This window comes from Trifolium pratense, linkage group LG3 (genome assembly GCF_020283565.1).
Source record: "Trifolium pratense cultivar HEN17-A07 linkage group LG3, ARS_RC_1.1, whole genome shotgun sequence".
NCBI classification, from domain to species: domain Eukaryota; kingdom Viridiplantae; phylum Streptophyta; class Magnoliopsida; order Fabales; family Fabaceae; genus Trifolium; species Trifolium pratense.
Genome location: NC_060061.1, coordinates 18,280,058 through 18,400,364, shown reverse-complemented (window position 1 = coordinate 18,400,364; position 120,307 = coordinate 18,280,058). Strand labels below are relative to the sequence as shown.

Sequence of the window (120,307 nt, the reverse complement as noted above, 5' to 3'; positions counted from 1 at the left end):
AAATGAAATACTAAACAATCATAGAATCATACTAGTATATTCAGTCCAACTGACACTGAAAAGTGAAAATCACTTTGTACTTTATTTTACAAGGATGAATCAAGAAAGAAGAATAAGAGAACTTGTGGGAAAGAAGGAAAAAAAAAACACATGGAAAGAAGGAATAAAATGTTGCTAATGTGATTGTGGGTAAAAACCATATACTACAACAAAGAATAGAGTGACTACTCTTTCTTAAATCACATTTTCTTTTATAAGTTTATATTTACATATGATAGTTGTTATTATGCATACAGCATACCTCACATCTTCCTTAAAAAAAGAAAGAAAAGCATACCTCACATCTGTCCCACGTTTTATTTTGTTAGGCAAAAATACCTTTCATTAAATAATGTATCATAAACTATACATCTATGATCTACCCAACTCCACAGTGATGGGGTCAATTCTATGAGATTTTATTGTTTAAAAAATCAGTTGATATTCATATTATGAATATTTTTTCGGTAAGTGTTTTTAAAGGGAGGTAAATGTAATTTATTTGTATTTGTTAGTATTCTATGAGCTATAATTTTTTTTGGGTAAATAGTGTTATACCCCCCTGCAAAATAACAGAGTTTTGCGTTACCCCCTGCAAAATATTTTTTTGAGATTACCCCCTGCAATGTCAAGATTCTTTGCGTTACCCCCCTGACTCAACAAGTGGGCATATGACATGGAAGAATCTTGACGTGGCATGACACGTGGAAATTAATTTATTTTTTATTTATTTTTAATTGCCAACTCATTAATTAATGTGGATTTTTAATTAAAAAAAAAAAAAACTTAAAAGTTGTTATATTTTTATGAACATACTTAAAAGAAAGTTTTTTTTTGACTAAAAGTTGTTATTATATATATATATAAAAAATTCTTATATATATAATAACTAATAATAGAGTAACAAAAAAAAAACGAAGATGAAAAAAAAAACTAATAATAATAATAGTAACCAAAAAACTAATAATAATAATAATAACTAATAATAATAGAGTAACAAAAAAAAAACTGCAATCACATAGTAACGCAAGAACAATCGCTTTGCCCTAACCCCCAAATTGAAATTGAAAACGAAGAACAATCGCTGCATATGAACGGAACGAAAAAAAAAGTTTATTTAAATAAAAAAATTTCTTTAAAAAAAAAAGTTTCTTTAAAAAAAAGTTTCTTTAAAAAAAAGTTTTTTTTAAAAAAAAAAGTTTCTTTAAAAAAAAAAGATTTCTTTAAAAAAAAGTTACCGTAAAAAAAAATTTCTTTAAAAAAAAAAGTTTTTTAAATTTTTTTTTAATTAAAAAATAAATAATTACTGAGTTGGCAATTAAAAATAAATAAAAAATTAATTAATTTTCACGTGTCATGCCACGTCAAGATTCGTCCATGTCATATGCCCACTTGTTGAGCCAGGGGGTAACGAAAGGAATCTTGACATTGCAGGGGGTAATCTCAAAAAAATATTTTGCAGGGGGGTAACGCAAAACTCGCCTATTTTGCAGGGGGGGTATGACACTATTTACCCATTTTTTTTCAATCTTGGACTCATTTATATACCATCCCTTCAGCTTAAAAAAATTCCATTAATTTTTTTTTTAAACATATTTTTTTTTGGTACAATTTTTTTAACATATTCTAATTAAATATTAAGATTTTGATATACAAAAAAATCTCTTAAGAGTAGTAATATTATATAGGGAAAACATTATCATCCATCCATTGCAGTAGGGATGGCAATGGGTAGGGTATGGGTAGGGTACTATAGTACCCATCCCCATACCCGCAGATTGAAAAAATACCCGTACCCATCCCCATACTCGCGTGGGTAACAACTTTTGTCCCCGTCCCCATACCCTATGGGTACCTAGGTACCCATACCCGTACCCGTTACCCGCATTTTTACTAAAAATAAATTGATCAATTATAAAATATCATATAATTTTAATAGAATTAAAAAAATTTCAAAGATCTTAATATTGACTAATGAAATTATAAACAAAATTATTACTAACCTTATGTTAAAGTTCATATTTATGTTAAATATTCACATTATTTTTATATTATGTTATAAATAAATATTTTTATTAAAAATATGTAATAGTTTAGTAGAGTTGTATTGTTTTAAATTGATTTACATATATTATAATATAATAATATAAATAAAATAAATAAATATATATTATGCTGGTATGGGGCGGGGTGGGTACTAAGGTACCCGTACCCGCACCCATACCCGTTCATTTTTGCGGGTAATTACCCATACCCGTGCCCGTACCCAAAATGTGTTTTTACCATACTCGTTGTGGGTAATTTTTGCGGGTACCTTCTAGATATGGGTCAAATTGCCATCCCTACTTATGATTTTATTCCGATTCATATTTTCAGCAAATTAGTAAATTGTAGCTAAGATTAGTACCATTTATTTAATACTCAAAGTAAAATCATCATGTCAAGAGCGACTTGGTAGAATACTGTGTACGTAGTAGTAATATACCCGTATAGATACGCTTTGGGGTGTTGCGGCATCGGAAGAAGAAAATGGCGCCATTGAACTCTCTGGAGAAAGAGTATCCACTCATCGACTCCAACTTCCAAATCTTCTGCGCTTCCCACGCCATTTACTCCGGTTCCATTCTTCTCCTTCCTCTTCCCCAATTTTCCTATTTCATTTTTCAATTTCATCTAACACTATCACCATTCATTTTTCTTCTCAGTCGAAGATTTCCTCCTTCACGATATCGACGCATTATTCACTTCTGCAACTAATCGCTCCTCTTCACAGAAACTGAACCAGGTTAGGGTTAGGGTTAGCTATATAATCAACATTATGTTTTGATTATTCTGTTATCAGCGTGATTCTAATTTGAATTTTTTAACTGTTTAGGGAATTCATCAGCTTCTTTCTATAATTGATGCTTTACATCCACCATTGCTTAACGGTTTGCAGCTCGTCGAAGACGCTCGACAGAATAAGCATGTTTTCTCAACTGGTTGTCAAGGGTATTATTCTCAGACTCAACTCAAACTATTGTCTAGGATGAAGCATTTTGGAATTTGCACAATGCACAATTTTTTTAATACTTATTAATATTATGATGTTCATATAAGTGGCTGAAAAGGAATCTAGAAATGTTGAAAGTGAAATGCAACTAATTTCCACAATTTGAATAGTGCTTTATTTTGTCTTGTGGTGTTTGGAACTTTTGCAGTTTATATTACTGAGTTCTTGATAAGGTGTAAGTTTGGCCTGAAACTTGAAAGAAGCAATACTTAGTGTGTGAATTTGTTTAATTTAGGATTGATGCATTGATTGGAGGTGGGTTACGTGTAGGACAATTAACTGAACTTGTTGGACCGTCCTGTTCTGGCAAGACACAGGTAAGAGCTCACTTATTTTCCATAAAAATCATCCATAAAATTCATATTATGAGTAGGAGTGTTAATGTGTTGCAGCATGTTTGCCTCATGTCTGTTGTGTTCAAGTATAACTTGGCTTGTTTATGAATGATTATTAGGTTTGCTTGATGTCTGCCTCAACTGTTGCAAAGCATAATTGTTCAGTTATATATTTAGATACTGGCAACTCTTTTTCACCTCAGCGTGTTGCACATTTTATTGGACAGTCTTCTGATTATGTCTCAGGCAATCAGGTTACTCTGGATTCAGACTTACTGTCCATTGTTTGGTCCTTGTTTGTTAACTGGTCATAAAATTGTTTTTAAATAATTCATCATTTAGGCTGATCGTAGACTTCTACAGAACGTATTGGACAGGATAATTTGCTACCCAGTGTTTGATGTATATCAGATGTTTGATCTGCTGCATCAACTGAAGAATAATTTGAGATCCAAGGTTCTCAATGACATAAACTTTTGCAACTGATGCAATTTAATTGGTGTTTTATTTTTTTTTTCTATCAAATAATTAACTACTGTATACTGGCACAGATTGGCAAATCAGATCGTCACGTAAAACTGCTTATTGTTGACTCAATCTCTTCACTGATTACTCCCATCCTTAGGGGCAGTTGTCCTCAGGGTATAGTACATATTTGCATGCAAAATTCCTTGGTATGCTTACATTTTATTACCTTTGTATACCTTTAGATCATTTTCTAGTGTCCTGGCTTTCTTGACAAGCTCAGAATTAAAAGATACTGCCAGGCACTTGGCAAATCATATTATCAGTTATTCATAATCATGGACCGTCCTAGTTGTCCTAGATTCCCCATCAAATTACATAATCAGTAATCTAGAGTCAATCGATCCTTAAATTTTCTCTAGTTAATAATCTATTGGACATTTATATGCTTGTGAAGGTCAAGTACAGAGTTTAATTTGGTCAGCTGTGCAGTTGTCTTGTCTATGTTCATTTTTTAAAGTTTTCATGTTAATAATTCCATTCCCTTTATCAGATTTATACTTGTTATCTTAATTATTTTTTGTGAAGGAAACTGCCTGAGTTAATCAGCAGTGTTCTCCTCTACACTTTTAAGAAGGATGTGAAAGGGTATGATATGCAAAGTTGTCAAACTCCAAGTGTTACGTAAACTTGTGGAGAAAGTTTATCTAATATGAATTTAATATATATAATTTTTTTTGACAATAATATGAATTTAATATTAAAAAAACTGATAAATGACATCTACACATGATATAAAGTTATTAATGCATTTCAACATTCCAGCTTCATAATAAAGCAAAGTAGCAAACACAACATTAATGTTAATTGGAAATTCAGATTAATAGGTGAAACTAATAAAATTAAAAGAATGAAATCACAATACAATGAATAAAATGTTAAATGTTCAACTGAAAATCAGTAGAAACTTGAGATTCAGATTCACAGCTCCTTGCTCTATGCAATGGCGGGTTCTAAGTGAAGGTCAAAAGAAAGAAAGAAAAGGGTTTGTCAGTACTTCATCCTAGTTTCAAAGTTCAATGACTTGTTGCTATTTCTATTCTATTGAAAAACATAAAAAAAAGAGATTAGGTATTCCCCAATAAAGTATACTCCGTATATATTTTTTTCTGTAGTGGTAGACAAATTGATTGGACTGTTTTATAATGAGGAGTCTGGATATATGGATCCTAAGCCATTCCACTGATTGTTTTGAGGTTGAGGTCTTGTCTCTTATGTCTTGCTACATTTTAGTTTTGCTCTGATATTTTTTTATGTCACCGTTTTCCTAACATGTTTAGTCATGATTTTCCTTACTTTTCTGGTTTAAGAGAGTCTTATATGCCATGATAATAGGTTCGATAATTATCTAAATGTACAGAAACTTAGAGATTTTCATATTATGGGTGATTTCAGGGCACACTTTAATGATATCTGCTGGGTTTTTACTGAAGCAGCTAGCACATGAGCATAATATTACAGTGTTGGTAAGTTTTACTTTCCTCTTTCTATCCTGCCAATGATAATCCTTTCAATGATTGTGAGAAAACTCTTCTAACTAATTTTTTTTTTCTCAGCTCATCTTCTCTAACTCTAATTGATATGGACATATAAATTGTTTTATTTCTTCAATCTGATCTATTTAACAAAATATGATATTTCAGTAAAAGGTTTGGCCTGTATCTTTGATATGCACGAGAAACAATAAATTGATCGCTACTCGAGAGTTTGTCATCATGGGAATGGGCTATTGTTTAAATCGTATTGTCTGACCTAATGCTTTGCAGTCACACATCTCATCCTTGTTTCTCCCTCATCCTTTATTTTCTGAGATGTTATTATGATATTTATTTAAAATCATGTATCTAGCAACATTACATTCTATACAGTTAATTGTTCTTTTCATATTAGTAGTTTCTACCATAGTTTAGTGCCAATGATTTATTTTTTTCTTTTCTTTTTAGTTACTTTTAGGACATTCATGTTAGGAACCTCAACCTGGTATATTTTATTAGATAAATCAAGGCACACCAACCTCCCTCTTAATTACATTGAAATGTTGCATAACTTCGAGAATCTCCACCAATGTGTCTTATCTTCATAATCAACCAAGTTTCAAGACATCAGCCATTATTGGGGGTTGCCAGATGACCTCTTATCTGCTGTTAGCTTCTACGGGTAACCATAAATGTATTTTTTGACATCTTCGTGCTCTATAATTTGGCTCTAAAATGATCATTGTCCACAAATGACCATCTTCATTGTATTATTTGGCGGAGGTTCAGCTTAACATTGTTTTATATGTTATAATAAGGCTGAGCTACAGAAGACACCTTCAAGTATGGTCACCGTTAAAATATACTAATAAAATATCTTATAATATCATTGATAATATATTAGTGTATGTCAGGTTATTTCCTAGGATCAGTTTATACTCTTAAGAGTATCTTTTTTATTTTTTTTATATATAATGGAGGGCCAAAGCCCAGAGTAGAGTTTACATAGAAATTAACATGGGAACACTACTCCTGGTCATATAAGTAAGATCTAAATGACCAATTTGAGTCGGAAATGACTCATAAAACATCACATTGGAATCCAAACCACACCCTATGTGTGCTAAAGCATCCGCACATATATTGGCTTCACGATAGGTATGTGACAAACAAGCACCACCCGCTCTAACTTCAATAATCTTCTAATTTGATTGCACAAGCTCCATCCTTCAACACACATTCCTTCCTCGTGACGAAGCATATTCGCGACACGCATGGAGTCACACACAGTTCCACCCTTTTAACACCTATCCTCCAAGCACACATCGCAGGCCCTCCAAAGCACCCCACATCTCAGCTACCAAGACACTACAAATCCCCAAACCTTTGGCGAAACCACTAAGCCACTCAATACTCCTTCCTCTAATAATTTTGCCACAACCACATCTACCATCACCTTCCTTCACCCCATCAGTATTGACCACCACCTACTCACCATTCGGATGCAACCACCCAACATGCTGAACAACTCTAGAAGATGCTTGCACTACCTGGTTTACCGTTGTAACCATTCCATATTCTTTGACATCATATGCTCTTCCTTGTTGTGCCAAGTCCTTATTACATGCTAGTGCCCAGTAACTTGGCCAATTCTCAATACCAATACCGATACCACCTATACCTCCATTAAGCTTTAAAGCTCTCAAATGCTGCAAATATGAGTTAAAGAACAGCTCCCTCCGCTCCTGTCCTACACAGTTTAACCACACATTCATGCACTTCAGACAGAGACAGTCCCATAACATATGAAGTTCCGTCTCAATTATATCCCCACAGTATTTGCAATACGGGGATCCTAATTGCATCTTACTCTTTTGATATCGTGTTAGTAAATGATCATGTTACAGCAGCCACTCAAAGCTTCTCACTCGCTCTGGCGTTCGTAGCTTCCACACCTTGTTCCGCAACATGTCTACAGCATGATTGACACCTCACTCTTAGAGTATCTTAGATTAGATTTTAGGTTAAGTTTTTGTATTAGGATTGAGTCTATGCATCTCATAAGGGATTAGTGTTTAGTCTTTTGCATCAAATTAGTATTAACTATATTTCACTATAATTATATTTCTTCTTATTCTTCTCTTTTATCTAAAACTCATAACTTCAACAGTCAGATACAATTTATCTTGTATGCTTCCAATTGAAGCAAACAACCTAAACTTGCCAAATTGGGTAAATCATGCTTTCCTATTACTATTATATTTAATTAGTTAACAAAATTATGCTGTTTAAAATATACCCAAACTCCCAAAAGACAAGTTGATCCCCAAAGAAACCTGACCTCCATCCTTTTTTCTTCCCATTGCTCTCTCTCCCAAGTTCCATTTGGTCATATTTCGTGTTAGGCACCATTACAAAAGGAGGCCATATTTAGCCTATTATTGAGGATGCACGTTGGCTTAAGCTTGACGTGGCTGTGGCTAATGGGTGATGGCCATTCATTTTGGAGGACAAAGTGACCGATCTGCACATTTCTTACTATTCCACTTATGGACATTAGGGTACCTGGTCCCACTGAACTTAGGGGTGGCTTTGCCTTAAGGTAGGACATATGGGTGCCCCAACACGGGGATGTAACCATCCTCCTCTTGAATGCACATTATGCCCATTTCAAAAAAGCTCATTGATTTTCTGCTACAATGTGAATTTGATCCTTGGAGTTGGGTAGAAAAGTGTAACATAATTGCAATGATCTGTTTTGGCAGGGCAGCTATACTTCCTTCATATAACACATTCAATGGTATGAATTTTGCAGGTAACAAATCATGTGGTGGGTGGGGATGACGGTAATTCTAAACCAGCACTTGGTGAGAGTTGGAAGAGTGTCCCCCATGTACGGCTTTTACTTTCACGTGACTGTGGAGGGAAGGTCTGCAATATGTCAATAATAAAACATCCAGCTATGGTATGTGCTTGATCAGAAATTTTCTTTATGGTTGGTATACGTTATTTATGGGTATGTTTTCCTTATGTTAATAAGTGGTGTCGTTTTTGTTTCTATTTTTTTAACCTTGATTTATGGGTATGTTGCCCCCCATTTATTGGAGTTGCATTATTCTTGAGTACCATTGGGATTCTAATTTTCTCCAAGTCTTCGTCATTAAAGGGTTGTCTTTTTATTCTTAAAGATGTGAACCAGCTTCTGAAAATGAAATGAAAACGAATTAGTCTGAATTTACTGTTCTGTTTCAGGCTTCTGGTAGGACTGCAACTTCCGTCCGTCTGTTTGTTTGAAACTATGATCACCACAAAATGGCCATTCATCAAAGGAAGTTTGCTTTTCAAAGAAGTGGACGGAGAAGCCTGTTTTGTTATATGGACCAAAACAAACACGCCAATAGTTATATTTTGTAACAAAAGTATATGATTTAATTTAATTAAAATGGACAAAGTCAGAAGTTAGTTGTTAATGCTAATATTTTTCACCTTCATTAGGACTCAACCCAGATCCTCTTACACCTTAATTCCTTTAACCCTTAGTTCAAATTAGTTGAGTTACCGACCCCGTCTAGTTGCTTTATGTTAATTTAGTGACAGTGATGATGAATAAATAGGAAATACTCCATTAATTTCGTTGTACAAGTATTTTATTTTTCTAATAAAAAAATTATTTCGTTTTTATTTATGGCAAACATGTATACAAAAGTAAATACAATTTAGTATAAAAATAAAATTAAAATTCACAACTACAAATAAAATTGCAGGTTCACTTTGAGTAAAAAACAAGTGATACACTTCAACAATCAATCTGTCATAACAATGGAAAGATCTGGACACCACATATTTGCTCAGAATCTTGAGACATTAGGTATGTACACTACTAAATCACATCTCATATATAGTCATTTCTTCGGTACTAGTTGGTCACTTTGGAATTAACTAGAAGTTAGTTATTCAATTGGTTAGTCAATTGAGCCTTATAAATAGGACAACCGTGTACACTTTTACCATCTTTTTCGATCTAATTCAATATGTTACTATGAGTATTCATATTCTCTCCACCTTTCTTATGTGTATAACTTTTGACCCTCTAATCTCATGATTCTTCACATCTAACATTTAGTTTATGATTTTTTTTAGGTTACCCTTAGAATTGTGGGTAGTTTATCCAGCAAGCTAGCAATGCAAATTAGCCATATAAACAAACTTGCAAGTGGTATCCACAAGCTAACTTTTATTTCATTTACAAATTTGTTTATGTGGCTGATTGTTATTGGTTGTTGGAGAAATTACTCGCAATTCTTTAAGAGTTAATATATGTCTCACCTTAGCTCTTTCATAATTGACATGAAAGTAACAAGTCAGATGGTTTATCTCCCGACCCCCCTCATTTCTTTTCTACCCCCTGAATTTCCGTTTTTGCCCTTGGGGGTACTTCGATTTATACGAACCGAATTTTTTTGTCATGCTAAAAAATTTCGGTTTATATAAACCGAAATATTGTGTTCCAAATTTTTTCAGCTTTCGTGCATAAATTCTGCATGAGACCCTCAACTTCCACAATTTATTTGAAATACTAAACGATATCCGATTTGAGTAAACGACCACTCTTTGGAAAGCTTAGGGTGTCAAGAATACAAATATAATTTTTGTTTTGAGTGTTAACTATCCAATTGGTTCAGTTTGACCAAATGATGGGTACTGGTACAGAAACAGAGCATAAACTTTTCTCAAACTTGTACGTAGATTTTCTCATACTATACTTGATGAAATTTAACAATTCCAGTGTCAATCTTGTATTAAATTTTGTCTTCTTTACACTGGATTAAAAATCATTAGCATACGACTTATATTCAGAGAGTTATGATAAATTTATCACAGGTATCTCTACAACATTTTGCAGAAACTTTTCTCAAACTTGTAGGTAGCTTTTCTCATACTATACTTAATGAAATTTAACAATTCCGGTGTCAATCTTGTAGTAAATTTTGTCTTCTTTACACTGGATTAAAAATTATTAGCATACGACTTATATTCAGAGAGCTATGATAAATTTACCACAGATATCTCTACAACATTTTATAGAAACTTTTCTCAAACTTGTAGGTAGAGTTTCTCATACTATACTTAATGAAATTTAATAATTCCGGTGTCAATCTTGTAGTAAATTTTGTCTTCTTTACACTGCATTAAAAATCATTAGCATACGACCTATATTCAGAGAGATATGCTAAATTTACTACAAGTAGCTCTACACGAATTTTCACATAAATTTTCCTTCTTTTTGGGGGGTATATGTTATTTCGGTTTATATAAACCGAATTTTTTTTCCATGTTTAAAAACTTCGGTTTATATAAACCGAAGTTTGTTGGCAAAAAAATTTCATACCGCAAGGGACAAAATGGAATTTTTGGGGAGTAGAAAAGAAATAAGGGGAGTCGGGAGAGAAAAGTTTAACAAGTCAGGCTTAAGATTATCAATGATGGGCTGCAATAGTAGGACAAATGAGAATACAATTTTTTTATGGAAAAAGAAAACAGAATATATCAGAGCAATAATCTTCATTTTGGTTTGGGGCTCTGTCAAACTCAAGCATAACATTTGTATTAATTTGTTTTTTCAAAAGTACAATCCAATCACTAATTAAGATTCATTACACGAAACACAAATAATTTGGAATAGTTTTGTAAGCAGAAAACTGGAAATTCATTGATAACACATATAAATCAAAAGAAAGTGCTACTAATAGGAAAGATATGCAGTAAGGTGCAAGAGAGTTTCAAGTCCATCAGTGTTATGTTGCTGACCGTTAACCGGAAATGTCTTAATAATAGCAATTCCATTAGCATTCACATACTTTCCTGTTCCTCCAATGATTGCAAGCTGTGATTGTGAAACTTGTGTTGTTCTGTGTACCCCAAAGAAGCTAAGACTATCTTCATAACCATTTTCTTCAAACTTTGCAGTGAATGCCATTACTTGGCTTGTACCTTCCACTGAACTTGCTATATAAAACCCTTGTGCTTTCCCTACTAATCCTGATCCCAACTCTTCACCTTCTGTTAATTCATCATCAAACACTGTCATTGTACCAAACATCAGCTCCTGCACCGTCATTCCCTGCGGTATCTGATTCATATTTGTCACTGGAAAATTGTTGTTTCCATTGTTATTATTGTTATTGAAGACGTTCCCCGTGTTTCCGCCGAGTCCTGTTAGGAAAGGTAGGTTGTTGTTGTTTAGAATTCCGTTGTTGTTATTGTTCTGTGGAACTCCGCTGTTTAGAGGAAGGTTTGCACCGTTTGGCTTTGCAAACGCAACTTGAGCATTAAGGGCAGGGTTTGTAACGACTCCGGTCACTGCTCTTGCCGTTGGATTGGAGCCACCGAGAATATCGTGCATGAAAAATGATAGTGTGTGGTGCTGATCGGGAATATTAGTACCAGTTGTTGTGGCTGTTGATGGAAGTGGAGGGAGAATGGTGGATGAAACAGGGGACACTGCTGCTGAATCTGTAATCGGTTCTTCTGGTGTTTCTAGTTCACCGAGGATTCGAGTTGAAGTTGTGGAAGTGAATGTAAGGATTAATACCAGTGCCATAGTGGAAGCAATAGTTTCAAGGTGTGCCATGCTTGTTAGTGTTTGATATTATATTTTTGATGAGATGATTGAAAGTATGAGGACATGTATAAATAGTAAGATTTGAAACATCATTAGCAGTAATGCATTATTAATTATTTTAATTATACAACAAAATGGAGTTGATGAGAGGAGTTGTTGTGCTGTGTATATATGGAACTGATATCTCTCTCTTTGTAGTAGTAGTTATAACTAAACAACAAATTATAATATATGAACTTAAAAGTAATCTTTGTCAAGGGCATTATCATATTACTATAAATGTATGCACCAAAACCACATTCAAATTTCAAAGACACTCCATCAGCATTGAAGTTATTTCTTCAAATGCTGAAGAAGCATAGCAGCTCATATCTTTAACATTACAACAATAGACCAATATCTTTCATACTGCAAACTTACGAAATCGGAATAACTGCACTTAATAACCTCTAATTCTTCCAAACACTTAACATTGAATTCTTCTTCTTTACATTTTCAAGGCAACTAAAAAACTAATTAAAGAAAGGGTCTTGCTAACATAATTAGATTCATAAATTTGTTTTTTTTTTCTTTCTTCTAATTGTTTTTAATGATGCTTGAAGGTTGATATTTTCATAATTTTTCATTTCTAGTTCAGCTTGCAAGTTTATGCCCTCTTTATCAATAACATCTCTATCATATAAACTAGAAGAGAGTGTGGATCTTTCATTAGTCCTTCAGCTCAATCAAAATATGCACATCACTACAAAGTACAAACAATAGGAAAAGATTAAACAAAGTAAAAAACAGCATCTACAGAAAAACAAACATTTTGGACATATAAGCAAATTTAAAATTATGTTATTTGTGCCTTTGGGGTATGCACAAACCCCACATCTATTCCACTTGCCTGGCAACAAAGCAACCAAAACACAAGGGAGGTGCACAACCCCTGAACATATTACACATATACCTGTAAAAAAAAAAAAAAAACTATTACACATATACATATTACCTTCCGATACTTGTTAATTAATTTATTTCGGTGAAAGGTATGAAAGCATATTTAAAAGAACAATATTGTATTAATTTCAAGGATGAAGATGCATATTAAGATAATCTTAACCATTTCTATCAATTTTTTTAATTTTATTTTATTTTGGTTTAAAATGAAGTTGAGGATCGAACCCAGAACCTCTAGCATACTATTCAAACCTCTCACCACTAGACTAAACTTAACTGCTTTCATTTTTGACCATTAGTACGTTATCATTTGGATTGGTTTTAAATTAAATCAAATTTTTGTTATAATTATACCAAACAAATTTATGTTTTAAAGCAACTTCTAAGATAAAAAGAAATTACAAACACCAAACAGTTTTAGCATTAATTTCAAAACTTTTAGGGCCCGTTTGGTGCGCAGGATAGAATAGTGACATGATAGGATATAGAACATGATAATGATATGATATCAGCAGGATAACAATTATCATCAGTTATCCTATCATTGGTTTGGTGCACACATGATAACAAACATGATAACTATTATATCATGTTTTTAACACATATTTGCTCATAATAATATGATAAGATATGTAATATATTTAAATGACAAAATTACCCTTGTAAAACAATTGTTATTTTTTAAAAATTATTTTGTAATACTTTGAATTTTATAAATAAAAAATATAAATAAGTAATAAAATAACTCTATATAATTTTAAATAAAAATCATGAGAAAATAAACAAATTAATTTTTTTTATATGAATCGTGATCAAATAAATAACTCAATTATATATGTTAGATAAGCTAAATAAATATATGATATATCTCATATGTAAATAATAAAACTTCAATTGCAAAAGAATTATATATATATATATATATATATATATATATATATATATATATATATATATTTGGATACGAAAAGAATTATATTTAATTTATTATAAAATTTAAATTAATATCCCTATTTTATAATTTTTTAAATAATTATTTTACTTTTAAAATATTGTAATTTTAGTAGAATTTTATTTTTTAGATTATTTAAATTACAAAATTACCCTTACGAGAAAATCGTGTATATATTCAAAAATTGATTATTTTATTTTTGATTTAATATCAAATTATTTTATTATTTATATTTTATTAATTTTCATTTTTTATTTTAAAATATATTTTATAGAATAAATCAGTAAATTGTATTCTTATCCTATCTTGCTGCTAACTTAGCTCAAATTCAGGATAAAAATTTTAACTAGAGAGGCAGGATAGGATAAGTTTCAGGATTAACTTATCATATCATGCTGTGTCACCAAACACTGGATTGAAACAAGATATGATACAGTTATCATATCTTATCTTTTATCCTACGCAACGGACCCTTATTTCTAACTTTACCGTTAAAAGAACTTTAGTATAAAAAAATAAACTGGGCCAAATCTAACTTCAGTCTCGTGAATTAATTTATTTCTAACTTTACCAATGCGATGGATCTCAAAACTCAGAAACGTCAACAATGAAAGTTCGGTTAAACCAATACAAGCCTGGTGTTATAGGATTTTTTTTTTCACCAAGTGATGTTAATCTCTATAAATAGAAAGACTCGGGAATTAGTAAGGACATCTGAAATTGGAATGAATCCAATCAATTTCTCTCTTATTTACATTATTCTAAATCGTCATTCACTTCATTAATGCATGAGTGAATTGCATGAACCATCTTTCTGTAAACTATTATCAAAGATAGGCTTGTTGTGTTAGTGAAAACTACATCAAGGAATTCAAAATATCCTGAAGGGGATTGTTGGTCTTCCCAATTGCATCCAATATATATTAACTGGTGGGGGTGAATCGAACTTAAAGGTTAGTGTATATACACGCTTTGAATCTTCAAGTGCATTCGTCATCAACATTTTCTTTGTTCAAGTGCATTCGTCATCAACATCTTCCCAACAAAAGTTCTCACAATAGTTTTAAACATTTGGATTAAATGAAATGAGTAGATGACATTTGATGTCAAATAAATTTTGACAACTTGGTGTCATTTCATCATTTCATTATGACTCTTAAATAATATATATTTTTTAAATAATTAAATACTATATATTTCTTTTCGCGCCTCCTATAACTCTTGCGCGCCCTAACATTTTAACTTTACCCCTCACTTAAGATGCAAGTGGATAAAATTGTAAAATCTGAAAAAACCCGTTCACTTGCTACACTGTCCCATGCCACAATGGTTCTTTGTACTTTCTTTAATAATAACATCTTTTGTTTATAATTTTTCTTTTCTTCTTTTGACAAATACCGTAAAGAATTAAGTTGAAGTGCATCATAATTAGTTCGTTAGTTCGTATCAACTGAAGTTGCAATTTTGTTTTTACTATAATATTTTGAGTGTTAGTTAATAAAAAAATGTGATAACACCATCTTCAATTGTGGGTACTTATTTTTTAAATACAAGTACCTAATAGGTACCTCATTAGAGCAAAACATAAATGAGTACCTAATATGTACCGGTTATACGTACATAAGCATTGATACATATTTTGTTTCTGTGGATCCTATTTATAATGATATATAATTATTGGTGAGAAGTGTTATTGATGGGACCCATTTAGAATTTGTTTAAGAGATGTTGGGTTGGAGTGATTGAGTACTTATTAGATATTATTATTAAAAAATTATAAATGAGTGATGTGTACACGTAAGGTCCGGTTAAGTACTCAAAAATCAACATTTCCATTGTGGATGCTATAATGAAGTTGCAATTTGGAATTGATGGAAGGAAATTAATGATGTTAATGATGTTGGCATTGTTGGAGAGTGAAAGAGAAGAAGAAAGAAGTCAACTTCTAAGTTCTAAGAGATGAAGGTGCATCGCCCATGTAAGCAATTGTGCAACTTCATAACCAAAAAATGTTGATAAGCATTTTTTATTGGCATGATTATTCTTTTGTAGATTTGTCGAGTTCTGGAATATTTGTTTGCAATTTTCATTTTAAACGTTTGTTTGGAATGATATTCTGTTCGTTATATTTTTTCGTTTTCTTTTTTGTTTCAATTTTAATTCGAGCAAATAAAGTAGTGAAAAATTATTGATAGAATATTGAGTCTTCTTTGCAGGTTGCACAACGTTTTGATACAATGTCAATCAATTTTGGTAACAGTTTACTTGATAAGATAGAACATTTCTACAAAGCTAATTGTTAGTTATAGTCACTCTCACATGTTCCAGATGCAAAAAAGAGAAGTCCTAAATTTTTTGTATGATATTCATCACAAAGCCGGACTTGGACCAAATAAGATGATATTACTATAATAGTGATGACTACATATATTACCATTCTCTAAAATTGTAATGAAAATTTAAAATTACACTGTTGTTAACTTGTTACTTGTTAGCCATAATTAATTTTTGTTGAGAGGACCTAAGAATCAAACCTCTGTCTAAATAGTTTAAAATCCTTACTCCCTCCGGCCTCGTATATAAGCAAAAATGATTTTTTTAGATTCATTAGAAAATAGATGCATTAATTTAGTCTAAAATATAGACCAAATACATCATTTTTTCAATGAATCTAAAAATGCTACTTTTGCTTACATATGAGGCCGGAGGGAATATCATTTGGACAGTCCCGTTTTTAAGGTTTTGGTGGCCTATGGGCGACCTTAAAATTTGGGCCTATTAAATAGTATAAAAAATTGATTTGCTAATAAATATTGAATTTTTTATTTAATATCAAAATACTCATACAAAACAATTCATACGAGCATTTTTAGATTCAAATTCACTAATAATTGTTTCTATATCAATATGTTCTACATATCTTTCACAATATATAAAATGGCTAGATCATTCAACCTTTCTTGTGACACTGACGATCTCAAGTAGTTTTTCAATAATTTTAACTTTCAAAAATTTCTTTCTGCAGATGTAATAGTCACTGGTATGGTAAAGAGAATTTCAATGGCTGATATTAACATATTTGGCAAACACATTTGCAACACTTTCAATTCAGAGAAAATATCATCTGCATCAACATATGACAAATTCTTATGAGAAAAAACAATCTTAAAATTTTTGCACGATTTTTGTAATTCATCATTATCCAATGATTTCAATATTTTTGCATCAAATAAAAATCAAAAAATACTTTCAAATACTTTTAACTGCTCAAATATATTTTTTAATGAAGTTATTGCCATATTAACAACTACCAAAAAATAATTGACTTTAAAAGATTCCTCGGATGGTTGTATTTCCTCATCATCATCATCATCATTCTCGTCATATTGTCTTTTTCGAAATATAAACAATAACTTCTAACAATTTATTATTGTAAATATAATTGTAACATATATTTAAATTTAAAATCTTCACAAGATATTTAGACATATTATTTTAAATTTTCACAAGAATTTTGATATTTTTTTATATTACTGACATATATAATATGTATACCCCTAAATAAAAAAAATTCGGGGGCCCAAATATTTGGGAACCTAGGGCCGTCGCCCTCCTCGCCCCTCAGATACGGTGCTGCATTTGGACCAATTTATTACTATCAGTAAGTGGCTAAATTTATTTGTTGGTAAATAGTAAATTTTTTTTTAACAAAGTAAATTGTAAATTAAATGCCAGAAACCTAGCATCACTACGTATAAGTTTGGATAGTCATGAAGAGGCAACGGGTCAAACATATTTTGGATTTTCTCTTCTGGCGATAGTTATCAATATTGACATTTAGTTTTGATATTGACTTTTATTTAGTAAGAAAATATTTAAAAATAAATATTGACTTTTACTTTGAATTTTTATTGCAGTGTGAAATATTTTATGGAAAGAAACTGTGATCCCATCCCTTTCCCCATATGCGTCTTCTAAAGTGAGGCAAAGTCTATGTGATAGGATCCTTTTCCCGTAGAAATGTGTATAGGTGGTGTCATTCTCTCCAACTCACAATTAGTTAAGTCTAAAGATATTCTTTTCTGAAAAATACTAAACGGTGGCTCAGGCCCAGACACTAGTTAATTATATTAAAGGACAAAAAATGCAATTTAACCATTATATTAATATGAAAATTTTATCTTAAAATTTGTGCATTTAATATCTTTAAAATGTAAAAGATTATCTTGCCAACATTAATTTTGTCTTTGATTTTATTTTTAATATACTTAACAAGTGTCCCAGAAACACTATTTGGCATGGCTATTATGTATAAGTACTACTATAGTTTTATTAAATGAAGAGACGTGTGATAGAGATTGTCTTTTTTATCAATTTTTTTTATATTATTGAAAAAAACATGATTATTGTTTTAGGATTATTGATGTTTAAATCGATGACAATTCTTTTGATTTTTTTTTTTCCCTTTTTCTTTTATTAGGGTATATTTTTAATAAATCCACATGTCCTCTCTGAAAACTCAGAAATGACCCTAGTAATGATATACTCTTGGCTTAAATGCAGTTTTACCCCCTATTTTGAATAATTCAGAATTTTACCCCCTATTTTAAAATCCAGAATTTTACCCCCCATGTTATAATATTTTGGATTTTGCCCCTCCCAAAATTCTGCACAAAATCTGTTTCCGAGCTTCAACTTCAAAGTTTTGCACAGAACTCAATTTGGATCAATAGTTCACCAAACTGGTACCGAAATGATCATAATAGAGTTAGCTTTTCATAGAATCAAACCCACTAAATTTGGAGTTACAAAGAGAGATTAATTATCGTTTTAGTGAAATTTTATCCAAATTAATTATCGTATGGACCTACTACTGGTATTTTCGTCATGTCTCTCACCCTGTAGCTCCGTTTTGAATAGTATTTACATGTCTGGAAAGCTAACGAAATTATCCTTGTTGGCATTTCAATTTCATCGAATTTGGAGTTACGATGTGTTCGGTAGACAATGTTGAATTTGAAGGTTAGAAGCAGATTTCTGCAGAATTAGTAATTGGACAGGTCTACACTAAATCGATAAATACTCTCCCTCTGTAACTCCAAATTTAGTGGGGCCTAATTCTGTGCAAAATCTAACTCGATTACGGTCATTTTGGTACCAGTTTAGTGAATTATTGATCAAAATTGAGTTATGTGCCAAACTTTAAAGTTGAGGCTCATAAGCAAATTTTATGCAGAATTTTGGGGGAGCAAAATCCAAAAAAATTATAAAATAAGGAGGGTAAAATTCAGGATTTTAAAATAGGGGTAAAATTCCGGATTTTAAATAGGGAGGATAAAATTCTGATTTATTCAAAATAAGAGGATAAAACTGCATTTAAACTTATTGATAATTATTGCAAATAATACAATTGATGAAAACTATTTACGTTGAAAAACAACTCACAACCTACTATATTAGACTTAGTTGTAATTTGAAATACATGGAAACACAAACCTATGGTTTAATAAACTTTTGATTTTATGTCTTCAAGTTGTTGATGTATGGCCTAATGATAGAAATATTCAAATTGACCCTTGTGGTACCGCCTTGTGAAGGAATACTCTACAACAACACTGGTGTTCTATTTGGACTTTGGAGAAACGGAATTAGTCATTTTTATTTCTTAAGGAAAAGAGAAGGAATTTGTCTTTACATTGCTCTGATTTTGCGCTTGTTTGCTTCACAACACCCGTCAACACGAAAGGCTCACTGCATAGGGACATTATTTCTCTATATCAAATCTCCGGTCACTGTTATAAAAATAAAAGTCAAAGTAAAAAGTCAAAGTAAAAGAATCTCCGGTCACTGTTATGGAAAGAAACTCTGATCTCATCCCTTCCCCATACGCGTCTTCTAAATGATGGGATCCTCTTTGTGTAGAAATGTGTAGGTGGTGTCATTTTTCTCAATCTCATAATTAATTAAGTCTAATGATATTCATTTTAAGGTTGGTTTGATATCATCTTCAATGGTGAGTATTTATATCATATCTATTTTCATCATATTTTCTTTGGCTTAATTAGTCTTTTGGTCCCTTAAAGACATTTTAGGTTTCACAATGGTCCCTTAAAGAAAAAAAGGTCCGGATTGGTCCCTTAAAGACACATCTGTTTCTCAATTGGTCCTTTCCGTCAATTTTTTACAAAAAACGTTAGTTTTAGTTGACTGGATTGTGGATGCCATTAAGTGTAAGTGGTCTACCAAAAACCTTATTAATTTTTAAAATTTTAACCATTAGAATTTTTTGTTATATTTGGAGTTAAAATTTAACGGAAATGACCAATATGGCAAACATATATGTCTTTAAGGGACCAATCCGGGCCTTTTTTTCTTTAAGGGACCAATCCGAGCCTTTTTTTCTTTAAGGGACCATTGTGAAACTTAAAATGTCTTTAAGGGACCAATAGACTAATTAAGCCTATAGCCTATTTTCTTTTAAGTATTTCTTCAGAAAAAATATTTTCTTTAAGTACTACTCGCTCCGTCTCAAAATAAATGATCTATTTTTTACTTTGTGTACTATTTATATGATCTACTTTAATTATATTTATTTTTAAGTACTACCCTCCGTCCCAAAATAAATGATATATTTTTGATTTTGTGGAGTACTATTTATATGATCTACTTTGACCATATTTTTTTTGTTATAACTTTGACCATATTTTTTTACTAATATATAAATGCAAATATTAACACATGAAATGTTGTTTGATTTGTCTCGATGACTATTTTCAAAATATATGATTTTTATAATTTTTAATAAAATATAATTTAAGATATTAACGATTAAAGTTTTGCATTTTGGCAAATGTTGCAGTGGTCAACTATTTCATTTATTTTGGGACGGAGGGAATAATACCTAATAGGTACCACCTTTGGAGCAAAACACAAGGTGACATAAAAAGAAGACATTGAATATGAAATTGGTGATTAATCACATTTTCTCTCTTTCTCTATGATATTATGAAGTAGCCATATTTGGTTAAATGAATTTGATCTAGTGTTGAGAGTCTACCATAAAATTGTGTTCCTTATTTGATCTAAAGGTAAAAAGCCAACTTGCCCATGGTGGGAAAAGACTTCACTTCCCCATGCTAAATGACACGAAAACATAAATGAGTACCTAGTACCTATAGGTACTGGTTCTACAATAAGAAGTGATACTTATATAATTTTTGTGGGACCTATTTATAATGATGTAAAGTTATTGGAGAGATGTGTTATTAGTGAGACTCATTTAGAACTTTTTAAGAGGTGTTGGGTTGAAGAGATTGAGTATCTATTAGGTACTATTATTAAAAAATTATAAATAAGTGATGTGTACACGTGAAACCTAGTTAAATACTCTAAAATGAGTAGCTCCATTGTGGATGCTCTAAGTACTGGACAGAATGGTACAAGATCGTACAAAACAAAATAAATTAATACTCAAGGTATTGAACAAATTTTGTGTTATATGATGTTTGATTGACAAAATGTTATTCTGGTATTTTAGACAACTTGTTCACTCATGGTCTTAAATGATGAAATCTTCACATTACAAGAGATCGCAAAAAAATATATTACAGGGGGTAAATTGAAACTCACTCACGTTGCAACGGAGTAAACATATTATTTAACCCTTTTGAATAATATCACTAATTTTAAGTCTAGTTCAAAATCAATGGAACTCAAAATTGAGTTCGGTTGGACATCACAGAGCAAAGAGAAAATCAACAGACTGTCGAACATGAACCTTTTGACGGTTGGACATCATTCAAAATAAAAGAATTCAATGATTAATTTAAAACTTAAATTAGATCCTTATTGAATTTTTAATTTATATTTTTTTTGGTTAAAACCAAAAAAATTATAAATTAAAATTTTTACATGTTTACGATATTCAATTTCCATTGCCTTAGTATTTTTTATAGAGTTTTTAATCTAAAGTGCTAACTTGATTTAAATCATAAGTCGCATGATCGATAGAAACATGTCATGACACACATGATTCGAATTGAATAAGAAACTTGGTGATTCAAATCAAGGATAAAAAAGTAATTTTCTTTTAAACAGGATAAAAAAGTAACTTAGAACATATTTTAATGCATTTTTCATGAGTTTTTAACATGACTCTAACATGCTTACAAAGTTATGCATATTTCAAAATAATTTTTCTTAGATATTTTGCTGACTCAAATGCATTGAACAAAAAACCATTAGAATTGATATTTAGTGGTGTGAGATTTGCATAGTACGTTGTAAGTCTTGTGTACGATTTTCAGCTCATTGTAAATAAAAAATGCATCGAAGATTATTGAGAGAAAACAACTCACAACCAACTATACTAGATTTAGTTTTAATTTGAAATATACATGTAAACACACTAAACCTATGATTTAATAAAGTAGGACTTTTATGTCTTCAAGTTGTTGATGTGTGTCGAAGTATTCAAATTCACCTATGCAGGCTATGCTTCAAGTTGTTTTTCCTGGAGAAGGAATTAGTCTTACAAGTTACATGGCTCCGATTTGCACTTTGTTTATTTCACATCACCTGACAACACGATGACCTATATTTCTCCATATCAAACTAAAATACTCGTATGTAAATTCTAATATGGACAATATCTTCAAGTACTTTATAGTGGATTAGTATTTAAAAAATATTTAAAATATTATTGATAATGTATGTTGTTGTTTAAATGTATAATTTAATGGTTATTTTTATTTTTATGATTGACATAATGACTTAATTGACACTAGTTTGATTAAAGCAACATATAATAAAGATGTAACTCGTAATTAATTGATGTTAATAATGTCAATTTTTTATCCGTAAAAATGAGAAGAGTTGTTGTGATTTTTTACTTTTAAAAAATATTATCGACTGAGTCAAAAAAAGAATTATCAGCCGTCGTTAATTTTTTTAATAATTTTAAACATTGGTGTATAGTAGACCATTCGTAAAACTGATCACCATAGCCCTCATCCATAATCATCTTAAAAAAATGTTAACGTATGTGTCAATATAATGATAACAAAACAAAATTCTAGTCCTAATTAACAACCAAAATAATTTTCTCCACAAATGGTTAAAGAACAATAATGCTTAAATCAGCTATAAAATAATCTTTGAGATGACCAAATCAAATTATATATCGATAAAATTTAAAATATTTAATCATCTCCATAATTTAATATATAATTTACCTCTTTTAATTTCTTTAGCTAGTATATCAGAACACTAACTAGCATGATCCAAAAGATATTTAATTAGTCCCCATAATTTTTTGCCTGCTTGATCTACACAGCTAGTTTAGAAAAATTAATAAAAAGAATTAACGGTAATTTAATTTTGTATTCCCATTGGCCATTATTAGAGATCACATCCTTACCAACAACCCTTTTAAGATGTCAAACAATCCCTTATGTTTTTTTCAAACTTAATACTATATTTCTTACACGCAGCCTAACATGTCTCCCTCTATTATTTTCATCATTTTTTCCCATTATAGACAATGACACTTCCAATGTCAATGCTTGTACGTACTATAAAAAGCTATCATTGGTAATCCAAAATATAATTCCATGCATAAGTGTTTGGTTCACAACATTCCTCAATTTTTATTTTCAAACCCAATATAACCAAGATGATTTCAAATTCCTTCTTATTGGCTACAAATGTGCTCCTCATTCTTTTCCTTCTCCAACTTTTCTCCTACTTCAAGAGAAACAAAAAATCACATTTACCACCTCACCCTCCAAGTCCACCATCAATACCAATAATTGGCCATCTTCATCTCCTCAAACCACTCATTCATCACGCCTTTCGAGACCTTTCTGATCAATATGGCGATCTTATATCCCTTCGACTTGGCTCTACTCGATTTATTGTTGTTAACACTCCAGCGCTCGCCAAAGAGGTTCTCAAGACCCATGAGCTCGCTTATTCACACCGTAAAATGAACATAGCCATTAACATGGTTGTCTATAATGATGCTACTTTTGCTTTTGCCCCTTATGGGTCATATTGGAAATTTATTAAAAAGATCGCCACCACTGAGCCAGTGGCGGAACTAGAAAAAATATCGTGGGTGGGCCGAAAAATAGTCAATCTATTTTTAAATTGAATTTTTTGCTCTTCTATTTTCACATGTTACTATTTTGGTACCAACAAACTATATTTTTACTCTAGAAATTGTGATTTTTGGCTATAAAGGTGATTTATTGTCTCCAACATTGAATCTAAAGATGAAATATCAAATTTGAGACCAAAATTCACAAGTTTTTCCCATTAAAATTCGCTAATTTTACAGCAAAAAAGTAATAAAAAAATATTGAGATAGGACTAAAATTGCAACAAATGTGAAAATATGGGACTTGAAAAATTTAATATTAATTAAACATATTTTTTATGTCATTTCATATTTATATACGCTAGTTCAACTGCTAATTTTATCTATTATTATAAATTCAATTAATTATGAACTAACATTTACACTAATACTTGAACTAATATGTGTACCGAATTACTTATAATCATCAATAATATACTCTAAATTAATATTTATATTAATATTTGTACATATATATACCATATATATACCGGGTGACTTAAAATCATTAATAATACATTTAAATTAATATCCTACATATAAAAAAAAATTATTTTTTGGGGGTGGGGGTGGGCCGCGGCCCACCTCAGCCCACCCCTAGGTCCGCTGCTGCACTGAGCTCTTGGGTAACCGAACCATTGGACAATTCCAACCGATTCGAACTCAAGAACTCCATCAATTCATTCAAACTTTGGCATATAAATCTAAGGCCGAAGAAAGAGTGAACCTCACACAAGCTTTAATAAAGCTTTCCAACAACATAATATCGCGAATGATGTTGAGCATTGAGACCTCAGGGACAGACAGCCAGGCAGAACAGGCTAGGGCTTTAGTTCGAGAGGTAACACAAATTTTTGGAGAATTTAATATTTCGGATTTTATAGGAATTTTCAAGAATTTCGACTTACAAGGTTTTAAAAAGAGGGCCTTGGACATACACAAAAGATATGATGCTTTGTTGGAGAAGATTATTTCTGATCGCGAGGTGTTGAGAAAGAAAACCAAAATAATAGAAGGTGGTTGTGAGAATGGTGAAGAGAGATTGAAGGATTTTCTTGACATGTTACTTGATGTCTCCGAGGAGAAAGACCGTGAAGTCAACTTTACTAGAAATCATATTAAATCATTGATCTTGGTACGTATATACCTTAAACATGTGGTTAGGGGTTCGATTCTCGACTCAGTTTTAATAGATTTTAAAAAGGTATACATTGAGTATATCACTTATAATATTTTTAGTATTAACTATTATTCACATATATTTCAGGATTATTTTACAGCAGCTACCGACACTACTGCCATCTCGGTGGAATGGACAATATCTGAATTGTTTAACAATCCAAAGGTGCTAAAAAAAGCTCAAGAGGAGGTTGAAAGAGTTATAGGAAAGGAAAGATTAGTGTCTGAAGAAGACTTTCCAAACCTTCCTTATATACATGCCATCATAAAAGAAACAATGAGGCTTCACCCTCCAATACCAATGATTATGAGGAAAGGAATGGAAGATTGTGTGGTTAATGGTAACACGATTCCAAAAGGCTCGTTGGTTTGCGTGAACATTTGGGCCATGGGAAGGGACGAAAAGATATGGGAAAATCCATTAGAGTTTAGGCCGGAAAGGTTTTTAGAGAAGAACGAAGGAAGTAATATAGATATGAAAGGACATCACTTTGAATTGTTACCATTTGGCTCGGGAAGGAGAGGTTGCCCTGGCATGCCTTTGGCTATGCGCCAATTACCCACCGTAATTGGTACTTTGATACAATGTTTTGAGTGGAAAATGCTTGATTCTAATTGTAAAATCTTAGATCATGGCAAAAAAATCGATATGGATGAACGACCTGGATTAACAGCTCCTAGAGCCAATGATCTTATTTGTATTCCAGTTGCAAGATTGAATCCCATTCCTTTACTTCAACTCTACTAAAAGGGAATTTGTGACAAAGTAGTGCAATTGCTTTTGATCAAAAAAACACCCATATTCTCTTACCTCTCTTTGCATTCTTCCATACTACTGATTAAACACATAGATATAATTTTCTATCTCTTTTTGGCTTTCTATTTCATTTTCATACTTTTCTCATACCTCATTGGAGACATGTAACAATATTTTAACTCCTTTAGCATTTCTTGTATTTTAGTATAATGCATGCAATTTATAGATGGAACAAAATTACCAACAAAGTTGAGTCTAGCAAAAAGAACTAAGCTTCTATAACATGTCATTTTGATTGGAAATTGTGTTCATATTTAATATCTGACAATACGTCAAATAAGGTTACTTTATGTGGGAAAATTTATGTATATAGTCGATTGATATTTGTCTTAATTTCAGCATTTTATTGTATTATAAGTAATTTATGATGTAAAAACATGTTGGCGATTTTGCCATGTATTGTACCGTAAGGAATTTACGATATAAAAACATGGCGAAAATTATGCTATCAATAATAAAGTCATGCAATTTGCTTTCCCTAATGATAAAATTTGTTTTGTGTGAGTTGAAAAATTTCATTTCAAATATTGTTTGCATGACTATGAAATATAAGACAAAAGACAAATTTTTCTTCTTTGTGTACTTTTTTCTATAATCTGTCCATTTTTCTTTGTGAAAATTAGTGCAATGATGCATGGTGATCAACCGAACCATGAAAAAGACACTTCACCCCTTTTGGGTGAAATGAAATAATTTGTGTAAAGCAATGAGAGATGACTTTTTTTTTTTTGATATAGAATGAGAGATGACATTTGAATTTATCCCAATAGTGGAATTTTCAACACGGATAGAGCTAATGGTGTAAAACCGGTTTTAGTTCTTTAATTTGATTTGGTGTTGGGTAATTTTTTGTTTTTTTGTTTTTGATATTGTGAGAAAATAATTTTTTAAAAAATAAAATGCTAAAATCAAACAAACTTGAATAGTCCCGGTAGCCAAACACTAAGGAGAAACGTGGACCAATGTTTGAGCGTGTGTTTATTGGAGAGTGTTAGAGTTTTTGTTTATGGTGAATTTTTTGGTACACATATTATGTAAATGAAAAGGACAATTATTTTATCTTATTATTGTCATTTTCATTTGATACAAGAATTAATTATAGTTCAGTCTTATTTATTTTTAAAAATTGTTTTCTTTTTTTATATATAATTTTGAGTAAATTACACTTCTCTTTCTCGAAAGAAGCTTGAATTACACTCCCTCCCCTTATGCGTGGCTAAGCGAGCATGCCAATTTTTGTTATTTTGTTATGACAGTTAGAAGCTGTTAAGAGTTACTCCCTCCGATCCTATATATAAGAAACAATTGACTTTTTAGATTCATTATATAATTGATGTATCTAGACAATAATATTATAGTTTAAATACATCAATTTTATAATGAATTTAAAAAATGAAATGTTTCTTATATATAAAACCAGAGGGAGTATTTGTTTTATGTTTGTTACAGTTGGCTTAGGTAGTTAGTACAGTTACTTGTAGATCAAGTAACATATCATTGTGTATATAAACTACTTGTAATCCTTCATTTGTGAAATAATACAATTTTACATTCTTTCCCTAAATTCATCGTAACTCATATTCTCTCAACTCTCTCAATCATAACTCTTCCGTTTGATCTGCAAAATATAAATACTGGACAGAACAATACAGGACATTACAAGACAGAACAACACAAGACAAACGTTTAAGGTATTGAACAAACTTTGTGTTGTACGATGTTTGGTGGACAAAAGGTTATTTTGGTATTTTAGACAACTTGTGCTGAGGACAAAAAGTTGTCCCGTGGTTCTGTGGGGGACAAGAATTTCAAGTTTTGTTCTGTCCCTTGACCCCCAGTTTGTCCAGTTCCAGGAACAGTTTTAAAATCAAACACAGTACATCAGGAGTTGTCCTATCCAGTCCCTTATTTTTTATCATCAAACTTTGTAAAATTCGTATCCGTTATAGAATTATTAGTAAGTGATACACCATGTACTACTTATTCAACTATTTCATTTTAGCCAAAGTCGTAATACAAATATACTGCCACTATGGCTGATGTTAGTGATTTTATTTTAAAACATAGTAATACCCATTTGAGAGAGTCAGTGTCAATTTTTTAAGTAATGTCCAATTGGGTCGGTGGTTGGAGACATAATACGGGAATTTTTTTCTACCCCAACATTTAACCCTTCACCCCTATAAATAATTCAATATTCCCATTTTACCCCTTTTATTATTTCACTTCACTTCTACATTTAATTAAAGTTACAAACCAAAAAAGTTAAAAAATAAAAAAAAAAGAGTTATGAACATTTAGCCACGGTTAAACCGTGGTGGCTAAATGAGAAATTTTCAGAAGCAAATTTCCGGTAAATAAATGCATACCGGAACAATTGTATAAATGATTTCCGGTAAGCAATTAGCGACGGTTCAACCGTGGTTAAATTGAACATTTTTGGCACACTTCAACTAAGTTCTCCGGTAACAAATTGGAAAAACTAAAAAGTTTTCTTAAAAAAACGTTAGCCACGGTTGGTCCGTGGTTAAAAATATAATCTGGGAAAGAGCTTTTTCGTAACAGGGTATTCATAATTTCATAGCAAGAGCTTTGATTCTATGAACAAAATCAATCATACCAATACTCTTCAACCTCATAACACTGGTAGCACCAAAAAATCCATATCATGTCCACAAGAATTAACAACAACCTTAGCTTCCATAACATTAGGATTCATATAAGAATGTGTATCATGAATTCATTGAAACCAAAGCCTAATTTGTAACTGTTAGAAATTGATGTTCTTCTTAAGCCCATATCCATTGTGATCCAAGCCCATCCATTGTAGGATCCCTCCATAACATTTTGTATGTAATACACTTGGCTTGTTGCAAGTATCACACTTATATTATTGCATGTAGTTTCCCTTACCACTTGTATAGATGCATGTATTTCCTTTACCACTTGTCATGTTGCATGTATTTCTCTTAACACTTGTCTTCATGCATGTAAGCTATGTAGTTGCTCCTTCTACTATAAATAGGAGTTCACAATGTACCTTGAATCATCCAACAATTAGCAACATAACTTCTTCCTCCAAAACTTTATTGTCTTTCTAGTTTTCTAGTTTCTCTAACCTTCTTCTCCACCACTTTACAATAGCCTTTGTTTTTTCTTACATGGTATCAAGAGCTTCATTGATCTTAACGGGTCTGTGAGGAAACAAAACCAGCAAGAAAACATTCACAAAAAAACCTTTATACACCATAAATGGCTTCCAACAATAGTTCTTTACCTCCACCTCCTATGTTTGTAGGAGAAAACTATCATTTGTGGGCTGCAAAAATGAAAACTTATTTGAGAGCTCAAAGTTTATGGGATGTTGTGGAAAATGGTAGTAACCCACCAGCTCTTCCAAATAACCCAACAGTAGCTCAAATAAGAAATCACAATGAGGAAGTGGCAAAAGAAGGAAGAGCACTTGCCATAATACATGCAGCTCTACAAGACGTTTTTATATTTAAGCACGTGCGACTATTCAAGACGTGGCTTGTTCTACAAGTTTTCCTGAAGGCGGTTTGAGAATTATTATTGAAAACAAAAATATAACTTGTTATATTTTTGAAAATAATAATTTATGTTTTTTTGTTTGGCCACACATGAAACAAAACAAATTATATTTCTGGAAATAATATAGGGTTGGCCGCAATTTTTACAGCTGTGTTTGTCTGTAGACCTAGCTTGCACATAAAGACAATTGAAGACTATAAATATGTGAAGCCTCGAGCCTTTACAACTCATGTATTCTAAACCGTGTTTTTTACAAAGTGTGAGTTTTTAAGGTTTAGAGTGTGTGTCTTTTGTCAGCCTTTCTTGTGTCACTTTGATGCAAGTTTAGGACTGTGTTTTATTGTTAATTGTAAGCTACTCCTAAGCTTTGAAGCACGGAGTTAGTGTGTGTGATTCACTCATAAGCTTTTAAGCAAGAGTGTGGTCTAGTTTCTAGGAGAGTGTCTCCATCTTGATTATTATTATTATTTTAGTGTGTCTTCCAGAGAGGTTTGAAGCAAAAATATCCTCTCTCGAAGAAACTAAGGACTTTTCTCAAATCACACTTGCAGAGCTTGTTAATGCTTTACAGTTGGCTTAGGTAGTTAGTACAGTTACTTGTAGATCAAGTAACATATCATTGTGTATATAAACTAATCCTTCATTTGTGAAATAATACAATTTTACATTCTTTCCCTAAATTCATAGTAACTCATATTCTCTCAACTCTCTCAATCATAACTCTTTATCATCAAACTTTGTAAAATTCGTATCCGTTATAGAATTATTACTAAGTGATACACCATGTACTACTTATTCAAGTATTTCATTTTAGCCAAAGGCGTAATACAAATATACTGCCACTATGGCTGATGTTAGTGATTTTATTTTAAAACATAGTAATACCCATTTGAGAGAGTCAGTGTCAATTTTTTAAGTAATGTCCAATTGGGTCGGTGGTTGGAGACATAATACGGGAATTTTTTTCTACCTCAATATTTAATCCTTCACCTCTATACATAATTCAATATTCTCATTTTACCCCTTTTATTATTTCACTTCACTTCTACATTTAATTAAAGTTACAAACCAAAAAAGTAAAAAAAAAAAAAAAGAGTTCTGAACATTTAGCCACAGTTAAACCGTGGTGGCTAAATGAGAAATTTTCAGAAGCAAATTTCCGGTAAACAAATGCATACCGGAACAATTGTATAAATGATTTTCGGTAAGCAATTAGCGACGGTTCAACCGTGGCTAAATTGAACATTTTTCGGCACACTTCAACTAAGTTCTTCGGTAACAAATTGGAAAAACTAAAAAGTTTTCTGAAAAAACGTTAGCCACGGTTGGTCCGTGGCTAAAAATATAATCTGGGAAAGAGCTTTTTCGTAACAGGGTATTCATAATTTCATAGCAAGAGCTTTGATTCTATGAACAAAATCAATCATACCAATACTCTTCAACCTCATAACACTGGTAGCACCAAAAAATCCATATCATGTCCACAAGAATTAACAACAACCTTAGCTTCCATAACATTAGGATTCATACAAGAATGTGTATCATTAATTCATTGAAACCAAAGGCTAATTTGTAACAACACCAACAACTCAGCAACAACATTCAAATTATTGTTAATTCTTATTATTGCAATTCATGATTGATGGTGATGAAAATCGATAGCAACTCGATAGCAATAATTGATTTCTGAAATTGTATTGAAAATCGATGGTGATGAAATCAAATCAGAAATCAAAACCTAATCTACAGATGAAGATTTGGTGAATGATACATCGAATTGAAGATGAAGATTCGGTGAATGATTCGGAGAATTGAAGACGAAGAGGTACGATTCATGAGTGATGAAGATGTGATCGAACGATTCGTTGAATGCTTCAGCGAATTGAACTTACAAGAGATGAAGATGAAATTGATTCCATGAGCGATTCGATGAATGATTTGGTGAATGGATTCGACGAAAGTTTGGTGCGTGAATACGCTTTTGTAATTGTTCTGATTTGCATTTGTTTACCGGAAAACTTGCTTGTGGATTCTGAAATTTTTCATTTAGCCACGGTTAAATGTCCAAAATTTTTTATTTTTGTTTGGATTGTAACTTTAATTAAATGTAGAAGTGAAGTGAAATTATAAAATGAATAAAATGGGAATATTGGATTATTTGTAGGGGTGGAAGATTAAATGTTGGGGGTAGAAAAAAAAAATTTCTACGAACATACGCATATCAATTTGGGCTATGGCTTAACTGGATTTGACTTTGCGTTAAAAAAAAAAAGCCGGATTTGACTCTTTTTTTTTTCCTTCCTGAGAAGCTGGATTTGACTTTTTAATGTTTTAAGAAATTAGAAAAGAAAATATTTGTGAGCTAACCATGTACTACGTTTAGTTATTAAAAAAAAAAGTACGTTTAGTAGAAAATTTCTTTTTGATAGAGAGTAGCCATTCACATAAAAATAAAAATAGCTAACCTAAAAATAGCTTATATGTTATAAACTATTTCTAAGCATGAACAATAATATGGAAGAATAGAGAGGAAGAAGAGAAAGGGATAAGAGAAAGGAATAAACTTATTCACAAGTGTGTGTTTACATGGAAATAAGAGTGTCATTTATAGGACACACTAGGGGACAAGAAAACCTACCACATAATGGACATTCATTACATATTATTCATAACACTCCCCCTTGAATGTCCATGAAGGATATTCTTTCTCTAAAAAAAAAAAAAATCAAGTGAAGGAAAAGAGTACATCATCATTTATGTGTGAACTGCCTCATTAAAAACCTTACCAGGAAAACCCAGTGGGATAAAACCATGGTGAAGGGAAAAAGAGTGCAGTAAATATTTGTGTCTCCCCCTCATAAAGACAAATTATACATGAGATGAAAAACCAAATAATCTCCAGTACTAGTTGATCAAAAGCTTTACTTGAAGTTGACTTTGTAGAAAGATCTGTCATATCTTCTTTATTATGTTCTTCTCCAAATTAGCAGTGAGTCCGATATTATCTTCATATTGAATTGTTGCATGAACCATCCTTTTGTAATAAAAACATCAAGTTTATTGTATGTGTTGAATTACAGACCTCGACAAAAACGTCTTCTCAACTTGCTTGATGTAGTGCTGAAATCTTCACACGATTGGATGATATTGATGTTTCTTTAAGGTATAAATATTATGCTTGACTTTGTTCCAATATCTGTGTTAGCTGAATAAAATATCACGACATGTATAACTATAACTATATATAGTAAAATATATCAGTGTCTTTAATTGAATTAAGATATGGTACTTCAGGACCAATTCAAATTGTTCATCATTTTCTAGATGCATTACACGATCTTTGCTCAGATCAAATGACATCACAACCATTTTAGTACACAACAGATTTGTCCATGTCAAACTGTTCTAATACTTTTGCTATATAATTTTACTATAAATTTGTGATTCCAAATAAACTTTGTGCATTCAACATATTTCTTTAATCTACGAATTTCAGAAGCTCTTCAGGAGTTCTGATAATATTTATAGTAAATGATATTTCTCAACAAATATATTAGCATTTGATATATGGTACTTCAGGACCAATTAGTAATTCACTATTGATGAACTTACAACAATTTCATATAGAATCATGTTTTATATAAGGTTCATGATTCACGAAGCATTCTTCAAATACTTATTTTGTAAGAAATGACAATATCTCAAGCTCTTCAGGAGTCTCTTGATCATATTTTTATCATCGATATAAATCTTAAATATATCAAATTTATTGCCAAATATTTTCTTAAAATGTACAAATTGTCATTTTCATATTTCTCACTTGGAAATATTCAACAAGAATATTATACAACATGCATATAGATGTTGCCCGAGTATATAAGGAGAGTTATTCATGTTTATAAAGTCATCTCTCCAATATATATGTGTCTTACGAAAATTAAATCCTTTTAGGATTTTCATATAATCATCATTATCAAGTGAGCCAATCAAATACGTTAAAACACATATTTCACATAAATTGAGTATTTCATATGCTACTCAACTTAATTAATTACAAAGAAGTTTTGGAATTCACTTTAGGTGAATATGCTTCTTGAAAATCAATGATAGACATTTATCGATATACTTGAATAACCATTCAAACTCTAAATATTTTATTTTCATTATTTTCTTTTTTCTTGAGAACTTATTCATATCGAATTGTTTCCATCTGCAGATGAAATGGACTACTAGTCCAAGAATATTTCGCTTTGCAAAGCTACTTTAATATTGTATCAATCACGTCTATCTATTTAGTCAATAATTTCATTGTCTATAATCCTTAATAGACTTTGATTCATGATCCTCATTATTTCTTGTAATATATAGCGCTATATTATATAAATAATCATCGTCAACGTTGATTTTCTTTCGGTTTCATCGTATTCCATTCATGACATAATTCGTCGAGATCTCTTTATTTTCATAAATTTCAGGTACCTGACAAGTTCTTCTGAACTGCAAAATCAATTATGTCGAATGTTCTTTTGGAATTTTCATATCCTCACTTGGGTCATCTTTGTTTTTAGCTCCTTTTCTTATTTGAGGATTTTTATCTTTGGAACCGACTGACCTACCACGCTACAGGGTGGTTAAAATTCATTTGCAATATAAGATTGTCCAACAGGGACATCTATTTTGATTGGAGCATTAGCAGCTGATAGTTGATTTCATAGACTTTGCAAATGATATATCTTTTGAACATCTGGTTCAATCTATTTTATATGAGGATCAAAATGAGATAATAATAATTATTTATTTCAAGTGATTCATTTGAACTTCTGGTTCATATTTTTCAGCTGCTTATTCCCTCCCCCTAATATTGGGAAAACTAATTCATCATCACTTGAAAATTATCCTTCTCGGTTATAAACAAGTCCCTAATTATTGGCTCAATATAATTTATAAGGGATGAAGAGTCATATCAAATATAGTTTCCCAATATTCTTTAATAATTCATCGTATTGCATTATATTGGAGCAATCGGAACATACCAACACATCCAAAAATGCTTATATGAAAATATTAGATTATAAAACTAAACTTAATTGCAAGTTAAGGGGAAGACTTTTGTATAATAACATATTGGCTTGAGCGAATCAATATCTCAACATATATATTTAAATGTTCCCAAAATATAAAATAGAACTTGAAGTATTGATCTCATAAGTATCGATCATGTAATTAACTTTAGACGTCTAGAGAATGGATCGTCAATTCCATTATTTTTTCTTCTTGTATTATCATATTCTACGAGATGTTCTATATTATTTTAATTGACATTCGATACTTATCAAATACTTTCTAGAAAATTAAATATTAAATGAGCTCTTAACCAAATTAGTAAAAATAATCTCACAAACTTCTGGTTGTGAGTTGACAACAAACACACATGTGACCATTTCGTTGTTGCATAAATTAAAATTATAAAGTTCTAATTGGTTCACATCATGATCGGTGTATTGATTTATAAATATCACCTTTCGTATATTCTAAAAATAAAAGATGCTCATTTACTTAATTTATCAACTTCTTTTGGGAAGTAGTAACACATAAAAATGATTAGATTGAAGAAACTTCAGGCCCTTCAATACATATAATATTATTTTATATTTCGCATCATAATAGATTCGGGATGACCCATCCGATCTTGCCAATTACAAACTTAATATATATGATTTAAATTGTAAATTTCTGGTTTACTTGAACATGTGCTTGAGTTGCACAAATATTATAAGTATTTCCCAAACTAGAGACAAAATGTTGATACTTTCTTTAAAAAAACATGTCTCGTAATATTGAGATACGAGGTCTCCTTCGTTTTAATAAATTTCTTGGAGACTTGAAAAATATAATGTATTCTCAACGCGTTCTTGTTTTTCCTTCATATGTAAAAATATATTAGCTCTTCCGGAGCCATATTTTTGCATTGTGCAACATTAATTTCTTCAATTTATTTAATGGGTATAAAAATAGAAGACTATCAATTAAATGATTGAATAAAAATAATAGACAATAAACGGTTTCTTATGTTCCAATGGCTTATCATTTTATTTAATTATGGAGAATTAAAATTAAAATATTTAAAATCAATAAAGGTCATGTTATGAGTATAAGTTAAACTGTAACTGAAACATATAAATCTTACACTAATTATGTAACCGATCTTACACTAATTACACTAACATTACAAATAAAAATTATGAAATTTTAATAGGTACTCATAGTAGCTATAAAAAGTTATGGCAATGTGGAATTTATTTTGTAACCGAACTTATTCAAAGCCAATTCATACAAATTAATGATTAATTAGAACTAATTAATAATTAATATAAATAAACTCACTCAAAATTGTTTTTAGTCTTTACAAAAACTCAATCATCCAATATTATAATAATAAATTAAAATATACAATAAATTGAGGCACAAAAAAAATTAAATTAAATTCTGATATAAAAGTGAAACGTACACCAGAATAAGATAAAGTGAAGCAATCAATTTGTATAGAATTTTTTTCTAAATATATCAATTAAAAAAAATAGTAACTGTTGCTATAAAATAATTGAGGGAATTTAAAAGCAATATACACCTTTCACAATCCTATTATTTTAAATCAATTGTATAATTTCTTTTTTTTTAAAAAAAAAAATTAATTGTATAATAATGCATAATATATCGAAAAAATATATATAGAATATGCATCGAAGGTATATGCAAGCAATATGTGATTAATCTTTCAACATACTCTTAAAATTATTTCTCAAATTTGCTACTTCAGGAGCATAATAGAGAACTATATATACCATTTAATATTTATAGATAACGATTATGAAAAATCATTTCAAGATGCTTCAGAGCAAATTTTTCTAAGATGCTCTAATATTAAACTTTTGGTTTTTCTGGAACTATATTACAATTTATCTTTATAGTGTTTAAGAGTAATTAATTCATTTAGCAATCCTTATGGGATGCGCAATAGTGTTTAAGAGTAATTAATTCATTTAGCAATCCTTATCGTGCTGATAACGTGTTATAAACTATTTCTAAGCATGAACAATAATATGGAAGAATAGAGAGGAAGAAGAGAAAGGGATAAGAGAAAGGAATAAACTTATTCACAAGTGTGTGTTTACATGGAAATAAGAGTGTCATTTATAGGACACACTAGGGGACAAGAAAACCTACCACATAATGGACATTCATTACATATTATTCATAACATTATACAAGTTTTTGATAGAGAGTAGCCATTCACGCGGAATTTTTTTTTAATTTATTTATAATTCAACTTCAGCTAGTAATAATTTTTGGATTGAATTAATATGCACTGACGGTGTCAACCAATAACAAATATGTTTTTCGCCACATCACATACATAGTAAAATGATGATTATTTATTAGAAGATCGTGTAAAACTCTTATACACCGGTGCATATCAATTAAACTCATAATTTTTGTATGGCTTAACTACACATTTGGTCCCTTACGTTTATTTTAGGTTTCAATTTGGTCCCTTACGTTTAAAAAGTATCAATTTGGTCCCTTACGTTTATTTTAGGTTTCAATTTGGTCCTTTCCGTCAATTTTTTCACTAACACCGTTTGAACAGTACACGTGTCAGTGTGTCCAAGTGCCACGTGTCAGTCCACATGTGCAAATTGACTGCCACATGTGACAAAATTGACGGAAAGGACTAACTTGAAACCTAAAATAAACGTAAGGGACCAAATTGATACTTTTTAAACGTAAGGGACCAAATTGAAACCTAAAATAAACGTAAGGGACCAAATGTGTAGTTAAGCCTTTTTGTATTCATCTTCTTCCTTACGAGTACAACGGTTTCTCTATGAAGCCTTCTTCAAATATGGATTTCAATTGAATAACACACTGCTGGGTATTTCTTCCTTCCCAATTGAATGATGTATCAAAGAGCAAAATCTATTAATAATCGGAATCTATTGTCCCCTAATTATTACTATTATTACTACAATACTAATTACAATGAAAAAGCTTTATTCCACACCCACACACAACAACCTCAAAACCAAAAACCAAAATCAAACCTTCGAAATCGAAAACACATTCCATTCATAACCGAAATCAAACATGTTCAAACCTCAGAACAAGCTTTGTCTCTGTTTCATCATTACAAAGAACTCGGTTTCAAACACTATTACCCTTCATATGCTGCATTACTCTACAAACTCGCACGTTCTAGAAACTTCGAAGCCGTCGAAAAAATCCTCACACACATGAAAGAAACCAATGTTCAATGTAATGAAACCCTTTTCATTGCTCTGTTTCAACATTATGGTCCTGTAAAAGCCATTGAACTCTTTCACACAATGCCACAGTTCAACTGTGTTCGTACTTTACAGTCTTTTAATTCGCTTCTTAATCTTCTTATTGATCATTGTATGTTTTGTGAGGCTAATGATGCTTTTGATCGATCCTATGAAATGGGTTTTCGTCCGAATACTGTTACGTTTAATATTATGATAAAGTGTTGGTTGGTGAAAGGTGAATGGGGAAAAGCATGTGAGGTGTTTGATGAAATGCTTCAGAAGAAAGTGCAACCTAGTGTTGTTACTTATAATAGTCTTATTGGGTTTTTGTCTAGAAAAGGTGATTTGGATAAAGCGATGATGTTGGTTGATGATATGAGACGTAAAGGAAAACGTGCGAATGGAGTGACGTATGCGCTTTTGATGGAGGGTTTGTGTTCTGTGGGGAAGTATGAGGAAGCTAAGAAGTTAATGTTTGATATGGCGTATCGTGGATGTAAACCTCAGCTTGTGAATTTTTCTGTTTTGATGAATGATCTTGGAAAGAGGGGTAAGATTGATGAGGCGATGGTTTTATTCCGTGAGATGAGAAAGAGGCGGCTTAAGCCGGATGTTGTGACGTACAATGTATTTGTGAATTATCTTTGCAAGGAAGGTAAGACGGCGGAAGCTTACAAAATGTTGGTTGAGATGCAGATTGGTGGTTGCGAGCCAAATGCAGCTACATATAGGATGATGCTTGATGGTTTGTGTCGGAATGGGGATTTTGAGGGAGGGTTGAATGTTTTGAATGCAATGATGGCTAGTAGGCATTGTCCGCGACCCGATACGTTTAATTGTCTGGTTGTTGGGTTATTGAAGTCTGGGAATATTGATGGTGGATGCTTTGTTTTGGAAGAGATGGTGAAGAGAAAGGTAGATTTTGAATTGGAGAGCTGGGAAGCAGTGATAAAATATGCTTGCAGTGAGGATGATAATGGTGGCAGTAGGCTTAGGATTATACTTGCATCTCAGTCCATCTAATGCAATAGCTATGAACCAATTGTGGTACCATTTTGAATTTCCACTTGCCCTGATTCTAATTGTACACAAGATGCTGGTTTTCCTGGCGCAGAAGCTACCGGTCGTAATTAATGACTAAATTCATTTCAAAACGATGAACAAATTGTTTTCAGTGGGTTTATAGAGGCTTCTGGGAAAGATGAGATGGAAGTGATGTAACGACCCGTTTTTCGTATTCGTATATTTTATTAAATGTTATTTTATTTATTAATTGGCTTTTATTATTTTAGTGAGCGGCGAATAATTATTTAGCCGAACGTAAGTTATTAGGCGCGAGAACCTTGGTTTTGGGCTTAAGGGGCGTGAGAGACCTTATGGGCCTAAGCCAATTGGGCTTGGTTCATGACATGAGAAGTAGTATAAGTATGAAGTCAAACATATGAATAGTTTCACAATTCATTTTCTTTGAACTTTGAGTGAGTAAGAGCAAGATAGAGCTAAGCTAGGGTTTTGGCTAAGAGATTCACGAGCAAGAGAGGAGAAGAAAGGCTTGGATCATCATCTTTGATTAAGGTAAGAGATTAGAATTCATGATTCTTGAGTGGTAAGGAGAGGGGAGATTGTCTATGTCTCCGTTCCCGAACTCTCCCACTCAATTTCTTTTAGACTTTTGATTAAGCTTTTGTATGTGAGTATGATGTTCTTCATCATCACTTTGTATGTGTTAATCACTAGCTTGATTCCATGATAAATATGTATGTGTTTGGATCATTTTTGGAAAGTTTATGAAAGTTACTTAAAACTCAAGTAATTGCCATGATTTTGATTGTTTGAGGTATGTGGATGTTTGGAAGGGATGATTAATGTTCCTTGATACCATATATGTTTGAAATGGCTGTTTATATGAATTTATAACATGTTTGGATGAATTTTTGAGTTGATTTAAGGTTAAACCGCCTTAGAAACTCAAGAACAGATATTTTCTTTCTGGTGTAGTTCGCTAAGCGACCAGGGGTTCGCTGTAGCGAACAGGTTCGCTGGATCTCGCCGAAGCTCGCTATGAGCAGGTGATTCCCTGGTGAGGTTCGCTTAGGCTCGCTAAGCCTTCGCTCAGCGAATAGTTCGTTGAAGCTCGCCAATGCTCGCCATGAGCAGGTGACTTCCTGGTGTGGTTCGCCATGTCTCGCTAAGGCTTCGCTTAGCGAAGGCCTCTGTGACAGCAATTCTTGTTGATGTTTGTAAGTGTGGTTAGGCACTTGTAACATGGTTTAAGAGTATCCTTACATGATTGTTGATACATGTTGATACTGTTAATGCTTATTGTTAATCGTTATATGATTGATAAACGTGTGTGCAATAAGTTGTAGCTTAATGTGAGCAATGTTATGTTTTGGCATTAATTTGCAATGTTAAGTGAATGTGTTAGGATTGTGTTCCCGCGTTCATAAAAGAGTAGCTTCGAGCTAGAGAAATATCATATTGATGATATGTGTAAACATACATGCATTCATGTATATATATGTTGAATTGGAAACTAGGGTTCCAATAGATTTAAATGGATTTTTGAGTCCATAAGGAAGCCGAGGATCGGATTAGATGAATCCATAAGATCTAGAGCTGCTATCCAGCAGGATATAAAACTGTTTAACTTATCCATGAGGGATATGAAGGTTTGGTAAGTTCCGAACAATCCGGCAAGATGTAAAACTGTTTAACTTATCCATGAGGGGTAAAAGGCAATTGGTACCACATGCATTAGTCGTGTCTAGGGATGACATGACATAGAATGATTGGCATTAGATACATTAGGGTAAATGCGCATATAATTGATAAATGGTATGTGACATTATCTGATTGAACTGTGCTAAACTTTATTAATTGATAACTGTTTGGTGCGATGTTTTGACGTGAGTTAGAATATGTATGATGTAGTTTGAAAGTGTAAGACCTTTCTTATACTCGTATGATATGCGGTTATGTTTTCTAACTCTCTGCTTTGTGTTATTTGCTGGACCTTTGAGGGTTCAGATATTCAGGCTGAGGATTGTGCCGACGTTTAGACTGCGGTATTAGCTGGGTGTTGAAGATACCTTTTGGTGAGGAGACTTAGCATAGATTACTCCTCTTAGTACTAGCTTTGACTAGAGTTTGTAAATAGTGAATGCTCTGGTAATGTAACATCGAGTCGGGGTTACGCTTGGATTTCATCGTATATCGGTGTTACCTTTTTGTGATGCTAGTTCTTGTATAAGTGACATCCTTAGGGATGAATATGGCTTATGTATATATATATGTATATATATGCATGCTTGGTTTGATTGGAATCCGCTGTTGCTTTTCATGTTAAATTTCATGATGCTCTGTGTGTATGCTTGTGTTTTAATTACCGCGTGGCACTCTGCCTTTACACTTGTTGAAAAGTTTTTAAAATTACGTTTTTAAGGGTAGTATGGGTTAGGGTGTTACAAGTGAAGTCTCGGGAGTTCGAGTCTGCAATTGCCGGTATTTTTTTATCACTGTTTTCCCATGGTTTGCATATAAAAAAGTTCTGATGAAAGTTGATTAAAAGGTTGAAATTGGTGTTTCTGTTTCGAATTCGTTTGAAGAATGGTTGGAGTCCTTATCAAACATTTACACCATACACCACCTAAAATTTTAAAATTTCAGCTCTTTATAGAATTGTAATCTACCAAATAAGAAAGGAACCATACTGTTGTAAACTTGTTATGAAGTTTCTTAATTTTTAAATTTTAAAAGAATGAATTTTATTAGTATTTGTTTTTATTTTTTTTCAATATATAATCCAAGTTAATTCATTAACTATTTACAATTATCAGCATTTTTTATTTTATTGGCTTCAGATTATCAGTATATATTTTATAATACTTGCTGCTGTTTAGTTATAACTACTACAATGAGATAGATATCGGCTCCATATATACACAAAAACAACAACTCCTCTCATCAACTCCATCATTTTGTTGTATAATAATAATAATAAATTAATAATACATTACTGCCAATGCTGTTTCAAGTCTTAGTATTTATACCTGTCCCCATAACTCTGTAATCTCATCAAAACACAATATAAATTATCAAACTATCGAACACTAACAAGCATGGCACACTTTGAAACTCTTGCTACCACTATGTCTCTCAAAGCTATATTGTCTATGGCATTGATATTCCTGACATTCACTTCCACAACTTCAAGCCGAATCCTTAGTGAACTAGAAACACCAGAAGAACCAATTTCTGGTTCTGCAGAGTCCCCCGTTTCTTCCATTCTTCCTCCACTTCCACTTCCAGCCACAGCCACAGCCACAGCCACAACAACTGGTACTGATATTCCCGATCAGCACCACACACTATCATTTTTCCTGCACGACATTCTTGGCGGCTCCAATCCAACAGCAAGGGCAGTGACTGGAGTTGTTACAAACCCTGCCCTTAATGCTCAAGTTGCGTTTGCAAAACCAAATGGTGCAAACCTTCCTCTAAACAGTGGAGTTCCACAGAACAATAACAACAATGGAATTATAAACAACAACAACCTTCCTTTCCTGACAGGACTCGGTGGAAACACAGGCAACGTCTTCAATAACAATAACAATAATAATGGGAACAATAATTTTCCAGTGACGAATATGAATCAGATACCGCAGGGAATGACGGTGCAGGAGCTGATGTTTGGTACGATGACAGTGTTTGATGATGAATTAACAGAAGGTGAAGAGTTGGGATCAGGATTAGTAGGGAAAGCACAAGGGTTTTATATAGCAAGCTCAGTGGAAGGAACAAGTCAAGTAATGGCTTTCACTGCAAAGTTTGAAGAGAATGGTTATGAAGATAGTCTTAGCTTCTTTGGGGTACACAGAACAACACAAGTTTCACAATCACAACTTGCAATTATTGGAGGAACAGGAAAGTATGTGAATGCTAATGGATTTGCTATTATTAAGACTTTTCCGGTTAACAACGGCCAACAACATAGCACTGATGGACTCGAAACTCTCTTGCACCTTACTGCCTATCTTTCCTATTAAAATGTCTTTAAAATTATATGTATTATCGTGAATGAAATTCCTGTTTTCAGCTTACGAAACTTTTGAAAAATATTTGTGTTTTGTGTAATGAATATCAATTAGTTATTGCATTGTACTTTTAAAAGAAAAGAAATATGTTATGCCTGAATTTGACTTTACTATGAGTTCATGACTGAACTATATTGCTTTCACATTGTATTATATTTTTTTTTAATAGGCGTATTGTCTGTGATATGAATTCCAATACTCGAATGGCAGGCCTTGAAACATTTTCCGAGACTTCTGTTTGGCGTCAAAATATCGTTTATGAGACTAGAACAGTAGTTACCATCATTAAGTTCACAATTGTGAGTCGTACAGTTTCTTAGATAAAACAAAGGAAAAGCAAGAAATTACCATTGTGTCCAGATCCTCCCCTCAAGTAGGATAACAAATATCCTAAGAAGGTCTATCACAGGGCCCTGGTACATACTTGTGAAGCTCGATGGTTTATGTTTCTCCTACGAAGCTCGATGGTTTAGGTTCCAAACCCTTTACCCTGGTTGTCAACTGTGATACCAAATATTACATAAACAAAATGTTGTGATAACAAATAAGCTCTTCACATAGCGGCCAATCCTGTAATTTATGAGCAAACGAAGCAATTGTCTTGTAATCTGTGACAAGAACAAAGCTGGTTTGTTACATTTGCTGCATATATCATCCAAGGACCAAGTCTCTCCATCCTGAACCATTTTCATCTTTGCACAGAAAGCCTGGAATGATTGATATTCATTCGAGCTTGAGGGAGGTTGTTAATTGTATTAGAGACATGGAATTGGCTAATCAGCCATAGTAACTAATTTGTTAGATTAGTTAGTCACTGACCAGCGTTTTTTCTTTCTTTCTGTTCTTCTATTTTCAGCTAGTTACTTCTAACTGTGCAATTATAGCATAAACCAACTAAAATGTGTCTTGCTCTGATATAAACAAAAAGTTGTTATCTATTGAGTTTGGCGAAAATCACGCAATGGTGGAGTTAAAGTTTCGCACCTAAATAAATATTTTACACATTCATTCATCCAGATACATAGTAGTATTGCATCTTTTCCTACAAAGAATAATGAGATCTTCTTTACTATAAAACAAAGTACAAAAAAGAACAATCTATAATCTATCTATATCCTAACTTCCTAAGTAGACAGTAATCTGAAAAATTGTTTCCATCCCATTAGTATTTCTGTCTTCATAAGGTAACTGTAACGTCTCAATTTTCGCATACCCTCTTGCATTTTCATATTTACCGATTCCTCCAACAACAGAAATATAGGACTCATGTGTAGCCATTCTATGCACTCCAAAGAAATTAATAGCATCATCATCTTCATGTGTTTCATTACCAAACAAAGCTGTAAATGCCATGGTTTGACTACTTCCATCCAATGAACTAACCAAATGAAATCCTTGTACTTTACCAATAACCTCTGAATTCAACTCATACCCTTTTGTAATTTCATCATCAATCACTGTAATTCTTCCAAATAAAAGCTTCTCTAATGTTGCTCCTAGTGGAAGATGATTCGGCGTAACATATGGAAGTGAGTTAGAGTTACTACTATCTATAATCACCTTGTTTTTGTCAATGTTTTTTATCATTGTTGTGCTTGAGGTTGAGGGAGAAATATTTGTACTAATACTAGTATCAAAAATTGGTATGCTACCTTTAATAGGGAATTTTCTGTTATTTGGTTTTGAGAAAGGAATGTTAGTGGTTTTTTGTGTGTTGACAATGATGCCATTCACAATTCTTTCTGAAGGGTTTGATCCACCTAGAATATCATGCATGAAGAAAGTGAGTGATGTTATAATTGTTGGTTTAGTTATATCATGATGATTCTCTTGTGTTTTGACATATCTTAGGGTGATGCTTAAGAGGGAGATGTGGAGTATTAGGACTTTAATTAAGGAAAAAGAGGTGAAGTTAAGCCTTAAGGCCATTTTGGTTTTTTGAGGTATATATGTGTTAATTGGGATTTATTATTGGTGCTGAATGATTAAGGGGGATAATGGTAAGGATTTACTAGCAACATTTGTATATATAAAGAGATTTTGAAATTGTAATTAGGAGTTGGAGTGGGAAGATTACTTTTAAGTGAGGTTGGACTATTTGTCTATTGGAGTTGTTGGAGTGAAGTTGGAGTGGCTAATGTCATATGATTTTGAGAAAGACAGAAGAAGAAGAAAAAAAAACCACAAATTTTCTTGCATCTAGAAGTGATAAATGTCGTCTCTTAGATCTAGAAGTTAAATGGTTTTTATCATCATTTTTATAATTAAAAAAATAACTTTAATTGATATCGATTTGATTAAAACAACCAAAAATAAATATGTATTTAGTATTAAACCGTCATCAATTAGATCATCGTTTAAGCCGTAAAAAATATTAGTGTTATGAATTTTAATCTGTAAATTGGGGAATATTTACTTGTGCACAAACTTAAATGAAAAATATTTGTGCACACATGCACAAGAGAAAAAAAAAAAAAAAAGTAAAATAGGACTTGTGCAACAATAAAGTGAACCTGCTATCATTATTTCTTACCAGTAGGGAGTATATATCATCACATTCACATATGTAGAATGAACAATATTAACATGGAAAATCAATCATAAGCTACCTGAAAACATATATAGTTATATAGAATACGGTTTAGCTCAATTATTCCGAATTGATTTGAAGCACCCAATTATTAGTTAAATTTTATTTATATCTACTAAAACTTGGTTAAAGACAAAAAATAAAAAAAAGTATGAAGCTCTATATCGCATTATGAAAATGGATTTGGTGCAGTAAAAAAAAAAACATAATTTTGATCTCAACTATTTGATCAATTTATACCATAAGATAATAGTTTGAAAAGTTATAATCTATACTATTCAATAAAGATCCAACGGCCACGATACAAAACTGTTGTTGTTTTAATACTGCAGCATATTCAAAGTCTGTGGCATAGGCATTATTAACTTACAAAGTATTATTGATAAAATGAAATCACACTAAAAATAGACGCACTACTTTTCTGAGCATAAGTACATGATGATCGCATTGTTTTGGGGGGAAATTAAGGGTATGTTACCTAGTACTAGTATATTGTGATTTGTGAAGAGTGTAGAAAAAAATGGTCCCTTTGGTATGCCCCACAAGCATTTAGTAGCAAACATTGATCATCATCATCATTAGGTAAAACAGAAAACACAAGGAAAAAGTCTTAGGTGAAATATATTTTTATGAGTGTGTGTGACTGAATAAAGTAATCAAATATTTGTCACATATAAAAAAAATAAAATTTTCATTTATCCCAAACCAGTCTGTCCTTTAAGTGCTTCCTGCTACCACTGTCAGTCTCGCATGCATTACTTTGTCTTCTATTTAAATGAAAAGTGCACTTATTAATAATTTACAAGGTTCTCATGCTTGGTGAAGAGACATATATGATTATGTACAAGGTTTTCAAGTGCTGATCAATTTCATGGTATTGATGATTATTATGTACTCCTTCTCTTGTTCTTTTTCAAAATATATCAGTTTGATTTGCCTGGTCCTGTCACTTATTTTGAATTTCTTACTAACTTCTTTGGAAACAAATTTTATACATGTAAATCGGTAATATTAGATTTTGGATTGTGTGCAGTCGCAATCTTATATATCGTCCTATATTTGGTCATGGTGGTAAGACAATCTCGATTTCAATGCAGGTTTTGATTTTTTATAAAATCTAATGTATTTAGCTTACAATATAGAACGTCTGATTGTGATTGAATGACCATCGATATGATCATGTGAATGACTCTATGCATTCACAAATCCAAATTCATAACATTAATTCATGAGACCAAATTAAAAACTTGTAATTACTTCTACTTAAGTGAGGAGTGATATACTAGTAAACAAGGAAAGAAAGCCTTCATTGCAAGTTAGATGGTGGTCCATCTAATAAATGTAGATAGTATTCATTTACATAACATACATTGAGATTGACAAGTCATCAAACTTTAACTACAAATTGCAACAAGTTGAGGAAGTGAAAGTGAGGTTTGAAGTTATGACCCCCACCATGTTATTATGCATTCTTTGTACTCACATTCTTGACAATTTCCACATAGCATTTAGCTGATGTTGAACTTATAATCATACAAACACACACATTCCATAAGGTACTACTTGTACCAAACAAAAGAAAACTAGATAGGAAAATATAGGCTAATTTATTAGTGTATGTTTAGATTGGCGGGATGATTTTCTGTTAATTTCACCGTCAATTTAAACATGCACTAATAACTGATTGTGTCGATCATGGAAATGTTAGTCTAGATGATGAGGATGACGATGTTGTAGACGGCCATAGTTGTGCACTCTTCACCTTGGATACACTTGCTAGTACATCTAAAGGCGTCACGGCTCCGATAATTGTTACTTTTTTTGTCTCCATTTCTATGTTGAATGATCTCACTCCTACACAATAGCATAGTATTAACCCAAATATTTGCTTTTGGCATAAATTTTTATACACTTAAAATATGGAGAATGAAAACTATTCATTCTACAATCTAACACTTGGAATATGAGTATGCTACAATTTTACAAATACAAACATTGGTTAATTGATATATTGTTATCAATTTTGCTTGCTTAAATAAATTCAAGCTCAAATTATATAAGACCCCCTAAATTCACCTTCCATTTTCGAAATATGTTTTCTGACTTTTCCTTCGCAGGCTTTGCAGTGCAATGACACCCTTAGAACCACAACCTGTAGATTTGTTTCCGATACATCAAACATTATATGAAGCACTAACACATATACAAATAATTAGTATATGACACTAACTCACAATGACAAATAATTTTAAAAAATAAAAGTGATTAAATGTAACCAGATGCGTTGATATCGTGCGTAAGCATATATCGAGAATAGGCCTTCAAATTTTCACATTTTTTGAGAAAATTAAAAAACAGAAAATTAAAACAAAAACCTGGTCCTTGGAGGAGAGAGCTGAAGAAGAGGACCTAACTAGAGCATGAGAATCATTTTTTCTTTTCTTATCCATGGACACAGCTTCGGCTTCACCTCGAGGAACCAATATTTTGTTAGACTCAGATAACCAATCAATGAATGGCGTGTCATCGAGAAGATATCTTCTCGAAGAAAGATCGTTGACATTAGCGGAGCTTTTCCTACGAGTGTCAGTAGTAGTACTACTATTTTGTTTATCTGATGAACTTTTTCTATGTTTCTCAAAGTAAGGCATAGGATTAATAGGTAATTGAGATGAACAAGGAACATGATGAAGTTGGTTTTTCCTTTGATCGTAGGTTTTCGTGGTTCTGCTTCGTCGTAGCATAGAACGTTGATCCATATTACTATGTATTATTGCTGTTGAAGCAGGGGAAGAACAGAACATGTCTATTCCTTTCATGGATATATGTTGAATTTTTGCTTTGTGGATATAAGTTATAAGTTATAAGGTAGAATGAGTTATTGGAAGAAGTGGCTTTTTAAGAAGTAGCTGAAGGTAATGAAGGCTAAAGGGAGTGTAACGGAAGGATATTTTCTAATGAGAAAGGGAAAAGGTGTGTGATGATAAATGATAATGCATTATTAGGTCCCACTGTAATGATGCCTCGGAAGATTTGGGATTAATCTCAATCTTCAAACTTGTAATTTTTTTAAGATTGATTGGATGCTAAAAGATATGACTATAAAGAACAATTTTAATTGTATTTTGTTTGATTTAAAAATTGAACAAATGAGAAAATAAAGGACAGCACAAAAATTCTTAGTTAAATCAAGTGATAATCTTTTTTTCTAAAATACAAAAGTTGTATAGAATACTACGATAATATCATTTTTATCTTGTATTTTTTACATTCGCTACTTACGTTTAAAAAATTAAACGGACTCTAAGATGCACTAATACTTAACAATCATTCAAAACTTTAACAAGGATCGATGTCTATAAGCACAAGTTTACTCGTTCTCACGATTGATATAGTAAACTAATTGGTATCGCCCAATTCGACTTATACTTCTTGTATCTGGTCAACTAAACTAGATCATGTAATTGTGTTTCAGTTGTAATGACGTGAATGACTCTAATATAAATTTTGTTTAATGGTAACAAAAATATCATCTAAATTTTTGAGCAATTTTTAAATATCAATCCACGGAGAACATATATAACACTTTCTCGGAACACATATTTCCTACTATAATCGTGTCAACACAGTTACATCATCAACCGTCTGATTTCAATCAATGGTCAACATTATTTCAGTACTTATGTAATATAAATCGTCTGATATAAAATCAATGACGAAGATTGATTGCAGTGTTACTGTGTATTATTTCCCCCGCAACGAATCCGGATCCCACATTCTCAAGGTAACAATTGCCCTAATCTTAAATATTTTCCTCATAATTATGTTTTTAGTTGTTTGGAAATTAGAAAGTGTGCTAGCTAGTCTTTGCTGTGACATGATTACTACCACTAGTTGTGGAATTAACAAAAGTTTACAGATGACTACACCGATTTCTATTCTTCTATTATTGGTGCATCATTGTTTCATAGTATAAGACTCTTTTTCTACAAAACATACTAGGCTCCACATTTCATTTTGTTAATTCTATTATTATCACTTTTCATGTCTTGGATGCAAATTTGTGGCCGGGTGCGCCGTAGATGCTGATGGCTAGAAATTAACAAGTCATGTTTTGGTGCATTTTTAGCCAACAAATTTAGACACTTTAAGATCAAATTTTGGAAGTTTAGTAAAATGAAATCACTAAACGACATATTGTGTGTAACACATTTCATTAAATTCAATAGACCCAGTTATTTAACTTTTGTTATTAAAAAAAAAAATCACTCAATGAAGTCGTATAAAAGTTTAACACTAATGTTTTCATGTTACACGCTATGTTTTTAAGTTGTTGGCGTCATTTTGTAAATAAAAATAGTTATCCCTTTGAACTTTATGAATTATCTTGTACCATGATTTGGGGAATGCTTGATTAGCGAGAACAAATAATAGTCAAAGGTCGGTTTATGGAGCACTATATCTTGTACCATTTTATACCGGTTATCCTTCTAGTTATCTTATTGCACTGTAGCTGTTAACATTGAATTTTACTATGATGAATATTTTGATGGAAGAAACACATATGTTAGAGGAGATTAACTGAAATGACCTAAACGTTACAAACGTGAAACTTAAATGACTCATTTCTTAATTAAAAAATTTATAGACGTCACTATTATAAACGTAAAACTTAAAAAACTTTTAGATGCATTTAACCTAAGAAAATGCTACCATCATACGCCATGCATACGATTAGTCTTTTCAATTAATCTTGGTATAAAATTGCAAAAAGAATTATTCAATGGAATAAAATTGCAAGGAAAAAGTCACACAAAACTCGGTAACTCCTTTACACAAACCCAAAAAACACACAAGTGAGACAAATGGTCTATGATGCACATATTTTTTAGTAGTTTAGTGGCTATAAATTTCATCTTAAATGGTAAATAAGTGGAGTGTCCGGGTTTCAATCTTTGTGTTTCCTATGTCCCTTCCACAATACTCTCTCATTTGATGAGTTTGTTTATATTCTTCGATTCTAACTTCGACTTTGCAGGGAAAAAAAAAGCACAAATAGAGTTTGAGAGGGGATTTTGGAGATTTAAAAAATTTGTTACCCAACAAATTATTGGTGTCTACTTAATTTTTTTTCTTCATGATTTCCCCTTTTATAACATCAGTAGCTAGTAAATCATGATTTTCCCTCTATATAACATCACTAGTAAAATAAGAATGCACTCTCGACTTAAAAAAAATTGAATGTACCAAATGTTGGCCTCCTACGACGTGACCAAATAAAGCTCAAATTTTTATCACTAGTGTCTGACAATGCCTTAAATATATTAACCAATCCTATGATAAACCAATAAAAATACGGATGAAACTACAAAATAAAATATAAAACTGATTTCTTTCGAATTGAAAATATAGTTTGAGTTTTTTCCGGTAAACAAAGTTTTTTTTTTAAGCCACTATGTTTGGACTGGTGGTGAGAAATTTGGGTAGTATGCAGGAGGTCCTAGGTTCGATCCTCTCTGGCTCCATTGTAACAAAAAAAAAACAGTTTTTTTTTTGTCCAATAGTTTATTAGCTAGACTCACGCACTATAAGAGCGAAGAAGTGAGATATATGGGGTTCAAACCCCGATCCATCCAATAATATCTGATTCGTTCCGAACTTGAGACATGGATGATACGATAGTGACAATCGTTGTGTATCGACTTGGCTGGTGTATATCCGGTTGTCGTTGATGATTGTACCCCGTTGAGTAAGAGGGGTACATGCATACATGCCGTAAGTTGGAATCATTTAGGATTGGATGTTACATACTTGATGTAGCCTTTTGCAGGCTTTACATAAGGAAATAATTAGGTCAGAAAAGACCTAGAATATTCTTTTATCCCCTGCGACCGTGACAAGTGTTGTCTGATGGTGCTCAGTTGCTTGGTTCTGTTGTTGCTTGCTTGGTCCTTAAATTTGCCACCGGTGGATTGGTGAGATACATTACATATATACTATTCATTCATTCTAAATTGACTCAAGAAAAGAACCCAAATTTCATTTCTTGAGTCACCCATTTGGGAGACATTCCAATCTCGTGTGAAAAAAAATTAGAGGTTCTTAGAATAGGGTTTTGGGTCTAACTCATTATTACAAAACCGACTTGTAAGGTGAGGATTGTCATCACTTTATCAACACACATTTAGGCCATCTTGCAACCGATGTGGAACTTCATAACACACCCCCTCACGCCTAACACTCTTGGGCTTGGTGCGTGGATATAAACGGTGGGTGGCCCCGATAGCAGAAAACCTGATAACAGGTGGCCCAACGGATCGTGGAGCGGCTCTAATAGCATCTTAGAATTGAGTTTTGGGCCTAACTCATCCTTACAAAACCGACTTGTAAGGTAAGGATTGCCCTCACTTTATAAACACACATTCAAGCCATTTCGCAACCGATTGGGCACTTCTTAACGGAGGTCAAGTTGTCAACTCAAGAATTAGTCTTGTAGTGGACCCGAAATGCCTAAACCTTGGGGATACCTTAGAATGTTACTGGGTTAAAAAACTACGATCGAAGATTAAAAATTTGATCATATTAGTTTTAAGTTTAAGCGACCAAATTGTCTTCTACTTATATATAATTTTGGTGAAAACTAAATTTTAGTATTAATTTGTGTATGTCTATTGCAGGAAACATCTGCATTCTCATTATCTTCAGGGGTGGGAGCAACAAATGCACTTGTGTTTGAGATTGTGATGACTTTCGGTTTGGTTTACACAGTTTATGCTACTGCAGTAGACCCAAAAAATGGTAGCCTAGGAACAATTGCTCCAATTGCTATTGGTTTCATTTCATGGTAGGAGCCAACATCTTAGCATGTGGGGCCTTTGATGGTGCTTCCATGAACCCAACAGTGTCTTTTGGGCCTGCTGTTGTTAGCTGGACATGGACCAATCACTGGGTCGGCCCATTGATTGGTTTGGCTATTGCTGCAGTTGTCTATTGCTGCTATTGCTGCAGTTGTCTAAGATACCTAAGCTCTTATGAACAGTTACCTGTCACAGATTATTAAGGTCTAAATTCCTCTTCAGTTTTAATTGAAATGGGGTTGAATTTCCTTAATTAGCTTTCTATCTTAGGTGCTCTTTGTTATTTGCATTTACATGTTTTCAAATGTTTTGATTTTTCTGTGATATATGTCATGTTCTGTAAGATCATTTTATTAAGTAATGATTACCTCTTCTAAACTTAATACATAGCATAAAATCTTATAATAATTTAAACAGCAAGCAAGGTCATGGTAGTAATTAAATTGTTCCAGTAGCAATCATGGCTTTTAAAAAACAGGCTCGGGTGTGCGTCTACTTATCGGTGAATAAGAACCATACTCAACATAAATGAATCCAATCCAATAAAAACATTACCTCATAAAGAAGCACAGAACAAAAATCCTGAGTAATGAATCAAATTAACTGCAAAATCAAACAAAAGCTTCACATGAAATTAAACAATATAAACTCAAGGCAATACATAAAGATCCATAGAATAGAGTAAAACCTACAATGACAACCACAAACCGAGCCCTTCCTGTCCATTGCATCAGAGGAAACAACGCTCTGCTCGGCACCAATAAAAAAAAAAGACCAATTATTGGGAACAAACACATAAGTTAAAAAAAAGACCAATTATTGGGAACAAACACATAAGTTAAAAATAAAGACCAATTATTTCACAGGACACAAGTAGCACAAAGCACAGAGGTACTCATCTCCAATTGCAGCACAACAAAATTAACAAGGTGCAGTGAGAAAGAGACTTCTAGGTACTTGCACTGTGAACACAAGAAGATACATGAACAATAAAACTACTATGACAAATAGTTGTAGAATAAACCAAGAATAAAGAAAAGTAGAATAATTCACCAAACCAGGTCGCTGATCAAAAGGTCATAATTACAAAGAGAGCTCCACAAAGCTGTCAAAATTTCTCCAGAATCGTGTAAACTTCTGCACTGTCAAAAAGAAAATTCACATCAGAACTCAACCGAAGAATAATATTTGACGCAAAAGAGGAATTAGAAAACAAGTTGACTAAAAACCTAACGAACTCTATAATCGTAGTGTATCATCATTAAAATAAGAGCGGAAAACTCCAAGATTGAATGCAACAACAACCAAATAATATCATAAAAAGTAAAAACCCAAAATAATCAACCAGAAAAGAATAACAATACCGATGAAATATTGAAAAATAAAAGAATTTAAAACCCCAGAGAAAATGAATCGAAAATAATTCACATTGCAATAAACCTGATTGCTTGATATTACACAGAAAGTTATTGTTTCAAAACACACTATACTGCAATGTGCAATAAGCAGATACATGTTTCATCAAATATTAAACATGAAGATCAAACATGAGGAATATAGAACCAGAAGCTTGCTGCAATATGTATAAAATAATATCTCAATATTGTGAAAACTAACAATTCATTAGTAGCTGCAGATCATTAAAATAAGAACAGAAAACTTCAAGATCAAAATCAAAGTAACCAGGGAAAAAAGAGTGTGAAAACAAAAACTAAAAGATCAAAAAGAGGAAGATAGAACACGAAGGAATTATGTGCATTTATATTACCTCTCCTGCAAAACCAAAGAGAAAAATAACAAATCAATACATATATGCTCTCAAAATCAATGAACAAATACTGAAACTAAAGAATTTACTAGAGATCACCAAATCAAACTTAAGGCTCTACCGTCATGAAGAACATTATTTTGACAAACCACGCTGCAGAAAAGTAGTTCACAATTCAATTAGTATGTCTTATGACAAAGTCTGAAAATAAAAATATAAATATAAATAGCAACTCATTGAAGAAATTTGAATTATCTAACTCTCCTTTCTTTCCAATTGGATCAAGTATCTACAGACGATATATGCTCTCCACCCAGTACACCAAACCAAAAACACGTCCATGATAATCTCCACTACAACTTTCACAGTACGTATCCCCCCGTGAAACCAAAATGGAACTCATGAAAGAATCAAGAGAGATCCTCAAAAAAGACAAAGAATCGTGAAGAATTCATTGAAGAGTAGCAATCCCTAAATGAAAGTACAACAACAACAGACTATTGCAGATTCTTGTGCTCGGTTCCCCCTATACCAAGTTATTGCTACAAAATCCAGTTATTATATCCCAAATCCAGAAACAAATACACACAAATAAAAAAATTACTAGTTTAATGTTAAATATGAGAACCTGTGCCTGCTGCACATTTATTGGCTATCTGTCCACAAAAAACTCAAAAGCAGATGATGCGTTACATGATTTTGGCTTATTCCTACTGTCACAGAGGAGTCCCAGGCCACTGTAATGACAAAGATATCTTTTTACGAGTATCATCATCATCATCAACATCATCATTTAAATCACAAATAACAATAGAAACCAGTAAAAGAAGATTATAGAAAACCTCTCCAAACGAACAAGTCGTCCAAAATTCTTCATCTTGGGAAGGGAAAAGAATTATTCCAAAATCGTGTACTCAGGTTCTGGATACTAAAACACACAAACTCCAACACCAGAAGAAACACAAACTTCAACACCAGTTTGTACACAATCTAAGAACAATATCCCAATTATTCGAAAACAAATACATATACATAGACATGATGCAAGAAGATTGAAGTAGACACGATGTTGAAAGATTTCAGTTGAATCATATGTAGGGTCTAGGGTGACCTTTCTTTGATGCAGCAGAGACTTAAACCTGTCAATCACTTAGTCATTAGAAAATACTGATAAGTTGTCATCTTATGTGTTCTAGGAAGCGTTACACTATGAAATTAATGCAAAATAAAGATCTATATATTATTGGCTCTGTAGTAAAATAACTTATACACCAGATTCTTCAGTATAGTCTAAATGATAACAATACGAGTTCATTATAGAATTTTTATAAAAATACAACTTTTGAATCAGTAAATCCAAATAATAATGATGGATAGTATATCAAATTGCGTATTTTTTTATCTCAACATGACACCTCTAACTTCACAACACCTATGCAGAGTTACCTCATAAGCTTTGGTCATTTGCTTTTGTCACTGGTGGATATATTTCACAAATATACTTCCTACAGTTGTTCTTCAAATGAGGTACCCTATGAAGTCCTACACAAGACCAAACGAAATATTTACCATTTACACTCTTTTAATTGCCTTCATCTAGAAGATTAAAGTAATAAACACTGCACATAAATTCTCAAGAATCATGTAAACTTGAAAACCAAAGGTAGAACAAACATTTTGAAGAATAACCTCTGCCACGGTTGCACATTCATAGCTTTATCTGTCATGAAATATCCAAGTGAATTTAAAAGAGGAAATTGCAAAGAATGTTAATAAAAATAGTAGAAAGAGTAACACTAAAACAAAAATAAATTATAATCAGTAGAGTTCATCAAATTAAATTAAGGCTTCATACTTACATAGAACTACCTTGTTTCAACACACTAATCTGCCTAAAACAGGTTCATATAATTCAAAATACGTGGGACCATAGTCTGAAAAATTAATTCCAAACAATTCAATGAACAAACCAGGTTTCTACCAGAGCCAATGATTGTGAAAGAAGTGTCACAAAACTCATATGCCCAAGAAATCCCGATCAGGCCTTCTATAATATTTGAAACAAACACTGCTAGGATAGCATCCAGGCACCACATTGCTTTATTTGTTTTTTTGAAAAAGCCGTCGTATTCAAGATATAATGACTGCAAATAAGTTAGGATAATTTTGTTGGTAAAGAATGACTGAGCTTTTCACAAATTCAACTTTCAACCTTTGCCGTCCTTTCAAAAAGAGTTTTATGGATAAGTCACAAATAATTGAAGGTACAATAAACACGAGATTGTCACCTTTGTGTGTATCTTGCAAGCTTGTCCATATCAACCTGTGTACACAAATACAATTTGAAAAAACAGTTTCATAAAAATAAATAAAATAAAATCAAGATGCTAAGAATGAGGCAACCTCCAGCAGCCCTCCTTTTCCAGTACGGTAGTGAACATGAAAATTGCCAGCATCCTTTAATAATCTACAAAGTTCCTGAGAGTTGAGTTTGTGAAATTTCTGTACTGCTGGCATCAAGTTTAACGTCTGCTCAAACAAATAAATGGAACTTATTCAAGTTCCTGTCATTAAAACAGTTGATGTCATAAAAAAATAGTATCATGGATCCTACTTGCCTGTATACCACTGCCAAATGGTTCTTCCTTAGCAATCATCATCCTTGCAAATTATTATGAAGACAAAAAAGCCATGTGTCAGCAAAATAGATCAGAAAATTTTGAGGCATGCATATATAGCACAGGTGATCAATGATCCAGTATGCATGAGTAAGCATATGATAATCCTTACTTTTACCATTGAAAAGAGAAACCGTGTTAATGATAGTAGACCTACAATACATCAGAAGATATAAGTAGGGATCTAATAGGAGAATTACTAGGTCTCTCATGTCATGAATATCAAGGCCTAACTCATCCTTACAAAACCGGATTTTACGGTGAGGAGTGCCTCCTCTTTATAACCTCTTCTCAAGAATCCTATCTCTCCGATGTGGGACTAAATCATCTCATACACTTGGGGTACTAATACGGAAATACCATTGTTAAGATACTTTAATACCATTCACAAGCTTTTGAGATAGTTGGTTCTAGATATGGTATCAGAGCCTTAATGAACAAGTAGTCTAGAGTTTAACCCTTGTTAGACCCACTCTTCTAATTAAAAGCACAGTTTCTTCACAAGTTGTCTCGACCTGTGCATTATCAACACTTCGAGACCAAAACCACTCATCTGTCATCACTTAACACCTTAAACTATTATGACTGTTTCTCCATGACAACCATTTCTGTAATTTCCATCCTTGACCTCTGTTCCTGTATTGCATTGTTACAGAACCAGGGATTGTGGGTTCAATTCCATAAAACTCTTTCGCTTTTACTTCTAAAGCAATAAAGGGTGATGTTTTTAATGGTTTTAATGTCTGTTGTAGCAGTTATAAATCAGTGATATATGCATATAAGATGATTAAAGGTAGAATAGTATATTTGATGTCAAATCATCCGAACTCCTTCAAGGAAAAGTCAACAATGCATACACTCTCAAGATATTTTCCATTTATTTAAGTGCCTTTTATGATAAGGTTATTTCAAATTTTAAGTAAAATAATATTTACTATGAGAAGAAATTGGACATGTCTAGTACCGCAAAAAAATCCTATTTTTCATCACTGAAATTCTGCTACGTGATGCTGCCATGTCCCCCTTGAGGGTAATCAGTTAAGTATGGTGCACATACATTTAACCAATTAAAAATACGATTTTTGCAGAACCAGTAGCATGTCATTTATTTTATTGTTTGGCAAAACCACCTAGAAGACTGCGCGACTAATGTTTAAACAATCTCTGGCATGCATTTATGTTGGCTCTAGAGTTTCCTAACCAAGCAGATATGCAAAATATCTTATTTTTCTTAACAATAAAAGAAGACCATACAAGAAGAATGAAAGGAATGTACGCATATTTCTTACCACTATTTCTTAATTCAATACCATAAAACCAAAAGTTTGGTCAGATTATCTACACTATAACAACCAAGCAGAACTTCATCTCGTAACAGCTTTTGAAGTCCATATCCTCCCTGTAACACCTGCATGGAACTTATGAAATCAAGAAAAACTAAATTCAAGAGACAGAAACATGAAGAATTCACAGTCAAAATAGAAGTCACCTAATTCTTCAAAATACAAAAACGCGAATATATGCCACCATTAATTGCAGAGCTCCATGTGAAATGACAATTATTTAAGCTTCCCGTTGTGACAGACCGATTTGAGAGAGAGAAGATTCATATATCACAGTGGACAAGAATGAGCCAAAACCAAGCTGTCCAGAATTCCTCATCCTTGGCACAGGCAAAAATATACACTTCAAATCTTTTATGCTTCAATATTCATGCTGCTGATACAAAAATAAAATAAGAAATCCAACACTAGCAGACACACCATCAAAAGACAAATATCCCTAATCTCAAACCAAACAGATATGAAAAAATTTCTATTTTATCTGAAGGCTGAATTCAATGGATAGTATGTTAACCTCTGCTTGCCTGCCACATGCCAAATTACAAGTTTTATCTTGCCACATGCCATACCAGAGAAGTCCTAGAGCCAGCCACTGTAACAACGGCGATATCATTTTAGGAGTACACATCATAAATACAAAACCCTAGCCAATTTATCCCCAACAAACAAATTATCATAACAAACACCTAACCAAGTTGACCAAAAATCCTCATCCTTGGGAAGGGAAGAGTTACTCCGGAAGCTTGTATGCAAAACCAGAGTAAAACTGAAGTTCCAGATACATACAGAAACACACAAAAACTTCAACACTGGAAGAAATGCAAAACCAAAGGGAATCAGTGATAACCTCACTCTAAGCTTTCACAAAGGAATCAAGAAGCCGGGATGCTGAAACAGACATGATCAAATGTAAATAATTCATATTCCGAGAAGAGAAACCCAAATTAAAGCCTAGCTAATATATAACACGACCATCAGAAATAATGGTTCATGTGTCCTTGTTAATTTGTTCACAGAAAGTAAGTAGTACTAAGCGGCAAGTTACTCCGGAAGCTTGTATGCAAAACAAGAGTAAAACTGAAGTTCCGGATACATACAGAAACACACAAAAACTTCAACACTGGAAGAAATGCAAAAACAAAGGGAATCTGTGATAACCTCACTCTAAGCATTCACAAAGGAATCGAGAAGCCGGGATGCTGAAACGGACATGATCAAATGTAAATAATTCATATTCCGAGAAGAGAAACCCAAATTAAAGCCTAGCAAATATATAACACGGCCATCAGAAATAATGGTTCATGTGTCCTTGTTAATTTGTTCACAGAAGGTAAATAGTACTAAGCGGCAAAGAAACTCATCTCCAATATTCTACATTCCAGGAAGCTAATTGAAAAGGTGTAGTGTGATTGAGAAAGATACTTTTGTAATACACCAAACCTTGGTAAAACTTTCTCTGCAAATACCACATGATACATTAACAGAACAATTACGCTATGGAAAATAGGTTGTAGAACAATAAACAAGAAGAAAGAATAGTAGCATAATTCTTCAAACCAAGACGGAGATCAGCATTACAAAGAGAGGATCACCAAGTTATCCCAACTCCTCAAGTAGATCAAAGAAATAAATCGGCTAAACAATAAGAATAGAAATGAAAATAATTCACAATCCAAGTGCATGGATGCAAAATAAACCCGAGGCTTAATACTACTTAGAATGTTATTGTTTCAAAACACACTACACTACAGAAAACAATGTCATATTTCAATTTTCACATGTATGGCGGTCAAAGCTAGAACCAAATTAAAAGACCGGAAAAGAATAAGATTACAAAACATGAAGATCAAACAAAAGATAGAACCAGAACCAGATCAAAACACCGATTATATCCCACACATTTCCACAACAATGTGAACCTGTCTGCCACGGGTTCCACAACAAACCACACATTTCTGACACAATTTTGGCTTCCTCCTAAAACATAGGAGTCCCAGGCCACTGTAATGAAAATGATATCTTTTTAGGATCATCATCATCATAAATCACAACTAACAGTAAAAACCAGCAAAAGATTATAGAAAATCTGTCCCAACAAAGATAAGTTGTCACCAACAAATGAATCATCAAAGCAAACACATATGACGTAACCAAAATTGTCCAAAATTTCTCACCTGGGAAGGGAAAAGAGTTATTCCAGAATCTTGTACTTTATGATAGAGTACTACTCAGGTTCTGGATACTGAAACTCACAGCTTTAACACCAGCTTGCACGCGATCAAAGAACTATCATTTGGGAACATATACATATAACTAAAAAGAGACCAATTATATGCCAAGAAGGAATGAGAGAAGCATGCATGCAGAAGTAGTACAAAGCGTAGAGGCAGTTGAAAATCATCAAATTTCCAGATTAAGCTCAGCCACAGTTGAAAATATATACCGCATCCAGCAAAATAGGAGGTTCATGTGTACTATTTAATTATTTCACAAGACACAAGTAGTATTGAAGCTATTCTGAATCAAGTGCATTCAAGGAATATTTACCAAAGCAAAAACATTCACAGGCTCTCTCCCCTGTAGCACCAAAGCAAAAACATGTCCTTGATAATCTCTGCCACAGAAACTAACAAAGGAGTCAAGTAAACTACATCCTCAAACAGAAAACCTGAAGAGAGCCAATTGCAATTATGGTGCCCATCATCATCATCATAGATCACAATTAACAGTAAAAACAAGCAAAAGAAGACTAGTGAAAATCTCTCTAAACAAAGTTAAGTTGTCACCAACGTACAAATCATCAGAGCAAACAACACATATGTCGTAACCAAAATTGTCCAAAAATTCTCATCTAGGAAGGGAAAAGAGTTATTCCAGAATCTTGTACCTTATGACAGAGTAGTACTGAGGTTCTGGATACTGAAACACAACTTCCACACTAGATGAAACATGAAAACTTCAACACCAGTTCGCACACCTATTACATCCCAAGAATGAATGAGAGAAGCAAGGAGGCAGAAGTAGTACAAAGTGCAGAGGCAGTTGAAAAACATCAGATTGTTAGATTAGCCTCAGCCACAATTGAAACTATATACCACATCTAGTAAAACATGATGGTTCATGTGTACGTGTTAATTATTTCACAGGACACAAGTAGTACAAAGCGCAGAGGCACTAATCTCCATTTTCAGCACAACAAAATTGACAAGGTTGTACGTGTTAATTATTTCACAGGACACAAGTAGTACAAAGCGCAGAGGCACTAATCTCCATTTTCAGCACAGCAAAATTGACAAGGTGCAGTGTGATTGACACAGTTGCACAATCATAGCTTTATCTCTCACCTAAGAACCCCACCCACCCAGGTCTGCCCAACACAGGTTCATATAATTCAATACACGCACGATCACAACCTGGAAAATTAATACCAAGCAATTCAATGAACAAACCAGGTTTACCCAAAGCCACTGATTGTAAATGAAGTATCACAAAACTCACGTGTCCAAGAAATCCTGGTCGGGCCTTCTATAATATTTGAAACAAACAATGCTGGGATAGGCTATTAAAAAAACACTACCGGGATAGTATCCCGGCACCACATCGCTTTATTTGTTTTTAAAAACGTTGATTCTTATTCAAGGTACAATAAACTCTGAGATTGAAACCAGCAAGGTGGAAATCAGCTTGATTAGGTTTAAGAAATCAAGAACAGAAAACTTCAGAAGCAAAATAACGCAACCAAAACCACGAATGAGATAGAATACAATCATGAGAAAGATAGAATTAAATAGAGATAGGAAAATTAAATCTCGAGGATCCATGCTATGAAGAACTACCACACTGCAGAAGTCACAACCAATTGGAGATCACTAAATGAAAGCATAACAAGAATCTGAACATATGTCACAAGTCAAAGCCAATTGGAGATTCTGGTCCTCTATGTCAAACGGTACAACGTTAGGCTCCCCACCTATACCACATATAGATCAAGTAAAGCACCAAAGCAGCTTAAGTAAAATTCAGTATATAATCCCTCATCCAAGGGGAAGGAAAAAAGATATACTCTAGAATCTTGTATGCTTCAGTTCTCACATTCCTGAAATCAATATTATCATATATATTCAACTCCTCTTCTTGAAAAAGACAGATATAGTAGAATCATAAATTCTAAAGCTCTCCTAATACTCAAATTCCTGAGATAAGCAACACCCAAAAATCAATATTATCACATCACACCATCAAAAGGCAACTAATCTAATCCAAAAACAAGTATATTTAAGTAAAAATGACCAGTTTTATCCCACATTACATTGATAGGTTATCTAGATTGTAACAACCATGCAGAACTTCATTACCTCGCAACAGCTTTAACAGTCCATATCCTCTTCCTATTCCTTTCCTCCTTGATTATTTGATTAAGCCCTGTTGATCTTCAATCTATCGCTTGTTCTCCTTGAGAGGTGGAACCACGTGTGACACCGACATGGAACTTATGGAATCAAGAAAACTAAATTCAAGAGGCAGAAACATGAAGAATTCATAGTCAAAGTAGAAATCACCAAAAGCTTTAGAATACAACAATGCGAATATATGATTGAGAAGATTAGTGCTCCATGTGAAATGAAAATTATTTAAGCTTCCCCGTTGTGGCAGATACCCATTTGGGAGAGAAGATTCTTATATCACAAAGGACAAGAAAATAGTGAAAGAATCATAACAAAGGAAGTGGTAAATTAATAGAACAAGAGAGAGCCAAAACCAAGCTGGCCAGAATTCCTTATATCCTTGGCACATGCAAAAAATAAATACTTCGAATCTTGTATGCTTTCAATATTCATGCTGCTGATACAAAAACAAGAAGAAAAAAAACTCCAAGACTAGCATAGCAGGACAAAAAACAAATATGACCAATCTCAAAACAAACAGATATGAAAAAAAATTACTGTTTTATCTCAAGGCTGACTTCAATGGATAGTATCTCAACCTCTCTATAAGCTTTCACGGAGGAATCAAGAAGCGTGGATGCTGAAACGGATATAATGAAATGTAAATAATTCATATTCAGAGAAGTGAAACCCAAATTGAAGATTGCCTCTAGTTTACAGAAAAACTTGCTTTGCCAAACCCACATGGTACATTTACAGAAAAATTACGCTGAGGATAATAGGTTGTAGAAAAAAACAAGAAAGAATAGTATCATAATTCTTCAAACCAAGTCGCAGATCAGCAGTACAAAGAGAGGCCCACCAAGTTGATTCAAGGAAAATTGACCAAAGCAAAAACATTCACAGGCTCTCTCCCGTGTAACATCAAAGCAAGAATATGTCCTTGATAATCTCTGCAACAGAAACTGACGAAGGAGTCAAGTAAACTACATCCTCAAACAGAAAACATGAAGAGAGCCAATTGCAGATGCTGGTGCCCATCATCGTCATAGATCCCAACTAACAGTTAAAAAAGCAAAAGAAGACTAGAGAAAATCTCTCCGAACAAAGTTAAATTGTCACCAATGAACAAATCATCAGAGCAAACAACACATGACGTAACCAAAATTGTTCAAAATTTTTCATCTGGGAAGGGAAAAGAGTTATTCCAGAATCTTGTACCTTATGACAGAGTACTACTCAGGTTCTGGATACTGAAACACACAGCTTCAACACCAGCCTGCACATGATCAAAGAACTATCATTTGGGAACAAATACATATAAGTAAAAAAAAGACCAATTATATCCTAAAAAGGAATGAGAAGCATGGACGGAGAAGTAAGTACAAAGCGCAGAGGCAGGTGTAAATCATCAGATTGCCAGATTAAGCTCAGGCACAATTGAAAATGTTCTACATACTCAAAGACTTCATCTTGCTGCAAAATGGATAAACACATATCTCAATCATCCAATGAATTATATCCAAAAATTTTGCAAACAATTCTTCATAAAACAAGAGTGAAGAGAGTCAAAAGAAGTATGTCAAACCAACAATTTCCCAAAAATGACAAGAAAATAGAAATAAAAAATTATAACAAAGGAAGTAGCAAATCAACAAGACTATAAAGTGCCAAACCAAGCTTGTCAAGAATTCCTCATCCTTGAGGATGGCAAAGAGATTTACTCTGGAATCGTCACACTCATGCTCCAAGTAGAGGTTCCAAAATAAACCCGAGGCTTGATACTGCTCAAATGTTACTGTTTCAAAACACACTGCACTGTAGAAAACAACATCATTTTTCAATTAACGTATCAAAGCCAGAACCAAATCTAACCTCACAATCAAAAGACCAGAAAAAAAAGAACCAGAATACAAAGTCAGAAGATCAAACACGAGAAAGAAAATTATAACAACAGATGAACTAACATATCAAGAAAATATGGTTTAAATTGAAATATGCAAACCAAAACTTGAGGCTCCATGCTATAATGAAAGAACATCAAATTCCTGTTAAAAACACACAAAATTCAACATTACCACATCACACCAGCAAAAGACAACTATGACAATCCACAAAAAGTAGATTTAAATAAAAATGACCATTTATATCTTACATTACATTCATAGGTTATCTTCACAATAGAAAGAATGAGACTTAAACATAGTCATAATAGAAATCACCAAATGCTTTAGAATACAACAATGTGAAACGACAATTATTTAGGCTTCCCCGTTGTGACAGACCCATTTGAGACAGAAGATTCATATATCACAAAGGACGAGAAAATAGTGAAAGAATCATAACAAGGGAAGTGATAAATTAAAAGAACAAGAGAGAGCCAAAACCAAGCTGTCCAGAATTCCTCATCCTTGGCACATGCAACAATATATACTTCAAATCTTGTATGCTTCAATATTCATGCCGCTGATACAAAATCAAAACAAGAAATCCAACACTAGTAAACACACCATAAAAAGACAAATATGCCCAATCTCAAAACAAGCCAAATTTCTGTTTTATCTCAAGGCTGAATTCAATGGATAGTATGTTAACCTTGCCTGCCACAAGCCAAATTTCCGGTTTTATATTCCCACATGCCATACCAGAGGAGTCCTAGAGCCACTGTAACAATGACAATATCATTTTAGGAGTACACATAAATAAAAAGATAACAAAGAAAATAACACTAGAAGAATATCATTTCTCCCTAGCCAACTTATCCCCAACAAAGAAATCATCATAACAAACACCTAACCAAGTATTCCAAAACTCCTAATCCTTGGGAAGGGAAGAAGCAAATCAAACCTCAACATATACCAGAGTAACCAAGGAAAAAAGAGTGAGAAAACAGGAGGAGGATAGAACCAGAAGGACTTGTGTGTACATAAATTACATCTCCTCCTAGAAAAACCAAAGAGAAAAATAACAAATAAAGAAATATACACTCTCAGAATCAATAAAGAAATTCTTAAACAAAAAGAATTTACCGGTGATCACCAAAATCAAAACTCGAGCCTCTACGCTGTGAAGAACGTTATTTTGCCATCTAGCAACTGTCCATAAATCCTCATCTATAGGGAATGGAGAGGGATAAAAAGATGAAATCTAGAAATCTTAAATGCTTCATACTGGCATTCCTAAAGCACAAAAAAGTATGAGAACCTCTGCCTGCCTCAGGTTCGACGAGCACCCCACACATTTACTGGTTATCTCCCCTGTTTCACCCACACAGAAATCTCAACTCAACGAAACTGACAAAAGTAGATGCTGAGTATCAAACGTAGACTGAAACGTAAAGAGTCTTAGAAGAGATAACAAAATTAAAGCCTGCACATGATATGTGACACAATTTTGGATTCCTCCTAACACAGAAGAGTCCCAGACAACTTTAACCAAAATGATATCTTTATAGGAGTATCATCATCATCTAAATCATTAATAACAATTGAAACCACTCAAACCTGTAAAAGAAGACTATATAGAAAACCTATCCAACGACCAAATCATCAGACAAACAACACCTACGTCATTACCAAGTCGTCCAAAGTTCTTCATCTCAGGAAGGACAAAGAGTTATTCCAGAATATTGTACTCAGGTTCTGCATATCCCAATGATGAATACTGATAATCTCCCCCAAGCTTGCAGAGAAGAATCAAGAAGCATGATTGCAGAAATGTTCAAATCTAAGTTCAGATTGCCAAATTAAGCCCACCAACATCTGACAATATATAACAGAGCAACGAAAATAACCGCAAAGGCACTTACCTCCAATTTCTCCACTTCAGACAACAAAATTAACATGTTGCAGTGTGATTGAAAAAGGACACACTTATGAAATACAATAAATTCATGTAACCCTGTGAACATCAAACATGTACAGCAAAATTACACTATTACAAGTAGTTGTAAAAAAAAACCAAGAATAAAGAAATAATAGTAGCATAATTCTCCAAACCAAGGCGCTGATCAGAATATCATATTTACAAAAAGATAATAGAGGAATTGAGTCCCAATATAAGAAAACAGACTAAGGCTTGAGTCCAAATTAAAGAGAATAGATGAATTGAAAAGTTTACCAAAACATATCTAATGATTTCAAAACACACTATCATGCAGTAAGCTTCACAAAAACTTCAACCAGAGGGTGATAATCATGCATCAACTTTCTTAAAAAAGAAAAATTCAAATCAGAACTCCAGCGTGTTGCCAACAGATTAAAAGCAAAACACCCATCTGTATACGAAGAATTATATCTGAAAAATAAGAGGCATTGGAAGAACAAGTCTATTAAGAATGAAATCGATAATAATATTAATTAAATCATTACAATAAAACCAGCAAACTCCAAGAATGAAACCAACCACAACCAAAATACCAAATTATCAAGCAGAAAAGAATAAGAATACAGAACATGAAGAAATTTGATTTATCTATATTGAATCTTTCTTCATTCTTGTCCATTTTATCAAGTCATTCTAGACATCGAAACTTCTTAACCCGCTGCAAAACAGATAAACGCGTCTCTTGATTACCAAACAAAGAGTTATATCAAAAAATTATACAAAATGTTGATGAGTAAAAAAAGAGTCGAGAGAAGTTTGATTCTATGAAATTCTGAGAACAGCAAATCAAGACGTAAATCAAAATCATATACTCTCCAGCAACAACAAAGAATAAATAACAAATCAGGAAATATATGCTCTCAAAATCGATAAAGATTGAAACAAAAAGAATTTACCAAAGATCACCAAATTAAAACTCTTGGCTCCATGTTCTTGTCCATTTTATCAACGCATTCTAAAAATTGAAACTTCTTAGCCCGCTACACTAGCCATTATCATCATTCTTATTCATTATCATCAAGAATTGCAAATTGTTCCAGATATCCAAAAATCAGAAATAAGCTCACTGCAAAAATGGATCAACGAATATAAGATATTCTTTTTATTTTAACAACGATAGCAAATTTATTGAATGACAAATTATATAAAAAAGAGTGAGCCTCTGTTTGCCATGGGTTCCACAGTAAAGCACATATTTATAGGCTCTCTCGCCTGTACCCACAAAGAAAACTCAAGAACTTACAAAAGTATATGTTGAGTATCAAAAAAAGCCTGAAATGTAAAGATTCTTAGAAGAGTTGACCAAATTTCCAACCAATTTGCAAGATCAAGGCCATATTAAATGAACAAATTTTGGCTTCCAACACTATCTCAAAACAAATACACACATGTAACTTGTAAGTAAAACAATTGTTTTATCCCAAGGCTGGGAAGGAAGTATGTGAACCTCTTCCTGCCACTAGATCCCTTGCAAGCTACGCATTATAGGTTGAACGGAAAGTATGTGAACATCATAGGAAGAAATAAGTATTAATGGTAAATCATAAAGGAAAAAATCCAGAAGACTAGACAATAAGAATCGAATGATAAAAAATTAAATGAAAGTAATTCGCATTACAAGTAGAGGTTCCAAAATAAACCTGAGAAAACAACTCAAATGTATCAAAGCCATAAAGCAACGTCGTTTTTGTTATTGTTTCAAAACACACTGCACTGCAGAAAACAACGTCAGTTTTCAATTAACATGTATCAAACCCAAAACCAAATCAAACCTCAAAATCAAAAGACCAGAAAAAAGAACCAGAATACAAAATCAGAAGATCAAACAAGAGAAAGAAAACGATAACACCAGATGAACTAACATATCAAGAAAATATGCTTTAGAATGAGATATGCAAACCAAAACTTGAGGCTGCGTGCTATGATGAAAGAACATCATTATTTTGACAAAACCACACTGCATAAGAACATGTACACAACATTCAATTTGATCTATGTATCTATAGCAAATAGCCATTATCATTCTTATTCATTATCATCAAGAATTGCAAATTGTTCCAGATATCCAAAAATCAGAAATAAGCTCATTACAAAAATAGATCAACGAATATCTCAATATTCTATTTAGTTTTAACAGCGTTAGCAAATGTATTTAATGGAAAATTATATCAAAAAGAGTACATATATAACCAAACGAGAATTGGAAGAGCAATTAATTAAAACCCAAACAATTCATAGTAGGCTCAACATCATTAAAATATGAACCAAATCAAACCTCAACATCAGGAGACCAAAGTAACCAAGTAAAAAAAAAAACAGCGAGTTTCTATCTGCCATGGGTTCCATAACACATATTTATAGGCTCTCTCCCCTGTAACCCCCACAAAGAAAACTCAGGAATTGACAAATGTATAGGCTGAGTATAAAAAAAAAACTGAAATGTAAAGATTCTTAGAAGAGTTGACCAAATTTCCAACCAATTTGCAAGATCATGTAGCCATATTAAATGATACAATTTTGGCTTCCACAAAATACAGACGAGTCCTTTGGCCACTGTAATGCGGAGGGTATAGTTTTAGGTATCATCATCATAAATCACTAATCACAATAAAAACAACAAAACAGTAAAGAAGATTTAGAAAACCTCCCCCGACAAAATTAAGTTATCCCTAACAAACAAATCATCAGGATCAAGTTTATGTATCCAAGTTGTCAAAAATTCCTCATCTTGGGAAAGACCAAAGAGTCATTCCAAAATCTTTTAATCTTTGTCAGAGTACTCAAGTTCTGGATACAAAAACAAATAAAAACTTTCAACACTAGAAGAAACACCAAAACTTCAATACCCACGATCCAAGAATAATTATTCAGGAACAAATACATATACATGTAATAAAAAGACCAATTATATCCCAAGGACGAATCACCATTATTTGATAATTTCGGCCAAACTTGCAAAGAATAATCCCAGCACAGAGTCATTCCAAATATGAGTTAGTATCGGGTCTTGACAAATATACACAGATTCTCAAGAATCAAATAAACTAAAAAAAATATACAAGAGGCAATTGTAAGAAAATATTAGTATTGAAGTTGCTTAAAAAAAAATAGTATTAAAGCTTCCCCCCAACCAATTATAATCTCCTCCATAGTTGCACATTCATTTATTTCTCTCATGTAAATTGAGAGAGTAAATAACAAGAATCAACAAAAAAACAATAAAGTAAAATTAACTTAAAATCCAATAATTGTCACCATATTAAACTTAAACAATTGATTAAAGTTGCAACACAGAAAAGCCAGAATAGTAGTTATAAGTGGTATGCTTCCCACCTCACAAGGCAGATTTATGGAATTGAGTTAGGTCCAACCACAAGGCAGATTTATGGAATTGAGTTAGGTCCAACCCAAACTCAAAAAGAAAATTTAATAACTGCATTGTCAAAACCTTTTTCATATTTTCATTGCCAAAGGCAGATCTACTCTAAAGTGAGGGTGTGCAAGTACTTGTGAAAATTGCACTAGTTACTTAAGCACATCACACCCCCTCAATATTTAACTTTGCACCTGTCTTTTTTCTCTCTTGATGAAAACAGGCCTATTAGGTTCATTGTTTGTGCAATTTATTTGTTGTCAAGTGCCTATACTTCTGACAAGCCATACTGGTCGGGATTCAAATAAATTATGCTTATTTAAAATTTTCGTTTTATATATATATATAATTATAATTGTTAATTAAAGGCAAAAATGACCCAAAAGCGCTTGGATGAGATGATAAGGGTCTCTTCCATCTTAACCAGAGGTCATGGATTTCTAATTCAGCCCTAGGAATGGCTCAATGTTAACACTCTTGAGGGATAATTTTGCTACCTATTGTGGTTCTACCTGGCTCAAGGGATTAGTTTCTGCAATTATAGTAAAGAATACCCAATTTACACCAAAAATTGAAGTTAAAAAAGTTTGCACCCCTGATCCAGGGTCCTGGATAACCCCACTGTTCACCACTACGCATTTTGCAAGTAAGTTGGATACCTAAGTTTAAAATATGATTGAACAAATCTTATAGAAATTTGTTTGAGCATGAACTTTCTGGCAATAAAAGATTCATTTTGACGGTTAAAACGATTTAAAAGAAGTACAGTGCAAAGCCACATGTGTATTTTAGACAGGAATTACTTTGTCAAAAAAACTCAAATGGTGAAACTGTCGGATTTTAATTAATTACAGTAAGTGGAAGCAAAACATGACGCATGGTAAACCACATTGATTATCAAAATTTTCTAACAACATCAGTAAGATAAATGGTGCCATATTATGAAACAAGAAACACTTACCAAGAATCCAACTGCCTGTCTAATGTGCTTGAGCTCATCCCAAGATGTCCCAGCATACTGCAAACCCAAGGCAATTTGGTTAGACTTTCCGAAGAAACACTTGCCAAGAATCCAGCTGCCTGTCTAATGTGCTTGAGCTCATCCCAAGATGTCCCAACATACTGCAAACCCAAGGCAATTTGGTTAGACTTTCCGAAGACACATATTACCAACCCAAAAGCCATTACAGAGTAGCAATAGGTGATTGCCTTATTATTATTATTATTATTATTATTATTATTAAGCGTCTAATTAATTTATGCAATAACTCAATCTATCTAGCACAATACAGTAAACAAAAAATGAATACCTCCTCCTTTGCTTGGCAACACCATAGCTCCAATTATGCTAAACCAGCCTTCACATATTCTCCATTGCTGAATGGGCAACAATCACCGCAGAAGAAGACTACCAATCATTTATTAAAAACAGAATGTTAAACATTAAGATCAAAACACCATGACAAACAAAAAAATTATGTCAAAGGATGCATGCAAAAACTACTTACCTGTTGAAGAGTTGAACATTAATATATGAAAATGTTTGAGAGAAGATCTTTTGGACAAGGACAGGAGGCACCTAAAACCCAAAACAATATATCATGTATAAGCAATTTTTATAAATAGCATAAACAGGTAGTGTAAAAAAAGTAATTACATGATACTCAAATTGTTAAAAAGCCATAATATTAGTTTCTTACAAAGTTCTCTTTCATAGTAGAGAGAATACTGTTGAGGGATTCAATAATACTCCGCCAATGACCCATGGGAGAATCTTTACTAAAAGATCGGCCAGATCTTAAGACTCCCTTAGATGTCCTTGGTGCCTGTATATCGGCAATACAAATTGCATGAGTATAGTATTTAAAAAAAAAAATTATATGCTAAAAACTTTATTTGAAACTCAATTTTAGACCAAGTGCCAAAACTTAGAAGACAATTACAAGAAGAGAATGCAAACAGTCTGCCTGATACAATGAAAAACTGGAATAGCACAACTACCGAAACACACATATAGCAGTACCAGGGACCTAACAACTATATACAACATAATTCTGCCGGTAATTGCTATACAAATCAAAAAATCCCTAGCATCCTACGGGATTAGTAAACCACAAAGAAATAAAAAATCTGAAACCAGTCCACTTAGCACTTAACCAACTCCAGGATTTCAACTTTACCACCTCTAGAATCTTATGACCATCCGGAGAAAAGATAGGAAACACATCGGAGGACCAGAGTCCTCTTAGAAATTTCTAGAAACAATAAAGTATCTCGAAAAGGCAGATATTATATATGGACAAGATATGAACTTAAAAAAAAAAATATATGGAGAAGATATGAGAACTGAGGATTATAATAAGACATTCAACTTTACTTATCCCATTCAGATTCAGTTAAACAATTGTATTCAAAATACCTGGATACATAACGAAATAAATGATGCCAACTCTTTCTTCAAGTTGTCCCGCAAGATACCATATATTGTCTCCACATAGGTTGTGAGTTGTTGCTTGAAAAGCAAAGCAGGATACTAAGCCTCTACTTTGCGTACAACCTCCGATGGGGTAGAAAGGTTGGCAGACGAAGGAGATGACCGAAAACCCTGCAATTCAGGTAAGGTAACAAATAAATATGAAATCTTTTAAGTGTTAAAGGGAGAGTAGATTACAAACACTGTAAGATTATTATTACTGATGAAATAGAAAATAATAGAGAACACAAGAGGCATTGGTGAAAACCGTGTGTATTTGAGCATCACGGACATTCCATTATATAATACTAAGAGCATTAATTACAAGGGAATATTACTATGGAATATGCTATGCTAAGAATACTCTAGAATATATTTACAATAATATTAAATATCAACAATTACCATAGTCATTCTGCCAAAGAGGGATGTTGGATTTGGTGGTTTTCTAACTGGGGTTGCGTCATTTGAACCACCGGATTTTAAACTTTGTTGGAGCAGAAACAATAGTGTAGATGTATTTTACAGCCAGTAAGCCATGAGATAATTGTCGTCTTGATTATGGAAAGTAAGCAAGGAAGAAAAAAAGTTATATTGGATAAGGGATCCATTATGTAATTTTACAATACAAAAAAAAAAATTATAAACTTTCACTGAAAATTAGAATCATATATGAAGGATTAATTTTCCTAAAAGCTCAAGTTATTAGGGGAAGGTTCAAAGTACTATACTTGTATATTTCTAAATAAAAAAATTACCTAAATTGCACAACCAATCATCTGGATAAGGCGATCAAATACACTTGTCCTTTCAGCTTTGAATGATTTCCAGTGAAGACATTTGTAAATGGTGAATGTAGCAATAGGCTTTGCATGATGGAATCCAATATTTTTCATAACACAATTGATAAGGGAATCAACATTTTCCTACATTTGAAATAAGTGTTAAAAAGACGAACATAGTAGCATAAAGAACTGGAATATTAGATGTAAAATTTTAAGCACACACATGTTGACGTTCAATGTATGATCTCCTTAATTTGCTATCAGACTCTATAACGAACTTTTTCACAGGTGTGTCAGTCTGTGTTTCCTGCAAAGAGAACTCATTTTAGATGCCATTCAACATAACAGCTGGCATGGTATATAAAGAGAATGTAGACAAGAGTAGATATTAATGCACTTGCAGTTGCTTTCTGATCTTCTACCAAATGGTGACCATTTTCCGACTTCTGCAGATAAAAATCAATAGCCCAAAAGATTCACAATTGCATACAGAGAATGCATAAATACATACTTAAGAAAGCACAATTTACCTCATATAAAAATCAAAATAGTAGCATAAAGAACTGGAATATTAGATGTAAAATTTTAAGCACACACATGTTGACGTTTAATGTATGATCTCCTTAATTTGCTATCAGACTCTGTACCGAACTTTTTCGAAGGTGTGTCAGTCTGTGTTTCCTGCAAAGAGAGCTCATTTTAGATGCCATTCAACATAACAACTGGCATGCTATAGAAAGAGAATGTAGACAAGAGTAGATATTAATGCACTTACAGTAGCTTTCTGATCTTCTACCAAATGGTGACCATTTTCCAACTTCTGCAGATAAAAATCAATAGCCCAAAAGATTCACGCTTGCATACATAGAATGCAGAAATACATACTTAAGAAAGCACAATTTACCTCATATACATGGGTAGAAAGGTGCTCTGACATCGTTTTGACAGATGAGTTAAGCAGAGACTGTTGCCGAAGAACTTGATTTTCATATTCCATATCTCAGAATATTTAAGTAAAAAGGGTCAAAATGGTATACATTATGTACAGGATACCAACAAAGCGTTAATTCAAAATCTAAACCTTTGCATAGAAGTTTGCAACTGGACTATTTTTGACTCAGCATCCAAAGCTTGCTTCAACCTTTCTTCACTGAGTTTATTTGCCTCTTCATACCTTTTCTTTGTTTCATCAATTTTCTTTTCCAATGAAGTCACCAAGGTCTGCAATGGACTCCAGCAAGTGATTAATAATTCAAAGTGTAAAATATACTCTTCAGTGAAGAGGAAGTGTTAATGCCCATAATCAGCTCACCTTGAGTTGCTCATTTTCACTAGTTAGCTTCTCCAACAAAGGATGGTCAACAACAGGAACCTCATGTATGACAGGCACTCTCTCTACTTCTCTTTATGCAGCCTCACGCTCCTTTTGAATCAATGACTTGGTTTCGTTGAACTGAAGTTGCATCTCGTGCAAAGCAGATTGTAAATTTTCATTTTCTTGTTTTTTTGCTTCTTCCATGTCAACCTACACTTGTTCCAAGAGATTTAAGAAGCTTTGCAAGGGAAACAAAAATATATTATGTACAATACAAGTTTCCTCCACCAATTAAAGTTTCCAGATAAATATTGTCTAGAGTTAACTGATCTTACTATAATAATATCTTATAAATTGAATGATTGTGAATGAAGTATCACAAACTTACAAAATAATCAAGCTAAGAGATGTACAACAGAGTCATAAATATTCAACTCCTCACCTTGAAAAAGACAGATCCACAACAAAATTATACATTCGAAAAGCTCTCCCAATACTCAGATATCTGATAAACAACACACAAAAATCAATATTACCACATCACACCATCAACGGACATTCTGGTTCATGTGTAAGGTTGATTCGTCCGCAGAGGATATGCAGCACAGACACTTGAGACAGTGAATCTTACTCTGTTAACACCACATGAAAATTAAAATTAGGCTGTAACAAACAGATTGTAGAAAAAGAACCAAGAAGAAAGAATAGTAGCATAGTTCTTCAAACCAAGTCACAGATCAGCATAACAAAGATAGGCCCACCAAGCTCTCCCAAAATATGAAAACAAAAACAAACAACCGAGCAAAATTCAAAATCCTGAAAAGGTATATTTAAACAAACAAAATTAGTCAAAGGACAACTATTCCAATCTTGAAAAGGTATATTTAAATAAAAATGATCCATTTATCCCACATAACAATGGTAGATAATTTCGCCGAAACAACCGAGCAAAATTCAATATGAAACGTTACAATGAAACAGGTCATCATAATAACAAACACCACCTAACCAAGTTGTCCAAAATCCTTATCTTGGGAAGGGAAGAGTTACTACATAATTTTGTATGCTAAACCACTGAGTAAAACGTTACAAAAACTCGCCAAAACTTCAACACTGGAAGAAATAAATATAACTTATAAGATACCAATTATTTCCCATAGATAAAAGGGGAAGTGTATGTGATAAACTCACCATAAGCATTCACAAAGGGATCAAAGCATGGATGCTGAAACAACTATAACGAAATGTGAAGAATTAAAATATGAGTACAAATCACCAAGCCTAGGAAATAATATGTAACACAGCTAACTGAACATTCTGGTTCATGTGTAAGATTGATTCGTCCACAGAGGATATGCAGCAGAGACACTTGAGACGGTGAATCTTACTCTCTGTTAACACTTAACACCACATGAAAATTAAAATTAGGCTGTAACAAACAAATTGAAGAAAAAGAAACAAGAAATAATAGTAGCATAGTTCTTCAAACCAAGTCACATATCAGCATAACGAAGATAGGCCCACCAAGCTCTCCCAAAACACGAAAACAAAAACAAACAAAAAAATCTCAAATCATGTATAGTTTTCAATATTAATAAGAAAGAATAAGTATTAAAGGTAAATCATAGAGGAGCAAATCCAGAAGACTAGACAACAAGAATTGCGCAGATAAAAAAAGTAACGAAAATAATTTGCATTCAAAGTAGAGATACCAAAATAAACCCGAGGCTTGATACTAATCAAATGTTATTGTTTCAAAACGTCATTTTTCAATTAACATGTATCAAAGTCAGAAGCAAATCAAACCTCACAATCAAAAGACCAGAAAAAAATGAATCATAATACAAAACAGGAAGATCAAACAAGAGAAAGAAAATTATTATCGTCCATGCAACACCAGAGGAAATAAAATATCAAGAAAAGATATGCTTTAAAAAGAAATATACAAACCAAAACTTGTGGCTCCATGCTATGATGAAAGAAGATCATTATTTTGACAATCCACACTGCAGAAAAACAGGTTCACAATTCAATTTGTGTCTTACGATCAAATCTCAAAAACAAAAATAATAAAGAACGGTGGAGATATGACTCATCCTTTTGACGCTGGCTCGTTGTTACTCTCGGCGCTTCCTTAACTCCCCAACAAGTAGTCTCAGAGTATGCTGCTCCCGACACTCCTCTAGTCTCACCAACAATAACAACAGTAAACATTCACTTAGTACATTTTGTTGCATTCATTAAATAATAAATGAGATGTGTCATCATATTTCAAAAGTGTCGTTGAAAAATTAAAATTTCCTTAACCTATTGTCTCCTTGAAGGATAAAATTGGAAAATAAAAGCGAAAAATGGGAAACATAAAGATTTGGTGTTGTCTTGAGTATTTCAAGAGGATGAAGAACACTATAACCCTTTTGTATAATATATTAATTTTACAATCAATCACTTTCTCTATTTACCTATCTACCAAATCCTTTTGTATATAGTGGGACAATAATGCACTGGTTGGAGTAAACCAGCAGATCATTGAGGAACTTGCAAGGATTGCTACCTTGATCGACTCATGCTATTTTCATGTCATGGTGTTTGGCAAGTCTCGATTGCCGCTGATAGAGAGAAATGAAGCATAAATTGTAAGAGTAAACAATACATAGGTGCAGATAAGTCATAAGTGCTAAATATCAGAACTAAATATAAAAAGTTACTTAAAGAAATCATAATAATTAAATGGGAGGCTTGAAAAGAAATCTGCATAGATATTCTTCTTCTTTATAAATGGAAGGGCCTGGTACATCAACCATACTGCATTGTATTAATTAATCAGTTGCACTAGTGTATAAAAATGGTGATGACGCTTACACCAGAATGGAATCAGCGCGCGGTAATGGTAGTAATTAAATTGTTCGAACAGCAAACCTGGCTCCTAAAAAGCAAGCTGAAGTGCGTGCCTACTTATCGTGAATATGAACCATAACATAAATGAACTACATCTAACCCAATAAAAATATCACCTCGGCTATGCTCCATGCAAGAAAAGTTACAAAAACAGAAGGTAATTCCTGTGGACCTAGAGAAAGCACAAAACAAAATACCTGAATTATGAATCAAATTAATTGCAAGAACAATAAAAAAGCTTCACATGGAAACTAAACAATATAAACTTGTGGAAATACATGTGAAGTGATCCAAATTAAAGCTTTTGTTATAAAAATGTATTTTTTTTACCAAATTATTGCTTTAATACACAGAAGTGAATGTGAAGAGTCTAAGAGATGACCAAATTAAAGCCTGCTGGAGATGATACATCCATCCAATTTGAAAGGTCATGTACCCATACATATGAAATGCTGGAGATGATACATCCATCCAATTTGCAAGGTCATTTACCCATACATGTGAAATGAGACAATTTTGGCTTCCTCCTAATACATGTAAAGACTGTAATGAAGAGGAATGGATGATATATTTCAAGGAGTATCATCATTATCATCACCAATCACAAATAAAAGCAGCATAAGAAAATCATGGAAAACATCGCTCAACAAAGTTAAATTGTCACAGCAAACAGCATATATCACATAACCAAATTGTCCAAAATTTCTCATCGTGGGAAGGGCAAAGAGTTATTCCAGAATCTCTTACCCTATGACAGACTAGTACTCCAGTTTTGGACACTAAAACACACAACTTCAACACAAGAAGAAACACAAAAACTTCGGCTCCAGCTCCAACATGAAGAAACACAAAAATTTCAACACTAGAAGAAAAGTTGTTCACAATTCATTTAGTATGTCTTATAACAAAGTCTGAAAATAAAAATAGTAAATAGCAACTCATTGAAGAAATATGAATTAACTGTCCTCACCTTTCTTATCTAATTGTATCAAGTATCTACAAACAAGATATTCAAACTTCAACTCACTGAAAAACAGGATGTGTATCCCGATTATCCAAGAGAGAGATAGACATGTACTACATAATCATAAATGATGAAGCTCTCCTAATATTCAAATCAACATTGCCACATTACACTATCATAGGACCCCATTCAAAACAAGTACATTCAAGAAAAAAATGACTGTTTAATCCAAAGGCAGTACTTCCAATTTTCACCACAACTTTTGAATCCCCACAGTACATTCATAGTTCTCTCCCCAGTATAACAAAGGAAGTAACACAAATGAAAGAGACGAATGAAAAGATAAAAAGAAGAAAAAAATTATAACAAAGGCAAAGAAAATAAAAGAATAAATTGTAACAAAGGAAGTGACAAATCAACATTACAAAAAAGTGTCAAACTAAGCTGTCAAGAATTCCTTATCTTTAGGGGAGGGATAAAAAGATGCTTCATACTCACGTTCCTAGAGCACAAAAAGTCATATCCCAAATCAAGAAACACATACACACAAGTAAAAAAAAATGACTAGTTTAATGGGAAGTATGAGAAAACTCAAAAGTAGATGTTCATTATCAAACATAGACTGAAATGTAAAGTGTCTTAGAAGAGATAACCAAATTAAAGCCTGCAGATTATGTGTGACATAATTTTGGCTTCCTCCTAATAGAGAGGAGGGAGTCCCAGGCCACTGTAATGAAAAGGATATCTTTTTAAGAGTATCATCATCTACATCATCTAAATCACAAATAACAATAGAAACCAGTGAAAGAAGATTATAGAAAACCTCTCCTCACGAACAAATCATCAGAACAAACAAACCTACAATGTAACCAAGTCGTCCATAATTCATCTTGGGAAGAGCAAATATTTTTTCCAGAATCGTGTACTCAGGTTCCGAATACTGAAACACACAAATTTCGACACCAGCTTGTACACAATCTAAGAACAATTATTCGAAAACAAAATACATATTCATATACATATTTAAAAAAAGACCAATTATATAATGATGAATAATGATAATCTTGCCAAGATTTCAGAGAAGAATTGAGAAGCATGAATGCAGAAATGTTCAAATCTAAATTCAGATTGTCAAATAAGCCATAGTTGAAAATATATAACACAGACAGAAAAATGTATCGCAGAGGTACTCATCTCCAATTTCTTCACTTCGGACATAAAAATTAACATGTTGCAGAGTTTGAGAAGGGACACTTGTGAAATAAACCAAATCCATGCAACCCTGTGAACACCAGACATGTACAGCAAAATTACGACGTGACAAATAGCTGTAGAAAAAACCAAGAATAAAGAAATAATAGTAGCATAATTCTCCAAACCAATTCGGTGATCAGAATGCATTCCTCTCAAATTAAGCAAATGCCCATTCACCTAGCACATTTTGTTGCATTCATTAAAAAATAAATGAGATGTCTCTGAAAGAACATCATTATTTTGACAAAACCACACTGCATAAGAACAGATACACAAAATTCAATTTCTGTCTATAAAAGAACATCATTATTTTGACAAAACCAAACTGCATAAGAACAGGTACACAAAATTCAATATTTGCCTTACATTCAAAGCTCAAAAGTAAAAATAATAAAGAATTACTCATCAAAGAAATTTGATCTATGTATTTGTAGCCATTATCATCGAGAATTGCAAATTGTTCCAGATATAAAAAATCAGAAATAAGCTCACTGCATAATTGGATCAACGAATATCAGATATTCATTTTATTTTAACAACGATAGCAAATTTATTGAATGATCAATTATGTAATAAAGAGTACACATATAATCAAACGAGAATTGGAAGAGCAATCAATTAAAACCCAAACAATTCATAGTAGGTGCAGAACATTAAAATATGAACCAAATCAAACCTCAACATCAGGAGAACAAAGTAACCAAGTAAAAAAAATAGTGAGCTACTGTCTGCCATGGGTTCCATAGTAAAGCACATATTTATAGGCTCTCTCCCCTGCAACACCCACAAAAAAAAACTCATGAACTAACAATAGTATATCCTGAGTATCAAAAAAAGATTGAACTGTAAAGATTCTTAGAAGAGTTGACCAAATTTCCATCCAATTTGCAAGATCGTGTAGCCATATTAAATAATACAATTTTGGCTTCCACCTATTACAGAGGAGTCCTTTGGCCACTGTAATGAATAAGGTATCTTATTAGGTGTATCATCATCATCATAAATCACTAATCAAAATAAAAACAACAAAACAGTAAAGAAGATGTAAAAACCTCCCCGGACAAAGTTGAGTTAACCCTAACAAACAAATCATCAGAATCAGGTTTATGTATCCAAGTTGTCCAAAATTCCTCATCTTGGGAAAGACAAAAGAGTCATTCGAAAATCTTCTAATCTTTGTTAGAGTATTCGGGTTCTGGATACAAAAACAAATAAAAATTCAACACTGGAAGAAACACAAAAACTTCAACACCAACTTGTACACGATCGAAGAATATAGCTCCAAAATAAAAATAATAAAGAACGACTCATCAAAGAAATTTGATCTATGTATGTAGCCAGTAGCCATTATCATCATTCGTATTCATTATCATCAAGAATTGCAAATTGTTCCAGATATCCAAAAATCAGAAATAAGCTCGCTGCAAAAATGGATCAACGAATATCTCAAAATTCTTCTTATTTTTAACAATGATAGCAAATTTATTGAATGACAAGTAATATCAAAAAGAGTAGACACATAATCAAACGTGAATTGGAAGAGCAATCAATTAAAACCCAAAAAATTCATAGTAGGCGCAGGGGTCATTAAAATATGAACCAAATCAAACCTCAACATCAGGAGACCAAAGTAACCAAGTAAAAAAATACAGTGAGCCTCTGTCTGCCATGGGTTCCACAGTAAAGCACATATTTATAGGCTCTCTCCCCTGTAACACCCACAAAGAAAACTCAGGAACTGATAAAAGTATATGTTGAGTATCAAAAAAAGACTGAAATGTAATCCATCCAATTTGCAAGATCATGTAGCCATATTAAATGATACAATTTTGGCTTCCACCTAATACAGAGGAGTCCTTTGGCCACTATAATGAAGAGGGTATTATTTTAGGTGTATCATCATCATAAATCACTAATCACACAAAAAAAAAGGTAAAGAAGATTTAGAAAACCTCCCCCGACAAAGTTATGTTATCTGGCCCTAACAAACAAATCATCAGAATCAAGTTTATGTATCCAAGCTGTCCAAAATTCCTCATCTTGGGAAAGACCAAAGTGTCATTCCAAAATCTTCTAATCTTTGTCAGAGTACTCAGGTTCTGGATACAAAAACAAATAAAAATTCAACAATGGAAGAAACACAAAATACATATACATGTGATAAAAAGAACCAATTACATCCCAATGATGAATCACCATTATCTGATAATCTCGCCATAACTTGCAAAGAATAATCCCAACAGAGATGTTCAAATCTAAATTTGAATTACCAAATTAATTCCAGAAGAGAGGAAAAGTTAACAAAGTGTATAGGCTAGGCTTAGCAGACTAAATATGAGTTAGTATCGGGTCTTGACAAATATACACAGATTCTCAAGAATGAAATAAACTTGAAAAAAAATATTATTAAAGCAATTGTCAGAAAATATACACTATGAAAGATGCTTAATAAGTAGTATTCAAGCAAACCCCCAACCAATTATAATCACCGCCATAGTTGCACATTCATTTATTTCTCTCCTGTAAATCGAGAGAGTAAACAACAAGAATCAACAGAGAAACAATGAAGTAAAATTAACATAGCCAACAAATAACTGTAGAAGAATATCATCTCTCCATAACCAAGTTGTCCAAAATTCCTAAATCGTTAGGAAGGGAAGAGTTACTCCAGAAGTTGTGTGCAAAACCACGGAGTAAATCTGAAGTTACGGATACAGAAACACAAAAACTTCACCACTGGAAGAAATACATATAACTTAAAAATGACAAGTTATTTGCCAAAGATAAAAAAGGGAGAGTCTAAGATAACCTCTCTCTAAGCTTTCACAAAGGAATCGAGAAGTGTGGAGATGCTGAAACGGATATAATGAAACGTAAAGAATTCATAATCCTGAAACCCACATTAAATCCCAATCAGAGAAGAGAAACCCAAATTAAAGCCTAGCAAATATATTACACGGCCATCAAAACATAATGGTTCATGTGTCCTTGTTAATGTGTTCACATAAGTTAAGTAGAACTAACCGGCAAAGAAACTCATCTCCAATATTCTACATTTCAGACGGCGAATTGAAAAGGTGCAGTGTGATTGAGAAAGATGAAGACTTTTGTAATACACCAAACCCATGTAAAACTTGCTCTACCAACACCACATGATACATTTACAGAAAGATTACGCTGTGAAAAATAAGTTGTAAAATAATAAACAAGAAGAAAGAAAGAATAGTTGCATAATTCTTCAAACCAAGTCGCGGATCCACATTACAAAGAGAGGACCACCAAGTTGTCCCAACTCCTAAAGAATCATGTAAACTTTTGCACTGTCAGAATTCAGATAAAAAAGCCAAACATAGAACAAAGAAGTAAATGGACTAGACAATAAGAATAGAAATGAAAATAAAAATAGTTCACAACCCAAGTACATGGTAGCAAAATGAACCTGAGGCTTGATGCTACTTAGAATGTTATTGTTTCAAAACACACTACACTGCAGAAAACAGCATGTCATATTTCAATTCACATGTACGGCGGTCTAAGCCAGAACCAAATCAAAAGACCTGAAAAGAATAAGAATACAAAACATGAAGATCAAACAAAAGAAAGATAGAACCAGAAGAAATCAGTGTTCACATCAAAGGAAATATAATATCAAGAAAATATGCATTCGAAAGCGATGGAGTTATTGAAAACTAGAATATTTTAAAAGAGAGAACCAAATCAAAACTTGAGGTCTCGATGCCTTGATGAAAGATCAACATTTTTTTGATTTTGACAAACCATGCTGCAGAAAAACAGATTCACGATTCAATTTGAGTGTATGGTAATCAAAGCCCAAAAAAATAAAATAATAAAGAACGAATGATTGAGGAAATTTGATTATGCATCTATAGCAGCTATTATCGTTCTTATTCATTATAATCCCAAATTGTTCGAGATATCCAGAAATCAGCTCGCTGCAATGTATAAACGGATATTTTGATATTCTTTTATTTTCAATAGTTTGACAAGTTATATAAAAAAAACTATATGGAAACAAAAAGAATTTACTAGAGATCACCAAATTAAAACTTTACGCTCCATGTTCTTGTCCATTTTATCAAGGCATTCCATCGAAACTTCATAGCCCACTGCAAAACGGATAAACACATCTCTCGATTATCAAACAATGAATTATATCAAAAAATTATACAAAATAAAATCTTGATGAGTAAAAGAAGAGTCAAGAGAAGTTTGATTGTGTGAAATTATGAGCGCATATCCAGACGTAAATCAAAATCATATCCTCTCCAGCAACACCTAAGAATAAATAACAAATCATGAAGTTTATGCTCTCAAAATCGATAAAGATTGAAACAAAAAGAATTTACTAGAGATCACCAAATTAAAACTATTGGCTCTGGCTCTTGTCCATTTTATGAACGCATTCTAGACATCGGAAGCTCTTAGCCTGCTGCAAAACCGATAAACGCGTCTCTCGATTACCAAACAGAGAATTATATCAAAAAATTATACAAAACAAAATCTTGATGAGTAAAAGAAGAGTCAAGAGAAGTTTGATTCTGAGAAGAGTTTAATTGATATGCACCGACGGTTTAAAATAGTTTTGCACAATCGTCCAATAAACAAACATTATTTTGCCATGTCATATCAAGAAAGTGGGGTGGAATGGGGTGATGTAACGGAAAACATGGTTGTTATTGGTTGACAGTGTAAAATTATTTTACACCGTCGGTGCATATCAATTAAATCCTTCTGAGAAAAGCATATCAAGACTTAAATCAAAATCGTATCCTCTCCTGCACCTAAGAATAAATAACAAATCATGAACTATGCCCTCATAATCGCTAAAGGTGGAAACAAAAAGAATTTACTACAGATCAACATCATATCCTCACTATCAATTTAATATCATGGTGTGCTCAATATGAAACGTCACAATTTAAGCCTACTTCAATACCAGAGGAGTTTATGGGCCAATGAAACAGGTCATCATAACAAACACCACCTAACCAAGTTGTCAAAAATAGAGGTACCAAAATAAAAAAAGAAACGAAAATAATTCGCATTCAAAGTAGAGGTACCAAAATAAACCTGAGACTTGATACTAATCAAATGTTATTGTTTCAAAACATAATGCAATACAGAAAATGTCGTTTTTCGATTAACATGTATCAAAGTCAGAACCAAATCAAACCTCAATCAAAAGACCAAAAAAAAAAAAGAATCAGAATACAAAACGGGAAGATCAAAACGTCGTTTTTGGAGTAACATGTATCAAAGTCAGAACCAAATCAAAAGACCAAAAAAAAAGAATCATAATACAAAACAGGAAGATCAAACATGAGAAAGAAAAGTATTATCGTCCCTGCAACACCAGATAAAATAAAATATCATGAAAATATATGCTTTAAAAATAAATATGCAAACCAAAACTTGAGGCTCCATGCTATGATGAAAGAAGATCATTACTTTGACGAACCACACTGCAAAAACCAGGTTCACAATTCAATTTGTGTCTTCCGATCAAAACTAAAATAAAGAACGACACAATGAAGAAATTTTATCTACGAATCTGTAGCCATTAAAAAAAAGACCAATTATATCCCAATAATGAGTAATGATAATCTTGCCAAGGCTTTGAGAGAAGAATTGAGAAGCATGAATGCATAAATGTTCAAATCTAAGTTCAGATTGTCAAATAGCAATAGTTGAAAATATATAACACAGACAGAAAAATGTATCGCAGAGGTACTCATCTCCAATTTCTTCACTTCGGACATAAAAATTAACATGTTGCAGACTTGTGAAATAAACCAAATCCATGTAACCCTGTGAACACCAAACATGTACAGCAAAATTACGATGTGACAAATAGCTGTAGAAGAAACCAAGAATAAAGAAATAATAGTAGCATAATTCTCCAAACTAATTCGGTGATCAGAATTGCAAGGAACATACATTCCTCTCAAATTAAGCAATTGCCCATTTACCTAGCACATTTTGTTGCATTCATTAAAAGATAAATGACATGTCTCTGAATCAAAAAAAATATGAGATGTCTCATCATATTTCAAATGTGTGGTGGAAAACTTCTTTAATTAACCTATTATCTCATCAAGGCAAAAATTGGAATATAAAAACGAAAATTGGAAAACATGATTTAGTGTATTAATATATCAATTTTACAATCAATCACTTTCTCTGTTTACCTTTCTACCAAATCCTTTATAGTGGGATGTAAAATCATATTGGACAATAATGCACTGCTTGGAGTAAACAAGCAGATCATTGAGGGGCTTGCAAGGATTGCTAACTTTTTTAGTTTTATTTCTCTGTTTTGAACATAACCTGGATATATAGATCATATGCAACCATCATTAACTTATTTAATTAAAAAAAAAAAACAATATGGAAACAACATTAAGCATGGTTGTTGAAAGTTGATATGCCCTGATTTGAAACTATCAAATGTCTAGCAGTCAAAAATATTTACTCACATATACCTTATGCATGTTACAAAGATCCGAAAATATTATCAAAAGAAAGAGATTTCTTTGGTAAATTACCCCCAGTTTATCCTTTAGCTTTCATGTTCCTATCACTTAAATTTCATCTGTCTACCAAGGTTATGTAGACATGATAAGAGAAGATTTAGGTAGACACGACGTTGAAAGATTTCAGTGTGAATCATGTGTAGGGGATGGGGTAAAATTTCTTTGATGTAGGAACGTGAAGAATTCATCACCTACACATGATTTCAGTGTGATGGGGTAACACCCATCTGTACACGAAGAATAATATCTGAAGCATAAGTGGAATTAGAAGAACAATTCAATTAAAACCATATTGAACTCGATAATAATATCAAATCATTAAAATAAAACCAGCAAACTCCAAGAACGAAACCAACCAAAATACCAAATTATCAACCAAAAATGAATAAGAATACAGAACGCGAAGATCAAACAAGAGGAATATATAATAGAAGAATTTTTTAAAACGAAAAGAATTTAATAGAGATCACAAAATCAAACTAGACAAACATGTTCAAAATTCAATTTGCACTTCTTAAAATCAAAGCCAAAAAATAAAAAAAATAGTAAAGAACGAATCATATTAAAGAAGTTTAATTTATCTATATTGAATCATTCTCCGCCCTTGTCCATTTTATCAAGTCATTCTGGACATCGAAACTTTTTAGCCCGCTGCAAAGTGTTATATCAAACTTTGATAAATGCATCTCTTGATTATCAAACAAAGTGTTATATCAAAAAATTATACAAAACAAAATCTTGATGAGTAAAAGAAGAGTCAAACCAAGCTTGTCAATAATTCCTCATCCTTAGGGATGGCAAAGTGAATCTTAAATGCTTCACAGTCATGCTCCAACACTATCCCAAGGCTGAGCAGAAAGTATGTGAACCTCTTCCTGCCACTGGATCCCAGAAAGCCACACATTATAGGCTAAACGGGAAGTATGTGAACATTCAAAAGAAAAAATAAGTTATTAATGGTAAATCATAAAGGAGAAAATCCAGAAGACTAGACAATAAGAATCAGCAGATAAAAAATGAAATGAAAATATTTCACATTACAAGTAGAGGTTCCAACATAAACCTGAGGCTTGATACTACTCAAATATTATTGTTCCAAAATACGTTGCACTGTAGAAAACAACGTCATTTTTCAATTAACATGTATCAAACCCAGAACCAAATCAAACCTCAAAATCAAAAGACCAGAAAAAAGAACCAGAATACAAAATCGGAAGATCAAACAAGAGAAAGAAAATTATAACACCAGATGACCTAAAATATCAACAAAACATGCTTTAGAATGAGATATGCAAACCAAAACCCAAGGCTCCATGCTATGATGAAAGAACATCATTATTTTGACAAAACCACACTGCATAAGGACAGGTACACAAAATTCAATTTCTGTCTTACATTCAAAGCTCAAAAATAAAAATAATAAAGAATGACTCATAAAAGAACATCATTATTTTGAGAAAACCACACTGCATAAGAACAAGTACACAAAATTCAATTTTTGTCTTACATTCAAAGCTCAAAAGTAAAAATAATAAAGAATTACTCATCAAATAAATTTGATCTATGTATCTGTAGCCATTATCACCGAGAATTGCAAATTGTTCCAGATATAAAAAATTAGAAATAAGCTCACTGCAAAATTGGATCAACGAATATCAGATATTCATTTTATTTTAACTACTATTGGATTTGAATTAAGTATTCCAACTCTGCCTTTTAGGGTAAGATACCCTGGCTTTCAGTTGTTGTACTGGTCATTGGCGACCTTGTTGGATACTATCATTGGAAAGCAGTCCAACTCCTCTAGAAATGACAACCAACCAAGATTAGGAGTCTGGAACCATCAAGCACTTAGGAGAGGAAATCTGATTTCGAAACCCTATCTTCTCTCTTTAACTAGAGAGGTAGGTAAACATGAATTTAGAGCCACCTCGATTCGGGATGTCGGAACACCAACCGAATCCAAAACTGACTTCGGAATAGGTTCGAGCGATAGCAAATTTATTGAATGAACAATTATATAAAAAAGAGTACACATATTTCCATCAAATTTGCAAGATCATGTGCCATATTAAATAATACAATTTTGGCTTCCACCTAATACAGAGGAGTCCTAATACAATTTTTCGATTAACATGTATCAAAGTCAGAACCAAATCAAACCTCAATCAAAAGACTAAAAAAAAAAAAGAATCGGAATACAAAACGGGAAGATCAAACATGAGAAAGAAAAGTATTATCGTCCCTGCAACACCAGAGGAAATAAAATATCATGAAAATATATGCTTTAAAAATAAATATGCAAACCAAAACTTGAGGCTCCATGCTATGATGAAAGAAGATCATTATTTTGACGAACCACACTGCAAAAACAGGTTCACAATTCAATTTGTGTCTTACGATCAAAACTCAAAAACAAAAATAATAAAGAACGACTCAATGAAGAAATTTTATCTATGAATCTGTAGCCATTATCATTCGTATCCATTATGATCAAGAATTGCAAATTGTTCCAGATATCCAGAAATCAGAAATCAGCTGACTACAAAACGAATAAACGATAATCTTAATATTCTTTTTAATTTTAAAAGCAATAAGCACATTTATCAAATGACAAATTATATCAAAAAGTGCACATGATCAAAGGAGAATTGGAAGAGAAATCAATTAAAACCCAAACGATTCATTAGTAGCTGCAGATCATTAAAATATGAACAGAAAATTCCAAGATCGAAACCAGCAAGAAGAACCAAATCTAACCTCAACATCAAGAGGAATTGTGTTTATCGATTGCCTCTCTCGCAAAACCAAAGAGAAAATAACTAATCAATAAAATATATGCTCTCGAGATCGATAAAAGAAATAATGAAACGAAAAGAATTGAACATCTCCACTTAAGACAGAAAGGTTAACAAGGTTGAGGAAAATAGTTTTAAGAAAAGCTATGAATAAAGAAAGAAGAGTAGCAAAGTTCTCCAAACCAAGTCCCTGAAGTGGAGAGGATAGTGAAGGAGAGGATCCAATCTTCATTGGCATAAGCTTGTTTCTACAATTTCAAAACAATACAAAAATCAGATAACAATCATCATTACTAACTTACCAATGGATAACATAAACTAAATTAAATCAATTAATCAAAGAAAGAGATTCAACAAATAATATAAGAAAACCTTGTTATTCGCATTAACTGCTGCTGCTGCTTGAGCATTGGCAAGTAGTTGTGCACAAAAACTCCAAAAAGAATCATCAAAATCAATAGGGAATCAGAGAGGGAATCTCAAAATCAGAGAGAAAATCACAAAATCAGAGAGAATGTGAGAGAGATAGGGAAAGAACCTTGTGACAGTGCGATTTGGCTTGACTTCAACACCTTTTAGAGTGACAACGTTTCCAATATCAATGAAATCATGAACTATATGCTCTCAGAATTGCTAAAGATGGAAACAAAAAGAATTTACTATAGACCAACATCATATCCTCACTATCAATTTAATATCATGGTGTGCTCAATCATGAACTATACCAGAGGAGTTTGTTGGCCAATGAAACAGGTCATCATAACAAACACCACCTAACCAAGTTGTCGAAAATCCTTACCTTGGGAAGGGAAGAGTTACTCCAGAATTTTGTATGTTAAACCACTGAGTAAAACGTTACAGAAACTCACAAAAACTTCAACACTGGAAGAATATGATAACCTCACCATGAGCTTTCACAAAGGAATCAGGTGTGGATGCTGAAACAACTATTATGAAATGTGAAGAATTCAAATATGAGTACAGATCACCAAATTAAAGCCTAGAAAAAATATGTAACACAGCCAACTGAACATTATGGTTCACATGTAAGGTTGATTCGTCCACATAAGACACTTAAGACGGTGATTAAAAAGGTTCAGTGTTTGAAAAAGTAGGAAACTTTCGTGGTATACCAAACCCGTGTAAATCTTACTCTGTTAACACCGCAAGAAAATTAAAATTAGGCTGTAACAAACAGATTGTAGAAAAAGAACCAAGAAGAAAGAATAGTACAATAGTTCTTCAAACCAAGTCATAAATCAGCATAACAAAGATCCAAGCTCTCCAAAAACACGAAAACAAAAACAAAACAAAAAATCTTAAATCATGTATAGTTTTCAACATTAATAAGAAAGAATAAGTAGTAATGGTAAATCAAAGAGGAGCAAATCCAGAAGACTGGACAACAAGAATCGGCCAGATAAAAAAAGATACGAAAATAATTCGCATTCAAAGTAGAGGTACCAAAATAAACCTGAGGCTTGATACTAATCAAATGTTATTGTTTCAAAACATAATGCATTAAAGAAATGTCGTTTTTCGGTTAACATATATCAAAGTCAGAACCAAATCAAACCTCAATCAAAAGACTAAAAATAAAGAATCAGAATACAGAACGAGAAGATCAAACATGAGAAAGAAATGTATTATCGTCCCTGCAACACCAGAGGAAATAAAATATCATGAAAATATATGCTTTAAAAATAAATATGCAAACCAAAACTTGAGGCTACATGCTATGATGAAAGAAGATCATTATTTTGATGAACCACACTGCAAAAAACAGGTTCACAATTCAATTTCCGACTTACGATCAAAACTCAAACAAAAATAATAAAGAACGATTCAATGAAGAAATTTTATCTATGAATCTGTGGCAATTATCATTCGTATCCATTATGAACAAGAATTGCAAATTGTTCCTGATATCCAGAAATCGGATGACTACAAAATGAATAAACAAATATCTTAATATTCTTTATAATTTTAAAAGCAATAAGCACATTTATCATATGACAAATTATATCAAAACGTGCACATGAACGAACGAGAAATGGAAGAGCAGATCATTAAAATATGAACAGAAAGTTCCAGCAAAGAACCAATTCCAACCTCAACATCAGGAGCCAATGTAATCAAACAAGAGGAAGATAGAACCAAAAGGAATTGTGTTTATGGATTACCTCTCTTGCAGAACCAAAGAGAAAATAACTAATCAAGAACTATATGCTCTCAGAATCGATAAAGAAATAACGAAACGAAAATAATTTACAAGAGATAACCAAATCAAAACTCATGAAAAACATTATTTTGGGAATCCATGCCGCAGAGAAGTAGATTTACAATTAAATTCAATTATGAACAAAGCCCAAAACTAAAAAAAAGTAAAGAGCAACTCATTGAAGAAATTTGACTTATATCTTTATTATCCAAGAAAGAAATGCAATGCTAATATTAGATTTCATAATTCTAAACAAAAATAAATATAAGCACTGCCACATTATACTATGACACCCTATTTCATAACAAACAACACTCAAGGAAAGAAATAACCCGTTGAATCCAAAGGCTCAAAGCTTCCAAATCCCACGGTACATTCATAGCTCTCTCCCCTGTAACACCAAAGCAAAACAGGTCCTTGTAATATAAAAAACCAGATCTTCTTAAAAATACAAAGAAACGTGAAGAATTCAGTCAGAGTAGAGATAACCAAAATGAAAGCGTGGATTCTTGTGCCAAACTAAGTTGTAGGGAATTCCTCATCCTTGCTTCACTCGTACTTGCATTCCTGATACATATACAGAGTAAACTCTGACACTATCCAAAATCCCAAGCTAAGTATTTGAACCTCGGGCTGCCATGGGTTCCACAGTAAACCATACATTTATAGGCTCTCTCCCCTGTAACACCCACAAAGAAAACTCAAAAGTATATATTGAGTATCAAAAAAAGACTGAAATGTAAAGATTCTTAGAAGAGTTGACCAAATTTTCATCCAGACTTATATCTTTATCTTTGACATGAATCAAAGAAGGACTATTTGGAAACAAATAAAACCATGCCTTGTGTTTATGGATTACCTCTCTTGCAGAACCAAAGAGAAAATAACTAATCAAGACTTATATGCTCTCAGAATCGATAAAGAAATAACGAAACGAAAATAATTTACAAGAGATAACCAAATCAAAACTCATGAAAAACATTATTTTGGGAAACCATGCCGCAGAGAAGTTGATTTACAATTTTTTAGAAGAAGCTAAACTAGTCCACCTGAAGTTGATTTACAATTAAATTCAATTATGAACAAAGCCCAAAACTAAAAAATAGTAAAGAGCAACTCATTGAAGAAATTTGACTTATATCTTTATTATCCAAGAAAGAAATGCAATGCTAATATTCGATTTCATAATTCTAAACAAAAATAAATGCAAGCACTGCCACATTATACTATGACACCCTATTTCATAACAAACAACACTCAAGGAAAGAAATAACCCGTTGAATCCAAAGGCTCAAAGCTTCCAAATCCCATTGTACATTCATAGCTCTCTCCCCTGTAACACCAAAGCAAAAACAGGTCCTTGTAATATAAAAAACCAGATCTTCTAAAAATACAAAGAAACGTGAAGAATTCAGTCAGAGTAGAGATAACCAAAATGAAAGCGCGGATTCTTGTGCCAAACTAAGTTGTAGGGAATTCCTCATCCTTGCTTCACTCGTACTTGCATTCCTGATACATATACAGAGTAAACTCTGACACTATCCAAAATCCCAAGCTAAGTATTTGAACCTCGGGCTGCCATGGGTTCCACAGTAAACCATACATTTATAGGCTCTCTCCCCTGTAACATCCACAAAGAAAACTCAAAGTATATACTGAGTATCAAAAAAAGACTGAAATGTAAAGATTCTTAGAAGAGTTGACCAAATTTTCATCCAGACTTATATTTTTATCTTTGTCATTACATGAATCAAAGAAGGACTATTTGGAAACAAATAAAACCATGATCAAAGAACAATTATTTGGGAACAAATACATATGCATATAATATAAAAAATAAAAATACCAATTATATCCCAAGGATGATTCACTGTTATCTGATAATCTCGTCCAAGCTTCAAAGAATAACCTAGGCACCTTTTGAAGGCAGGGAGTGCGACAACGTACACGCTTCCCTTTATAAATTCTCATTGCCAAATTAATCCCAGCATAGAGGCAATCATCTTTAATTCACATTGCCAAACAAAACCATGATCAAAGAACAATTATTTGGGAACAAATACATATGCATATAATAACAAAAATAAAAAAAATAAAAAGACCAATTATATCCTAAGGATGATTTACCGTTATCGCGTCCAAGCTTGCAAAGAATAATCGAGAAGTGTGTGTGTGTACGTGTGCAGAGGTGTTCAAATATAAATTCACATTGCCAAATTAATCCCAGCACAGAGGCAATCATCTTTAATTTCTCCACTTCAAACAGAAAGGTTAACAAGGTTGAGAAAAATAGTTGTAAAAAAAGCTATGAATAAAGAAAGAAGAGTAGCAAAGTTCTCCAAACCAAGTCCCTGAAGTGGAGAGAATAGTGAAGGAGAGGATCGAATCTCCATTGGCACAAGCTTGTTTCTACAATTTCAAAACAATACAAAAATCAGAAAACAATCATCATCACTAACCTACCAATGGATAACATAAAATAAATTAAATCAATTAATCAAAGAAAGAGATTCAACAAATAATATAAGAGAACCTGCATTGGCAAGTAGTTGTGCACAAAAACTCCTAAAAGAATCATCAAAATCAATAGGGAATCAGAGAGGGAATCTCAAAATCAGAGAGAAAATCACAAAATCAGAGAGAATGTGAGAGAGATGGGGAAAGAACCTTGTGACAGGGCGATTTGGCTTGACTTCAACACCTTTTAGAGTGACAACGTTTCCAATATCAAGAAGTGCTCTTCGGTTCCTTCCTTCACCTGCTGCACCGTTCTTTTTCACCTGTTTCCTTCCAAACACAAAATCCAGAAAAAAGATCAAGACCCTTTTGTTGGATTTGGGACAAAACCCTTAAAACATGAAACTAAAGTTCCAATCTTGGAACAAAACATTGAACCCAGAAAAATTAATGAAACATCAAATAAAATTCCGATCTTGGAACCAAACATTGAACCCAGAAAAATTGATGAAACATCAAATAAAGTTCCAATCTTGGAACAAAACATTGAACCCCAAAAAAATTAATGAAACATCAAATAAATTTCCAATCTTGGAACAAAACATTGATTGAACCCCAACAAAATTAATGAAACGTCAAAATTAGTACGATGCTTGAAGAAAACACGCACCTTTGTGTTGTTGTTGAGGAACAATTCTTGAAGCCATTGCAAAACTCTTGTTGTTGTTGATTTTTTGTATGATTGATTCTTGGTGGTAGAATCAGAGAGTGTTGTTCTCTTCTGTGATTGTAGAATTAATGAATAGGAATGAGAGAATGAGAATGAAAAACCCTATTTTTGAAGCAACGATTCAAACCATAAAAATATAAAAAGTGTGATTCTGTAAAATTCTTGTTATCTACAATCTGAGAAAAGCATATCAATACATTTACAACAGACGATCAGTGAAAAGGAAACAAAGAAATAGAAGCAAACCCTAAAACCAACCTTTCACAACGGATCAAAAAATCAAGAAACATGAAAAATCAAATTTTAGAATTAAAGAAATCAAAATCTAATTATAGTAAATAAAAAATCAAGAAAGACATGTTCAAAGTTGAATTCGACTTATCTGGAGCCGTATCAAGAATCCCAAAACCAGCCAGGATTCGACTTCTCTCACTGCAAAATTGAAAATATACAACGCTGAGGGAAACTTGTTGGATTGATGAGGTTTATATAGGAAGCGGGGGAGTTAGGATAGACGGCTACGATTATACTGATATGGATATTTTGACGGTCATGATGCAGTTAAAATATAGCCGTTGACACGTTAGCCTAAATAATAAGGCGGTGTGTGTGACACGCTGTCTCCGCTGTTAGAAAAAAGATATATTAGATTACTCAAAAGATATGTTAGATTACTTAAAAAAAAATAAAAAAAATCAACGCTATCAGTCTAAAAGGTATAAATTGTAAATATTTAAATAATATCATTTAAATTTAAATATATTAATTTTTTCAAAAAAAAAATAAAATATTAATAGAGTTTAAAAAATATAGATTAATATAGATTAATTTCACACTGACAACTAATAAGAATAGTTTAATGGTTCATGTCATATTAAAAAAAATAAGTTAAGTGAAGATGACGTGTCAAAAAATATGATTGTGATTGGTTGACGATGTAAATTTATTTTATTGTTAGTGTTATATTTATTTTTCTCATATTAATAATATCAATCGGTACAACGAGGAATATTAACGGAAGGTCAGAATTCAAACTTTGAATTTTAATTTTGTACCCTTATGAAAAATGGTTTCTTAGTCATGTGAGATAGGCCAAATGTAACCACTCGATAATATAAGATCAGCTCAAGAATAAGGTACCAAATTGTTTTAGTATTCAAAAATATAAGAAAGTTATTTGATAAAAAAGCTTTTGATTCTTTTAATAATAAAATTAATGTTGTTTCAACAAAGATTAAATCGATTAACTTTATTAATGATGGAGAGGCTACTAACTTGACTTGTCTGCCGCGACTGTGGCAAGTCTCATGCAATGATATTTTATTGACTTTTCATGTGCTCGCCTTTTAGTGACGGTTACTTGATCTTTTGACTTCGACTAAACTTGATTTGCATTGACCTTTCACTAATATATAAATAAATCAAGTCTTGATCTTTATTTCATTTGCACCATGAAATGCAGCAACAAAAAAATATCACTCTTTTCTTCCAATTCCAAGAATTTATACCTAAAAATAGAAAATAAACAAATAAAGTAAATAGTTCTAATAAACTTTAATAAAGTATTATTTTATTTAATTAAAATATTACTAAAAATATGCAAATTTGCATGTCATCAAAGTTCAGCACCATGATTCAAATAAGTCAATGTAACATCAACGTGGATCCCGAAAAGATTTGGTTTTTCATTATTGTGACAAACTGCAACTAGGTGAGTGTTCTTTTGAACTTTATAAATGTCCATTTTTCTGAGTTGTGATTGAAAAAATGATCCACACACGTTTGTTTATACAAGTTATGGTGCATTTTAGGCAACACAAACTATGGTGTGTTGCATACCACACATTTGTGCACTGTCATGGTTCACTACTTAATTACAATATGAACTAGGTGAAGGGGGTTCGTACCTAAGTAGAGAATGATAGTTTTTTTTAATCCATGTTGTTATTTCATCAGGGGTGCGTGACAGGTGAAAACGTTGACATTGGGTTAAAAACTGTTACACGCTACGTAACCAGCGAACTGAGTTCACCACCTAAATAGAGATCAATTATTTTGGTTATTTTACAGGGCACGCGAGAAATAATAGAGGGCACGAAAATAAAAATCCAAGTTAGGAGTCCTTCCATCACTCCCCATAACTTTTTAAATTCACTATTCCAAGTTAGTAGTCCTTCCATCACTCCCCGTAACTTTGCTAAGCTTCCCAAGAATTTACTAAGGCAACATATTCATTCACCGTTTTTGTCTCTTTATGATACCACCACACCCCGCACAAATGCCACCATTTACTTGCACCATCCGTATTAAGGGTCACCCAACGAAATTATCACCACATTCCTCTCTCTAATTAAGCCATTGTCATTCACTCTCATTGTTGCTTTCTTGTATTGATCAACCTCATACTTTGGCATTAGGGGCGGATGCAAGGTTATGGAAGGAAGTATCATACTTATAACTTTTTGAACAAACCTCATTAGGCATGTAATCACACATTCAAACAAGCAGCATGATAGTGTATGTTGTTTGTTGTCCCATGTAGAGCGATAATCGCATGTAATCATGGTGTGTCCATTGTATGATCTGAGTTGTTATCTCCTAGGTAGGTTGACTGGATCCACCATGCGGATGAGACCTTGGCCCATACCGAAACAATATCCCTAGTAGCTACCAATTGAACTACTCTTACCGAAACAGTCAACAAATAATTTTAGTTCAACATCGAATAAAGTTTGAGAGTTATTTTCATCTTAATGATTCTTAAAAATTGCACACGTTCAAAATTATCAAAATTATCGATTTAAACGCGATAAAAAGTACTTTTTCCCCCGATGAATAAAATCGGAGGCATGATTTTTAAGAAATCTTTGAAGATAAAAAGTAACTCTCTAGAGTTTAGTTGTAAAAAAAAAAAAAAAAAAAAAAAAACTCTTTAGAGTTTATCAAATTGGGCCGCAAAAACACTAAAACAAATTAAGCCCATTTAAGTTCCCAACGAAGCCCATGTCCACCTAAACCTTCTTTCATATTTGCCTTTTTCTGTCTTCAATTAGGGTTTTGGGAAGAAACCATATCAAAGTATCAAACGAACCACAGTTACATTTTCTACCAAGTTTTTTTCTCGGCGATTCAAGAGCTGCTTCATAATGGGTAAGAACAATCGAATTCTACTTCTCAATTTGATTCTTACTTATCATTTGTTTTTGTAACCGATTTTGTTGAATCTGAATCTTTGAATTTTTGAACGCAAAAGCTGGAATCAAGGTTTATGAGCTCCGGCAAAAAACAAAAGCAGAACTTTTGAGTCAGTTGAAGGATCTGAAAGCAGAACTTGCTCTTCTTCGCGTCGCTAAGGTCACTGGTGGTGCTCCAAATAAGCTCTCCAAAATGTACATTTTCTCGATCTCTATTATGAATTAATAATTAATCGATTATAATTATAATTACTATCATTTTCTGCTATTCTGTTGCACTTATTTGTATATATATATTACTGTTTTTATTATTGTATAATGTATATGTCATATGAGTTTATATAAATTTTTAGTTTTAACATCAATGTATGTTTTTGTAATGGTAAATTTGTATAGAAAATGATCCCACTAAAATTAATAGATACTATTGGAGTTTCTTTATGTTATGGTATAGATAATATAATATGAATGAATTTTGTCATTGATTTTTGGGTTAATTATGTTCTTAGTCTGTTTAAATATACCAATTTTCATTTTAAGTCTCCAAAATATTTCTTAGCTTAACAATTTAATCTTTAACTTGAAGCAGAACTTATATTTAGAGGACCAAAAACATATTTAATCCTTGATCTTTTGTATACAAATTTGATTTTTTTAATTTGTTTCGATGCAGCAAAGTTGTCCGGCTTTCAATAGCACAAGTTTTGACTGTGATTTCACAGAAACAAAAGACAGCATTGAGGGAAGTGTATAAGAATAAGAAATACTTGCCTTTGGATCTGCGTCCCAAAAAGACAAGAGCCATTAGAAGACGTCTTACTAAGCATCAGGTACATTTTTATCCTTTGAATTGTGTATGCATTTTTTTTAGTAAATGTTTCTTTTTATGAAAGAAAATAAAACAAAACATTTTTTTTTTAGAAGGATATGGTAAAATTTGAAGTTATTATTTAGCATGCAGAGGGTCTAAGTTAATTGAGTTGTAGGAAGATATGTTTCAAAATTTAGTGAGTAGTTTATGAAGTTTATGGTTGGCTCTGTAATAGCTGAAAAATCGAAATGAATATCAATTTTTAACTTTTCTGAATGCCACCACACGGATAAAAGCTTCTCTTGTTTTTGTGAAATACATACAAATTGTCTCTTGTTTTAAGCTTTGTATGAGGCAGATTTGAGAAACTGAGTGTATTGTTTAAAAGCGGGTGTTCTTTTTCATAACTTTCATGGTGCAGGCCTCACCATGTTGCACAAATATTAAATGATGGCATGTACTTTACTCAGTTTTTCATAGTTGTATGTATATATGGGCAACACATAGTATACACTTAATTTTCATTATAATTGTATTATGAGTACCCATGTAGAGTTTCATTACAATGGCATGACTGGTGTCAGGAAGTTTACCTTGAAAATTACATTAGTATCAAACTTCATTAAACGTTTTGTTTTTGTATCTTGTAAAGGTGATAAATACAACTTGAGTATACTATTTAAGCTCCTGTTTTGATTTTTGGGACCATAAATTTTGTTTTGAGAATATTTTCATGAATTGCTTAATACGACGATGCTTCATGTGATGTTTTCTTCGAATCATCTTTCTGCGTTGATGTTATATAGTTGAAATTTCTATTCATATATGCTTCCTTCATAACATCGTTTAATGAATTTGCTTTGTTTTACTTTCAGCAATCATTGAAGACAGAGCGTGAGAAGAAGAAGGAAATCTACTTCCCATTGAGAAAATATGCAATCAAGGCGTAATGCTGGGCTCTTTTTACATGACTTGGGATATGTTATTTGTCATATTTTGCAAAATATTTGGTCTTGGATTTTGTTTTTGTTTCCTTATGAGTTTAACTAATCATTATAAAACAGAATTAAGTTAACTTTTTCTCGTCTTTGTTTTTCTTCTCATTCCAGATTCAGATTTTTCACTGCTTAAATTACATTATCTGGTTGTTTGCTTAATAAACTAGTTTTTGGAAAACAAACAAACACATTATAATATGTTCCACTAGGATCATTTTAGTATGAATGTAATGAGTTTTGCTTCATGAATCATTGGGTTTTACACATTGTTTGTGAACTAGAAAAACTTATCTAGATCCATTGCAGTGGTATCATTGTTAGTGTGAAGTAGCACTGCAGAAGTAGAAGATGAAACAAGTTTTGATGCCTTCACACTTCATAGTTTTGTAGTGATAATGGGTGAAATTGGTAACTAGTCATTGATGGAAATACCTTATTTGAGATTTTATTCTAGTGCCACGGTTGGACTTGAAACTCTGCGCACATGTGTAGATTCACCGCGCTTAGTTTGGGGTTTCTATGCAGAGTGGGAAATCCTTGATCCTTTGTGAAGTAATTTACTTTATGTGTACTCCGTCTCTTTGGCGAGTATATATAGTAACTCGGTCAATTACGCAATGACATCATTAGCTCCCAATGTTGCAGCATTTAGGACATAGACTATCCTTATTTTGATCTACTTTAGACAATTTTATTATAAGAAGGGACAAAATTTTAAATATTTCAAATGATATTTTATTTGATAAAAAAGTTACTACTATAATGAATATGATAGTACTATAAAAAGCAAAGTATTAAAGCATATATAGTACTGCTGATTAAATGATCCAGGATAAACAATATTTAGATAATAAATAAACTATGTTATTCTATTTTCGTGAAGCTCATAGTAATTTTAAGGTAGTAGCTAGCTATTATCCAACTTTCATTTTTGTCTTGTGTCTCGACTATACTAGCCCTTGATGAGGGCATCAAGGATGTGACGGTTTGCGACAAATAGGTTATGGTATGCCTTCTCTGTAGGGTGTATTGAATCCCAAAATACATATTTTGATGGATCAGTGCACACATGCGAACCACGGTTACACATAAATGTTGCTTCAATGAAACCACTTCCACAACACCCACGATGAACCTCATCAAATCCTACCAAAATAACATACAAACAAATTAATTAGCTTATCATATACATTTGAACCGAAACTTAGTATATACCAAAAGAAATTCTAAGGTTTGAAACTAAGTCAAGAGACATAATCTTAATCAAGGAAGTTAAGTAAATAATCAAATATCATTGTTTCACCAAAGAACGAATCATTCGAGAGAACTCGAATTTAATTCTTGGATGAAACAATTTATTGGTCAGATTTTACTTACCTTGTGATCTAACTCCAGATTACTAGGGCCCATTACCCTAAGAACCGGATGATTAACACAACTACTAGTTTGTCGGTGTGAAGTTATTTACACTGAAATACTTTCAATCTCAATTCATTGAGACAACTTTTCTTTTATAACTATTAGGACAGTTTTTAAATAAAGCACAATTACATAATTCTTTGTTGTGTTGGCGAAATATAATTGATTGCTTTATACTGTCGGTACATATTATTTAATCTAAAAATAACTATTTGACCATTAATTTTGGCTTCGACAACATTAGAGTTTTATGCTCATAAATAAAAACATTTAGAGATTTTTTATTTTTTATTTATTATGAACAACATTTTTTAGATGAAATAAAAAGACACATGTAATCTTAAAAAGCAAAGGAATAATAAGATAGGATTTGTTTCACGATAATTACCAAGATTTCCATGCCCTTGAATCATGTTAGCTAAAGGTCCATATATGTCAATGTAAGAGATCTTAGCACCGTGTTCATGAGGATTAGAGAAATTGAGTTGCATTGAGAAATTGAGTTGCATTGAGAACAATTCATGTTGAAGAATCATATTATGAGCTCTTGCCACAGCGGAATATTTGTCTACACAACTACGTTCAAAAAAAGCATTGTTGGAATGGAAAGTGATCATGATTGGCAAGCATCCCATTGGAGGTAGTCCAACAAAAGCAATTTTTCTAGCACCTTCTGTCCACAAATTCTAAATGACATGTAACTTGTGTTAGTTAATCAAATTATAACTACAAATATCATAAGTTGTTACAACTTTTTGTAAATTAGGATATACTCGTGTGCGCAGTTAGCAACCTTATAAATCATTCCGGAGCATTGGTTAAGTATATTAAAATAAAAATTTTATCTCGAAATGCGTGTATACATTATCTCAAAAGTATAAAAGTTATCTTTTTAATATTAAATTTATTTTTTATTTCTTTTCTTGGTATGCTTGACAAATGTCCCGGGTACACTGTTTATCGTGACCCATAAAAATTTACTTAAGAGATTGAAATCACTTAATATGCACGTGAGCTAGATATCGAATCCAACTTAATGAAATATTAATTAATTAAGTTTGTCACTTATGTCATATTATGTTGGTACAATCGTTAGTTGATTCAGTAATGATTGACGCTAAACTTGATATGAAGGACCGCAATTCGATCTCCCGCAACTGCGATCGGGAGGGAGCTGGAACCACTTGATGCCAGAACTGATCCCGAACCAGATTGTGAAAGAAAAAAAAATAAAATTCTTATTAATATTTCTTTACGTGTGGATGTATATTAGTTTTAATTGAGATTTTTTTAACTAGTAATTAGCCATTTTTTCTAGTGTTATAGATGAAACATTTACTCTTTCAACTTTGGTTGGGTGGTAGATGCTTCCGTTAGTTGTGTGAGCTACCATACAAGTACAACCACTCACATATAGGCATGACAACAGAACCCGTACCCGCGGGTACCCGCCCGAACCCACCCCGAATTTGATGGGGAAAAACCGATTTGACTGGGTTTGGGTTCGGGTTTGGGTTTTCCCCGATTTCAAAACATGGGGATGGGGCGGGTAACGGAGATATTGGTACCCACCCCGAACCCGTCCCCGAACCCGCCCGTTTATATAAAATTACTATATTACGCCTATTTATTTATTTATAATGTCACATATCATATAATTTATCTACTTGAGTTAGGATTTTTAATGAACAATGGTTCTTAGTTATTTGTTTTTTTAGCAATTTCAGTGAACAATGATGTAGAACATTCTTGGTTATGTGGTTGTTTTGATGGTATTTTGGAATATTGGTTTGTACCGGTACTATTTTATGGTTTTGATAATTTTGGTTTGATATTTTGGAATATCATTTCATTTGTATGTTTAATGCATTGAAATTTTGATTTGTACTTTATTATTTGAATTTTTTGTATTGTATGTATGTCAGTGTTCGGGAAAATTTTGCGTTCGGGTAAGGTTCAGCAGGGCAGGGCAAGGTTCGGGGATACCCGAACCCATTTGGGTATACCCGAACCCATTTGGGACGGGAATTGGGTTCAATTTTTCATCCCCGTCGGGTAATGGGCGGGGAACGGGTATTTATCAATGATTCGGGTATGGGAAACGGGGAAGGTAAAAACCGTACCCGCGGGTACCCATTGCCATGCCTGCTCACATAGCTAATAGTTTACTGTTTACGTACATGAGGATAAAGCTAGGAAAGGGAAAAAAAAAACTACCTTCAATATATGTTTTCCTTGGTATGGAAAAAGCCAAAAAGAGCTTATAAAGAAAATATTTACAGCATTCATAATGAAAATACTCATTTTTGAGTATTTAATTGGATCCCACTTATCCACATTATTTATTTATAATTTTTTAATAATAGTACCTAATAAGTACTAAATTACTCTAACCCAACATCTCTTAAAAAGTTCTAAATGGGTCTCACCAATAACTATACATCATTTATAAATGAAACCCACAAAAACAAAATGCTTATTTTAGAACCAGCATCTGTTAGATACTCATTCATGTTTTGCTTCAATGGGGGTACCTATTAGATACTGATGCTTAAAAAATAAGTATCCACTATTGAAAATGATTTTATGCTTTATATTTTTAGGACTCAAAGAGGGACTCAAATCCATACGGTTGGGGTTGTCTAATTTTTTTTTATAAAAATGGTCCACTCTATTTAAAGATAAATAAATACACAAAAAGTTTGATAGCAGTTCCGTCATCGTTAATTTTTAGATTTTCAGAGTGAATAATGCTTTTAGGTGAATTTTTCGGTACACATTTTATTTAGATATGTACCTTATTTGTTAATTTTTCTATATTAAACATTATTCGTGAACCTATTAGAATTATCCATCTCAGCTGTATATCATTACATATCTAAATAAAATGTATACCGAAATGTACACAGTCTTTTATTTTAATAAATAAAAAAATTTCTAACCCAAATGCACTTACTATAACTCTTGGATAAAATTGGAGTCAAAAGTACCGGTGAGTCTTAGCTTAGAGCAAATTGAAAACCACCGCATTTTCACTAAAAACTCTAAAACTTATTATTTCTGATACTTTTTATAAGAAACAATGATCAATTAAACGATGATTCTAAGAAATCTTGCCTCAAAAAAAATATTCTAAGAAATCAAATGTTCCTTATTAAAAGGCTGGAGTACTGTATATAGAAAAATTACCTGTATGAAATCTTTGACATGTTGAAGCACGAAATGGCCATAGGTTACAACGTCAAAGCTTCTTCTTCTTATTGGTACCGTAAAATAATTAATAACGAAGTCATTTGTACCCGCGCTTACGAAAAAAAAGGCATTGTTTATATGATTTTCAGTTTTATGCCTACCAAGCTTACTCTCCAACCTCTTTTTGTATTGTTTGAAATATTCCAGTTGCTTTGGTATTGGGACCACATTCTGTAATTATAGCAAAGTACAAATATTAGACATACATATGATTAGATTCCAATATTCATGGATACAATATATGGGACAAAGATAGTTTAGAGAATGAGACGTCTATATAAAAAAATATCTACTATCAATATATAAAACCTTAATTAAGATTATTAAAATTTATGTTTGGTATAAATTGACTCTACAAAATCAGTTTGTAAGACAATATGTTTTCAATTATAATTTATGTTGGCCTTATATATATCATCAAAAGCGTGATAAATAAACCCCTATACTCACGCGCAACTTGAACCAAGCATCTAGGACATGACTCGAGAGACCTAATAGTGGTGATCTGATCGCAGGTGTCCAACAAATTTTAGATAGACCCTGATATCTTATTGAAATTTAGGTTGAGTCTAGCTTAACTTTACAAAATCTATTTAAAAAGTAAAAAAAATACTCCGCTTATAAACTTATATTCAAAATTTATCTCATTTAACAAAGATCAACAAATCAATCAACATATTTCTTAAGCAACTTATGCTGGTGTTAATTTAAAATTTGAAGCCGGTCCATAGTGACTGTTTGAGAACAGTGGCATGCACAATTTTGAGTTGCTTATGCATTGCCGTCTTTAATATCGCACGAAATTGCTTACAAATGCGGCAGATGTAGCACCAACTGCGACTACAATGCCGTTGCAGAGACTTTTAAGTAGTTTGAGTTATTGCGTATGTGGACCGCAATTTAAATCATGAACACACAATACCAAGAAAGAATATTGAGAGAGTTAGAAGTTGTACACTTAGAGTTGGTGTGAGTGGGTCAAAACCAGAACCAGCAGAGGCAAAACTAACTCCTGTCATAAGCTCTTCATCACTGAGATTTGGATCCAAATATGGTGGCACCAACTCTTTCAAGCCCAAATATGAAGCTGTACAATCCAAAATATATATAGAAATCAATTAAACAAAAAATCGGATCGCCTTGCAATCAAGATTTTCACGCATTATGGACATCTGTGACCGCCCGATCTTGATTAAACAAGTCATAAAAAATCAGATTTACTTTTTAATTTATAATTTAAATTACTAATCTTAAATTTGAACCATTCAATCTTGACCAAATGACTACTGATGTCCTGAATGCGTAAAGATGCGTCTGCTACGACTATGTTCATGAGATGTCAGTTCAATGATAAGATTTCGAACATATAAACTCAAGAGAAGGGACGAAATTCAAATCCCTTCAAAGACAGTCGTAAAATGATCATTAATGTTACGTTAATTAATATAAAAAAAGAAGAAGAAATTAAGTACCAATAAAATCAGTGCCAAGCTTCCCATTTGAGAACCTTCCAGTAGGACTTTGGTTAGCAAGGTCTCTACCATAAGGTGGAAAATCACTTTTAAAAGCTGTGTTCACATAATTATTGTTTCCTGGATCTACTGTAGAGTCTCCAAACACATAAATGGCAGAGACCTTATTTTTCTTTGAAGCTTCAATTGTAACAATAAAGCATAATAAACTTAGCATAAAAATGTGCACATTAATAGTGAGCAATGCACCAAGTGTTTCCATGATATAGCTAGATAGTGGAATGAGCAATAAAATTATGAGAACAATAAAAATGAAGATTTTGGAATATCTATCTATCTATCTGTATAAATAAGCATGATATGGTTGCTGCGGAAGTTGGAATGAATATTTTATTGACCAAAATAACCCTCAAAAGTATGAAATGGTTCACAATTTTGTCCATTTCTAATCACTTTAGGTAGCTAATTTTGGTTGGAAAATTAAACAACAGTTTCAAAACTTTCTTAGCTTCTTAACAACCTTTCTCAAAAAGTGAGGGGTTTGATAAGACATATGAAGAAAAATGTGTGACAAAAGTATACTACAAGTATATAAATATATGATTTAAAAATTGTACCAATTTTTTTAATAATTTTGTTCACCTAAGAGTCTTGTGCTAAAGATTGCCAAAAGAGTATGATGCTTTCTCTACTCTTCTAATTTAACACACAATACTATTTTATTTCTCCAATCATTTAGTTTTGTTGACCATATATGCATAAATAAAACTGTCTACAGTGACATGTCAAACCGTAGTATTCTTTCAATAATTAAGTACTAATGAAATTAGGACTTGGATTTACTGCAGTTGCAATACTAAAGTTTACATTTTATACTAGAGAAATATTCTATTATTTTAGCATTGTTTAATCTGTTCTTACAAATCAACAAGAGTCTTTTCAATTTTTTTTTCACTCGCACATTTATGGTAACTTCACATCTAAAAAGTGTTTCAAATTAAGCACGTTGAAATGTGGAGTTTTTATGACATGAACTATAAAAGCATTCTTAAAAGCATTCCTTTAACATTGCACTCTCATACATCCACAATTTCAGTTTTCTTTTCATTCCGATGTGAAATTTGTTCATTCACATGCCCCTTTAACTAAAAACTTTTAAAATCGTTTGTTAACATGTCTTGTGCACCGACAATAACTCTTTACCATTGTTTACTTCAGTGTAATCCCCTCACCCTAAATTATTTATTAGAATAATAAAATTGGAATATCCCTAACTACAAACTATAGCAGGTTGACACTAAATTGTTACCACTGGGCATCCATTTTGGATCATGATATAAGTTCATCTCTAATCCAACAACTTTCAATTATTATATACTAACAAGCTTATAATATAGTAAGTGATAAGTGAATTAACAATGGTGGATTGTCCACTTATTTAGCAATTAGCACTAAGCTAGATAGGCACCACCATTGTGTACTAAAATATTTGGGTCTCTATTAGTGGCGTCTCCGAGTTTTAGGAGGCTCTGTGCAAAATATAAAAGTGTCCCCTTAATAAAAATATAATTTTTTTAAAAAAAATTGTCGATTTAAATGGCATATAATATAAAAAAAATCATTCTTGTAAACAAATAAATTATCAATATTAAATCAATTGCATTAAATTAAATGGAACAAGAAATACAAAATAATTATCTTTGTATATAACGTCGAAAATGAACATCCTAATCTAAGATTAAATTTTATGCAAAGATTAAAATGTACTAGAACTATATTTACGAGTATAAATAACTAATCTATTGATACGTACTCATATGATATTTTATGAACATTAACAATATATAACTTAAACTATTAATGTTGAATATCACATATATATCCTATCAAAATATTCACTTCGATAATTTTTATAAGAAACTTTTGACTTTTCAGGTCCATTCAATAATTAATATATTTGGTTTATATTATAGACCAAATAAATTAGTTATTCAATGAACATAAAAAATTGACCGTTTCTTATAAAAAGGGCAGGAGAGGGTATTACTCCCTCCGTCCCAAAAAGAATGACCCATTTTGAATATATGCACTATTCATATATATTGTTTTGACCATATTTTTCTACTAATAAATAAAAATAAATATTAACATATAAGATGTTGTTAGATTCGTCTCGATGAGTATTTTCAAAATATCAATTTTTTATAATTTTTACTATTATACAATTAAAGATATTAATCTCCAAAGTTATGCATTGGCATGCGTGTTTCGGTCAACTGGGTCATTCTTTTTGGGATGGAGGGAGTAAAACATTAGGTATATGAGTCAACTCATTTATAGTATTAATCAATATTCATTTTTTCATTCAATATGTGAGAATTTTTTTTTTTTTTTTTACAATAGAGGTGATGATAGTACCTACTACCTATAGTATACCCAAATCCCCACTACTAGCAAATAAATACTATAGTGGCTTAGAATTTTAATAGAATATAAAAAGTGTACTCCGTATCATTCTATCTTAATCTAACAACAATAAATGTGCTGAATGGATTTTGACCGAAGGCAATCCTATCTCTTAATTGGTCATGTGGTTTGGTAATTTTCAATTGCTCTATGGACCATACCATACATAAATGTCATTTTTCTTGACCACATTTGTCTCCCCCCTCAGTATAGTTGTCGATTCAGTTTATTCATTTTCACCACACCTTAAATTACACATGCGAAACTTATGTGTGATAAAGTGATGATTAATGAATGATCATTTTTACCAACAGAAGCCGAAATTACTGGTTTCTCGTACCAACTTCATGATTCCTTGTTGTTCAATAAGGTACAGGCAAAGGACCAATGTTGATTTGATTGAAACCAAAAACCAATTATTTGAAAAGAAAAAAAGAAGCAAGAGCATTTGTGATGAACATGTGTGTGCAATAGATGAAGTAAAATAGCACTTCGTTTGAAATGGATAGAATAAAATAAACAGCAAACATTATCTTCTAATTTAGGTTAAATGCATTTATGAGCTTTTAAGTTTCGTGTTTGGTAAAACTTAGATCCTTTAAATGACTTAATGTTATTAAAAAATTTAAAGACCTAAAAAATACTCCTTATAAAAATTGGTCAAAGTTTTTTATAAAAATGACCAAATTTTTTGTCCTAAGTGTTCCTTATAAAAAGGACCGGAGGGAGTAGTTAGATCCTTTAAATTTTTTAGATAACAATAGTTCATTTAAATTTTTTAAATAACAAATATGTCATTTACATTTTTTGTATTTTTGTTACTATGTCATTTACATTTCTAACTTGTTGCATAGTGGACGTTAATGTTAACTTCCATCATGGTAGGTATTTTGATTAAAAAAAAAATACATATTAAGAGGAGATTAACTAAAAGGATAACGATATGCAATAAGTTTTTGTAACGGAGAATAACTAAAAAGGTAACAATACAATAAGTTAAAAACTTAAAAACTTATTTGTTAACTTTTACAAACATAAAACTTAAAGAACAATTAGATATATTTAACCTTTAATTTATAAAAAAATTATATTAATAGTGTTTCATTTATCCCATGGAGTATTACTAAGTGGTTAAACTCAAGTGACCTCATCCACATGAAAACTACTGGATAGTTACAAACAAAAATTACCTCATTCACATCATTAAAAAAAATAATTTTGCACTGAGTTAATTCAAGCCTACATTATAATAAAATTATACATTTTCACAATTTTTTATGAGATATATGTACTGTAATAAAAAAGTAAAATATTGTATAAAACTTAAGACTGTTTGGCAAGAAATGACCGATGTTGCTTGTTGTTAGGTTGATACAGCGAGTTGTTGCTGTGTAATGATATTTCCGTGTTGACGGTTGGGCTCATTCACCACTCTTAAATATGAATTGGATGCTCTATGTGCCATCATGAATTTCAGATTGTTTTTATTATTATCTTGTCATTTTTCGGTTTGAAATTGAACTAATTGACTCGAAAGAGTCATTGATTGTTGTTGTTGCACAGAGTTATATTGGTTATTGGAATCGTTCTGATTAGTGTTAGGCTGAAATAGAGGTTGGACATTAGTGTTGTTTTAAACCTTTTAGGTTGACCTATACATTATGTGGTATTACTGGGTTAAATTTTATGTCCCCCAATTTTTATTTCTATTGTAATTTTTTATATATATATTAATTTATATTGTCATGCATTAGTTACTTGGACAATTTGCTATGATCATTATGATAGTAGTTCTTTAAATTCTACCCCTAAATAATTATCTGATTTATACTAAACATTATTTATTCACTTTTAGGTTCATTGAACAATTTATCTAGTTTATATTATAGACCAGATTCACTTGACTTTCTACATTCATCGAACAATTAATGTAAGTGATTTATATTATAGACTAGATATATTATTTATTCAATAATCTGATTTTCTAGGTGCATTAAATAATTAATGTACTATCTAGTTGATATTATAGACCAGATACATTGTTTATGGACTAGATGCATCATTTATAAACAAGACTCATTTATTATATTCAATGAACCAAAAAGTTGATTGTTTCTTATAAAAAGGATCAGAGAGGAGTATTTGCATATCATTTTCTTTACGTCTTTTTGCCTTGAAATTATGTGTTGATATATGTGTTTTTCTTATCTTATTATCTCAATGTTGTTATGGAATATGATTTTTAAAAAACCATTGTTTTTTTACTAAGATGTGTGCATTGTTTTTTCTTTTATTTTTCACGACTATATTAGCTAGGTAGCAAGTGCATCTTTGGATTCATTTTTATAGGAGATCCATTCAAGACGTATAATTGATTTTGGCATTTTAGGTATTTGAATAGAATTGATTTCTTTCAAACGTAGATTTTATCTTAAAGTATTTTTTTTTTGCCGGTCGAAAACGTCGAAGAATATTTGATTAAGATTTTGGCGATCTTTGTTGGCACAAGATTGGAAAGACTAAACCCATCTTCTTAGATGAGATTCAAGAGGTTGTGAGAAGATCATGGTTCGCTATATGACACTAGCAAATGGAGGAAAAGCTGAGTAAACTATTTGGGTTGTTCATCAATACCATATTGGATGAGGAGAGGATGAAAAGGATGGAGAATATGTTATATCAAAAATATTTTAGCAGTACGAGCAAGTCAAATGAGATAAAAAAAAGTAATGTCTGCTTTTCTTATGGAGCAACTTTGCTCATGGAATTTTTCTCATGCCCCTAATTATGAATATATATTTGTTGAAATATGATGCACATTTCTAGAATCTTCTAAAATACATTAGTAATTTGTAAAATAACTATTAGTTAATACTAGTTATTAAGTGATGATGTGCATCTGTAGATCTTTCTAGAATGCTTGAGTATCTAGTAGAATAAATCATTACTAGATTATTATTAGGAAATATCATGAAAGATATAGAATGAATTATACTGAATACTTTCCACACCTATAAATATGTAAACTTATGTACAATTGCATTGTAGTTTTTGGAATGCAATGTCAATAACATTAAAGCTTCACCATATACTACTACTCTCCTCCTACGGTAAGTCCATTACTAATGTGTTACCTCCTGTCTCATGTTACTAAATACTCCGATACTCACACTACTTGCTAATATATACTACTACTCTCCTCCTATGATGTTACTGTATGCATGTGAAATTACAGTAATTAATTTTGTTGTTTATACTTTAATTACAACATTAATTGGTGTGCTTACCTGACAAATTTTACTCTTTTTCTTATTTAGATTAGATTGACTTGGTTCGTTTGTGCAAAGGAATTCCTCCTAGTTCATTGCCTTTGTGTAAGCATTTTTCACAACTAAAATGATTTTGTTAGCCTTTTTTTCTTCACATTCTATGTCTAATTAACTGTTTCATTTCATTCATTCATCAACTTAGGACTTTGATTTCATTTTATTTTTTATTTTTCATGTAGACCTGTTGAACAATGGAGTAACAGAAAGAAGATGAACGATTGATACATGAGAAGATTTTTGTATAAGAGAAAATTTACTTTTTAGATTCATTGTGAATCTAATGTATCTAGACCAAATTATGAATCAGATACATTAAATTTTCAATGAATCTAAAAAATAAATTTTCTCTTATATTTAAGACTAGGGGGAGTAAAACTTACATTTTCTACAAATTATCTCTAGCATCATTAGGAGAGAAATAGTTCTTTTAAAATTTCTCTTATGTTATTTTTATATTTTCTTGGATAATATATTAACTAAGAGTAAAATGAGTACTCTTGAATACATTTTTAATACTCAATCAAGGAATTATAATGAGAATTGTGATAGCTAAAGTGAACCAACACTCTTTAGTCTTAACCATTTTCAAGGTTTTTGAATTAGGCTCATAACTTATAGTAAGAAGAATACACAGCCACAGAAGGATAAGAGTTAACCAACCGGAAAACGTGAGAGCGTAATGAGCAAAATAATGGTGAATGCAATGCCGAGAATCACGGGAGATGAAGTGGTTTTGTCGTTGTTTTTTATCGTGAGAACTAGAGAATAAACTAGCCATGCTATCGAGGAAACGCCACAGCTGCTATGAATTCCTCCAAAACTTTGAAGGATTAATGAAGTTGTGGTTGTTTTGTTTTTGGTAGTACCTTAATTTTTTCTTGGTTTTTTTTTCTATGTCTTGAACTTCAGACAGAAACTCTAGGTCGACATCATCAGCATCAATGTTGATGTCGCAGAAGTGACTACTTGCTTGACTCCGAGTTGGACTAATAGATTGAAGTTGATGAAGAATTTTGAAAGATTTGTTTCTTGTCCATGGAATCCAAAGCCAAATTCCAGTTGATCTCTCTGGCTTTGCTGGTAATCAATTGCAAAAGGGCTGCTTCTGTTTGGATTGATCTCGATTGAGACACCGCGGCAACTCAAAAATCATGCCAACTTGATTTCTTTGCCTTCTTCCATTTTAAATTTGATAGTATACTCTTAATTGAGTTTCAATGTTATAATGATTGGTAGATAATCATTAAGGAAGAAATCTATTATGAGTGATATATAGTAGAAATCCATTATTCAGGTTACATGTTAAGGAAGAATTAAGGAGACAGTAGAATGTGAAAACATCTTGTATATTTAGAAGAAATGGAAAATTACATAAAATAGCTTATATATATTAGAAGTTATACATAAACATTAATTAATTAAGTTGTTGTCCCGTTGAACATAGCTCAATGACAGACATTGCAAATTATTGTAGGGACTGGGGTTCGAACTCTGACACTTCCACTTATTCATCTTAAACGGTGAAATTCTAGCCACTAGGCTATATGACAAAAAAAATCTAAAAATTATTAATTAACAAATCATCCTTAATTAGTAATATTTCTCTTCAATACTAGTAACTATAGTGCTTTGTGATTGAGCATTAGTAGTAGTACTACTTGTCGCAAAGGCAATTGAACAAGAAGAGTTGCTAGCACTCGACTCAGAGTCTTTATTGTTGATTTTCCCCGAGCTCAAATCACGCTTCGATGTTGAAGTCAATTGTATTGAAGCAAATTCATATGGAAAATTTAGCAAAGCCTTAGCCCCCCTCATTCTAAAAGCTGCTTTATCATAAGCAATTGCAGCCTCTTCAGCTGTTTGAAATGTACCAAGCCATATCCTAGCTCCATTTCGCGTCGAGTCACGAATCTCTGCCGCGTATTTACCCCACCGTCTACGCCTTACGCCTCTGTAGTTCTTCTTTTTAACGTTCTTGCTCAATTCTAAGCCATTTTGACGCCTCTCTTGTTGCACCATTGTGTTGCTAAGTTCATTGGCTTCGTTCAGAATTTGGTATATGACCATGTCTTGAGAATCATTTTCATTGAAGGGTAGTTCAGTTTGTGAGATTAAAGCCATGGTTTCCTTTAAATTAAGCTAGTAGAGTGATTTTTTAAGATACTTTAGTGGCTCTAAATTTGTATTTATTTTTGGGGCTTGGAAACTTATATGGCAGAGAGAATAGGCTGGCTCTTATTCTTATATATATGTTGATTGGTGGGTGAAATATGAAGATTATATAAAATATAATTATTTTTTTTCACTTCAATGGAGTATATGAAATTTAATACACCATGCAATGCAAACAATTTAGTTTTAAGCTTATTTGAAATATCTAAATTTAGGAAATATAAAATAAATACGTCAATTTAATTATAATAAAATTAAATATATTTTAAGTTTCTACAAAATTACGAGCTACGTAGTTATTTTCAACTCACCCGATTAAGCATAAATACGAAATTACCGATGGAGAATATATTTTATTTTAAATTTTCCACGCAAAAGTAACTATAGTATGTTTGAGAAAATGATAATTATATTAAATGTGAAACACGCTAGTATTTGAGGTTGTGAAGAATCAAAACTAGAATTTTAATTTGCCCTTGTAATGAATGTTTGAGCCGATTATATTGACTACAGTTGATTTATAATTGGAAGCAAAGTAGCAAACAGTACTACTGTAACAAACATGTGCAACATTTGCTCAACTTGTGTTGGAATTGGAAGCTCGTCTTTTGGGAAGCTCGTTAACTACAATTGATCGTTACTTTACTCATCTAGAGTATACTATTCATAAAATAAAAAATGTCCCAAGAAAATAATTGTTTTTTGTTAAGTAGTTTAATAGTTAAAAATTCACATCTTGATATGAATAAGTGGAGAATGGATCCCCTCCAGTGGAATTTCCACGGAATACCCTCATGTTTTAATCTGAGCCATCAACCATTATCTCTTTCTTTAACTTTTTTCTCTCTTTATTTTTTTTTGTAGGGCTGTGATTAAATTGGATGGTAATGTCACTGCAGGTAATTCACTCCCAAATAAATGAGAGATTCGGATTTCGAATATCAACCTACATATAAAATACAATATTCCTACTGATATATGCTCACTGGAATAGCTCTATAAAAAATATTATTTGCATCACTTTCGATAATAAACTATACTTGATAAAGGCTTGCACCAATAGTTTTCACGTGGTTGATTTGAAATATTGACCAAAGATGAGCGACATTTAGACAATTGAAATATATATATAGGTTTTTTCTAATTATGGTGTAATTTTGAATGTTGATGCTGACAATATACATGTTTGGCATGTGTGTTATTCCTTCTAGTATCAAATAATTTTCCTCTAATATTCCTCTTACTGAAAACTACATTTGAACGAACTTTGAAATTGCTTGTGTTTCAATTAAGTTTGACAACGAATTTGTTAGCATACTACTAGTGAGTAAGAGATTCATCCTCTCTTGTTGATCCTAGTGAGTAAGAGATTCATCCTCTCTTGTTGATCTATTGGGTCCTAAGAGTACTCAGGTATCATTCACGTTGGACTTAAGAAAAACCTCACAAATGAGTTACCCTCAAGTGTAAGTCCTTCAATTATTTATGCTCTCCCTCAATACTTGTATTGTCGTTGATGAGCTCAACGGGTCCCGCCAACTGACCACCTTTGTTAGGAATATTTTCGATACAAGGAGTCAGTCGAACCATCGGCCACATTGAGCTTAAGAACAATCTCACAAGTGAGTTTGACATCACACTTTAACCCAAAACCTTAGGGTATTAAGTTTATGAGTCCTCTCACTTATAAAGTGTTCAACCTCCACTTTTCTAAACAATGTGGGACCTAACTCACACTTGCCACAACAATAACCCATATGCTCTGATACCACTATTGGAGCACGAGGAGACAGTCGATGGATCATTCACATTTGGCTCAAGAACAACCCTACAAGTGAGTTTGACACCACACTTTAACAGAAAACCAGTATACAACCCTACTAGTTTTAATAAAACAACAAAGTTCTTTATACTATTAAAACAAGTTACAAGCTACAATTAAAAAAATAATTTATAATTTATAATGATTGAAAAATACATGCATACAACCTAGGAAGCACCGACACCTCTATGATTAGGCGTGTCATGGTGTTCGGCACGTGTCGATATCCAAAAAAACATATTTTAATATTACTGTAGCGATATGTTTTTAAGCAATTTTTTATAATAGTAAAGCAGATTTTTTATACCATATCGCTACAGTAATGTTAAAATATGTTTTTAAGCAATTTTTTCTACAAATATCCAATCAGATTTACTATTCTTTTTTATAATAGATTTACTATTTAAATATATAATAATATAATTTTCTAAAATATAATTTAAATACTTTTTTTACTAATATCCAATCAGATTTACTATTTAAATATATAATCATATTATTTCCTAAAATGTAATTTAAATATATTTTTTTTACAAATTTCCTTTCAGATTTACTATTTAATTATATAATATAATTATTTCCTAAAATGTAATTTAAATAATTTTCTTAAAAATATCCAATCAGATATACTATTTAAATATATAATAGTATTCTCTGTCAAATATATATATATATATATATATAATAGTATTATTGCTTAAAATGTATTTAAATATATCATAATATTATTTCCTAAAATTTATTTAAATATAAAATAATATTATTTCCTATAATGTAATTTACATAATTTTTTTACAAATATCCAATCAGATTTACTATTTAAATATATAATAATATTATTGCCTAAAATGTATTTAAATATATAATAATTTTATTTCCTAAAATGTAATTTAAATAATGTTTTTACAAATATGTAATCAGACTTATTCAAAAAAATACATGTAATCAGATTTACTCTTTAAATATATAATAATATTATTTCCTAAAACGTAATATAAACTAGGAGAATATTTAAATTACAAGGCAATAAATAATTAATTGATTAGATCACAATAAAAAATTATTTCCTTTTGTAAAAAAATCCCTTTCCTTTATCTAATTCTAATACATATTTTCGAATATATACCTACCCTGGATTTGTAAAGTCCAATCCTAGTTTTCCCAATTCATTGAAAATTAAAAGAGAAAAACCTAATAGAAAAAAGAAGCAAAAGAATTGGAAACTTGCAACAAAAGAAAAGAAAGAAGAAGCAGAGAGTACTATCATCGCAAGAAAGAATGGCGAATCGTCCGGCATGTGCTGCTTGCAGACACCAAAGAAAAAAATGCAAGAGAGATTGCATTCTTGCTCCTTATTTTCCAATAAACAAGCTTCAAGAATATGAAGAAGCTCATAGGGTTTTTGGTTACAGCAACGTCACAAAAATGGTTCAAAACCTTGGTGAACAAGAAAGACAAAATGCCATGAATTCTATTAAATGGGAAGCCAAGATGTGGAATCAAGATCCAATCTTTGGTCCATTTGGTGCTTACAATGATGCGTGTAAGACCATTACACATCTATGGAATCTCCTCCAACAACAACAAGAACAAGCCCATCAAAGGGTTTCAACTTCTGAGCCCAATAAGTTTATGGGCCAGGCCCAAGTTTCATTACCTTTCAATAATGAAGCTTTACAAGTTACAAATAATGTCAATTGGGCACATTTTGATTCCCCTTATGTGGCTAGTAACAATGTTGTACAAAATAATCCCAATTTTGAATATCCATATGTAAATTACTTTGGGGATTCTTTGCAAAATCAGGAACCAAATGTATTGAAGTGTGTTCCTAGTGGTAATGTTGTGCAACCTTCACAATCCAATTATTTGCAAAGTGTGGCAAGTAGTTCTGGCACTAATGTGACAATGGATCAATATTTTCATTATTGTGATGAGAATATTGTGACCAATGAAGAGATGGGAATGCAAGGAGATGGTCAAGGACATTATGGTATTCATACAATGGCACAAAATAGAGTTAGGAGCCAAATTACAGAAATTCAGCATCCTATTCATCATCCTTTTGGACACAGTAAGATTTTTTCCCCCCTGTTTCTGCATGCTGTTGAAAATTGATACTCCTCCATTTAGTAAAAAAAAAAAAAACTCTCTCATGGATTTTTAGGTTCAATGAATAGATAATTATCTGATTTATATTATAGACTAAACATTATTTATTCACTTTTAGGTTCATTGAACAATTTATCTAGTTTATATTATGGACCAGATTCACTTGACTTTTTACATTCATCCAACAATTAATGTACGTGATTTATATTATAGACTAAATGCATTATATATTTAATAATCTAACTTTCTAGGTTCATTAAATAATTAATGTATCTAGTTTATATTATGGACCAGATACATTGTTTATGGACTAGATACATCATTTATAAACCAGGTTCGTTTATTATTCGATGAACCTAAAAGTTGATTGTTTCTTATAAAAAGAACCAGATGGGGGAGTATTTGCATATCATTTTCTCATTCTCTTTACATCTTTTTGCCTTGAAATTATGTTTTGATATATGTGTTTTTCTTATCTTATTATCTCAATGTTGTTATGGAATATGATTTTTAAAAAACCATTGTTTTTTTACTAAGATGTGTGCATTGTTTTTTCTTTTATTTTTCACGACTATATTAGCTAGGTAGCAAGTGCATCTTTGGATTCATTTTTTCTTTTATTGAGTACTGCTAGATTTATCAAATGTGTAACAGTAGGAGATGGTGCTGTTGGAAAAACATGCATGCTTATATCTTATACAAGCAATACATTTCCCACAGTATGTTTCTATTTAACTGGTTGTTATTGATTTATTTTTTTGACTCAATTTTCTTGTAATAGATAGAAAGTTCAATATATGATGAATCTAATTTTTTTATTTTTTTTTATGATCTTTCTATATGATAGGATTATGTTCCAACTGTGTTTGATAATTTCAGTGCTAATGTAGTGGTGGATGGTAGTACAGTTAATCTTGGTTTATGGGATACTGCAGGTTAGATTAAAGTTTTATGTTTTAGTTCAATATATATTAATGTCAAGTTTTGATGAGGTTAAATTTTTTGTGAAATTGCGAGATTTATTTTTTATCTATTAGCTTGGTGGTTAAACGCATACACTAGAAGTGTGGAGAAATCGGGGCATCTGGAGTTCCAATCCTGATCCCTTCAATAATGTCCCCAGTAGCTTAGCTACCGACCCTTATGGGACAATTGTGAGGTTATTTATTGGTGTGATTTGTGTGAATTGCAGGACAAGAAGATTACAATAGATTAAGGCCATTGAGCTACAGAGGAGCTGATGTGTTTTTGTTGTGTTTTTCTCTCATCAGTAAAGCTAGTTATGAGAACATTTCCAAAAAGGTTCTAATTTCTTCTATGCCTTAGAAATTACTAATTGGACTCCTATTATTTTGTCTGTGATAATAAACCTTTTTATTGTTTGATTCTTGACAAACAGTGGATATCTGAGCTGAGACATTATGCTCCAAATGTTCCTATTGTGCTGGTAGGAACAAAACTAGGTAAGTCTAATATTGTGCCTATCTCAATATCCTATGAAGCACAACGATACACGTACACCAGACACACGGCACTGACACTGATACGTTGACACCGATAATAATTTGAAAAAATAACATAATTCAATGTAATCATAAGTGTCAGTGTCATGTATGTGTCGGATACCGAAACACACCTAATCTAAAGAGTGTTTGTGCTTCATATATAGTCAGTATCTATTAAAATTTTATCTTTGAATTGAACTGTGGAGTCCTGGAATCGAACCTGGACACTCTGGCAAAATGTCCTCACTATCAAACCAATAACCCATAACAATTAACAACGAAGACTATTAACATTTCATCTGGTTGTAACTTATAGAACATTCAAATACTTATAACTTTCATGAATTGACTTAAAAATTAAAACAAAATTTTTCTGATTATTTTTAAATCTTATGTATGGACAGATTTGCGAGATGACAAGCAATTTTTTATTGATCATCCTGGAGCCACACAAATAACAACTGCTAAGGCATGTCCTCAATAAATAAATTATTCAAAAATATATTTGAAACTAGTATTATTTGGCATGTACAATGAATTTAATCAATAACTGTGTGGTAAAAACAGGGTGAAGATTTAAAGAAAACTATTGGAGCAGTTACTTACATTGAATGCAGCTCTAAAACACAGCAGGTAAAATAACAGCACTTCTTTTTTTGGATTCAGCTTTCTTTTGTGTGTCATATTTTGATGCAAATTAAAGCTCTAAATACTCAATATTCAATCCATAAGATGTTCTTTGATTCAGTTGTTATACATATACACTGCCAGTGTAAAGAGTTTTTACACTGTCAATCGATCATAACCGTCAGATCATTAGAAACGTTTCATTCTTTCTAATCAAGTTAACTTTGGTTAGGTCTATAGTCAATCAAGTTTGACCATTCTATTAAAATCAGTTCTAAAGTCATTCAGGCCTGGCCACAATACATGTGCCGGGTGTGCGACAGCATCGGACCTCAATTTTTTGGCACAAATTTTTAGGGGTCAATTTTTAATATTGAAGTAGGGCCTCCAAAAAGTCAGAGACGACCCTAAAGTCATTAACATGATTGGTTTGTCTATGTGCTGAAATTATAAAACTTTTTACACCTGCACTGCATGAAAATTAAATTTTGATTATATTTTTTAGGTATTTGTTAGAATTTCTTTTTTTGGGAATATGTTAGAATTTCTTTTTTGTTTACAGAATGTGAAGGTAGTTTTTGATGCTGCAATAAAGATTGCATTGAGGCCACCCAAGCCAAAGAAGAAACCACGCAAGACAAGGACATGTAATTTCCTCTAATTTAGGGGGGTGTGAAAATAAATAAATATAACCAATCAATTTCATATATTCAGCTATATATTTCACCCCCAATATCATTTATATAACAGAA

The 120,307-nt window shown here is 32.3% G+C and overlaps 12 protein-coding genes, 3 long non-coding RNA genes and 1 pseudogene across 26 annotated transcripts; 7 read left to right on the top strand and 9 right to left on the bottom strand.

Annotated features, from left to right (window-relative positions):
* The first annotated feature begins 2,450 nt into the window (after positions 1-2,450).
* LOC123918496 (DNA repair protein RAD51 homolog 4) lies at positions 2,451-11,529 on the top strand. Of its 5 annotated transcripts, XR_006812798.1 has the most exons (11): positions 2,451-2,656; positions 2,745-2,824; positions 2,915-3,030; positions 3,327-3,408; positions 3,546-3,680; positions 3,769-3,882; positions 3,978-4,068; positions 5,347-5,417; positions 8,242-8,391; positions 9,191-9,294; positions 11,394-11,529. XR_006812798.1 is itself a non-coding variant. In XM_045970559.1 (10 exons), exons 1-10 carry the CDS (start codon positions 2,569-2,571, stop codon positions 8,718-8,720), a joined length of 906 nt encoding a protein of 301 aa, XP_045826515.1. In that variant the 5' UTR covers positions 2,451-2,568; the 3' UTR covers positions 8,721-9,111. The 5 variants fall into 5 exon arrangements, 4 of the variants coding, with proteins under 4 accessions (XP_045826515.1, XP_045826516.1, XP_045826514.1 ...); XM_045970559.1 differs by lacking the exons at positions 9,191-9,294; positions 11,394-11,529 and adding an exon at positions 8,679-9,111 and having other exon boundaries at positions 2,978-3,030; XM_045970558.1 differs by lacking the exons at positions 9,191-9,294; positions 11,394-11,529 and adding an exon at positions 8,679-9,111 and having other exon boundaries at positions 2,455-2,656; positions 3,790-3,882.
* On the bottom strand, positions 11,003-12,082 carry LOC123918497 (dirigent protein 25-like). The gene has a single exon (XM_045970561.1). It carries the CDS (start codon positions 12,055-12,057, stop codon positions 11,170-11,172), a length of 888 nt encoding a protein of 295 aa, XP_045826517.1. The 5' UTR covers positions 12,058-12,082; the 3' UTR covers positions 11,003-11,169.
* Positions 12,083-23,563: 11,481 nt separating this feature from the next.
* On the top strand, positions 23,564-26,099 carry LOC123918495 (cytochrome P450 93B16-like). The gene is made up of 3 exons (XM_045970556.1): positions 23,564-24,022; positions 24,693-25,215; positions 25,348-26,099. Exons 1-3 carry the CDS (start codon positions 23,616-23,618, stop codon positions 26,005-26,007), a joined length of 1,590 nt encoding a protein of 529 aa, XP_045826512.1. The 5' UTR covers positions 23,564-23,615; the 3' UTR covers positions 26,008-26,099.
* An 11,379-nt stretch (positions 26,100-37,478) lies between these two features.
* On the top strand, positions 37,479-39,118 carry LOC123918494 (pentatricopeptide repeat-containing protein At1g07740, mitochondrial-like). Its single transcript, XM_045970554.1, has one exon. It carries the CDS (start codon positions 37,584-37,586, stop codon positions 38,973-38,975), a length of 1,392 nt encoding a protein of 463 aa, XP_045826510.1. The 5' UTR covers positions 37,479-37,583; the 3' UTR covers positions 38,976-39,118.
* A 2,916-nt stretch (positions 39,119-42,034) lies between these two features.
* LOC123918493 (dirigent protein 25-like) lies at positions 42,035-43,158 on the top strand. Its single transcript, XM_045970553.1, has one exon. The coding sequence runs from the start codon at positions 42,074-42,076 to the stop codon at positions 42,998-43,000; it is 927 nt and encodes a 308-aa protein (XP_045826509.1). The 5' UTR covers positions 42,035-42,073; the 3' UTR covers positions 43,001-43,158.
* An 875-nt stretch (positions 43,159-44,033) lies between these two features.
* LOC123914708 (dirigent protein 9-like) lies at positions 44,034-44,977 on the bottom strand. Its single transcript, XM_045965890.1, has one exon. The coding sequence runs from the start codon at positions 44,975-44,977 to the stop codon at positions 44,165-44,167; it is 813 nt and encodes a 270-aa protein (XP_045821846.1). The 3' UTR covers positions 44,034-44,164.
* Positions 44,978-46,918: 1,941 nt separating this feature from the next.
* On the bottom strand, positions 46,919-48,608 carry LOC123918492 (protein SODIUM POTASSIUM ROOT DEFECTIVE 3-like). Its single transcript, XM_045970552.1, has 3 exons — positions 48,014-48,608; positions 47,715-47,790; positions 46,919-47,492 (listed from the first exon to the last, which is right to left on the bottom strand). Exons 1-3 carry the CDS (start codon positions 48,455-48,457, stop codon positions 47,332-47,334), a joined length of 681 nt encoding a protein of 226 aa, XP_045826508.1. The 5' UTR covers positions 48,458-48,608; the 3' UTR covers positions 46,919-47,331.
* A 742-nt stretch (positions 48,609-49,350) lies between these two features.
* LOC123914707 lies at positions 49,351-52,698 on the top strand (annotated as a pseudogene).
* Positions 52,699-52,952: 254 nt separating this feature from the next.
* LOC123918490 lies at positions 52,953-57,403 on the bottom strand. 2 transcript variants are annotated; one of them, XR_006812796.1, is made up of 5 exons: positions 56,667-57,403; positions 56,552-56,586; positions 53,549-56,407; positions 53,188-53,457; positions 52,953-53,098 (listed from the first exon to the last, which is right to left on the bottom strand). It is a non-coding gene; the product is annotated as an uncharacterized LOC123918490 (long non-coding RNA). The 2 variants fall into 2 exon arrangements; XR_006812797.1 differs by lacking the exons at positions 56,552-56,586; positions 56,667-57,403 and having other exon boundaries at positions 53,549-55,402; positions 55,710-55,805; positions 55,938-56,064.
* Positions 57,404-66,918: 9,515 nt separating this feature from the next.
* LOC123918488 (myosin-14-like) lies at positions 66,919-75,449 on the bottom strand. Of its 2 annotated transcripts, XR_006812793.1 has the most exons (15): positions 75,413-75,449; positions 74,943-75,316; positions 74,498-74,710; positions 74,090-74,406; positions 73,961-74,005; positions 73,409-73,492; positions 73,159-73,326; positions 72,806-72,954; positions 72,347-72,532; positions 71,628-71,753; positions 71,436-71,506; positions 71,238-71,335; positions 70,889-71,049; positions 67,451-68,267; positions 66,919-67,212 (listed from the first exon to the last, which is right to left on the bottom strand). XR_006812793.1 is itself a non-coding variant. In XM_045970551.1 (7 exons), exons 3-6 carry the CDS (start codon positions 74,180-74,182, stop codon positions 73,159-73,161), a joined length of 390 nt encoding a protein of 129 aa, XP_045826507.1. In that variant the 5' UTR covers positions 74,183-74,406; positions 74,498-74,710; positions 74,943-75,383; the 3' UTR covers positions 72,926-72,954. The 2 variants fall into 2 exon arrangements, 1 of the variants encoding a protein (XP_045826507.1); XM_045970551.1 differs by lacking the exons at positions 66,919-67,212; positions 67,451-68,267; positions 70,889-71,049; ... (3 more) ...; positions 72,347-72,532; positions 75,413-75,449 and having other exon boundaries at positions 72,926-72,954; positions 74,943-75,383.
* A 1,758-nt stretch (positions 75,450-77,207) lies between these two features.
* On the bottom strand, positions 77,208-84,159 carry LOC123918489. Of its 2 annotated transcripts, XR_006812795.1 has the most exons (4): positions 82,641-84,159; positions 80,669-82,506; positions 77,515-80,573; positions 77,208-77,288 (listed from the first exon to the last, which is right to left on the bottom strand). It is a non-coding gene; the product is annotated as an uncharacterized LOC123918489 (long non-coding RNA). The 2 variants fall into 2 exon arrangements; XR_006812794.1 differs by lacking the exon at positions 77,208-77,288 and having other exon boundaries at positions 77,700-79,644; positions 79,742-82,506.
* Positions 84,160-91,296: 7,137 nt separating this feature from the next.
* Positions 91,297-94,657, bottom strand: LOC123918487 (G2/mitotic-specific cyclin S13-6-like). Of its 5 annotated transcripts, none has more exons than XR_006812792.1 (6): positions 94,317-94,657; positions 93,857-93,969; positions 93,723-93,754; positions 93,036-93,598; positions 92,621-92,810; positions 91,297-92,522 (listed from the first exon to the last, which is right to left on the bottom strand). XR_006812792.1 is itself a non-coding variant. In XM_045970550.1 (6 exons), the coding sequence occupies exons 1-5, from the start codon at positions 94,351-94,353 to the stop codon at positions 93,434-93,436; spliced, it is 237 nt and encodes a 78-aa protein (XP_045826506.1). In that variant the 5' UTR covers positions 94,354-94,657; the 3' UTR covers positions 91,297-92,810; positions 93,036-93,433. The 5 variants fall into 5 exon arrangements, 1 of the variants encoding a protein (XP_045826506.1); XR_006812791.1 differs by having other exon boundaries at positions 91,297-92,810; positions 93,036-93,192; positions 93,317-93,598; XM_045970550.1 differs by having other exon boundaries at positions 91,297-92,810; positions 93,036-93,445; positions 93,534-93,598; positions 93,857-93,947.
* Positions 94,658-97,386: 2,729 nt separating this feature from the next.
* On the top strand, positions 97,387-99,456 carry LOC123918486 (60S ribosomal protein L35). Its single transcript, XM_045970549.1, has 4 exons — positions 97,387-97,526; positions 97,630-97,765; positions 98,244-98,400; positions 99,257-99,456. The coding sequence occupies exons 1-4, from the start codon at positions 97,523-97,525 to the stop codon at positions 99,329-99,331; spliced, it is 372 nt and encodes a 123-aa protein (XP_045826505.1). The 5' UTR covers positions 97,387-97,522; the 3' UTR covers positions 99,332-99,456.
* A 724-nt stretch (positions 99,457-100,180) lies between these two features.
* Positions 100,181-105,903, bottom strand: LOC123918485 (GDSL esterase/lipase At5g45960-like). The gene is made up of 5 exons (XM_045970547.1): positions 105,523-105,903; positions 105,007-105,137; positions 103,988-104,221; positions 101,187-101,484; positions 100,181-100,525 (listed from the first exon to the last, which is right to left on the bottom strand). Exons 1-5 carry the CDS (start codon positions 105,782-105,784, stop codon positions 100,332-100,334), a joined length of 1,119 nt encoding a protein of 372 aa, XP_045826503.1. The 5' UTR covers positions 105,785-105,903; the 3' UTR covers positions 100,181-100,331.
* Positions 105,904-111,044: 5,141 nt separating this feature from the next.
* LOC123918484 lies at positions 111,045-111,588 on the top strand. Its single transcript, XR_006812787.1, has 3 exons — positions 111,045-111,098; positions 111,306-111,362; positions 111,497-111,588. It is a non-coding gene; the product is annotated as an uncharacterized LOC123918484 (long non-coding RNA).
* A 1,061-nt stretch (positions 111,589-112,649) lies between these two features.
* Positions 112,650-113,571, bottom strand: LOC123918483 (pathogenesis-related genes transcriptional activator PTI5-like). Its single transcript, XM_045970546.1, has one exon. It carries the CDS (start codon positions 113,436-113,438, stop codon positions 112,908-112,910), a length of 531 nt encoding a protein of 176 aa, XP_045826502.1. The 5' UTR covers positions 113,439-113,571; the 3' UTR covers positions 112,650-112,907.
* Between the last annotated feature and the right edge of the window lie 6,736 nt (positions 113,572-120,307).

Coding starts and splice junctions, on each gene's coding strand:
- LOC123918495 (XM_045970556.1), top strand. CDS start 23,616: ATGATTTCAAATTCCTTCTTATTGGCTACAAATGTGCTCCTCATTCTT. Junction 24,023..24,692: donor TTTATTAAAAAGATCGCCAC/CACTGAGCCAGT, acceptor GGTCCGCTGCTG/CACTGAGCTCTTGGGTAACC. Junction 25,216..25,347: donor ATATTAAATCATTGATCTTG/GTACGTATATAC, acceptor CATATATTTCAG/GATTATTTTACAGCAGCTAC.
- LOC123918488 (XM_045970551.1), bottom strand. CDS start 74,182: ATGGAATATGAAAATCAAGTTCTTCGGCAACAGTCTCTGCTTAACTCA. Junction 73,493..73,960: donor TAGAAGATCAGAAAGCTACT/GTAAGTGCATTA, acceptor TTCTCTTTGCAG/GAAACACAGACTGACACACC. Junction 73,327..73,408: donor CATACATTGAACGTCAACAT/GTGTGTGCTTAA, acceptor TTTCAAATGTAG/GAAAATGTTGATTCCCTTAT.
- LOC123918494 (XM_045970554.1), top strand. CDS start 37,584: ATGATGTATCAAAGAGCAAAATCTATTAATAATCGGAATCTATTGTCC.
- LOC123918486 (XM_045970549.1), top strand. Junction 97,766..98,243: donor CCAAATAAGCTCTCCAAAAT/GTACATTTTCTC, acceptor GTTTCGATGCAG/CAAAGTTGTCCGGCTTTCAA. Junction 98,401..99,256: donor GACGTCTTACTAAGCATCAG/GTACATTTTTAT, acceptor TTTTACTTTCAG/CAATCATTGAAGACAGAGCG.
- LOC123918497 (XM_045970561.1), bottom strand. CDS start 12,057: ATGGCACACCTTGAAACTATTGCTTCCACTATGGCACTGGTATTAATC.
- LOC123918483 (XM_045970546.1), bottom strand. CDS start 113,438: ATGGCTTTAATCTCACAAACTGAACTACCCTTCAATGAAAATGATTCT.
- LOC123918487 (XM_045970550.1), bottom strand. CDS start 94,353: ATGGCTTCAAGAATTGTTCCTCAACAACAACACAAAG. Junction 93,948..94,316: donor TCCTCAACAACAACACAAAG/GTGCGTGTTTTC, acceptor ACGGTGCAGCAG/GTGAAGGAAGGAACCGAAGA. Junction 93,599..93,722: donor ACAACTACTTGCCAATGCAG/GTTCTCTTATAT, acceptor TTGAAATTGTAG/AAACAAGCTTGTGCCAATGG.
- LOC123918485 (XM_045970547.1), bottom strand. CDS start 105,784: ATGGAAACACTTGGTGCATTGCTCACTATTAATGTGCACATTTTTATG. Junction 101,485..103,987: donor ATGTCAAAGATTTCATACAG/GTAATTTTTCTA, acceptor CATGTCATTTAG/AATTTGTGGACAGAAGGTGC. Junction 100,526..101,186: donor TCAAGGGCATGGAAATCTTG/GTAATTATCGTG, acceptor TTATTTTGGTAG/GATTTGATGAGGTTCATCGT.
- LOC123914708 (XM_045965890.1), bottom strand. CDS start 44,977: ATGGCCTTAAGGCTTAACTTCACCTCTTTTTCCTTAATTAAAGTCCTA.
- LOC123918496 (XM_045970557.1), top strand. CDS start 2,569: ATGGCGCCATTGAACTCTCTGGAGAAAGAGTATCCACTCATCGACTCC. Junction 3,031..3,326: donor TTCTCAACTGGTTGTCAAGG/GTATTATTCTCA, acceptor TGTTTAATTTAG/GATTGATGCATTGATTGGAG. Junction 5,418..8,241: donor AGCATAATATTACAGTGTTG/GTAAGTTTTACT, acceptor TGAATTTTGCAG/GTAACAAATCATGTGGTGGG.
- LOC123918493 (XM_045970553.1), top strand. CDS start 42,074: ATGGCACACTTTGAAACTCTTGCTACCACTATGTCTCTCAAAGCTATA.
- LOC123918492 (XM_045970552.1), bottom strand. CDS start 48,457: ATGAAAGGAATAGACATGTTCTGTTCTTCCCCTGCTTCAACAGCAATA. Junction 47,791..48,013: donor CTCTCTCCTCCAAGGACCAG/GTTTTTGTTTTA, acceptor ACAAATCTACAG/GTTGTGGTTCTAAGGGTGTC. Junction 47,493..47,714: donor ACATATTTCGAAAATGGAAG/GTGAATTTAGGG, acceptor GCTATTGTGTAG/GAGTGAGATCATTCAACATA.